General features: G+C 36.7%; 1 long non-coding RNA gene across 2 annotated transcripts; it reads left to right on the forward strand.

Annotated features, from left to right (window-relative positions):
* Nucleotides 1–27,770: 27,770 nt before the first annotated feature.
* LOC131033694 (uncharacterized) lies at nucleotides 27,771–101,545 on the forward strand. Of its 2 annotated transcripts, none has more exons than XR_009103651.2 (3): nucleotides 27,771–28,288; nucleotides 100,966–101,043; nucleotides 101,130–101,545. It is a non-coding gene; the product is annotated as an uncharacterized LOC131033694 (long non-coding RNA). The 2 variants fall into 2 exon arrangements; XR_009103652.2 differs by having other exon boundaries at nucleotides 27,774–28,288; nucleotides 101,002–101,043.
* Nucleotides 101,546–144,179: the final 42,634 nt, after the last annotated feature.

A 144,179-nucleotide genomic window follows, 5' to 3' on the forward strand; every position in this document is an offset into this window, starting at 1 on the left:
AGGATGATATGGGATATTGTATGCGAGAAAATAATGTAATAATCATTCATACAGAAGATTTGGTCGATCATAGGTGATTGAGTTGGGATTGTGGAAGAGGTTTTAGGCCTCTAGTATTGAGCTTAACTGGAACTGTACTCAGGCATGGGAGATGCTATACTTATAGTTCAATCTTCATTCCGGATTGTTGTCCAATGTTTTTTGTAGTAAGCGAGACTCCTGCAGTGTGCTCTAGGTTGTTGTTCTTCCTGCATATGCAGGCTCCTTATTGTAATATTTATTCATCTGATCAGTGGATAGATATTGTGGGTCTCCAATCCCGTCGTGTTTTTTCCTCTTTGAGGTTTTCCATGTATAAATATATGGTATTATCATGTTCATCTTTGTGATTACATTGTTGCTTGTTGTTATATGCTTTTATTTTTACCGGTTGATAAGTTGTTGTATTAATAAGGTTAAAATTCTCCATTCCTGTAGAACGCAGATTCACCCCCCCTTCTTAATGTTCTTGAATCCCAAAACGCCTATAAAGAGGGGGGGAGAGAGAGAAATAGGGGATAGAGATAAATATGGAGATGGAGATGGATATGAATAAGAGGGATATGGAGAGAGAGAGAGAGAGAGAGAGAGAGAGAGAGAGAGAGAGAGAGAGAGAGAGAGAGAGAGAGAGAGAGAGAGAGAGAGAGAGAGAGATATGTAGTGATAAAGAGAGATGGAGAGGTAATGAGATAGAGATAGAGGGAAATATGGAAAAAGTTTGTAGAGAGAAAAAGGATAGTGATATGTAGAAATAGAGGAGGATTGAGAAAGAGATGGGGAGTGGAGAGAAAGATATAGATAAAAAAGAGGTCAGGAGAGGAGTAAGAGGGAGGGAGAGACAAAAAAAATAGAGAAATAGAGAGATAGAGTTAGAGAGATAGAGTAAAGATGGATATATATATATATATATATATATATATATATATTTGGAGATAATGAGATGTAGATGGAGAGGGAGAGAAAATGTGACATAGATAATTTATAAAGAGAGAGGGAGAAAGATAAACAGATAGAGATAGAGATGGGGAGGGAGAAATAGAAAGAGTGTGTATGTATGAGTGATAGGGAGATGGAGAGGGATATATAGGGATAGGGGGAAGGAGAAAAATAGAGATAGGAGAGGAGAAATAGAGAAATATAGAAAGGAGTGATAGTAAGATAGAGATAGAAAAGAGAGATAGAGTGATAGTTATAACTTTAGAAAAATAAAATGGGTGAGAGAGAGAGAGGGAGACGGAAATGGAGAGATAAGGGATAAATTTATAGTTTAAGTGATATATAGAGAGTGGAGAAAGGGTTATAGAGAGAGTAGGAGAGATAGATTAGGGAGAGATCGAGAGATAGAGATAGGGAGGGAGAAACATGGAGTGAGAGTATATATGTGTGTGTGTGTGTGTGTGTGTGTGTGTGTGTGTGTGTGTGTGTGTGTGTGTATTGTTGGCATTGCGTTGTCATTGATGTCAACCGGTATAGGATGGCTACCAGTATAAGAGATGTATGTGTAGCATTGTCATTGTTGCATACCAGAGAGAATGTCATTTAGTACAATGACCACTAGAGTCATCGGTACACAAGTTAGTGTTTGACTTGTGTGGATGAAATGGACAGGTTACTAGTACAGTCTATCACTGGTAAGGAAAGGGTGTCAAGTGGTGAGTGTTGTGTTGAGAGTGAGTAGTTGCCAACCGACAAGCTTATGACCAGTGTACAAGCAGGATGAGCAAGATGTTGAGTTGTTGTTTGTAATGAAGAGGCAGAATGTTATCTAAATAATATCAACATTGGAGGAGAAGGATGTACAGGTCACCGGTATGCTGTGTGGATGCTGAACATCAGGACTCCCACCGGATAAAGATGCAGTCACCATGTGAAGAGATGACTAAAAGTGAGTGTGCCCCACACCAGATCACGTGTTTGTTTGAAGATATGTTACACAAACAGGAAAGCCACATAAGTGCACTACAGGATGTAGATGACAAGGATCCACCACCACTGGTAAGTGGAGCTTACTTCCTATTATGCAAAGTGTGCATCATAGTTCTGTGAGACAAGACAAAAGAGTTAAAGGCAGGTGTTTGAAGGCTCACACCAAATCTTCTAGTGAATCACAAAGATTCCTCGAGTGCATGAAATCTAGGATATGCACTGGACCGACAGAGAAGGCATGATGAATTGTCGGGACAGATAAAGTGTGATGGGTTTGTCACTTTGACAAACCGTTTGAGATGACGTCTGGTATGATGATGAAGAAGGCAAGGGTGAGGAACTGCAGATAGAGAGTACAACCGATATGTGGATGCCTCGGATGAAAATAGTTGAAGGTTGATGACATGGTGTCATCAAGGTGTTTACCGATATGTATGTCCCCTGGTAATGCTAAGAAAGTGCAGATGCAGAAGGCTCCCATCTGATGAAGATGTACATAAGGAAGGTTAGAAAAAGTGTTAACTGGTTGAGTGTTCCACCAAAAGAGAAGCATAGTGCAAGGTTGATGACAGACTGGTTAAGGGTTTAACTTGCATGGTTAGTAAACCGATTGATGAACCCGATAATGGAGTTGGTCGGTGATCCCATCCATACCCACACAGATGACCTAGCAGAGGTGGATCTTGACACAAGGGCCACATGGAGGTGATGTGGCATGCATGCATAGGGCGACATGTTGAGTCGATGAAGTGCCAAGTGGCAAGGTAGATGGTGACAAGTCGACAATTATGTCGACTACGTGATTCATGAGATTCACAGCAAAGGTTTGTAGCTCAAGGTCAAACAGACAACAAAGATCCAACATAGGTTGGTTGAGCAAATCAAGGAATGTGAAGGAAACCGCAACACTATTTTGGGTGATCAACCAAGAAATCCATTGACAGGTTAAGAGAAGGATGCTAAAAATAGAAGGCGTGTTCTAGAAGGCAAGACAATGGCAGGGTTAATTGATGCAATTCAGTTCATTCAACAAGGCGATCAGATCTAATGAGATCTAATTGGATTTGGTTTGCCTTAAGGTCAATGTGGAAACCCTAACCACCCAAAATTTGAATTGACTTTTGGCGGGAAAACCATTTTATAAATACGCAAGCCAAAATTGATGAAGGTTGTCGTTGGATGAGAGAGTATTGCTTCTAAAGGAGTGAAATTAGTCAAGTGCTCATCAAGAAGAAGAAGAAGAAGAGACTGAGTGTGAGGAAGAATAGGATTGAAGTGTTCAACCAAAATCATTGAGGCTATCGGCAGTCAGCTAATGGGTTTGACAAGTGTAGCGGCAAAAAAAAAAACCGACAGAGAAGAAGTGCAGAAGATAGTAGAGAAGGCATGCATAGAATTGACAGAGTGTAGTACTAGTGGAGAGAAGCAATGTAGAAGAAGAGAAGAGAGAACTGACAGAGTGTAGAACTGACAAAGAGTGGAACTGACAGAGAAGGAGAAGAAGTTGAACTGGCAAGGGTGAAGCAGAGAGTGAGTTGCAACAAAGAGTGGGTTGCAACAGGAGATAAGGTTGTTGCTGAGAAAAGGTGAACAGAGAACTGACAAAGATTTGTAGAGAGGAGAACCGGTGGAGTGAGATACTTGAGAGTTACAAAGTTTTTTAATAATAAGAAGATTACTTTTGTATCAAAATATGTTTTTGTAATCACTGAATTGGAGCTTGGTGGAGGGGTTGTAGCTCCTTCGGCTGGTGCCCTAAATTAGGGGTTGGTGCTCCTTGAGTTGGTACTCCTTAGGTTGGTGCCCTACACATTGTAAGGTTGGATTGAAGCAGTAGACTCTAGCAGCATTTCTCATCAAGGTTTTTCCCATCTTGGGTTTTCCTCATATATGTTGGTGTTATGTGATGTCCCCTTTATGTGTGAGTGCATTTATCTTAATCTCCCATCTAACTGATAAGTCTTCATTTAGTTAGATCTATTAATCGGTACAGTCACATAGGATAGTTAAAGGAAAAAGTTTGAGAACAACTTATTCACCCCTCTCTTAGTGGTACATTATGTCTAACAATTGGTATCAGAGCCTAGGTTCCTGGTTGATAAGCTTTCTCCAGCTTGGGTAGATTGTGGCTTAAGGATACAATGGTTTGTTTAGTGTCAATCCCTGCTCTGATTTTTGATGGCTCAAACTATTCCATTTGGAGATGCATAATGGAAGTCTACTTGTCCTCCCTAGGGTTTGATGTGTGGATGTCAGTTGTAAATGGTTGCCCTAGTAAAGTCAGTCCTCCCACCGATTTAGATGCAGAAAGAAGAAACCAGTGCAATGATGCAAAAATGAGGCTATAATCTGTGGGTTATCAGATGATATCTTCTCACAGGTGGATAGATGCAGATCAACAAAAATATTATGGGATAGACTGAAGAAGCTCTATGGAAATGAGCCTACCACTTAGAACCAGTTTGTGAAGATACGATGAGAAATGCATCTCATGTATTTGCATGTGATGAAGGCAGATCTACTAACAGCCACAACAATGGTGAAGAAGGAATCCACCTCTTCATGGCTCAAGAATCAGAAGATGAGAGGCGCACATCTAAGAATGATCATGCTGATCACTCCTACTGGCAAGATGTGTTTGCCAATGATAGTGAAGGTGAAGAAGAAGAGGAAGAAAAAGTTGATCTTGAAGGAGAACTTGTAAATGCACTTGAAGAACTTAATAGAGTGAGAAATGAATACAATTTATTCAAGAATGTTGCTATTATGGAGCAGAATTGGTTGATCAGATGCCTTGAAGATTCTAAGAAATGTGTCTTAGAATTAAAGACTCAACAAGGAGGCACCAAGGAGTGTCGGTGTAAAGATATAGCATCTAAGCTAGAAGTAAAAGATAAAGAATATCAACAGCTAGTTGGAGAAATGGAGATTCTCTTAAATAACCTTGAGAAATGTCAGGATGAGCTCAAGGTAAGAATCAGAAATGATGGCAGTAGTGATGTCTTGGACAAAATCTTGAAAAAGAAAAAGCATGTCAAGGACACTGAAGGATTAGGAAGTGGTGTCGGTGAATGATCCACCAACAAGAATGTCCCCCACAATGACATTATGTTTGTCTCCTCAAATGGAGAGAACATGGGATAGACGTTCATAGTTAGAAATGCTCCTTGGAAGAAGGTTGATTTAACCACAACCGTTGAAGACATGCAAACAAGGATAAAGACTGGCGCTGCAAGAAGGAGGAACAATGAAAATCCCAAAGGAAAAGGGAAAATGGGAGAAGACAACTTCACCGGAAGCAAGAACAAAATAAGACAACAAAGAATACCTCCTACAGGTAGAGTACAAGGAAATGCTACCACCCACAAGACAAAGCAAGTGTGGGAAAAGAAGAGATCAGATGGAAGAGTTCTAGAGAATGGACAACCTAGGATCCATCCTTGGAGAAGAAAAATGGAGATGTTAAACCAGTAAGATCTCCACATGCATGGAAAAATAAATTTGTAAGTCATATGCCATCCTTTACTGGTTATTGCTTCGCATGTAATGGCTATGGCCATAGGGAAAGAGAATGTAGAAAGGGATGTAGAAGGAATAATCTAGGATCTCATAGATTTCATGTAGATGAGAAAAATGTATCAAGGAGTAGATACATGCATATCCCTTCTCCCGGTTATGCAAATAGTATTTGTTATAACTACAATAAATCAGGCCATAGAAGTTATGAATGTAGGAAGAAGGACTTGCAGCCACATGGAAGCCGGTATAGCAGCTATGCTCAACATAGAAATGGATACAGGGCATATGGAAGTCAGAGACCTGCATGGAACCAAAGGAGAAATGTCCCTACAGGATCAAGAGGCCCATTGGTTTCGGTTGCCAGTCACAACAACATGACTAGAAGAAGATGGTCAAACCAATATATTGGAAGATTCCCAAATCATGAGGTTGGGATGGATGTTGTGTACTACTATAGCATTGCTTCCAGTTATGTTGCATAATTTGGAAATGAAAAGACCCATCAGCAGAAGAAGGTAAGACCTGCTCCCAAAATTGAAAATGGGAATAAAAATGAGATCAAGCAGGAATGAAGGAAGAAGCAAGAGGATGCATCCTTGGACCGACACTGTGCATTCAATGCACATGTGATATCTCCTAAGGCTTAAAGGAGATACAAGACCTTAGGGGGAGTAGTACACTTACCATGTCATTCACTCCCTTAGTGGAAGAGGACACATGGAAGAGCAAGTTATTGTCGGTATGGAGGAAGAAAATGAGATGATAAGTGCGTGTAGTGGTGGCTTTGGCTATACACCTATAGATCAGAGTTCGATCACTTCTTCATGTGTCAATAAGATGGAGATTAACAATTGGAATCAGATGCAAAGTGACACAAAATGTCAAGAGTTACAAGAAGTTGCTCTAGTAGTGATGATGGATTGGTATGTACAGGATGTTACCGATATGAATATTGACAGGTACTTGCAGGTTATGTAAGACAATGAGGTTCGAGATCATTGCATTAGCCCCAGTAACATGAAATGAGGAGTTTATGTCTCCAAGTGGTGTTGATGAAGACCTGAATGACATATGTTGGCCTAGTTGTTGATCATACAGGCATGCATGTTTTTGGGCTAACCGGTTTGTTTTATGGCATGATAATAATATTGTATGGCATTGTGAAGATCAAGGATCATGTCATAAGCTGTGGTTGATATAATGGAGATAAAATATCATCAGATGATCACACTTGCACAATTCAACCAGTATATGGAGATGATTGGAGCCCTAGTATTGGACCTGGCTAGCATCATGGACCTGAGATGCATGACTCAGGGGGAGTTCAAAGGTTCATAATACTGAACCAGGATGCTTGAACTTGTGGGTGTAGTGACTGCCTAAACTTCAGACGATGAAAATTACTGTAGGAATACCCAAGAGAATTTCATGGTTAAGGGTATCTATTTTTTGTTTGGTTGGTTGTATTCATAGTACAATCATACTTGATTCTAAAGAAATTTGGGATCAGATAGGGGAAGATGCAGTTTGACCAATAGGTAAGTAGTATTCACTGACACATCCTTCTGCAATTGAGTGCTTTAACAATTAGTATCATATTTGCATGCTCAATTGGTGCCAATTGATGGTTGAGTCCTCCATCTCAAGTGTTGTGACTTGAGAAGATGTAGCAATTGGTATCAAAGGAGGAGATACATCTGGTAAAGACAAATAGGAGAAAGATTTATGTCAGTGTCCAGTAGATACAAGGAGGAGTGATACCCTGACAGTGCCCTTTGCCAAAATTGTCAAAGGGGGAGAAATATTTTGTAGTATACCGCATACTACATGTGAGAGAATCAATGGATTATAGATAGGGGGAGAGAGACTATGTAGTATACCGGATACTACATGTGTTGACATCAATGCCAAAGGGGGAGATTGTTGGCATTGTGTTGTCATTGATGTCAACCGGTATAGGATGGCTACCAGTATAAGAGATGTATGTGCAACACTGTCATTATTGCATACTAGAGAGAATGTCATTAAGTACAATGACCATTGGAGTCACTGATACACAAGTTAGTGTTTGAATTATGTGGATGAAATGGATACATTATCGGTACATCTATCACCAGTAAGGAAAGGACGTCAATTGGTGAGTATTTTGTTGACAGTGAGTAGCTGCCAACTGGCAAGCTTATGACTAGTGTACAAGCATGATGAGCAATATGTTGAGTTGTTGGTTGTGATGGAGAGGCGAAATGTTATCTAAATCACATCAACACTAGAGGAGAGGGATGTACATGTCAATGGTATGTTGTGTGGATGTTGAACATCAGGACTCCCACCGGATAAAGATGCAGTCACCATGTGAAGAGATGACTGACAGTGAGTGTGCCCCACACTGGATCACATGTGGTTGTTTGAAGATATGTTGCAGAAATAGGGAAACCACATGAGTCCATTACAGGATGCAGATGACAAGTATCCACTACAACTGGTAAGTGGAGCTTATCTCCTATTATGCAAAGTGTGCATCATAGTTCTGTGAGATAAGACAAAAGAGTTAAAGGCAGGTAATCAAAGGCTCACACCGAATCTACTAGTGAATCAAAAAGATGCCACAAGTGCATTAAATTAGGAATATGCACTGGGCCGACAGAGAATGCATGATAAGTTGTGGGGACAGATAATGTGTGATGGGTTTGTCACTTTGACAAACCGTTTGAGATGATGTCCAGTCTGATGATGAAGAAGACAAGGGTGAGCAACTACAAATAGAGAGTGCAACCGGTATGCACATGCCTCTGATGGAAACAATTGAAGGTTGATGACATGGTTTCATCAAGGTGTTTATTGATATCTGATTGAATTTGGTTTTCCTAGAGGTTGATGAGGAAACCCTAACTGCCCAAAATTTGAATTGGCTTTTGGCGGGAAAACCAGTTTATAAATACACAAGCCAAAATCGATGGAGGTTGTCACTGGATGAGAGAGTATTGTTGCTGAAGGGGTGAAATCAGTCAAGTGCTCATCAAGAAGAAGAAGAAGAAGAAGAAGAAGAGACTGAGTGTGAGGAAGAACAGGGTTGAAGTGCTCAACCGACATTATTGAGGCTACCGACAGTCAGCCATTGAGTCTGACAGAGGAGTGTTGCGGTATAAGTCAAATCGGTAGAGAAGAAGTGCAGAAGACTGCAGAGAAGGCAGACATAGAACTGATAGAGTGTAGTACCAGTGGAGAGAAACAATGTAGCAAAAGAGAAGAGAGAACTGATAGAGTGCAAAATCGGCAAAGAGCAAAACTGACAGATAAGGAGAAGAAGTTGAACCGACAAGGGTGCAGCAGAGAGCGAGGTGCAACAGAGAGTGGATTGCAACAGGAGATAAGGTTGCTGCTGAGAAAAGGTGAACAAAGAACCGACCGAGATCTATAGAGAGGAGAATTGGTGGAGTGACATACTTGAGAGTTACAAAGTTCTTTTGTAACAAGAATATTACTTTTGTATCAAAATAGGTTTTTATAATCACTGAGTTGGAGCTCGGTGCAGGGGTTGTAGCTCCTTGGGTTGGTGCCCTAAATCAGGGGTTGGTGCTCCTTGGGTTGGTGCCCTAAACATCGTAATCAGATATTCATTATGAGGCTAGATTGGAGCTGTAGACTCTAGCAACATTTCTCATCAAGATTTTTCCCATCTTGGGTTTTCCTCGTATATGCTAGTGTTATGTGATGTCCCCTTTATGTGTGAGTGCATTTGTGTTAGTCTCCCATCTAACCGGTAAGTATGCATTCAGTTGGATCTATTAACCGGTATACTCACATAGGATAGTTAAAGGGAAAAGTTTGAGAATCACTGATTCACCCCCCTCTCAATGGTACATTGTGTTTAGCACACACACACACACACACACACACACACACACACACACACAGAGAGAGAGAGAGAGAGAGAGAGAGAGAGAGAGAGAGGGTGATTAGAGAGAGAAATATTGAGTGTGTGTGTGTGTGTGTGTGTGTGTGTGAGAGAGAGAGAGAGAGAGAGAGAGAGAGAGAGAGAGAGAGAGAGAGAGAGAGAGGTAAGGAGATAGAGATAGAGGACAAAGATAGTGAGGAATATAGATACAGAGATAGATATGGGGATGTGGATGGATAGGGAGAGGAGGAGAGGGAGATGGAGAGATAAATAGATATAGACATTAAAAAGATATAGGTATTTATTTAATAACTTGTATTTCTCATATCATATGACTCTTCAGAAGGAGAAACTATCTACTTATCATTCTTATGATGGAGAAACTCTTCATGACCAATTTACATGAATATAATCATTTCTCTATGAATAATTTGATCAGTATGGCAGTCTCACGATTTAAACAATAGTTGTAGGTAGTCATAATTAACGTGTATGTGCCATTTTTTGAGATGGTTGCAATTATTACGCATAGTGGATGATTAATATACATGTCACAATTTTCTTATTTTATCAGTATTCATGTTTTTCTTTCTATTTTTCTTAGATGTACAGATTTAATAACAATGACCATTTGTCCATTTGATGATGAAAGTGTCTACTGGACAAACAACAAATTGGCCACTTAATTTATTTATTTCCCAAATTCCAAAATTGGGATGCTCCCGATTGCTTTTGAATGGTAAAATGTTGGGTGGACTGCTATTGATAGTACTGTCAAGGTCGCAAGTGGATTATCGTTCAAAACTTGGCGTCAAAATGAAAGGAAAAAATACAGAATCTAATGGTGACAAAGGCTTGGATCGTCTTTCATGTCTATGGGATGTTATGAACCCTTGATTTACAAATCCGTCTTGCTCATCTCAAATGAAGAAACACCTTCGCTGTAAATATTATAAATCTTTGTTCTTTGTACTACCTAATAATTTTTTTGCCTTTACTTCTGTACTTTTTGATTTGATTTGTATTGTCTTAATTTTTTTATTAATCTTGTCATGTTTAATTTTTTACATTGCATAAGCCAATAAAAAAAGAGATAAATGTTTTTTTTTTAAATTATTAAATAAAATTACTTATAAACTATAAAAAAAATATTTAAATTTTTAATTATGTATACTAATTGGTTAAGCTAATTAAAAAATTAAATTTAATGAATGCAATAATATCCTGCCTTGGTAGGAACTAATAATATTTTTATAAAGATAAATTTAATTTGTAAATTAGATAAAAATTATAATTATCAATCTTACCCAATATCTTTAGCCTCATTTCTTTCATATTATGCTTTGAAATTGTACACGTGTATAAATTTTAACGGGTGTATTGAAATAAGCACCAAATCAATTTAAATTTTGCAGCTTTCAAGCTTAAGCTTCAACAATTCCAAACATTTCGTATAGGGAAAGCCGCACATACCAAGTGAATAAAAACCTGCAGCTCGTACCTCTTTTCTACACAATATTATATGACAAATCTAAAGACGCATGGGAAGCATTGTGTGTTAAACCTAATTTCATGTATATAAGTACCGATACCAATACCTAAACCAGTGAATGAATAAAAGAAACAATCAAAGATTTAAATAACTTTTATGAGATTAAATAGTTTATGGTATGAAAACGAACATATTTGGTTTATCTTGATGTGCTTTTCCAAGTAGGATGTGCTATCATTAATTTTAATTAGAAAGGTGGTCGTTGGTTAATCATATTGTCAACCTTCAAACTATATTTTTACTAGTTAAGGATATCTTCATAAGTGCCATTCTGTTTCAACCACCTATTTCAGAATATACAAGCTCTTCCACAATCTATCACAATTCTTGCTTTTATTTTTTGGATTTCAATTGTGTAATTTTTTTTGCATCAATGTTTAGGATCATCCTCAATGAACCATCATTAGGATGGGAGAGTTGTGAGTATGATCCAAAACCTTGATGCAAATTTTTTTACATAGTTGTGTTGGCATATGCACACTCCAATGAGACATTATAGGTGATTGAAGGTTTTGTCATTGATGGCAACCTTACAATCCCATGACACCGGCAAAGCATTCCACTGGCACTAGCAAGATTAGATTCTACACCGGCACTCAGACCACCAGCACCTGTAGTGAAAGGAAGCATACCGGCACAAAGGCCGACAAGAATTTTGTTGTTTATATATTTTGTTTATTATTGTAAAATCATTGTAAGCCGACTTGGCAAGTTGTAAAATGACTCTTATATAAGAGAGATCATTGTAGAACATTTTGTGTAAAAGAAAGAGGAATATAATTAGGTGAAATAAGGTAGACCTATTATGCGAAATATAGGTTAAAGGTTTATGTAAGAAGCAGAGCAGAAACCGGTACTGGATCTGGCATTATAGATGCTACTTTGAAGCAATACAAGACAGTGGATTTATATAATCCATTTTGTAAGTCAGTGAGACTTCCTATTTTGTATTTGAGCAGTGAGCTCTAGGCACTTGGCCTTCCTGCATGTGCATGCCCCTCTTGTAGCAGTAATATTCTCTTATTGGCCAGTAAGTGAATATTGTGGGTCACAAATCCCACCGAGGTTATTCCCACACTGGGTTTCCTCATTAAATCTTTGTGTTATGGTGTGTTTTTCATGTGGTTGTTTTTATCTCTGTTTATTGCATTACTTTCTGTTTACCAGTACATAGTATTAATATGCTCTACATGTTTTAAGTTAAGAAATTCACATCACCGATCAGATACCGATTCACTCCCCCTCTCAGTATCTGTGGGAATCATAACAAGTTGAAATCCAGAAAATAAAAGTAACAATACAAGCTCTTTCTTCTAGTGTTATCCAGAAACATGTTTCCACCCTAAAGGCACACATTGTGGGAACAAAAATGTTTTCGGGGATGGGGGATGGCTGAAAACATTTCCAAGTCGTCCCCGATCTAGTAAATTTTTTAGAAATTGTCTCAAAAACTTGAATTTACGGTCAACGATTTTGTCGGAGACCTTCGACCGTCTCAGGACGGCTGGGGACGACCAAATAGTCCCCCCATTATCTCTGGGATGGATTGCTGCAAAGGCATTTAAAAAATAATTTTTTTATAAATATTTTTTTTTATTGCAGTGATATTTATTATTAAATTTTTTATTTTAATGAAAGTGATAGTGATAAATTTAATAATAAATATCATTGCAATAAAAGATTAGGCGCAACAACATACTATTTTTGTTTTCATTTTGACTTTGAAGTTTAAGACTTTGAGTCTTCTGACATTATATGATAGATATTATATGATAATTGAATCTTGATATATGATAGGATACTTTAAGTCTTCAACTTTTCATTTTGTTGAAACTTGCAGCCTTTGCTTATTTAAATATTTTTATGTATGATATGATACTTGATAGTGATATTTTTTATTGTTTCAATGAATTATATCTATGAATGTATGAAATTGAAATTTGAAGTTGTTGGCATTGCACACTCCAATGAAAATTGAAGGTGATTGAAGGTGTCATCATTGATGGCAACTTACTGGCAACCTTGTGGATATCTTCAGGCACTGGCACCGACATCGGCAAACACAGGAATAAAGTTTTGTTTATTGTATTTAATTGTAAATATCTTTTTGTAAAGCCGACAAGGCATATTGTAATAAGACTCGTATATGTATGAGATCTTGTAAATCATTTGTAATAGTGATGGATGGACATATGATGGTAGAAGTGATAAGCGAATATTAAGGTAGATTTTGTATAAGGGTTTATGGTTATTGTATGAGCTTAAACCGATACTGAACCTGGCATAGCAGATGCTGAATTATAGCAGTACATTATATTGGATTTTCATAATCTATTTTGTAAGTCAGCGAGACTTCCTTTTTGTGATTGAGAAGTGAGCTCTAGGAATTTGGCCTTCCTGCATGTGCAGGCCCCTCTTTTAAGTAATATCCATTCATTGGCTAGTGAGTGAATATTGTGGGTCACAAATCCCACTGAGGTTTTTCCCACACCGGGTTTCCTCGTTAAACATCTTGTCTTATGGTGTGCTTTCTATTTTGTCTTTACTGTTCATATTTACTTCATTAATTCTTGTTTACCGGTACACTATTTTGGAATGCAAAATACTTAATAAGGTTAAAGATTATGTACACCAGTTAGATATTGATTCACTCCCCCCCCCCCCCTCTCAGTATCTGTAGACTATCATCAATCCTAACAATTGGTATCATAGCTTGGTCCTCTATTTTCAAAAGTCTAACAGCTCGAGGAAGATTCTGACACCGGTACAGATGGAGAATTTAAGAAAGCAATTAGAAGGAGCTCTTGTGGACTATGATGCAGAGAAGTTGAAGAATATCAAACTTGAAGATGATCTGAGGACTGCACAAGAATTCATTCAGGGACTTTACGAGAATCTTACTATGGCTAGAAATAAGAAAAGAAAACTTCATGAGAAGATGTAGAGTAATGATGATTAAAAGGAAACTCTTAATGAGCTTTTAAGCAAGATCAGGCAAGAAAACATTACTATGAGGAACAAAATGCAAGACATGACTATGAGATTTTGTAAAGACATTGAAGACATAAAGAAGAATAAAGATGACTTGACTATAAGATGCTGGAAATGAAAATATAAGACTCAGTCATGAAAATGATATGTTAAAGATAGATCTGATTCACATGGAACATGATAAAACTGAACTTATGAGACAAAAGGAATTTTTGGAAAATGAGTTGGCTACTGCAAATCAACATAAAGAGAAATTCAAGAAAAGTTCAGAAGAACTTGATGGTATGCTGAAAAGTCAGAAACCTAATGGAGACACTAATGGACTTGGATTTGAAGTTGGTGAAAGTTCTGGTACTGCAAACAATCATGATCATAATAAACCAGTAAGAGAACCCAATGCCTACAAATTTAATGGGAAATGTTTTAACTATAACAAGTATGGTCATATAGAAAATCAATGTAGATCTAAAAATAATCAGAACATTAATGCACCCATCGGTCAATGTTCCAAATGCAACAAAATTGGTCACAATTCAAAATACTGCAGAATGAATGTAAGATGTTATGTTTGTGGAATATTTGGGTACTTATCTAATCAATGCAGAACACAAACCGACATAGGATATGGAAAGGCTATTCAGAAAAACAATGTGACTTGTTATGCTTGTAACAAGATTGGACATATTGCAAAATTTTGTAGAAGCAATACTTCACCGACAAATAATAAAGGATCCAGTTTGAAAGGCAAAGAGAAGGTTGATGAGGTAAAGCAAGAATATTTAAGAGAATGGATTAGAAAGATAGATTAGAATGTTGATGAGACTATTCCTTCACCGGCAGAACATAGTATTACTCCACTGACAAGAGACTCTTCATCCAACTGAAAAGTAACCCTTGGGGGTATTGCAACGAGTTGAAAATCATGCAAGTTTACCCTCGGTTGATGGTGAGAAGATGGACTTCTTCTCTATCGGCATATGTGTTAAGTTTCACTTAACCAACGAGCATTTATTGCGGTTGTTGAAGGAAAAGACATTATAAATCTTTGATTTTCTCTCTTTTTCATTCATCGAGCATTCAAACTTTCAAAGAGCACGAAAATCTGAGCGAAGGCATCCATAGTGAGAACTGAAGCAAGTTCTTCCAAGCATTCAAACCTATCAGGCAGATTAAGGTATTTATCAATGGCTTCCTCCTCTGCCCCAGAATTTATTGCAAACCCTACTATTGTGGAATTAGTTAAATGCCCTAGACCCATTTTTAAGATTATCCCCGAGATAGCAAAACAAGATGTTTCCCTAGGAGCTTTTTCAAAAATTTCAAAAGGTGTTGCATATGCAGAAGATCCTAGAATCTATATTCATTGCCATATTGAGGAATTAGGTTCAGAAGAAATATTGAAAATGTATAAAAATGTTATTTGCGATGAAAGTGGAATTGTGAAAGGCAAACATAAGGTTATTGAAATTTTAGGTTTTGTGGAAATCCTTGACATCCCATAATTTCCTAAGGAGGTAGTAAGGATTGTGCTTAGCAGAGTTCATGGTGAATTCTTTTGGCTAGACTCTGGTTGTAAAATCACTAAGGAAGCAGTTAGGGCAGTGACTGGCTTACCCTCCACCGGTAGCAAGCCAGATAAAACTAAAAAGGTTCCTAATAACACAGTGATGACATTAACAGGAGAAACCTATGATAGCAGGTCCCTGAGAGTGAATGATGTAAAAGTTGTGAATGTTAGATTCATAAGTATGATTTTAGGATATAAGGCCACCCATGCAAACCGACTCAACTCTATTTCCAGTCTTTGTATTAAAAGTGCATATGATATGGTCAACAGTGATGCGAAGATAGATTTATGTGAGTGGTTAAAGAATGAGTTAATAGATAATCTAAAAAAGATCAAAGGAGATAAGAAAGGTACTTTTCATTTTGAAAATCTCTTGGTATGTCTGATGTTGTATCTTACAAAAGAGGTTCCCAGTATTGGTAAGAAAGACTTTGGTTTTGATATATCGGTAGGCAAAAAACCATTAGATATCTTCACTGGTATGGGCACAGATAAGGATAACAATATCACTGAGTACTTCAAAACATTCAAAGCAAAAATGAAAATAAGAGAAAGATTACCACAAAGTATTGTAGATAATTATGAAAAGGAAATATGTTTTGTAATCAAGAATGATGAGATATGGATGGAGGTAGTTCTTCCTAGAACTGTATGGGTAATAGAAATGGGATATGAGGCAGATGTAAACATCATTGAAACTTATGCCAAAGCCTTATTAGAAGCCCCTAGAGAACTAGAAGAAAAAGTTTTCGGAAATGCACAATCAATAGAAAGTGATGTACAAACATTGAAACAAAGAAAGAGAAGAGAAAAATACATAAGGAGTGCATCCAAAAAAGTTAAGGAAATAAAAGAAAATGTCATGAATATCATTGGAATAAAGGAAAGTGACTTAGAAGGATTATATTCAAAGGCTCATCTCTCACCGGTTGGTACATTGTCAGATAGTGAAATTCCTGTTGAATTCAAAAGAGTAGATAGGAAGAGAAAACCCTCACCGGTACCCTCTCCTCCCCCCAAGAAAACAAGAACAACAAGGAAGAAACAACAAGCAGTGAGATCAACGACAAAGAAGTTGACACCAAAGAAGAAAAAGCAGCATCAAGTTATACCACCATTGGACAACTTACTGAATGAAATAACCGATGACGACAACTTATCCAATGTGAGCAAATTATATGATACATTCACTAACAAAGAGAAAGAAAGTATAGAGAATATCATCATCCTACATCTTGACATATATAAGAAAGTGTTAATAGAAGTTGTAGATGATTTACCTAGTGAATTGTATAGGTGGTTAGATGCTAAGAGGTTAGCAATTATGGAGCTAGATAAGAGAATTATAATTGAGAAACTTCTAGATATACATCCGGTCAAATATGTTGAAGAAATTGATGAATTGATCAGTGAAGCAAATAGGTTAGTTTTTGCAAGCGGACATCGACATGTAAGCCTAATGGCTGGCAGGGTTAATGAAATTTCAGAAGAAACAACTGACAGATGGGATATTTTCTTTGTTGAGAAGAAAAAAACAAGAAGAATTGAAAAGACCTAAAACTTTCAAAGTCTATCAAAAGGATAGAGACAATGGGAAAGGCAAGGTAGGTGGACTACCAAACATTAAAGTAACTGATAACCTACCACTACCTTCAGTTACTCCACCGATACAGATTGATAGTGCACCGACTACTGAGAATGTGGATACACCACATGAGGATACAAACCTTGAGTCTGAAATTTTGTACACTATTTTATGAGGATACCACCACCTTTAGAGGGTATTGGTGAGAGGGAACGACCCAAGTGGTTACGGGCTTAGGCCAAGCTCTTCTAAGCCACTATAAATAAATGCATTTATAAGGAAACTCATAGGCGATAAGTGTCGATGTGTCATACCGACGTAAGTCTCCCTCAATGTCCATGTGGCACGTGAAAAGTTGTAGAACGTAACCTCTATGGGCTAGGAGCCCTCCTTAATGGAGCAAAATGTAGCATGTATGGGCACTTGAACGAATGCCTTGACTAAATACCTTTTTGCTTAGAGACCAAAAACCTTCTATTTATTGACTCAGGCATTGTGATACACGCATGCCAAAGAAACCCCTCATATGCCCCTCAATTCAAGATAGTAAATTTTTGGGAAGTGATGACCTAAGAATTTGAAGCTTGGTATGCTCATAGAAATGAGTGTCATGGAGGGGAGCCAGTGCTACCAAGCTTATAACTATCTGGTTGAATGTGGTATTTTAATGTAAGGGGATTCAAAAAATATTGTCCTTGGCAACCTTAGAATTTTTCGTTGAAGGTGCATGATTGTCTTGTGTCAAAGTCAAATGAACATTTTGTCTTTCATGCTTGTCAAAAGGTGGATGAAAAAAAATTCTCACAAGTGATCATAAACAACCTTGATTTTTCAAAGTTCGAACAAGTTCCCAACAAGTCAAACACAAGTTCCAAATCAAAACGAAGTTCAAACAAAGAGTTCACATTTTTGTCCAAGTATTCATCCAACATTTGAACATGGCTTGTCAAAACATTGGAAATCCTTATTTCAAAATTCATGTCACTTAGGTTAGGTGTGGCATAGTTCAAACTCTAGGTTTTAGGTCATATAGACATTACCTTTCATTTTAGTGTCCTCATTTTGTACTTCGGTTTAAAATCATTGTCTTCATTTCATTGTCATACCTAAGCTAGGTTTTCACTTAGGTGATATCTTGAATTATCTTTGTCCTACCCAAACTAGGTCTTGGCTTAGGTTTCATCTTGCATTGTCATTGTCATCCCAAAATTAGGTCCTCACTTAGGTCATATTAACTATATCTCATAAATCTTTTCCTTACATATTTCCTTCTTCCATTAGGTCAATATCATTGCATAGTCCAAACCCTAGGTTTGTGTTAACTTCACATTGTCATAAATTTGCATTTACCCCCCTAATCTCATAACATTAGGTCATGTCATATCATTGGTTCAAATCATATCATATCATCAAACCTTAGGTCATATTATATAACCCTAGGTCATATCTCTGTGTCACAATCATAGCTTTAATGCATATCACAACATAAAGTTGCATTTTTATCCTTAGGTAATTTCAAATCTTTGGTCCATTTCATGTCCTTAGATAATTTCATATCCTTAGGTCATAACGCATCTTGAGGTCCTTTTCATATCGTATCTTGGGTCATTGTCATAATCATTGTCCTTTTGCATTTAGTCTCAAAAATAGGTTTTGTCAAACTTGCAAAAAACAAAACTTTAGATTAAACCCTAAATCATTGTTAGGGAGTCTTGACCTTGTCCAATATTTGTCCTTTTGTCATTATCATTTTGTCAAACCTAGCTTAGTATCCAAGCATATAGGTGAGACATTGTCAATTTGTCCTATTTTCATTTTGTCCTTTGTCCTCTTAAGATATTGACTTCATTTCAATTTCCTAAGGGTCACATCCTTAGGTTTGCATTCCAAGAGTTTGTCCAAACCTCAAAGACAACAAAAAACATAGGTTTCACTTTTGCCCTAGGTTGCATTATCACTTGCTAAGGCTGCACTTAGTTGCATATCATTGTCATTCCAAAAATCCTAACACAATCAAGCTAGGGAGACCCAACAAAGGGCATCCCCACCTTGCAGCCTATAACACAAAACACCATGCAAGATACCGACAACCGGTAACACAACATAAGATCTAGTCGATAAACAGATAAAGAGCAACCTAACTGGTATAAGTAACACATGATATAACCGGTAACTAGATAAATCAATCATTACAACCATTTAATAAATTACATAAGCCTTCAGCGGCTATACACACTGGACTGCAGCCCAGGATTACAAAACAATCCATACAACACAAATCTAAGATCCATAGATCTTGTGCTTGACAAATAGGCCTTTGGTAACAGTCTGCACTATTATGCATTGATCTGAACCTTAGCCCATCCGGACTTTAGTCCCCCCGGACCAGATTCTCTCTAGAAACTACATCTTTTCTCGATCTCTTCCTTCCTCTGACCTTTGTCCTCTAAAATGAATCTCTAAGATTTCCCTTTATACTATCTGCAAGCAATAACAACTCGATCAAGTTGGCCAAAGACCAATCGGTTCATGATGAAACATGTAGATGATAACAGGTTGAACCAAATCACCAAGAGCATCTTCAAATGCATAAAAATTCATGTAGTCCTTCGAAAACATCAGACAAAGCCCAAAACAACATCGCTCAATGATCTGCAAGTTACAGAAACCACCCGTAACCAGATTCATCTTCGCTCCATACACTGCAATACCAACTGGTAAGAACACATCGATACTAGACTAATACTGCGATCGATGTCTCATTAGGAACAAATCCAAATGTCGGTTTAAACTACTCTGGTACTCCTACATCAGACTCTCAGGGTTAATTGAAAAGTGATTCCCATCACTTGATCTGGTTTGGCAATCTGTTAGTAGGTGCTTGCAATTGCCTCAGGGTTTGGTGGCCTGACTACAAGTTTTGGTTGCCTCTCCTCGGTGATCTATTGATCCATCCTACAACCTACCTCAGTTTAGCGATCTGTTCAAGTCTCCACCCACTAATTGCCTCAAGCTTAATCTCTAGGTTCTGCGGTTTGCTTGCAAGCCTTGCACTGCCTCACGTTCGACAATCTGAATAAGTCTACAAGCTGCCTCAACTTCCTTTTCAACTAACTTGTACATAACCGGGTCTTCTTCAATCAACATGTTCCCAAACCAACTCTGATACCACTTGACGTAGTCAAGGTAGGGAGATCCAATGAAGGACATCCCTGCCCTGCAGCCTATAACACAAAACACCATGCAAGATACAGACAACTGGTAACACAACATAAGATCTATCTAGTAAACAAATAAAGAGCAACCTGATTGGTACAAGTAAGACATGATATGACTGGTAACTAGATAAATCAATCATTACAACCATTTAATGAATTATATAAGCCTTCAACGACTACACACGCTGGACCACAGACCAGGATTACTAAACAATCCATACAACACAAATCTAAGATCTGTAGATCTTGTGCTCGACAAATAGGCCTTCGGTAATAGTCTACACTGTTCTGCACTGATCTGGACCTTAGTCCATCCAGGCTTCAGTCCCCCCCGGACTAGAATCTCTTTGAAAACTACATCTTTTCTCGATCTCTTCCTCCCTTTGACCTCCATCTTCTAAAATGAATATCTAAGATTTCCCTTTATACCATCCACAAGCAATAACAACTCGATCAAGTCGGCCAAAGACCAACCAGTTCATGATGAAACGTGTAAACGATAACATGTCGACCCAAATCACCAAGAACATCTTCAAATGCATAAAACTTCATGTGGTCCTCCAGAAACATCAGAAAAGGCCCAAAACAATATTGCTCAACAATCTGCAAGTTACAGAACCCGCAACCCTTTTCATCTTCACTCCATACACTGCAAAACCAATCGGGAAGAACACACTAATACCAGACTAATACCGGGATCGATGTCTCACTGAGAACAAATCCAAATGCCGGTTTGAACTACTCTGGTGCTCTTGCATCAAATTCAAAAAGTCCAAAAAAAACATAAGTGGATTTGTCATTCCATTAGTCGCATTTCATTGCATCCTTAAAATTTTAAAAAAACCCAAAACATTGCATAGTGACATGTCTATTGAAACAAGATTCCAAGCTCCTATAATGCAACAAAGTTTGACATATCAACCAATGATTGGTCCAATGAATAACACAATACAATCAAGTTTTAAAATCCAACAATCATAATTCTATCCAACTCAACAACAAGGCAATATTGATGAAATATTTTATGATGAAATAAGTGTCCAGATATGAAAATTGGAGGAAAAATTTGCTCGAGAAAAAGAGATTGTAGAACAAAAAGTGAAAAACAGTTATAAGATTAGATCCCAAATGATAAAAACGCTTCAAAAATTTCAAAGTTCAAATCCAAACCTTGAGCCAGTTGACATACAAGCGCCCATTGAATGATCAGACATACCCACTCTCCTCTCACAAATAGAGATGATGAAACAATTTCAAGCAACAAACACAAATTTTGACAAAATCCCAAGTCAGACTTCATTTGATCAAGCCTCCTTTAATCAAATCTTGAAACAACAACAAATCATTAAATAACAACCAATCATTCAACAACAACCAATGCAAAAACCAATGATCTAACATACACAACCAATAAATAAACATATACAACATTTTCAACTGACACAACCAATGGTGCAATTTCAACAATTTGTCCAACCCAACACAAAATTTCAACAAATGGTTCAACCAATTGTTAAGTGTCTACAACAAGCTCAATCAAAAAATTACTATCAACAACTACAACCGGAAATTCAAAAACACAAGTTGCAACACACACCAGGACATATTTCAAACATGCCAAACCAATTCAATGAAGTCCCTTTCAAAAACATCCAGCATCAAAACACAATTATGTCAAAATCTCGCAAGGATTCAAATGCGTCTCCAAAGAAAGGTGGCTCTACTACAAAGCTCTTAAAGAGAATCCTAAGCGATCCTTATAAGAAATATTAAAATTGTATACTTATGTCTAGCAATGGCTCATCTCCTCGTAACCAAATTGACTCTCCAGTGGCATCTATCCTTACATCATTTGAAGTTTCACAAGAACCTTCCATATCATCTTCATGAAATGATATACCCAAGGATGAAATTCCCCAAGGGCTATCCATGATTGATTTCCAAGTTAATCCAATCCATGATGCAAGTCCCTGCCACGTTTTAGAAATGCTAGATTCAATGCCACCATGAACTTAATTTCCCATAAAACTTATTTTAGAGCATCTCATTCAAAGCTCATCTCCCTCATGTCCAAGCATTGATTCCTTTCCAGAATCCCCCACGCATGTTCAAAGTCCAACCCCGTGTCAAGAGGATAATTTAGAGTATGAAGAAAGGAGTCCTAAAACAAATTGAGATCAAGATCCTGAAACCTTACCATTCCATCCAATTATTGACCAGGATCCCATATTCTTAGACATTCATGATGATACCCTTATCCTTGTCCATCCTATCCAAATTCATGTTGACATTCCACTCTCTGAGCAAGATCAAGATATCCTAGTCCATCCTATCCAAAATGATTCCCTTCCATTGCATGACCAAAATATCCTTTTAAATCCCATTGGCATTCCACTCCCCGAGCAAGGTTATGATATCCCTTCGATTATTCCTAGTGATCCCATTAAAAGTCAAGAGCAGAGTATCTCGAAAGAGGAATCCAATGATCTTTCTCCTTATCAAGATGAGAATATCCTTTTAGCTTCATATCCTCCACAATATCCCCTTGTTCCTCCATCTTCATGTCTTGATCCTCCATATACAAGTTCTAAGATCTCATTTCCTTTGATGATCCCATTATTCCTCCCACTCCATCTTATGAAGAGCCTGCCATTGATCCATGTCCACCACATGATCCCGATCCCCCTCATGATCCTAATCCCCCTCATAATCCCGATCCCCCTCATGATTCTAACATGTTTGTACAAGATGTTCACAAAAACCCTACATGCACAATGGGTTCTTCCACTTTGGTCCAATCTAATCCACTTCATGATCCCATCATTTCTTTCATATCGCATACACTTCATAATGGACTCGCATATTCTTCCCAAAGCAAAGAGTATCCTACGAGTCAAAATATTAATAAAGGCAAAGAGGTAGACCTTCATGAGCAAGATTTCCTCCATATTGAAGAAAATCTTAATGGTCATGACTAGATAGCTCACTCTAAAGACATTGGTAACCCTACCAAACCCAAATCCAAACATACGCTTTTCCCTTGATCTCTTCCATCCATTTTAGGTCCCTATATCCCTTCGTCCCCTGTTCAAGGTCAGAAAAGACACATATCTTTGAGAACCTTTTGCCCATCCAAAATACCTTCATATCATTCCTATCCATCCATACATTCCTTTCACCCTCCAAGCAATTTGGATGCCAAGCATAAAAGTCATAAGTCTAGCAACCCACATGTATTCAAGGATCAACATATCCAATCTAATAGACATGTCAAAGCAAAGAAAAATATGATCCAAAAAGAAAAAGAAATATCCAAAGGCCACAAAGGCCCACTGAGAAAAATAATGCAAAGTCAAAAAATATATGCGTACCTAAATCCCTTGTGCAAGAAATGCGTTCCAAAGAATCACAAAAGCATAAAAAATCCAAAACAATGTGGGTTCCCAAGCGGTTCCTTGCAGCACAACGGTATAAAGAGGTATAAAAATTGGCATCCAAAATTACTATTCCTCCATCCAAAACTTTCAAACCTATTCCTCTATCACCTCCTTCATCCATTTTGGGTCCTTATGTCCCAAAATCGCTAGCCTTTCCTCCATCAAAATCCCTATATCCCAAATCCATTTTTCCTCCATTAGTCCACCACCCCTCAAGGTGTGTGCCAATGTTGATCTTGCAAACATTTCCATCTTCTCGAGCCCAAATATTCCACCCCCTCTATTATCCAACACCTCTTTTCCATCCTTTTGTCCCTCTGATCTCATCTTTTGCATAAATCCTGGCCTTAGTCCCATATCATTTCCATTTCATGATCCTACCAACATCTTTGAGCATACTTTTAATAGTCATGGTCCATTGTAGCGCAAATTTTAAAGGTTGATATCCAAACAAAAAGATGTTTGAGTCCTTCTTCCATCCCCTATCATGTGTGCATTTTTTGCTGCAAGTCAAAAATTAAAAAAATGAAAAAAGCAAAAAAATGAAAAAAAGTGAAAAAAAAAGAAAATGGAAAAATAGTAAAGAAAAATAATTCGTCCACTGACGAAAACCTTGCAAACAGGCATCATGCGTAATCAATGAACTTCTTGCATTCCATGCTTGGGGGCAGGTTTATTTACATTATCCTATCATATCCTATCGCCCTCCATTATCCTATCGTCCCTCATATTCCTAATCCCTTTTTCACCATTGATTTGGACAAGTCTGAGGATCTTTATGAATGTCATGCATCTTGTTTACAACTTTTAGTCTATCGCAACTTTTGGTCTTTATCCATTGGCTTATTACAACCTTTCGTCCATATTCCTTGGCTCATTACAACCTTCTGTCACTATCCTTTAGCCTATCACATCCTTATCCTATTCATATCCCTTATCCATTTTTTATCTTGCTTTTCCTATCCATACCCCAATCACCCATCCATACAATTTTTTTCGTCTCTTGATCTTGATTCGACATAAGGACATAAAATGCAAAACATGGTTTCAAACACCTTTTGACATGTCGCTCATGTCATGCCATTGCTTTACATTGTCATATCCAATCCCTTATCCCATCGGGCGATAGCCCTTGGAAATTGAATTTGCTTTGTCTCCATAATAAATGGCAAATGTCTTTCTTCTATCCACCAACATTTTAGCAAGATTATTTATCCATTTGTCATATTCCTTTCCTTCCTAGACATTTGGAGAAAAATCATAAAAATCACTAAAAAACAAATAAAGTCCTGAAAAAATCCCAAAAAATAATTTTTTTTGCAAATTCTCTTGAAATAATCCAAAAACATCGTAAAATGTCCTCAAGAAAAGCACAAAAATTAAAAATTTCAAAACATAAAAATCCCAAAACAATCATTTTCATCCATAAATTGGCTCTTTTGTACATAGACAAACATTTTAGTAGGGATCAAACAGAAACACAATAAACATTGTGCTTAATGAATCACGCATTAATAGATGAATTGTTGAATCAATAAAGCTTTCAAATTGATTCAATTGTCGCATCAATCAAAATGACATCAACATTATCAGTCCTTTGTCAACCATTATCATGGGTCTTATATAGGGTGTGGTATACTTGAAATCAGACCGTGTCCTATCTTAGACGAGGTACTGCATTCCCTAAAACTAGACAACATGATCATCCTTTCGTCACAACATTATCATCTTTTGACAACGAAGATTAGAATGGTTGTTTGACTTGTTTGAATATGTGAGTCTTATCTTTCATTGATTTATCTTTGGCTCCGACCATGTTCCTATGTTGCTCGATGATGTCACCAAGTGATTTAGAGTGGCTAGGATGGCTCATGGTGCTTTTTTATTTTTGTCTTCTCTTTGTGGAGTGTTTCTACCATTCTGGGGCAAGTTTGTCTTGGGTGTTTGTGTTAAGTACACTCACTTTGTGAACGCCACACATACCTTGACCCTCGACACACGTAATGCCTTAGGATGTCTTGTCTCATTCCTTGTCTGCAATGTGTTTGTTTTACGCAAAGGGATTGCATTATCACCCCGGCCTTCATTGCCATGGTACATTGCATTTGTTTTTCCATATTAAATAAAGGCTCTCACTTACATTTGTGCATTTGTGAAAGCAAGTTTTCTTTACCACTAACTGTTCATCTAATTTCTTCTTCCTAACATTTCTTCTATCAATCCTTGAAGTCATCTTGGTCTAGTCCTGGCATTATTTTCGACAAATTGGCCTCTTTTTTCTAGATTTTTTCGACCAATTCCTCGAGGGGACATACATATATCCTAATTGTCGTTTGGGGCATATTTCTTGATTGTTCTTTGAAACAACCCTTGTGATCGCATTGTCTCAAAGAGGGGCAAACTGTAGGCATCTAAAAATGGTTAATGCTTATGGCGTCATACTTTTATATGTCCGCGCGACCTTATTTTAGTGTTTTTGCATCTTATTAACATTTCTTCTATGTTGCGCACTTGATCTTTATCATTTGTCGATATCTTGTCATTCTTCTGCACTTCTTTCCCCTTGATTACATTTTTTGCATTTGCAATTAGGTCTTGTCAATATCATTTTCAAATTGCAATCTTCGGCCCTGATCATCTTATCATGTCAATTGGACATCTTCAATCCCAATTGATGTCGAATTAGGGTTTTGTCCTCGATCTTTATCATTTTCAATCATCTTTGATCAATTATCATCATTTTGGATCCCTTGTCAATTGTCAATTGTCGATCCCTTATCAATTTGCAACTGGTTTGTCATTGGTCTTTTGTCATTTGACCTTTTATCAATCTTGGATCGATTTGTCATCGGTCTCAATCAATCGTCATTTCTCGTCAATTTGGATCGATTAGTCATTGACCCTTATCAATTTATTTCCCCTTGTCAATTATTGATCAATTTTTCATTGATCTTTGCCAATCAATATCGACTCTTTATCAATCATCAAGTCTTCATCATTTAATCACGATCAACCCTATATCAATTGATTTAGTTTTGTCATGACCTAATTGATATCCTTTCATTCTAATGTATCTCCTAGGGTTTTGTGATTTAATTATTTAATCCTAATTAGCATTCCCCTCCAGGGTAAATAAATCAATTTATTTATCCTAGGTTTCTCTTGTAACAATTAAATATTTCATTTAATTAGCTAATTATGTCCCCTTTGTGAATTAATTAATAAATCAGAATTTATTAATTAATGTCACCTAATTTCCTAATTTCCTCATTTCTAATTTCTCTTTTCCACCTATTTACTAATTACTTTCAAATCTAATTTCCACCTAATTATCCCTCTCTAGTTTCCCCTATTTTTGTGTTTCTTTTGTCATAAGATAGAATCACGATTCTCTCATTCGTCATAAGTGTTGACATAGCAACATGTCATAGCTCTTGACATAGCAACTTGTCCTCACACCTTGCATGGGAAATTCGTCATAGTCATGACATAGAAGGTGTCATAACCCTTCCCTTTTCAAATCATTGTGCCAATTTCGAATAATTTTTTTTTCTCATCCTCTTTCATGCTAATTTCATCCTTTAATCAATTTGTTTATAAATTGGTCTCTCTCATCATTGATTTTCAACCACATTTTTTGAGTATTCTTACGCTGTTGTTTTCACTTTGCAATCTTGCTTCCATCACACTTGCAACCTTGTAGGTGATATCCACACAATCTCATTTGAAGGAGAAAGAAAACCAATAGAAAATTATGGAAGAGATATCCGCGTTTGTAATGGTTTGCATTTGATTTGATTATCTTATTTTCATAGCTCTATTGAATGTATCAAGACATTTTTTTTATTGTAATTTAGCTTTGTAATTAGCTAACGTTTATTGCTTTGATGTTTCCCTGAATTCGTAATTACAATAGCGGTCCCCTCCCTCCTCGGGAAAAAAAATCCTAAAAACCGGTTTCCCTATCCCCATCCCTCCATCCCGGGGACCCGGGGACTCGCAGTTAACATAGCTTTTTTCCCGAATTTCTTTGGGTATCTTTTAAACCAGTAATATTGGATCTAATTTAATTATATGCATACCTAAATCAGGAGAATTAGGTGTTATACATAATTTCCTGAACACATAATCTTACAACTAACTAAAATGTCAGTTGTTTCAGAGGCACATATTCCAATGAACCTTTTTCTAATGAACTTTCTTCTTCTTATATAGGCCTAACTGACGTTTTAGTTGACTACACAGCAAATTCTGTGTGTGTTTGGTCATTTGTGACAACCTGCGAGTATCAGCTATTTAATTAGGTTTAAGAAAGTACAGAAATATCCCCATTCAGATAGTTGTTTGAGTGGTGAAGATTTGCATTTACAGAATAGAATGGTGAGGGGAAAGGTGAATCTGCAAAAAATACAAGACCCTGTAAATCGTCGGGTTACATTATACAAACGCAAGGCGGTATTGGTGAAGAATGCTAAGGAGATATCTGTTCTCTGCTAAGCTGAAATTGGCCTCATCATTTTGTCGCCTACGGGGAAGCTCTTCGAGTTTGCCAGCCCCTGGTACGGAATCTTCATTTTCCCTCTCTGTTATACGCTTCAGGCAAAGTAAAATTAGTTACTATTTATATCCAAAGTTGCAGGTTTTTTTTTTTGAAATAATTGATTTTACAAACAAATAGATAGGTATAGCATATGCCACATATGATTGAGTACAAAGGACCAGAAGAAATTTATTTATAATGCGTGATGAATTCTGCAACATTAGAGGAGCAGACATTCCTTGCTCCTTAACCTTTTTTTTTTCTCTCTCGCTTAGTATTAATGAGTAGAATGACGAAACGAAGAAAATCGGCGCGTTTGCGAAGCCATACTTTACTAACCTGTGTGTAGCGTGGAGGGCACGATATATACAACATTGAATTAAGGAGGGCACGAGATTGAGGAAGTGCAAGTTGCGTTTAGATGGAGTAATTACCGAAGCCAAATTTGTACTGCCATTCACAAGCGGCGAAATTGTCGTGCTTTACTTTGTGGATTTTTTTCTTAGTCGGGTGTCGTCGAATTTTTTTTTTATCTGTTTTGCTAATTATCCCGGGTGTCATGGACTGTGAAAATTTTTTTTGTGAATTTTTTAGTGTTTATTTGCTGATTATCGATGGTCTTATAGACTGTTTGGTTTTATAGACATTATTAAAAATATTGCATTCATATTTAAAACATGCATTGTCATCATTGGATCAATGTAGAGAGGAGTTCTGTTTGGTAGCATACAAAACTTGCAACTATTTCACTTGTGCTCGTAAAGAAAAAAGAAAGAAATCAATTTTAACATTCACTAGGCTAAAGATAATTTATGGGACAGCCTGCAGTTGGTGGCTTTTAGATATGTTTCTCGCTGAATAAATTATATCATGGGTTAGTGGTTAAGATAATGAACAGATTTAAAAGGGAGTTTCCATGGAAACTTAAGTCTTTAGGACGGCCTCTATTTTCAAGAAAGGGAAAATATTATTTAACTTCAAACATTTGGAGATGGAAGACAATATTGGTGGATTAATTAATAAAACTCCTTATTTGTTAGATGCAAGATCACACAAATCTCAAATTGTACAAGCATTTTTTATCAAAATTAATATGTATAAATATACTAAAAATTATTTATTGTTCAATTATAATAGTTTTGTAAAGTCTAATTGTTTAAACTATTTTTATATTTAAAAATTTAATTAATAATAATTATTTAAAAAATATTTGAATAATAATATTTATAGCTTTTTTTACTGAAAAAGAGAATATATATTAATAATTTTGGTGATCAATTATGAAATAGATAATTTGAGTAGATATTATGGTGGTTTAATATAATAGTTGGTTATTAGAAAGTTATTCTTTCCATCTAGATAACTACTTAAATTATTTATTAGTTTGTGAATTGTTGATGGTAATTATTCAAATTATCTATTCTTTCAACTTGCAAATCTAATTAATAAAATTATCCAACTAACTTTAGATTATATTATTTAACAAACTTTCCTTGTTCTAAAAGGAATGATTCATTAACAACCTTGTTGACCAACAAATAATTGTAAATGTCTTTCTAACAATCACCTATTCAATTGTAGTTAACTATGAACATATTAGTAGCATTATGTAACACTTTATACTAACACAAAAAATATTTTGTATCACAAATGCTAACAAACCTTCCTTGATCTAAAGGGATACAAACAAATACTTTGGTGTATTTATAAATTTCACTCACCTTTCTACTTGTAACCTTAACAATCTTTTGTAAGCAACACTTACTAGTCCTATACCTCCAATTCTGCCTCCTATAGTTTAAATATGCATTGTTTCTTCTTGACCCTACTTGACATGATCATGGTAAAATTCATTTATTTGTGTGCCTCTCACGCTTTGTGCCACATGTAGTATGAGAAAGATTCATCATTGTCCAACTCCAATTACCATTATCTTGGTAATTCCTTATACCTATAACAATAGGTGAAAAACTCGGACTCGACAATGATTCGACAAGCACAAAATATTTAAAAAACTTAGGACTCGCAAAAACTCGACAACTTTATCGAACATTTGAAAGTATATTTTTTTAAATATTCTTAAAAAACACACACTTATATAAATTTAATGTCATTAAATTTATTTTTTAATTATATTAGAATAAACATATATTAATAGAAAACTATTTAAGTCATAATAGTATTAATTTAACATCATAGTATTGAAATTTCATGTCTCATAATTTTAATTTTACATTTAAATACACTGAGTTTTTATTTCTGTGAGTCTTTCCACGAGTGACTCGACTGAGCAAATGACCCACGAGTACTCGCGAGTCTTGCAAGTACTCGCAGAGTTTTTCAACTATGCCTATAACCCTCAAGTGTATCTTCAATTGTTAACTAGTTACCTAACAACACACACAAATCAGATAACCAACCTAAGCTGAGTTACTTCTCTAGCATTGACAATACCCATTAGTGGTAGAAAATAACTTATCAATTTTTTGTCAAGGCACACCTTCTCTCTATCAATTAAGAGATATGAAACATAACATCACAATCCCACTAAACCATTATTCCTCATAACTCCTCACACAAGGGAAAATTGAAATTGAACACGATAAACAAAACTAAAATACTCATTCAAATGAACATTTAAAACTATCTACTCTTATAAAAATCATTTCTTAAATAGTACATTTGATCTCTAAGCGAGAATAAAACTAGAGATAGGAATAAACCTCCATCCCACTTGTGGGTTTTCCAACCTCCTAGATTGTAACAACTATGTGAAATAAGAAAATACCCTTGTAATTGATGAAAATGAGACTTTGTAATAGAACATAACCTTTCCTACCAAATTCACATACTGAACTCACATATGACCACATTGCATCCACATGGTGCTTTATCATTAGCTTGTTGGGATTAGGGTGTCTCAACCTTTGCAAATCCTAATATTGATTTTGTATTTATTTATTTATTATTTGCCTACAAATGTCTAGTCATCTAGTGGGAGCCACATGCTTGGAGGCATCCTACTTGACGATGACTGTATGACACATATGTTGTACATGTGGAGGTAGGCTTCCCACTTTGAGGATCTTGACAAGTGTCAGCCTATGACAGATTCTATGACATATTGGACAAGTGGCAGGAGATAGCTTTTGCATGGAGAAGGTGGGTGCCCAAGTTGGGTTATGACGAGTTGTAAGAGAATAAACTAAATTAGTCATTTCTGATAGACTCTCTTACAGCTGTAAATGTTGTAAGTCATGACGGTTGTAAGATGCATAAGAGCATCTGTCATACCTGCAAATAATAAATTTTGGGTGCCCAACTTAGGAGGTTTGAACGTGGAGTCATTTGGAGATGTACACATGTCATTTGCATGCTTTTTGGTGGCCGAAAATTAGGGCCAAATGCTTTGCACGACCCCATCTTGTTACTTCACCTAGAAGCCTCCTCTTGAGTTGTACTTCTCTATAAAAGGTAGCCTTGGAGAGTTGTAGTGATTTAATGTTTGTCGGTGAAGTGTTATGCTACTGGAATTAATCCAGGTTGTGGGTTGTAGTTGTAGACTCTTGTTGAAGAAGCTAAGTGTTGGTATTGTATTGTAAGAATTTGATTACTGAAATACAAAGTACTATGCTTTTGGAGTGTGGGGTTTTTTTATCCAAAAAGGTTTTCCCCATGATATATCTTGTGTTCATTGTGTTTATCTTTATACATATTTGTTATCTACTTGTAAATGTGTTTCTGTTTCTATAATAGAAGATTTGCAAAAAAAAAAATTTGCCCATTTCCCCTCACTAGATTAGTGTTAGGAAGCATTTTTCGCACCTTAGCTTCATTTCATAGCTAAGCACATACACTTAAGATCATGATATTATTGATTTGTTTGTGAAGGATTAATAAAGTTTGTTTTAGCTAAGAATGCATCCCATCCACATATTATCATACACGCTCTTGTACCAATAAAATACTCAACATTCATATCTTTGGGAGGAAAGTGCAGATGGTGGAGCTCAACACTATGATAACCTCCGAGAGATGCATGGATCACTCAATTGTTTTTACATTAGCCAAGAAATCAAGAGCCATAAATTAAGGATAATTTATAGGGACCACAATTAAACCTATGTGCCAATTAGAATGCATATCTAGTGGAATAGGTCGTGCATGATAAAATAAAGAGAGAGCGTCGACCACATATGTTAACATCACTATGTATGAATCAATGGCACAACCCCAAAAGCTTATCGTATACACCAAGCATAGGGACTTGTATGGACTATAAATGACATCCTACGCAAATATGCAATGGTCGATTTTGACACCATGTAGGGTTTTGCCAACTACGTGATCCTCCAACTCAACATCAAGAGCAAGAGCTCTCACACAATCTATGATAATGTCACCACACTATCCATCAACACAACTCATTTTTAGTTTGAACCACACACATATAAAAGATAATGGATGATGGGCCCACGAAGATGTGACATGGCCACAAATCTATTAATGGTGCAATTGAAGGAACTTGGAAATTTTAACAACAGATGAAAAATGTGAAGGTTTTCTAATCAAAAGGAATCAGTGGACCCAAAATAATTTTTACATAGTAACTCCATCACATGAACAATGATATTGGTAGCCTACAATGGGCGCTACACATGGTTGCCAATTATATAGCACACACAAACACAACTCCATACCTCCATACCTCCATAGACCATTATATCTTAGGTTTAAAGCTCAATTGTTGGCACTTAATATCACCATTATAACATTTCTCCTAAGCTCATAAGATCAAAACATCAAATATTAGGCCACTATGATTGTAATGTTGGATCATGATAAGTGCCATCACATACAAAATTGAACATTTAACATAAGGGGAAGAAGATGTGGGACCATAAAAAGGATTTTTAGGGTCTATTAATTAAACCTCTAATCGGTTTTCATTGAGGCACCATATAGATTGTGTACAAACATGAAGACATAGAAAATGAAATTTAAGGGATGGAACCAACATGCAATGCTTAGGATACTTTGCACAACAGCTATTGAGAGTGATCTAATTAGGAAATCTTGAATTTTTAAATTTTTCAAACAAGTCTTTAGGTCATCCCTCCAACGTCCCCAACAAGGAGGGTAGTATCAAAGATATTCCTTTCTTCTACATGACATCTTGAAAATATCTCCATTTTGTAGGTAGCAATGGAGTCGTAATAGAGCAATATTTTATCTGCATTCTTGTTTCTCCAAAAAAAATCCAGGTTTGTGAAACTCTGTATTATTAGGGGTATGCATCCAATGACTCTATGACAAAATAGAATTAAGTAACCTCCAACCTAGATCCAATCTCAAATGTATATCCATCATCATCTAGAGGGTTTTCTTCCTTTGATGCTACTTCATAGATGCCCACTCATCTGGCGTCTCTAAGACAATCTTCATCCTATTTTTTCAAAGGAATCTTCACTCTTAACTATTTGCAACAAATTCATTCACATTCAACAACTATCCTCCATTGTTGGAAGATGTACACATTTTAAACATCCTCTATTCACTTCCACATAGTGGAGAATACTAGCACATCTTCTACCCAACAATTCTCTTATTAGAGGATAGCCAACATGTTAGTCATTCATTTTATCTCCATTTCCTCAATTACATCGATATTAATTCCTCAATCACGTTGACATTTTCTCTTATACCAATTCATATTGTCAAGGATGGGGAACCCATTGTAGGGCAGCCAATCCAAAATACTTATATTTTCACTTAGAGCATTTAGTCATTTCAGACGTACAAATAATTATACCTAGTTCAAATACACATTATAAAAGTAACAATAGTCAACACTCCAACAACAAAACTTACAAACTTTTTGTTTAACTTAGATATAGATATTAACCAGCTTTCAACATAGCCACGGGAAATGATATCTCCCGCCCTTAGGCACTGAGTGTAATGTCCCCTTCCTTGTGATGTTGCATTTAGTGGTCCATTGGCCTATTTCGGAGACCCGTAGGCCATGTGGAAAGATGAATTAAGGGTTCCCATGTTCCTTGGAGTTTCGACCAGACTTGTTAGGGGTGGAATGTGAACTTACTATTTTTAGTAAGTTAGGGTTTGGCTGTCGGGATGGTACAGAGTTGCTAAGCTCGCCAAGCTCTTTCTCTGGTTGCGAAGATAACGATTTTCAGAGCATTATTTCATGACTTACTATTTTTAGCAAGTGGCAGTTTGGGGCATTCTGTTTTTGGCAGTCCTGGATTTGGTCTTGTTCTAGCACAATTCAGTGATCCTCATTGCTCAGCCTCATCCGGATCCTGTTGATAATCAATACTGGAGTTATAAGCGATTTAATTAAATATTATTCCTTATCCTAAGGTTATTATTTAATTATTTTATTACTGATTGATGTTATGGAGAATTGTGCAGAAATTGATATTTTTCCTAAGAGCCTAGGCGAAATATTTAATGGATATAAGGAAACTTTATTTTGGAAATACTCCAAAGTTATATCATGCCAAAATCATGGTCTTCTTCCTAGGCGCGACTTTTGGACTTGGGAAGTGGGTGCCACTTTGGGTCCACTACATGAAATGAAACGCAGTTGGAATGAGGTGAATTTGGAGGCAGTTTCATTTGAATTTCAGAGTTGAAAAGCTATATAAACAAGTGTTTGGCTCCTCATTTGTTCATCCAGAGAAAATATATCGTTATGCTGCCGGAATGATTCCAGACTTCTTCGAGGGTGAAGACCTCTTAGATCTTTCCTTCCGGTTTCGAGTGTGAGATATCACTCCTAGATGTGGTTCGCAGTTGCGAGCTATTTGGTGACTTTTGGGTGTGTTGGTGAAGAGTTGTGTGTTGCTGGTGTGTGCCGGCTGGAAGTGTATTTTGCTCGTAGCTACCTGTGTGTTGAGTGCATCATTCTAGGTGAGGGCTTGTTGGAAGCATATTAGAGAGACAATAATTCCTCTACATTGGTGTGGCATTTGGAGAACTCTCCAATTTACAGTTGTAGATCGAACTATTCAGCCAAAACGCCATTTCCAGAATTGCCTTGGGTTGCATGCATTGTTGTTGTTGTTCTCCAGTTGCAGTTTCAAGGTATTGATTTGTTTGCTTATGTCATATGCTTCATTTTCTTTTGGTTTGGCATGATTCTATCTGGTTTTGAGAGAGTTAAAAGCATTTTAGTGGGTTTCGGGATGGCTGGTTTTGCGTTTTTCTTGTATCTGATTTCAGAACAGCAAGTAGTGTTTATGGTGAGAGTGTGTTAGTGAATTCTTGAGATATGTACTTCATTCTATCTTATTTCACATCTCTATCTTTGTAAGAATTGCTTCAGTAGTACTGACCAATTTATTCTATGCTGCATTTCCCGCTGAACAAGTGGAAGAGGATGGCTTAGCTGCCTGTATGTTTTGTAATTCATTTTTGTCCTCCCACTGAGCAAGTGGTTGAGTCATATTGTCCTCCCGTTGAGATATGAGGTTGAGTGATAGTTTTATGTAAAAGTCCTTTCGTTGCATAAGCGGTAGAGTGATTTGGTCCTGTTATGCTCTTGTTGCCTTGGCTGGTTTACCGCCAAGTTCTTGTTCTTCATCCTGCCGAAAAGTGGAAGGGGTTGGCTTTCCGCTTGGTATTGTATTTGCATTGTAATTTCCAGTGGGTTAGTGAGCTAACGAACCCCTTATCACCATATTCTCTCACCTTCCCACATTGGGCACTTGGTGATCAGAAAGTGGAAGGGTTACTTTTCAGTAGCATTGGGATTATATTTCCTAACTTTAACGGGTGCATTGTACTATTTGTTGTGCTTGAAAACCGAAAAAAAAAGTGGGAATATTATAGTGGTATCAGAGCTGGTTTTTCCTGCCAGCGTATGAAGTCAGGGTAAACAAAGTTCTCCATGAGTGACAAAGACGTCCGCTACTACAACAGAGAATAGAGACGCCAGTAGTATCAGATTCCTGTAGTGCTTTTTGAAGAGACTGTTTCAGAAGTCTTGAGAAACAGAGATAAGGAAGTTGATTCAGTGGACTCAGCAGATTCAATGGGGGAATGACTATTTGGATAGAATGAAATAGCTATGGCTGTAGAGAAAATAGAGAAGAAATTTTACACTATGATGGACATGATGTCCCAGATGATAGCCAACTTTAGGCAGAGTGCTAGAGGAGGGAATAATCAAGATCCAAATCGGAATATGAGTGGTAATAATGGCAGTACTTCCAACAACTCTGATGGTAATGGAAATGGCAGCAACAATGGCAGCCATGGTAATAGAATGCCTATTGGATCGGTGACTAGGCCATTGCAACCTGTTTTCCTTCCAAGGGAAACACCGCCTCCTGAAGTGGAAGTTCCTGTAGTTGAGGAGATTCGGGCCAGCTTTGTGGAGTATGCAGCATTTCCCCAAGAGATTCGAAATGCTATGTCTCTTGACCAATACATGAATCAAAAGAAGAGAAGGGAAGGGAGATATGATAATAGTTACTCCACTCCCAGAGATTTTCAACAGGCCCTTGGGAAGGTCACTCTAGCTCACTTCGATGGAAGTTGTGTGAGCACGGCTAGAGCTTGGATGCAGAAGTTGGACAACTACTTGTCCTTGAGACCTATGCCTGAAGAAGAGGCCATCAAGTTCGCCACCTTGCACCTAGATGGAGCTTCTCATTAAAGGTGGTACCATGGGTTGATCACCCTTGATCACAACTTGATCCATACTTATGCTGAATTCACCAACAAGTTGATAGAAAGATTTGATACCAAGGATCCGGAGGTGAAGTTTAGAGAGCTAGCACAACTCAAACAACAGGGTTTTGTGGACACCTTCATAACTGAATTTTAGAGTCTTTTAGTTATGGTTAGTAGTATCTCGGAGAAAAGACTGGTTGTCCTATTCACTGAAGGACGTGAAGAACCATTGAGAGGTTGGGTAAAATCCTTTTACCCGCCCACCTTGGCTGATGCAATCAAGAAGGCTAGAAGCATGGAGTTGGCTGCCCCTAAGTCTAAATTTCAGTCAAAGCCTTTCCCATTTTGTAAAGACGAAGAAATTTTCTAATCAGCCTAAGAAGCTCCCTCCCCGGATGGATGATGAGCTCCGTCAAGAACTTTGGAGGAAGAATTTGTGTTATTCATGCAAGGAACCTTGGGTTCTGGGTCATAGATGCCATGGAAAGGGTAATGCTCGGCAAATGGAAGCATATTCAGCTGATGGATTAGATTCTGAAAATTCAGAACAGCAGCTTGATTCGGAGGAAAGTGAGTATGAAGAGGCTTGAGAAGGGCTTGGAAGTGATCAAGATGATAAGGGTATAGTTGCCCAACTCTCTAGCTTCCACAAGAATGAATCATTCAGAGTTCATGGAGCATTGGGAGAGCACTGACTTGTTGCTCTAATTGATAAAGGAGCAACTCACAACTTCATTGATGCTAGGATTGTTGCCAAGAGAGGTCTTATCACTAATGATGTTGAAAACTTCAAGGTCATGGTGGCTGATGGATCAACAATTTGTTATAAACGGATGGTGTTGAACATGTCAATGAAGCTTGGTAATTATGAAGTCAAGGATGACTTCTATGTTGTCAATATTGGAGGGACCAATGATGTGGTCCTAGGCATTCAGTGGTTGCGATCTCTTGGTGAGATCACTCTTAACTTGCAAACCATGGAGTTGAAGTTCATGACTAAAGGGAAGAAGGTGGTTTTGTGAGGGATGTCTAATGGGGGTCCTCAGATTGTATCCTTGAAGAGGATGGAGAGGCTGATCCGTCATAACCAAGTAGAGTGGGCAGCAGAATGTGTGTTAATGCCATCAAATCCATTAGAAGACAAGGGCAGCTACACTACTGATATTCAAGCTCTAATCACATTAAGAGCAAGGTCTTTGGAAATCCGCCACTTAGAAGATCTCCCTGAGTGTATAGTCATGCCATCCCACTCATCCGAAGAAAGGAGAAGCTATCCTGAAGGCATTTAGGCTTTGATTTCAAAGAGGAGCAAGGTGTTTGAGACTCCACCCCCGTGTAGGCTGCCTAAGCGCGGTATTGAACACATCATTGAGTTGGAAGAGGGTACTAAGCCTATCATGATTACTCCTTACCGTTACCCAAAGAAGCAAAAGGACGAGATTGAGAAAGCCATTAAGGAGCTTCTAGACATGGGTTACATTAGGCCAAGCAAAAGCCCCTTTACTTCGGCTGTTGTATTGGTGAAGAAGAAGGATGGGACCATGCATATGTGCGTGGATTACCGAGCCTTGAATCAGAAAACCATCAAGAATCGGTACCCCATTCCTCGGATTGATGAGCTCATTGATTAGCTGCATGGTGCCGTGTACTTCTCCAAGATAGATCTTAGATCGGGCTACCATCAAATCCGAATGAGGGCTTCTGATGTTGAAAAGACTTCTTTCAGATGCCACTTTGGGCATTTCAAATTTTTAGTCATGCCTTTTGGTTTGACTAATGCTCCAACCACATTTCAGTCCTGCATGAACAGGATATTTCAGAAGAAATCGAGGAAGTTTGTGCTCATATTCTTCGATGACATTCTCATCTTCAGCAAGTCTTGGAAGGAGCACTTACAACACTTAGATTAAATTCTTAGCATTCTGGAGTTTGAATCATTGTTTGCCAAAGAATCTAAGTGTGAGTTTGGAATGTGGGAGTTACTCTACTTGGGGCACATCGTCAGTGCAAAGGGTGTGAAGGTGGATCTTGAAAAGATTAGAGATATCCTGGATTGGCCACCACCTGAGAATATAACTCATTTGAAAGGATTCTTGGGTCTATGCGGTTTTTACAGAAGGCTTGTGAAGGGTTATTCTCAATTGGCTGCCCCCCTCACAGATCTTACTAAGAAAGGAGCCTTTGAGTGGTCTGCAAAGGCACAAACAGTGTTTGATTAGTTTAAGGAAATCATGAGCTCATGCCCGGTTTTGGCCTTACCATATTTCACCAAGCCTTTTGAGTTGCAATGTGATGCGTCAGGAGAAGGCGTTGGTGTAATTCTTATGCGAGACAAGCATCCTATTGTCTTTGAAAGTAGAAAGTTGAGAGGGCTTGAAAGGCTATATTCAATCTATGACAAGGAGATGCTTTCCATAATGCATGCCCTTATGAAATTCAGGTAGTATCTAGTGGGAAGTAGGTTCGTTGTTAAGATTGATCATAATAGTCTTAAGCATTTCATGCACCAGAAAGATTTGAATGAAAGACAGCAGAAGTGGCCTAGTAAGCTTTAGGCTTATGACTTCGACATTGAGTATGTGAAGGGGAAGAACAACATAGTGGTTGATGCCCTTTCACAGAGACCCCATCTAAGCTCTATATGTGAGCTTACTGCTGATTGGAGGGACCTATTGCTTGCTGATTATGCCAAAAATCAGTTTGCAACCAGCATTGTTGAAGGCACTTTTCATGGTGAAAAGTATAGTTTGGTTGATGGATTGATTTTGTATAAGGGAAGGATCCTTCTTCTACTTGAATCAAAGTTGAAGAAGAAGGTATTGCAGACTTTTCATGACATTCCCCTTGCTGGCCACCAAGGTTTTTTCAAGACTTACAAGCAGATCCGAGAGAGATTCTCTTGGAAAGGGTTGAAGACAGATGTCTTGAAGTACGTTAGGGAATGCCATACTTGTTAGAAGAACAAGGATGAACACACAACACCCGTTGGTTTATTGCAACCATTGCCTATTCCCATTCAAAAATGGGAAAGTGTCTCTATGGATTTCATCACTGGGTTGCCAAAGGCCAGTGGGAAGGATTGTATCTATGTGGTGGTGGATAGATTGATAAAATTTGGTCATTTTTTTGTCATCACTAGCTCATTTACAGCAGCTCAGGTTGCTGATTTGTTCTTCCGTGAGGTGTTTAGGCTACATGGGCTGCCTAAAAATATTGTGAGTGATAGGGACAGCAAGTTTCTAAGCTCATTCTGGCAAGAGGTTTTTAGATTATGTGGTACTGTGCTCACCCCAAGCACGAGTTACCATCCCCAGACAGATGGACAAACAAAGATAGTAAATAAGTGGTTGGAGGGTGACTTGAGGAACTACGTTTCAGAGCAGCAGAAGGCCTAGGTAAGATGGCTACATCTTGGTGAATACTGCTACAATTCCACTTATCACATGTCCATTAGGATGTCACCTTTCATGGCACTTTATGGTTATGAGGCCCCTAGCTTCGCTGATTTGGTGTTTGGAGATAGTAGAGCACATCAGGCTAGGGATATGGTTCAATAGTGTCAGGATATTCTGAAGGCATTGAAGGACAACCTCCAGATTGCACAGAATCGGCATTAGTTGTATGCTGATCAGTAGCATATTGAGCGCTCATTTGAGGTTGATGATATGGTCTACCTAAGACTTCAACCCTTCAGACAGTCTACTCTCAAGAAGAGTGGAGTGGAAAAACTCAAGCCACGTTTTTACGAACCATTCAGGGTCATCAGAAGAGTGGGAGTTGTGGCTTACAAGTTGGAGCTATCAACAAGTAGCCGAGTACATAATGTCTTCCACCTGTCACGCCTCAAAAAGGCGCTTGGGCACAATGTGATAGTCTCTTCTAATTTGCCTCCTTTGCATGAAGAGGGAGAATTGGTGCTAGTTCCTGAGGCCATCCTTGATGTCAGGGAACGATTGTTGAGGAGGAGGACCATCCGTGAGTATTTGGTTAAGTGGAAGGACTTACCAGTGGAGGATGCTACATGGGAGAATGAGGAGGTTTTACAGCATCCTGGCTTACAATTGCTTGAGGACAAGCAATTTTGGGAAGGATGGATTGTAATGTCCCCTTCCTTGTAATGTTGCATTCAGTTGTCCATTGGCCTATTCCGGAGACCCGTAGGCTATGTGGAAAGATGAATTAAGGTTTCCCATGTTCCTTGGAGTTCCGACCAGACTTGTTAGGGGTGGAATGTGAACTTACTATTTGTATTAAGTTAGGGTTTAGTAGTTGGGATGGTACAGAGTTGCTAAGGTCGCCAAGTCTTTCTCTGGTTGCGAAGATAACGATTTTCGGAGCATTATTTCATGACTTACTATGTTTAGTAAGTGCCAGTTTGGGGCATTCTATTTTTGGCAGTCTTGGATTTGGTCCTGTTCCAACACAGTTCAGTGATCCTCTTTGTTCAGCCTCATCCGGATCCTGTTGATAATCAGTACTGGAGTTATAAGCGATTTAATTAAATATTCTTCCTTATCCAAAGGTTATTATTTAATTATTTTATTACTGATTGATGTTATGGGGAATTGTGCAGAAATTGATATTTTTCCTAAGTCTTGCCTAGGCGAATTATTTAATGGATATAAGGAGACTTTATTTTCAAAATACTCCAAAGTTATATCATGCCAAAATCATGGTCTTCTTCCTAGGCGCGATTTTTGGACTTGGGAAATGGGCGCCACTTTGGGTCCACTACATGAAATGAAACGCAGATTGGAATGAGGTGAATTTGGAGGCAGTTTCATTTGAATTTCAGAGTTGAAAAGCTATATAAACAGGTGTTTGGCTCCTCATTTGTTCATCCAGAGAAAATATATCGTTATGTTGTCGGAATGAGTCTAAACTTCTTCAAGGGTGAAGACCTCTTAGATCTTTCCTTCCGGTTTCGAGTGTGAGATATCACTCCTAGCTACGGTTCATAGTTGCAAGCTATTTGGTGACTTTTGGGTGTGTTGGTGAAGAGTTGTGTGCTGCTGGTTTCTTTTGGTGTTGCTGGTGTGTGCCTGCTGGAAGTGTATTTTGCTCGTAGCTACCTGTGTGTTGAGTGCATCATTTTGGGTGAGGGCTTGTTGGAAGCGTATTAGAGAGACAATAATTCTCCTACATTGGTGTGGCATTTGGAGAACTCTCCAATTTACAGTTGCAGATCGAACTATTCAGCCAAAACGCCATTTCCAGAATTGCCTTGGGTTGTGTGCATTGTTGTTGTTGCTCTCCAGTTGCAGTTTCAAGGTATTGATTTTTTGGCTTATGTCATACGCTTCATTTGCTTTTGTTTTGGCATGATTCTATCCGGTTTTGAGAGAGTTACAAGCATTTTAGTGGGTTTCGGGATGGTTGGTTCTGTGTTTTCCTTGTATCTGATTTCAGAACAACAAGTAGTATTTATGGTGAGAGTGTGTTAGTGAATTCTTGAGATATGTACTTCATTCTATCTTCTTTCACATCTCTCTCTTTGTAAGAATTGCTTCAGTAGTACTGACCAATTCATTCTATGTTGCATTTCCTGCTGAACAAGTGGAAGAGGATGGCTTAGCCACCTGTATGTTTTGTAATTCAGTTTTGTCCTCCCACTGAGCAAGTGGTTGAGTGATATTGTCCTCCCACTGAGATATGCGGTTGAGTGGTAGTTTTATGTAAAAGTCCTCCCGCTGCATAAGCGGTAGAGTTATAGTTTTATATAAAAGTCCTTTCATTGCATAAGCGGTAGAGTGATTTTGTCCTGTTATGCTTTTGTTGCCTTGGCTGGTTTACCGCCAAGTTCTTGTTCTTCATCTCGTTGAAAAGTGGAAGGGGCTGGCTTGCCGCTCGGTATTGTATTTGCATTGTAATTTCCAGCCGATTAGTGAGTTAACGAACCCCTTATCACTGTATGCTCTTACCTTCCCACATCGGGCACTTGGTGATCAAAAAGTGAAAGGGTTACTTTTCAGTAGCATTGAGATTATATTTCTTAACTTTAACGGATGCATTGTACTATTTGTTGTGATTGAAAACCAAAAAAATAAGTGGAAATATTGCACTAAGCAACGGGCTTTTACGTTAGTCAACCAAATAAATATGTTTGTATCTGTCTACTACAGCCTTCTCTTAACATTTTTTTTATGTACAGTTCCTAGATAAGGAAACCATCCAACAAGTTATCTCGATGTTTTCTCTCTCTAATTTTCTAAGTGCTATGTATATAATACTGACCAGCTGTCTTATTTTAAGCTGATACTATTTTGGGTAGAAGTAACTGCCGCCAACAGTAAAGGTGGAGTTGCGTTTGTAACGGTAACATTAGAAACTAGTATCCACCAAAATATAGGAAAGTAACCGCTAGGATTTGAATGAACTTCCACTTTCTCCGGCTCATTCACTGTCCCTGCTACCATTACCTCTGTAACTGCCAACTTCTCATTAAAACTGTTTCAAATGAAGATCTTTGTAACTATTGAATGGTCCTGCTTCACATTCTCTTTTTAAATATAAATCATCCTGTACTTTAGGTCACATATGTGCATCTCTCTCTTTTGCTCTGGTATCGACTACTTGGAACTTTATCGCTGCTTTCATTAATTTAGCTTATCCCATGCTGGGTGTCCTCTTTTTCAAATCCATCGCTACTACTCTCTTCAACCTCTTTACCATGAGAGCTATCACTTTTAGTTCACTACTTTGAGATTTGTCTCTGTTTACCATATTCTGGCAATTATAATACCACTGCAGTTAAGTAAGGTTGTCTACTCTTCCCTTCTTTTTTTGTATGTACATGGATGAGTTGAAAGGTTTCTTTTAGAAGAACTTTTAGAATTGTGAGGTCATTCTATGATATATTTGTCCTTATTATGGTATCTCTAGATCGCAAGCTCAATTTTTTTGAACAATAAAAGCTGCATGTTAAGAAAAAATTTATCTGTCATTATTCTCATAGAAGGCGCTAATCTCATTTTTTCACCTTTTGAGGTAAGATTTTTCCATGGAATGCTTGTTTCACATATCTTAAGATCATCCTCAAAGGGCGTAAGTTTTCTTTCAAGTTTACTTGAGGCAAGGCTTTTTAATGGCTATATTCCTCAGATTCAATTAGAAAAAGTTGTCTACAACTTCAATTCAAGGATACATGTCAAAATAGTTTTTTTACACTCTTATTTGGATAACTATTCTTTCTGGAATTGAGCTTTGGGACCTTCTTTGATGAGATTGAGTGAGCTCACTTAAAACAATTACAATCTTTTTTCCTTAAAAAAATTATCTGATGTAAACACATATTTCCTGAGTGTATTGTACAAGCTGAATTTGATGCTAGCCTCTCAAGTTGGATACTATTTTAAAGGTTGTTCATTGTTTGCACAGACTATAGGATTTTTCAGATAGTCTGAAGGGTAGTCTGATTAATCCTATTATAATCATCCTCTTTAAAACTCTTCAAACACAGGAAAAGTTGGTTAAGTGTTAGTTATCTTCTACAAGCTATTGTATTTACGTTGATAATCTTCCACCATGCATATTTTATTAGAGGGCCCCCAATATAAGAGTGTTTACAAAGAGAGTCGCAAATTCATTTAAGAGGACATCTGAAAGACCTACATCCAACATATTTAGATTTCAATCCCTAGACCATTTAATTCCAATGTGAATCATTATGCATCTACATATCTGTAAATTTGTGATGGAAAAATTATCCTTCTGAATTATCTTTCAAACCACTGATCTCATGGACTCACAGTTCCCCTTAACCAGATTCAGGTCAGCTCCCATTAATTGGAGACAGATCAATACATTCTAAGAGGAACGGACATATTCAATTTTCTTTAAGAGACAGACAATGAGAATCATTTTATTTTCAGATGGTGTAAAGAACATTGAGTTTCCCACCTGGGCTGGACTTCTTAAACTTATACCATTTTACAACTGAACAATAGATCATATAATTGTATGAACAAATACTTTTAACATTAATCTTATGGGTTACTTCTGGGGGTTAAGATAGCATTCAATTTTATAATTCTTAGTATTCCGTTTTCAATTATTTGTGGCAGTTCAACTGTTTCTATAAATGAGCATAAGAGACATGTGGTTGTTAAAAAAAATGAGCATTTGAAGCATTTTAGGGATGCCACCTCCTTCACTATAATGTATTGGTGTTTTTTCAAAACCCTATGTTGGAATCAGGGATCACTGAGAGGGGGGTGAAATAGAGAATCATATGATGCAGAAATACATCAATAAAGTTGTCTTACTCGTCGACAAGGATTACATTCTAATGGAGGCGATTGTGTTAGGAATGTGAAGCCCAATGGTCACATGACCTTTTGCATTCCTCATCTCTTCATCTTTTAGCTGAACATGAATGTATAAATAGACGTGTGCAGTCTACGCACTGTTGTATTGTAGATCAATTAATATATGAGATTTCCCTGCTTGAGAGTAGATGTAACCTTTATGGTGAACCACTATAAATATTGTGTCTCGTGTCCTTGTTTATTTTTCTGGTTCGTTTATGTTTTAGTTTAGTTGTTTTTATTATGTTTCTCTGCTCGTTTTGAATTAACAATTGGTATTAGAGCCATGGAGAAGTTTTGAGCAAAGATGGAAATCGATTTGGTGTTTGATCCTGGAGCTAGGTGCTTTTATATAGTGAATAGAGAGGCAGAAGTGGGAGTTTCAGATGATGAAGCCGAATTAGTCATTGATGAATTTCTTGGCAATTTAGACTCAGTAGAGAGTGATGGTTTGCAAGCGGAAGCTGAAATGAGGCGAAGAGCTGGGAGGATTACCAGAATAACAAAATTGTGATGCTAAAGGAAGAGAATTTCTTACTCACAAACCAATTGATTTGTATGCAACAAAAGTTGGAGGTTTTGTGTCATATGATGAATGTTGAAAAAGACAACTTTGAGAAACAATGGGAGTTTTTTGAAGAGACCTTGATTCAGGAAGAGGAAAGTGATGGGAAGCTCCATTAGAACTTGATCGAGGACTCTTTCCTCTCAGAAATGCATCTCTTGTTTATAGAGAAGTTTCTCCTTGGTGGAAAGAAACCACAGAAGGCCATTGTAGATTGGGAGCAGAAGAAGAGGTCAAAGAACCTTGTATTTGTGCCGGATATCTTGCTGGAGAAGGAACAACATGAGCTAATGGAGGAGGATTTGGGGTGCCTGGTGACTAGAGATTAGCTAAAGTCGAGTCAGTTCAAATCGGGCATCATCAGATAAAATCACGGTATGTTGAAGAAGCTAAATGAAGACGAAGAAGACAGCCCCTTTAAGGATTGCGATCTTCCGGATGAATATAAGCGAGCCAAATGGGGTTTCCTTGTCCTCTTTCAGTGGCTTAGCTTTTTTATAATAGTGAGTGTTGGAATCAAGGAACACTGAGAGGGGGGGTGAATCAGTGTTCTGCAATTTTTAACTTTGTTAACTTGATCTTTAAACCACTTGATACAAATGAATAAAAGGAAAATGCAGAAACACAAAGCAATCAACAACAACACCATAACACCAAGATTTTTACGTGGAAACTCGGTCAAGAGAAAAACCATGGTGGGGATGAACCCACAATATAAATATATTCTACATAAGTACAAAAATATTACATAGGGGAATGCACATGCATTCAGGCACACTGCCTAGAGCTCACTGCTCAAAACAATAAAGGCTACAACCTTGGAAGGCTCACTGCCTTACAAAATCTTTTACAAAAGATAATTGGAATGTCTGAACTGAAAAACATCTATAAATGCCAAAATATAGTTCCGGTTTAGCACAAAATACTTGATCTCACATTGCTCTGCTATACTGCTTTATTCAGTTGTTCTTCAATATTTCAGAGCAGAAATCCTTCACTTGCGCACATGAAACTGCGCACAATTGATCACAAATACTTTTCACACACACACCGATATAAAAAATGATCATATCCATCGATCTTTTATATCTACAACATGAAATTAGATCTTCTACATGTCCTCTTCAAGAACAGTTTTTAAATAATGAAACGTGTATACCAAGTCGGCTCAATTCGAACTCCAATGCATATGCGGACCAAAAAAGAATTGTCCACACGCTACCAAAATTGTCTAACAACACGCCACGATCACATAATTGAGCACAAAAATCAATCCACATAATTTGCACAATGATTATTTACAAAATACTGCTAAACAGCTCTGTCAAACTGAGAATCAACACACCGGATTATCTAACTCAACCATGAGTCAACATCGGATGCCACAAACCTGGAATATGGTAGATAACACATCCATAATGCTTCCTTGAGATCCGCAATACAAGATATAAACTACGAAACCCGGGGACGCGTCCCCTACCTGAAAACCCCCATCCCAGTCTCGGGGACGTTTCGGGGACTTGGGGACGTCCGTACGTCCCGAGGATGGCTGGAGACGGATTGGGGACGGCTAGGTCGTCTCGGGGACGACTAGATGTCCCCCACATCTAGAGCTAGGAAAAAATATTTAAAAAACAAAAAAAAAAATCGTATTTTCAATTTTTTTAAATTTTTCTAACATCGGCCCTCTATCAATTCAAATTTTTCAAAATAGCTATAAAAAATTATTGAAAATACGACTATCTATATTTTTCTAACATGGGCCCTCTATATTGAAAAAATTTAAAAAACGACTATGAATTTTTTTATTATTGAATTGGAATAGTTATGAAATCAAAATACGACTATCTATATTTTTTTAACATGGGCCCTCTATCAAAAATTAAAAGGCAACATTAAATTTATTAATTCATATCAAATATTTATAATTTTAAATTAATTCATATTATAAATTTAAAAATTTATAAATAGAAAATAAATTAAATAATAAAATATTAAATAATAAATATTACACTTTGCTTTTTAGTATTTACTTAGTACTATTTTGATTTCCATATCGCAATTGACAATGAAACAATATGGCAACGGTGTAGCCTTTGGGCATTTTGTATGTTATTTCTTTAATATCTATTATGATATGCATATTGACAATGTGAATGAATTGAAATTCTGAATTATGATTGCATATTGAGTATTGAGTCTATTGATAATGTTGTATGTTCGATGGTTGCATTCTAAAATGTTTTCATAGTATCATACACATGCTATATCCATGTTTTTATATGAATATAATGTATAGATGCATGCTTTATCCATGTTTTAATATGAATATTTAGAATTTTCCTATATATTTTAAATTTTCCTTATATTTTATATAGCTGTCCCCTTTGCGTCCCCCCCCCGTCCCCAAATTTGACAAAAAAATTTGCCGTTCCAAAAACTTGTCCCCCTGTCCCGTAAACTTGGGGTAACGTAGGATATAAACCTATATTGAAGTACGGATTGATCAACCTGTTCTCTGTCAAATACTCTATTTTCCAGTTTGTTGAACTTAACCAAAATCAGTCACTTTTCTGGTATGAACAAATTGAGCTATGCGGATGGGTGCATTAGCATTAGTTGCCATCAATGACAACATTGGTTCATCTATGCAGTGTCTCTTGCCAACAATCCCCCCCCTTGGCATTGATGGCAACACTTAGTGAAAAATGACTGTGTTGGAACCAAAACCAAATCACTATACATTGCAACCAAAAATCTAACAACCGGACTCCAAAAGTCAAAAACTCCCCCTAAGATCAATATTTTTCACTGTCCTACACTCCCTCTTTGACATCGATGGCAAAGATGGGGTTCTGGAAACTGAGGGTCTCATCAAAAGTTTATGTACAAACCCAGATATATACACACAGACTATGCATATTTATATGAGCTTAAACAAATCAGAAAAAAGATTCTTCAACAAGGCATAGTCGCTGTCCCATTTCTTCTTTATGCATTCCAAAATGGATATGTGACCACTGAATAACAAAGCTTGTATCTTTGCTGTTTGCAGATCTGTCGGATCAGATGTGACTTTTGCATCATTAGCTTCACTCAAGGCACTCATCATTGTCTCCATTTTAGGTGCAATATGACACCTAAGTTCACTGATGTTGTTGACAGAGGATCAAAGGACTGTGATATGGCTGCCAATTTATCTTCATTGTCCTTGATCTCCTTATAAAAATTGCCAACAAACTTAGATAATGACAAGCATGACTTATATACATTTCCGGCTTCAGTCAAAATTTACTCAATAGTCTTAATGCATGTAATCAACAACTTTCTATCATTTACAATCACATTTTTCAGCATATCAAACCTTTTGATGTCAAACTCTTTCGGACTAAGGCTTTTGCTGATTTTTCAAGTGTTTCAAAATGTGTATTTACAATGCTAATCAAGGATTTCAATTGGCCTGATGCGGACATAGATGGGTCCTTTATAAAAGAGGGTACCGGTTTTTCCAAAATTCCGGATGCCTATCTCAATAGTTCACTGTCCTCAACGTGAGATTTTAAAATCTCCTCTCTTGCCTTAGCCTGTGCAAAAGATGCAAACTTCAGTTTTTGGATCGGAGAGAGAGAGGCCAAATTTACTGGACCTTGTGAGAGTTCAGGATCATCCAACATCTCTTTATCCTTCTCTAATAACTCCTTTACTGCACTGGCAATGTCTCTTGCCTTAGTGACTTTAGTCACTTTAACATCATCACCCTTAGCTGGAATGCTGGTCACCGGAGGTTGTACGGGAGGATTTTGTGTATCCTCAACTTTTCTTTCTTTAACTGCCTCATCTTCTTTCTCATCCTTCTCATCCTGCATCCTTTTATTTGAATCTTTCTCTTTCGGAACAGAGGAATCATTTACATTAGCTTGTGCATTTTGTGCTTGATCTTTTTGCACTTCCAAAACTAATGACACAATATCATACAATTTTTTTTGCAAAATTGGTTTAAGGATTTTCTCTGTATCCTTCAGTACTTCATCAGTTAGACCTATCATAAGCTTATTGAATCTAGTTTTGCTTCTAAAGTGTGGCTTAGCTTCTTGAAGTATTCTGTTCATTTTTGCAACTGCTATTACCGGACAAAAATTCACAATTACATACTCTCTTAAACTTTCATCTTCCTTATTTGCAGTTTTCCTTCTCATCTCCAAAGCAACATACAAGCTCTTAGGTATTTCAAACATTATTTCCACTAGAGCTCTACTGTACACATTCAAATACTTAATAGTAGCTTCCTCTAAAGTCGTTTTTCCATTATCATAAAAATTGTCATACCATTCAAACATTATCTTCAAATTTCCATGCTTAACAACCTCATCTACAATTTCATCTAATGACATAGGAGGTTTAATTGTGAATCTTACTTGCTTAATTACCTTGTCTGTTGTGGAGGCTTTTGGTTTCTTGCTTGGCTTGACTCCATCGGATGGCTTCTCCTTAGCAACTTTAGTAGCCTTAGCTACTTTGGCCTTTACCTCCTTAACTACATCATTAGATTCTATCTCCTCATTGTCCTCCACAGTGATTTGCTTCTTAGCCACTTGTACTTTCTGCCTTTTGGCTGACTTGTTGGATGGCTCCCCTACTGGCTTCTTTGTGCTCACCAGTTTTGGACCAAATGGAGGTGATGATCTTTTGGGTTGCATTGGCTTGGAAGAAGTTCCTAGACCACTTTTCTTCGTTTCTTCAGCATGTGCAGTCCTTTCCCTTGCCTTCCAGACCTCTTTAGCAGTAAGTCCAATGCTTTTTGAATATGATTCAACTTCTTTTTGGACCTTTTTCACAATCTATGGCTTCTTGAATTGTGAGTGGAGTTGCAGGTCTTTCTCCGCAAAGGTTCCAAACCTTTCTTTAGATGGATCTACTAGCCCACTCAAAAGATGTTGAGCATATAGCTCAAGGATGTCACCTTCTACCTCATACCCCATCGACATTATTCATACAGTTCTGGGTTCCACTGCTTCCATCTGACATTGGTCAATGTCAACCATAAAGCATATGGTATCCTTATACTTGTCAACAATCTCCTTAGGGATCCTTTCCCTTGATTGCATAATGCCTTCGAAGTTCCTAAAATATCCCCATAATATTGTCTTCCATATTTTCAAGTCTCCCAGACTCATAATATAGTTCCAGATTTGGATAGCTACCGGAGTGTGTGATGACCATTGTACATTGCTAATCCCCGGATGTTCATTCATGAAGTAGAAAATAGGCATAAAATGAGTGTACCGTATTTGAAGGAATTCTTCTTGTCCTTAACTTTCACTAAGTTCTCCATCAGCTGTAACCGGAGTAACTCGCATAGGTCAAATTCCTTACTCTCCCGGACCATCTAGTAGGCAACATAGATGCTCGTTCTGGATACAAAATTGTCTCTGTAGGAGTGATATTTAATATCCAATCACCATTCATGCAAATCTTACATCGCGCTCGAATATGTCACTAATAGTCATGGCTCTTTTGTTAAACTTCGAACTGGTTGCATGTATCACCATTTGGTTCTTCACCGCCTTTAATGCAAGTAATCCACCGATTAAGTTGAATCTTGTCATAGCTTGGATAGCTTCTTTGGTAATCCTATGCGGTTGGTTCAGCCACATGAATTCATCATGGATTCTTCTTAGCGCGTACCGAACCAAGTCATTTTCATCAAATATTGGAAACCTAACCACTTGAATTAACTTCTTCTCCTTCAACACTGTGAATTCAGGTTTCAATTTGAAATTCTCATCAAACAATTGGTTGTTATATAGATTCAGGATCTGTGATCCACCGATTTCGTCAATGTTCGAGTGGATGTATGCTCTAATATCCTCTACATGCAATACATCATACAAAACAGATGAAAAAGATCCAAGAGGATCTGTTTCTATTGATTTAAAAGGGTGCCTCTTGAAATTTGGGTGGGATCTCTTTGTAAAATCCAAAACCAAAGGTGTAGCCATTGCTCACAAATTTTAGGGTTTGAAGCCTTTCAGATAAATACCTTGTTCACCGGACTAGGTTCCTTGTCGAATCGCCTTCTCTCTTTGAACTCGCCAAAATCTTCTCTCAAAGATTGCTCAAACAATGTTGCTTCGAATGCAAGGTGACAAATGACTGAATAGAATTGCCTTATATCATTCACAAACCTAACTTTTTCAGAGTAATTAATGCACATGTCCTGAGGTTCTCTGGATACTGTGTGTAGCTTAGGAAATAGGAAATCATCACAAGACAAGATAAACATACTAATCATTAGCTCAATCACGAAAGCACAACTGCAATGATCTATCCTAAACAACACTCAATAGAGACATGAAATAAAAACATTCAAAACTAGAAATTAAGCAAACCAAAGGTATGATTTGAATGCTCCTTCATGCGGCTCCGTTGTCCTTTTTTCTTCTCCAAATAGTTTTGTTGTGGATCTCACCTACTAGTGCATGATCATGATATGAAAGCAAGTAAATAAGATATTGCTCAAGAATACTCGAAGTGTGATTAACTAGAAATTCGATAATCTGAATAGGGGATAGGGATTTGAGTGAAGAAATTCATCCAATTTATAGACAAATTGGAGAAATGATCAAATTAGCATGATTCAATTCAAATGGAAATTGCAAATCAATTATGTCAATTATGACAAATTATGACAAATTATGCACTTTCTATGCAAAATTTGTTGATTGATAATTTATGACAAATTATGACAAACTTCTATGTCAAGAATTGATTCATTGTCAATTATGACAAATTATGACAAATTTCTATGTCATTTCCATGAATTTAGGAGAGAAATAGGAGGAAAATTGAAATTAGGAATTAGAAAATTAGGAAATTAGAGAATTAAGAATTTAGGAATTAAGAAATTGATGAAAATTAGAAATTAGGTAAATTAATTAATAATTTGTCATTTATTAATTAATTCACAAAGAGGAATAATTAGCCAATTAAATGAACATTTAATTGTGACAAGAAAACTTAGGATAAATAAATAATTTATTAATCCTAAAGGAGGAAATGACAAACCAGGTTAAATGATTAAATCAAAAAACCCTAGAAGATGAATTAGCAATGCGAGAATGACAATTAGGTCTTGATTGAAGATAATTGATATCGATCATGATTTTAAATTGATAAATGACCAATGTGATAAATGATTTGATTGAGAAAATGCGCCAATTGACGAGGAACAATGACTAATTGATCCAAATTGACATAATTGAGACAAACAACGATCGATGACAAATCGATCGCAAAATGACAAGATCGAACAAAAGGACAAGAATCGATGACAAAATAGATTGCAAAACGACAATATTGAAAATGACCACGATCAATGACAAATCGATCGCAAAATGACAAGATCGAACATGACAACGACCGATGACAAATCGATCGTTAAACGACAAGATTGAAAATGACAAGGATTGATGATAAATTGATCACAAGATTGACAGGAGGACAAAACCCTAATTAGGATTGACGATGTCCAAAATGATGACAAATGAGCACGCACATTGATGTGATAGGATAAAATTGATCAAAATCATGATTGGATAGTGTTGTCGACAAGACCAAATTCGGAGGCGAGATGAAGAAAGAATGTAGAAGAATGACTCGATGCTCGCAAATGATAAAGACCAAGTGCAAAACATAGGAGAAATGTTAATGCGACGCAAAAACCTAAAATGAGGCAATGCGCAAATGTTAAAGTATGATTCCACAAGCGTTGACCATTTTTAGGTGTCTACATTTTGCCCCTCTTTGAGACAATGCGATTTTAAGCGTTGTTTCAAAGAACAATAATGAAAATGCCCCAGACAATGACAAGATCGAACAAGAGGACAAGAATCGATGACAAAATAGATTGCAAAACGACAATATTGAAAATGACCACGATCAATGACAAATCGATCGCAAAATGACAAGATCGAACATGACGACCGATGACAAATCGATCGTTAAACGACAAGATTGAAAATGATAAGGATCGATGATAAATCGATTGCAAGATTAACAGGAGGACAAAACCCTAATTAGGATTGACGATGTCCAAAATGATGACAAATGAGCACGCACATTGATGCGATAGGATAAAATTGATCAAAATCATGATTGGATAGTGTTGTCAACAAGACCAAATTCGGAGGCGAGATGAAGAAAGAATGTAGAAGAATGACTCGATGCTTGCAAATGATAAAGACCAAGTGCAAAAAATAGGAGAAATGTTAATGCGACGCAAAAACCTAAAATGAGGCAATGCGCAAATGTTGAAGTATGATTCCGCAAGCGTTGACCATTTTTAGGTGTCTACATTTTGCCCCTCTTTGAGACAATGCGATTTTAAGCGTTGTTTCAAAGAAAAATAATGAAAATGCCCCAGACAATGACAATGACATATGCATGCCCCCTCGAGGAATTGGCCGGCAACATGCAGAAAAGAGGCCAATTGATCGATAAAAATGATAGGATCGAACAGACTGACAATCAGAGATCGGATGCATGAAGGACAAGCAATTGAAGATGCAAAAGACCGTGACCAACATAAGATGGAGAGGGTGCACATCCATCTATGCACTGACAAAGATCTATAAATGAGACCAAGAGAGGGAAAATTGCTCATTTGCACTAGACAAAGAGGAGGATTTGTTGCTCTGGACAAGGACACTTGCAGAGAGATGGCAAACATTCCAATGGCGGATCACCTCGGGGAACGTGTACGCACATACAGACGACCGGACGACGCAGGAGCAACGGTATGGATCTCAAAAATCCATGTTTTCAATTTCATGAATTTTGATTGCTTGCGGGACATTGCGGGGCCCACAGGGGATGCCGAAAAGGACTCCTGTGCTTGTGTAGGGCGAATCCTGCGCTTGTGTGGGGTCTTCTGTGCTTGTGTAGGGAGACACAAGCGCAGGTTACCTGACACAGGCGCAGGTACCTTGACACAGGCGCAATTGTGCAATGCAAACCCTAATTTTGGTCAAAATGACATGCAAATGATTCGGAAAGGGGGGATAAGGGTAAGTAAGATAGGTCAGATTAGATGAAAAAAACTCTGATTTGGACATGAAAATGAGGAAATGCAACCCATAGGAGCAAACCCTAAAATTGACAAAATGTGCCCCAATTTGTGATGCAGAGCCGACAGTATCCGTTGATCACACGGGAGAACCGACCAGATTGCTTCATGTTACGACATAGACTGAGGAGCATAGAGAGAGATACCTTAGCAGGACTTGGGATATACTATGTCACGTTCATGCCCGAGATTAGGGCAAACACAAGACTGCTTACCGCATTGGCAGAGCGATGGCATTCAGAGACTTCCTCATTTCATCTGGCAACTGGAGAGGCGATGGTGACACTGGAGGATGTATGGTGTATCCTCCGCATTCCAATTCATGGAGAGATGATAGAGTATGACCCAGTGATAGGGAGAGATGCATTGTGCAGATTGTTTGAGTGCGACGCAGATGATCTGGATATCGTCGAGAGGGAGATTGGCTAGGAGACTATGGCATCAGAGTATGATCGATGGTATGTGGTGATAGCATGTCTACTAGCAAGAGACAGATGAGGACATGGATTCCCTATTGGATGGGGAAGAGTACTAGAGCGGATGGTGACAGAGGGTACGGTATACGCATGGGGACCATGTGTACTGGCTATGCTCTATTTTCAGTTGCATCAGATCGCGTATCAGGGAGTGCAGACTTTGAGCTGTGGAGTCACATTGCTACAAGTATGGGCATTTGAGCACATAGCCATATGTCGACCGATTACAGATAGACAGGTAGTACCACACCGACCATATGTGTACTGCTATGGTGGAGCACTGAGACAGGGTCCTTTTGGATACATATTATATTGGCGACATGAGCTAGACCGACTGAGAGAGTTCATATGGAGGCCATATCGTGATTGTCCGGGATGGTTAGATGATAGTGAGGAACTACCATATTGTAGACAGGAGAGGTACCTGATTGGGCGACCAGTGAATCGCCAGAGAGTAATTGAGTTGTACCTGCCAGAGAGAGTGAGACGACAGTTTGGAGAGAGGCAGGATGTACCTAGGAGGACTGCACACTTTGCCCGATCTCACAGAGAAATGAGTCAGTGGGGGAGTATGATTCAGCCACACATAGCATATGCGGACTTCTCACAGCTACAATAGAGACAGTGGGATTGGGAATCAGATGTGGTGGACGCTGGGATGACAGAGGAGTATGAGAGGTGGTTTGCACAACGACGGCCAATGCCATTGACAGATTCGGATATTCCAGTATCAAGGCGATAGGAGGACTTCCCACTCACAGGAGAGGAGGAGGGAGATGATGAGGATGAGGAGGATGAGAGAGGAGATGAGGGTGATGGAGATGATGAGGACGGAGACGAGGATGGTGGGGAGGACGAGGACGGAGACGAGGATGATGGGGAGCAGGAGGCATTGCAGGATATACCCATAGAGCCGGAGACAACTAGGACAGAAGAGATGGAGATGTGCAGGGCTACCATAGCGAGTCAGCAAGATCACATTGCGATTTTAGAGAGACAGCAGGATCAGTTCAGAGAAGAGATAGCTAGACTCACAGCGGCTCGAGATACAGCAATTGCTCAGGCACAGTGAGAGGAACAGAGAGTCACTGAGTATATTGGGTCGATTCGGGATGCCAGTGCACGCGAGATGGCACAGATGTTGGTAGAGATCGGAGAGGAGATACGCCATTGGAGGACACGATATGAGAGTGCAGTTCCACCAGAGCAGAGAGCACTTTCATATCGGGCACGATCGAGGACAGAGAGCAGGGCACGCTCTCGGAGGTCATTGAGCAGCATGGGGGTGAGTGGACCTATGAGACCACCACAGCCAGGACCAGGAGGGACATCATCCATGAGACATGGTAGGGATGAGGAGGACAGAGGGAGCACCCAGTGACAGAGGCGCGTTCTCCTTAGATATACAGTAGACATTCTGTAGTTTGACATTTTGTAGTCAGCCTGCGGACCATACTTAGGACAGACAATCCAATTTTGTACTCTGATATTATGATGATATATGATATGCATCGATATGATGAGATGCAATATGTTATGACTGATGTTATTTTCCATGTATGGATGACTTATGCACTGTTTATGTACCATTGTGGAATATGTATGGATATGTTTTTGTTTATGTGTTTTTGATGCATTGATAATATGAAATGGATAAAATGCTTGATGTGATGTTTGATATAATGCAAATGTACTAACGAATGAATGCAGGATGCGGCATGTATGTTTGGGGAAATCGGAGCACTAGACCGAACTGACTATCCGAACGGAAGAAATGTTAGTAAGAAGAAATTAGACAGAGGACAGTTAGAGACGAAGAAAAACTTGCTTTCAGTAATGCACTTTGTAGGTGAGAACCTTTATTTTTATGTAGCAAAATGGATGCGTAGCATCATGGCATTAAAGGCCAGAGCTGAAATGCAACCCTTTTTGCAAAAGACAGACACATCACAGACAAACAACAAATCACAAGAAAAAGAAATAGACCATGAACCATCCCGGTCACTCTAAATCACTTAGTGACATCATCGAGCAACATAGGAACATGATCGAAGCCAAAGATAAATCAATAAAAAGATAAGATGCACAAATTCCAACAAATCAAACAAACATCTTGATCTTCATTGTCAAAAGTTGAAAGTGCTGATAGGACAATCATGCTGTCTGGTTTTAGGACATGTGGTACCCTGTCTAAGACAGGACACAGTCTGGTTTCGAGTATACCACACCCTGTATAAGACACATGATAGTGTGCCAAGGACGAATGATTTTGAGGTTGATTGATATGACAATGTTGATCAGTTTGAATGTCTGAGTTGATTGAAAGAGTTCATCTGTTAAAGTGTGATTTCATTAAAGCACAATGTGTGATTGCGTGTCGTTGGATGTATGCTTAGTGATTTGTCTATGCACAAAGGGGATCATTTATTGACAAAATGCTTGTTTTTTGGATTTTAATGTTTTGAAATGTTTTTGTGTTCATTTTTTCAGGACTTTATTTGACTTTTTAGGGATTTTTTCAGGACATTTTAAAAAAAATTTCAGGACATTTTTTTAATTTTTTTGGATTATTTCAGGACATTTTTCAATTATTTTGATCTTTTTTTCAAGACATTTTTCAATTTTTATGATCTTTTTTTCAGGACATTTTTCAATTTTTATGATATTTTTTCAGGACATTTTTCAATTTTTATGATATTTTTTCAGGACATTTTTCAATTTTTATGGTCTTTTTTCAGGACATTTTTCAATTTTTATGATCTTTGCCCCCAATGTCTAGCAAGGAAAGGAATATGACAGGTGAATAAATAGGCTTGTTGAAATGATGGTGGATAGAGGGAAGACAAAGGCCTTTTATTATGGAGACAATACAGATGCAATTTTCAAAGGTTATGGCGTGATGGGACAAGAGACTGGATATGACAATGTAAAGCAGTGACATGGCATGAGGGACATGTCAAGAGGTGTTTGAAACCATGTTTAAATTTTGCGTCCTTATGTCAGATCAAGATCAAGGAATGAAAAAGAGTGTATGGATAGTGATAAGATATGGATAGGATAAGCAAGACCAAGAATGGATAAGGGACATGGACTGAAGGTCGGGGTAGGCTAAGGGATAGTGGTAGAAAGTTGCAATAAGATAGGGAATATGGATGAAAAGTTATAATAAGCAAATGGAGAAATGACCAAAAGCTATGATGGACTAAAAGCTGCAAACAAGATGCATGATGCTCATGAAGATCCTCAGCCTTGTCAACATCAAAGGTGGAAAGAGGAAATGGACATGAGGGATAATAGGATATGAAGGGTAATGACATGGTATGATAGGATAATGAAGGGCAATAGGATATGAAGGAGGAAATCTGCCCCCAAGTGTGGTGTGCAAGAAGTTCATAAATTACGCATGACGCCTGTTTGCCAGGTTTTTATCATGGTACTTGCCCAAGGCGCCTGTTTGCCAGGTTTTCACCAGTGGACGAATTATTTTTCTTTACTTTTTTTTTTTTTTTTTTTTTTTTTTTTGTATTTTGACTTTTTCAATAGAAGACGGACACATGATAGGGGATGGAAGAAGGACTCAAGCGTCTTTTTGTTTGGATAGTAGCCTTGAAAAAAAAATGGACCATGACCTTTAAAAGTATGCTCAAAGACGTTGGTAGGATAAGGACATGGAAAATAAGATGAAACTAAGGTGAGGATTTATGTAAAGGATTGGATCAAAGGGATCGAAGGATGGAAAATATGCATTGGATAATGGATAGGGTATTGAAAGAACTGGGCTTCAGTGGACAAAAATGTTGGCAAGATCGACATTGGCACACACCTTGAGGGGTGATGGACTGATGGAGGAAAAATGGATTTCAGATTGTGAGATTTGGATGGAGGAATAGCTTGGAATTTTGGGACATAAGAGCCCAAAATGGATGAAGAAGGTGATGGAGGAATAGATTTGAGAGGTTTGGATGGAGGAATAGCAATTTTGGATGCCAAGTTGGATGTTTCTTTAGGCTTTTGCGCTTCAAGGAGCCGCTTAGGGATCCACATGGTTTTTGATTTTTCATGCTTTTGTGGTTCCCTGGAGTGCATTGCTTGCACAAGGGATTTAGGAACCCATATAGATTTTAAATTTTGTTTTTGAGCAATGGGCCTTTGTGGCCTTTTGGATTTTTCCTTTTCTTTATAGATCATATTGTTCTTTGTTTTGACATGTCGATTATATTGGACATGTTGATCCTTGAATACATGTGGATTTCTAGACTTATGACTTTTATACTTGGCATCCAAATTGCTTGGAGGGGGAAATGAATGCATGGATGGATATGAATGAAATGGAGTTCTTTTGGATTGATGAAATTTACTCAAGGATGTGTGCCTTTGCTGACCTTGCATAGAGGACAAAGGGATATAAGGACCTAAGATGGATGGAAGGTATGAAGGGGAAGGGATATGTTTTGATTTTGATGGAGGGATACCAACGTCTTGAGAGTGAGTTGTGTAGACATGACCCTTAAGATCTTCTTTGATATGGAGGGGTTCTTTCTCATGAAGGTCTACTCCTTTGCCTTTATGAATATCTTGACTTGTAAGATACTCTTTTCTTTGGGAAGAAGATGCGAGTCCATTATGAGGTGGATATGATATGAGAGAAATAATGAGATCTTGAAGTGGATCAGATTGCACCAAAGTGGAAGAACCCATTATGCATGTCAAGGGTTCATGAACATCTTGCGCTAACACATTAGAATCATGAAGGGGATTAGGATCATGAGGGGGACTAGGATTGTGTAGTGGACATGGTTCAATGACAGGCTCTTCAAGAGATGGAATGGGAGAAATAATGGGATCATCAAAAGAAATGCGATCTTGGAGTGGATATGCTGGATTAGGATGTGGAGATGGAGGAACAAGTGGAGCTTGTGGAAGATCTGAAGGAATGATAGGGTCTTGTGTTGGAAATGAACTCGGAAGGATACTTTGATCTTGACAAGGAGGAAAATCATTGGATTCCTCTTTAAAGGTACTTTGCTCTTGACTTTCAATGGGATCATCGGAAAGGATGGAAGGGATATCTTGATCTTTCTTAGGAAGTGGAATGTCAATGGGATTTGAAAGGACATTGTGTTCATGAAATGGAAGGGGATCGTTTGGGATTGGATGGACTGGGATATCTTGATCTTGCTCGGGGAATGGAGTGTCAATAGGACTTTGGATAGGATGGACAAAAATAGGGGAATCATCATGAGTGTCTGGGGAAATGGGATCTTGGTCAACAATTGGATGGGATGATAAGGTTTCGGGATCTTGATCTTGATTTTCTTTAGGACACGTTTCTTCATGCTCTAAATTATCCTCTTGACATGGGGTTGGACTTTGGATATGCATGGAGGATTCTAACAAGGAATCAATGCTTTGGCATGAAGGAAATGCAGTTTGAACATTTGTGATGGATTCTGGCAAGGAATCAATGCTTGAACATGAGGAAGAGGGACTTCGAATGGGGTCCTCTAAAATAGGTAATGGCAATAAAGTGCATGGTGGCATTGGGTCTTGTATTTCTGAAACATGACAAGGATGTGCATCATGAATTGGATCATCTTGGCAATCAATTATGGATAGCCCTTGAATAATTTCATCCTTGGGTGTATTGTTTAATGAGGACAATATGGAAGGTTCTTGTGAAACTTCTAGAGGTGTAGGGATAGATGCCACTGGAGAGTCAATTTGCTTGCGAGGGGATGAGGCATTGCTAGACATAAGTGTATTATTTTGATCTTCCTCAAAGAACTCACTTGGTAATTTCCTTAAGAGCATTGCAATAAAGCCACCTTTCTTTCGAGGTTTTGACATAGTTGTATCTGGAATTTGAACTTGTTTTTGGTTTGATGTCATGTTTTGATATTGGACTTGGTTCAATTGTTCCGACATGTTTGAAACTTGGTTTGGTGTGTGCTGCAACCTTTGTTTTTGAATTTGTTATTGTGGTTGTTCACATTGATATGTTGATTGAACTTGTTGATATCCCACCATTGGTTGAATCATTTGTTGACATTGTATAGTTGGTTGGACATATTGTTGAAATTGAACCATTGGTTGTGTTGGTTGAATATGTTGAACAATTGGTTGTGATGGTTGAAAATCTAATTGATAGTAAACACCTTCTTGTTCTTGTTGTGGAGGCACATAATGTTGAAATTGATGTTGTCTCTTTTCTTGAAATTGTTTCATCATCTCTATTTGTGAGAGGAGAGCTAGTATGTCTGATCGTTCAAGAAGAGATCTTACATCAATTGGCTCAATCTTTGGATTTTGACCTGCAAATTTTCGAAACATTTTGGACATTTGTGATCTATTCTTCTCAATGATTTTCACTCTTTGTTCCAAAATCTCATTTTCTTGAGCTAGTTTCTCCTCTAGTTTTTGTATTTGGAGACTTGTTTCATCATAAAAAGTTTGATCAATATTGCCTTGTTGTTGGGTTGGATAGAATTGTGATTGCATTGTCGGTTGATATGTCAAACTTTGTTGCATCATTGGTGCTTGGAACCTTGTTTCAATAGACATGTCACTATGCAAATGCAATATTTTTTTTTTGGAATTTTTCAAGGATAATGTATGATATGCAACTAAATGCAAACTAAATAGATGAGCATGCAATCTATGTTTTTGGTTGTTTTTCAAGATTTTGACAAACTTTTTGGAATCCAAATCTAAAAGAGACCCTTAGGAAATTGAAATGATGTCTAGACCTCAAAGGACAAAAGGACCAAGTGACAAAAGGACAAATGACAAAGTCTTCCCTATATGCTTGGATACTAAGCTAGGTTTGACCAAATGACATTGATGACAAAAAGACAAAAGTTTGATAAGGTCTAGACTTCTTAACAATTACTTAGGGTTTATCAAAGATTTGGATTACTCAAGTATGACAAAACCTAGTTTTGGCACTATATGCAAAGGGACAATCACTATGCAAATAACCTTAATATGATATGATAATGACCCAAGCTTAATGAAGAGACCTAGGGTATGCAATGTATGACAATGGTATGACTTTAATGCAAGAGGACATATGCAAATGGATGACCCTTATTGATATGCAAAGGAGTATGACTTAGGTGAAACCTAACCCTGGGTACTTGACAATGAACTTTGCAAAATGCCACCTAGGATGAACCTAAATGTAAGTGACATGAATGTTGAGACAAGATTTTGAACAATGTTTGACAATCATGTTTGAAAGTGTTTTGAAATTTGTTGGATGAAATATTCTTGTGTTTAATCTTATGATGGATCAATTTGTCTTGTTTTTGAAATGAGATGCAATTCCACTTTTGACAAGTAAAGAAGACAAGATATTTTAACATAGACTCAAGACAATCATGCTCATTCACACATTTCTTATGGTAGGCAAGGACATTAGGTACTTGAGAGGTAGACTCATTATGGGATTCAAGGAGAATACATAGATGCTTGACCCCACGGGCTCCCCTCCACGGCACTCACTTCTCAGGGCAGCCAAGCATCAGTCCCCATGGAAATCTCCCAATGGCAAACTTAGTATCTCTTCCAAGTATCGGAACTTGTCCTTCTCAAGCAACTAGAAGGGTTTTTGGCCTCTAAAACAAGGTGTTTAGTAAGGATTTCTGTTAAGCATTACTCCTTGATGTCACACAAGCGTGATTGAGACATTAAGCCCATCAAGATACCAAACAAATGTAGTCGCACAAGCACGATTTAGACAGTGAGGTCCTACTTAGATGTTGATATGAGAAAGAGTTCAAGGGTCATCACTTCCCAAGTAACTACAATTCCCACGTAACCCTTCCTTCAAAGCTTTCGCTCATCAGGTATTTTTTTTATAGTGAGTTAGAATGCCAAGGTATTCTAGCCGTACTCACTTTGGGTCGTTCCCTTCTCAGGATTATCACTTGCTTGCAAAAGCAAAGTGGTCGGGAAGGCAGGCCCTCTAAAGGTGACAAACAATCAAAGACACGAGCATGGTATCGAAGATCTGGATTTCTGATCACCCTAAGAAGGATGAGAGCATACTCTCCTACTCCAATGTCACACTCAACAATCAAAGCAAAAACATGTTCATTCCAACCTATTTAAAAATCACTAGGTGCCTAAAACATTAATGACAAACACCAAGTTTAGTTGTTTCTCCAAGGCAACCTGCAAAACCCAAGTTAGAAGTTTCAGGTGTTTATTCTTTGACTATCGATTCTACATAAAAAATGTTAGTAGTTTCATTTGTTGTCTTTGCCATGCGTATGCCAAGATTCTGCACAGATAATTAGTACCAAAAACCAAAAAACAGAAAACAGAATGCAAAATCAAGACAATTTTCAAGTAAAACACTGCATTTTTACCTCTGTTCCGGACTTTTACATAGGTGCAGAACTCAGGACACAGGCGCAGAATGCATGACACAGGCGCAGAATGTCTTCAACACAGGCGCAAGTTGCTTCACACAGGCATAGAAGTCTCCAGAAAACCCTGCACGACCCTGTTTTTGGGTTTTTTGGCCTGCAAATCAACTTGAAAGCACTCAAGAACACCATTATGGGGTTAGATGGTTAGTGTTCATGTCGGGTTCACCAATTAATGTAGCTTAGGAAATAGGAAATCATCACAAGACAAGATAAACATACTAATCATTAGCTCAATCACGAAAGCACAACTGCAATGATCTATCCTAAACAACACTCAATAGAGACATGAAATAAAAACATTCAAAACTAGAAATTAAGCAAACCAAAGGTATGATTTGAATGCTCCTTCATGCGGCTCCATTGTCCTTCTTTCTTCTCCAAATAGTTTTGTTGTGGATCTCACCTACTAGTGCATGATCATGATATGAAAGCAAGTAAATAAGATATTGCTCAAGAATACTCGAAGCGTGATTAACTAGAAATTCGATAATCTGAATAGGGGATAGGGATTTGAGTGAAGAAATTCATCCAATTTATAGACAAATTGGAGAAATGATCAAATTAGCATGATTCAATTCAAATGGAAATTGCAAATCAATTATGTCAATTATGACAAATTATGACAAATTATGCACTTTCTATGCAAAATTTGTTGATTGATAATTTATGACAAATTATGACAAACTTCTATGTCAAGAATTGATTCATTGTCAATTATGACAAATTATGACAAATTTCTATGTCATTTCCATGAATTTAGGAGAGAAATAGGAGGAAAATTGAAATTAGGAATTAGAAAATTAGGAAATTAGAGAATTAAGAATTTAGGAATTAAGAAATTGATGAAAATTAGAAATTAGGTAAATTAATTAATAATTTGTCATTTATTAATTAATTCACAAAGAGGAATAATTAGCCAATTAAATGAACATTTAATTGTGACAAGAAAACTTAGGATAAATAAATAATTTATTAATCCTAAAGGAGGAAATGACAAACCAGGTTAAATGATTAAATCACAAAACCCTAGAAGATGAATTAGCAATGCGAGAATGACAATTAGGTCTTGATTGAAGATAATTGATGTCGATCATGATTTTAAATTGATAAATGACCAATGTGATAAATGATTTGATTGAGAAAATGCGCCAATTGACGAGGAAAAATGACTAATTGATCCAAATTGACATAATTGAGACAAACAACGATCGATGACAAATCGATCGCAAAATGACAAGATCGAACAAGAGGACAAGAATTGATGACAAAATAGATTGCAAAACGACAATATTGAAAATGACCACGATCAATGACAAATCGATCGCAAAATGACAAGATCGAACATGACAACAACCGATGACAAATCGATCGTTAAATGACAAGATTGAAAATGATAAGGATTGATGATAAATCGATCGCAAGATTAACAGGAGGACAAAACCCTAATTAGGAATGACGATGCCCAAAATGATGACAAATGAGCACGCACATTGATGCGATAGGATAAAATTGATCAAAATCATGATTGGATAGTGTTGTCGACAAGACCAAATTCGGAGGCGAGATGAAGAAAGAATGTAGAAGAATGACTCGATGCTCACAAATGATAAAGACCAAGTGCAAAACATAGGAGAAATGTTAATGTGACGCAAAAACCTAAAATGAGGCAATGCGCAAATGTTAAAGTATGATTCCGCAAGCGTTGACCATTTTTAGGTGTCTACACTGTGTATTATAGACTTGCTCCACAAAAATCTTCTGCGAACCTTTAACATTACTCAAGCACTTCAGGAAACCTTTCAATAGATCAGTGATCATCTGCTACAACTTCTGCAACCTGTCAGAATCAGGAACAAAACTCAAATAGGGGGTTTATAAGATTTTCATGAAAATTCCCCCAAGGCCGGATGCCTTAGCTTAGTTATCGTATGAAGTTCTAGCACCGGAATTAGGTGTGGACCCATTCCTTGCATCATTATCGCTCTTCTTCACCTATTTCTTATTCATTTGATTCAACTTTTGTTGTTCCCTTATCATCTGCCTTAACATTCTTGTTCTTGTCTGCCGAACCATTCCTATTCATATTTTTGCTTCTGCAGAATCTTGCAATGTGACCGGATTTGTTGCAATTATAGCATACACCACTTCCTTGTTTAGGCTTGAAGTTCCCTTGATTTTCTCTTGATCTGCACTGGTTAGCAACATGTCCAAACCTACCACATGCATAACATCGTATATTACCTCTATTTGGAAAGTTATTCATCATACTTCTGCATTCATTTGACTTATGACCATACTTGTTGCATTTAAAACATTGACCGAAGAAAGATGGACTTGTTGCATTTAAAACATTGACCGAAGAAAGATGGACAATTATGATTCATTCTATTTCTGCATTGACTAGCCATATGACCAAATTTATTACAGATAAAACAATTACCATTGAACTTATGAGCGTTAGGTTCCCTTACCAGAGACCTTTTAGCTTTGTTCTTCTGATGTTGAGACTTAGGATTGCTTTGACCAGATCCAAAGCTTTCACCTTTCTCAAATCCAAGTGCTCACTTGTCATCTTCACTCTTCTGACTTTCAAACATCTTATTAAGTTTGGCTAAGCTGATCCTGGACTTCTCCTTGTACTCATTTGCAGATTCAAGGTCATATCTAAGAAGAAGGATCTGTTTTCCAAACTCTTCCTCATGTTGTCTGGATTCTTGTAGGTCAAGCTTTAGTTGACCATTCTCACAATCAAGTCTGCAACAGTGAAAATTACTATTAGTGCCTAATATTCGCCAATTGGCTATTTTTTGAAATTTGGGAATCAAAATTTGGCTAATAATTTCAACTTCTATAGTGACCTGAATCGCCACATTTTTTACAAATTTTTATTTTTGTCTCATTTAAATTGCCAGAGAATTTATTTTATTAATTTTTTTAACTCAAATATTTGCCACATTATTCGATACATGATTCGATCAGATTCGCCAACATTTAATAATTTATTGTAGAAATATAAATTAATACGCTAATAATATATCATAATTATTAGTTACTTTAGGGTTATATCAACAATATTTAGTTGCCACCATTGATTTAAATTTAAAATATAATCCAATGACCTCCATTGTATTCCATGAGGTAAATTTTACCTACAAGTTGTAATACTTGTGGGGGTTGAAATTGCTTTTGAATTGTTGACCTCAATGAAAATCAATGGTCTAAAAGAAATCTTTGGCCCCATGAGTACTATAAATTTTTGGTACATTTTATCTCACAAAATACAAAAAGGATTATTAGATTATTTTAAATTAATGATAGAAACTAAATAACGTAGAGTCTACCACTTAAACTCATTAATGATTTTCACTTTTAGGCCTCTATTTTCCTATAAAAAACTATTTTTTGAATGAAAGGATTTGTAATAGTAATGCATACTCTTATTATTTTCCAATATTCGCCAATATTTTCTACCCAAAAAAATTGATAGAGAAAATTTGCCAATAAAATTAATATTTTTCATTAAAAAAAAGGAAAGATTAGCCAATAAAAAATTATTATTTTCTTTTAAAAAATATTGAACATTCACCAAGATTTTATATAATTTTTTGAGAGGGGGTTTCTTAAAGTTTTCACTGGGACTCAACAATATTCATCAGATTTGTCTTTCAATAATTGAGCAAGATTCTCCTCAATTCTTTTTCCTTTCCTCAATCTCCTTTGTCGATTTCATCACAATAGATTCCATCTCATTCTTCTGAACTGCGTTATCTCTAGCAAGTTTCTCACATTCTTCTGTCTTCTATTTTGAGGCTTGGTCATCAATGATTTGGCTTTCTTTTTCCTTTAGCTTATCAACAAGTTCATTTATCTTTTTCCTAGACTTGTTCAACAAATCTTTCAATGACTGGATGAAGTTCTCAGCATCCTTAAGATTCATTTTCATGTACCGGACCTAAGCTTGGGATTGATCAAGATCCTCAAGTGCCACAATTAGTTGATGTTGAATACTACCGAGTATCAAAATACTCTGTTTTCCAGTCCGTCGTACAACCAAAATCAATCACTCTTCCGGTGTGAACAAACTGAGCTATGCGGATGGGTGCATTAACATTAGTTGCCATCAATGATAACATTGGTTCATCTATGCAGTGTCTGTTGCCAACAGTGGGTGCCTTTGTTTGTAGCCTCGTGGTTGAGTATTTGAAAAGGAAGACCGTGTGAGATTTGCATCTTTGGAAATGCTGCCTCTCAGTGCTTGTTTTGTTTTGTTTTGTAGTGCTTGTGCTAGTTGGCTCAGCCTGCAAAATCTCCACATATTGCACTTCTACAACAAGAAGTTGACAGGTTCGATTCCCATGATTTCCCGTCTCTTCATGCTCCAAAGCCTCGATCTCCACAACAATTTTTTGGCCGGTTCGATCCCTCGAGCCATCAAAAACCTCAAGTGGTTACACATTGTCGACATGTCAGATAATGATTTGATAGGTCTGATTTTGGACTTGATCGGGAAACTCTCAAATCAGTCCATCATGTTCCTCAATGAAAACCACCTCAGTGATAGCATACCGCTGACCATAGACAGGCTCTCTTCGCTGGGATTCCTGCGCCTCTAGGAAAATGAACTGATCGACCTCCCACCATCTTCTTTCATGTATTTGATCAGTCTCCAGTGGGTTTCCATCGTGAAGCAATCACTGGTGAGGAGGAACCTCAGAGAGATCAATCCGGACCTGTCAACAAGACTAAACACAACGGAAACACAAAGATATAATGAAGGCAATGCAAAATAGATTATTTAATTTTATGAAAACTGATTACAACCAACCAGTAACAATCGGGTTACAGAAACCGACTCACAGGCTTGCTAAAACATGCTCAAAGTACAAAATAGGTCACAACCGAGGCCTTCAATCTTAAGCTCTATCTTCTACGCTCAGTCTAGCTACTTGATTAATCCATTGATCTATTCTAATGTGTAATTATAATTATATACAATCCAAGGGGATCCGGTCGAACCAAAAAGGGATCAAAACATGAAGAACAAGACCTAACGTGTAAAACCAACAAGGTCGGCCTCCGCCAAGAGATTCCTCCAAAAAATCCAAAGGATGAAATGTAGATGGCGGGAAAAGGTCGGCCACACGCCAAGGAACATCAGAATCAACACCCAAGGCTCTGCAAGCTTTGAAAGGCATTCTGGTAGATCACCAAAATAGGGACTATCAACCGGTAACAGGAAACTGTCAACCGGTAAGAAGAAACTGTCAAGGAAACGGATAGCGATATCTTGCTTGAAAATGATCCAAATGCGATGCGGTCTGGAAATAAGAAAGATGATCAAGTCTTCAAGTAGAATCCAACTCCATAGGATCCGGTGAGCCAAAATCGGGACACATAGAAAGAAATGTTGAAACTGCAAACAGAAAGCAAAACATAAAGGAAAATATTTTTGGTTGATGCAAGATTGCTATGAACCGGGGATGCTCTTGCATCAGACATCCGGGGTTATTGAAAAAGTGAGCCTCTCACTTTGCTCGGGTCAGAGGGAAACCAAGGCGGTCTACCTCTGCCTGAGAAATCCAAGATGAATCTTCAACTGGTCTGTCCTTCCACTTCACAAGATACTCCTTATACTGACTGCTCCGGGTACTTCGCCCAATCCTACTATCCAAAATATCTTGAATCTAATTCGGTTCCTTTTGAGGCAATTGTTTCTCCAAGTCTATAATATTGTCCTCATTGAATTCTGGTTCATGATACTCATGAAGATCTGCAATATTAAATACAGGTGAAATACTCAGACTATCTGGTAACTCCACTTCATATGCATTGCCAGAACTGAACTTCCTCAAAATCCTGCAAGGTCCAAATTTTTTCATCTGCAATTTGTTATAAGTTCCAACCAGGAATCTTTCTTTTTTCAGATATACCATCACTTCATTGCCAACTTTAAATTCCTTATGTCTCCTCTTCTCATTTGCCTTCTCCTTATACATGTTGTTCATGTCCTCCAAATGCTGCTTAACCTGAATATGCAAGGCTTCCATGTGATCTGCAAAGTCTTCTGCTTCTGAACTTCTTTGGTCTTCACTGCTAATGTCTTTTAATTCTGATATACCTCTAGGATGCACTCCAGTAACAATCTCAAAAGGTGTTCTTTCGGTACTCCTATTTATTGAATTGTTGTAGGCAAACTCTGCTTGTGCAAGAATCAAATCCCAACTTCCGGTTTTATCTCCAACTAAACATCTCAACAAATTTCCCAAACTGCGGTTTACTACTTCTGCCTGTCCATCAGTCTATGGGTGGAAAGTAGAACTGAACTTCAAATTTGTCTTCATCTTCTTTCAAAGTGTTCTCAAAAAATAGCCAACAAACTTAGTGTCTATGTTTGACACTATGCTCTTAGGTAATCCATGCAATCTCACCACTTCTTTGAAAAATAGGCCTGCTACATGTTTTGCATTTGATATCTTCTTATAAGGTATGAAATGAGCCATCTTCAAGAATATATCCACTACCACAAATATAGAATCCTTCCCTCTCAATGTTTTAGGTAATCCAAGTATGAAATCCATGCTTATTTCTTCCCAAGGTCTTACCGGTACTATCAAAGGTTTATACAATCCCACATTCTTACTACTACCCTTCGCAACTTGATAAACTCTACAACTTTGCACATATTTCTTAAAATCCTTATGAATCTGGGGCCAAAAGTACTGCTCACTCACTAATGCTATTGTTTTATCAATACCAAAATGTCCAGCTAATCCTCCACTATGTTTCTCCTTTATCAGATTCTCCCTCATAGAACTCTTAGGTATGCACAATTGAACTCCTCTGAATAACATCCCATCCTGAATGAAGTAATCCAACCACTTGCTTCTATCTACCATAATCGGTTTTCTACATGCTTTCCAAGGTTCTGCAAAATCTGGGTCATCATAATACAAGCTCTTCAATTCTTCAAATCCTAATATTGTCACTATCATCTCTATCAGCAGATTCCTTCTCATACTTAATGCATCAACAACTTTGTTATATTTTCCACTTCTATGTTTCAATACAAAGGCATAACTCTGCAAGAATTCTACCCATCTCATATGTTTCTGATTCAACTTACTTTGATTGTTCAAATACTGCAAAGCTTGATGATCTGCATACAACACAAATTCCTTAGGCAATAGGTAATGTCTCCACTTCTTCAAGGATTGAATTATGGCATAAAACTCCTGATCATACATTGAATATCTCCTTTGGGCATCATTCAATTTTTCACTGAAATAAGCTACTATTCTCCCTTCCTAACTCAAGACTGCTTCTATTGTTTTTCCACTTGCATCATAATCCACTTAAAATACTATTGAAATCTAATAAAGCTAATACAGGCTACTTAGTCACTTTCTGCATTAATAGTTCAAAACTTTTGTTTGCTCCGGTGGTCCATTTGAATTCCTTCCAATCTCCCCTCATGGTCTCAGACATAGGGTTACAAACCGAACTAAAATTTTTGATGAACTTTCGGTAAAAACTAGCCAATCCATGAAATGATCTTACCTCTCCAATGCTTTGGTGGTCTATTTGAATTCCTTCCGATCTCCCCTCATGGTCTCAGACATAGGGTTACAAACCGAACGAAAATTTTTGATGAACTTTTGGTAAAAACTAGCCAATCCATGAAATGATCTTACCTCTCCAATGCTTTCTGGTGTAGGCCACTCAACAATTGCTTTTACTTTTTCAAGGTCCATCTTCAAACCATCCTCAGATATCACAAATCCCAAATAGACTAACTCATCCTTCATGAAGGTACACTTCTTAATATTTATCAACAACTTTTCTTCTCTCAACCTCTACAAAACTTGTCTCAAATGCAACAAATGCTCCTCTTTTGTCTTACTGAAAATCAGAATGTCATCCAAATATACAATAACAAACTTACCTAAGAATTTCTTCAATACCTCATTCATCAGCCTCATGAAAGTACTCGGCGTATTAGTTAACCCAAAAGGCATCACCAACCATTCATACAGTCCTTCATTTGTCTTGAATGTTGTCTTCCACTCATCTCCCTCTCTGATCCTGATATGATGATATCTACTCTTCAAATCTATCTTTGTAAAGTATTTGGCTCCACTCAAACAGTCCATTATGTCATCCATCCTAGGAAAAGGAAACTGGTATTTCACTATGATCTTGTTTATTGCTCTGGAATTAGTACACATTCTCCACTCTCCATTCTTCTTAGGTTCTAATACTACACAAGTTTCAGACTTTCCCTGATCAAATCTTTCTTCAACAGCTCTTGCACTTGTCTATTTAGTTCTTCATTCTTTGCTGGTGTCATCTGGTGTGCAGCTTTGTTAGGCAAACTATCTTTAGGAACCAGGTCCATGTAATAACTGATACTTCTCATAGGTGGCAATCCATTAGGTACATTATCTGAAATGATGTCTTCATATTCTGTCAGCAAATCTTTTATCTCTTCTAGTTGTTCCTCTTCATGCTCCGGATTCTCTGTTTTCCTAGGAATTAAGGCAAAACACATTCTCATGTCTCAATCCATCCAGGAATTTCCTTCCATCTACCAAATAGATTCTATCATTCATACAAACTTCATTCTTCAAAGGTTCCTCGAAAGGCAACATGGTTTGGTTCATCCTATTAGCCACAATAGTGTATGTATTCTTCCTCCCATCATGTACTTCCTGTCTATCAAATTGTCAAGGTCTACCCAACAAAAGATGACAAATATCCATAGGCATAATATCACACAAGACTTTATCATGATAATTCCCAATTTTCAATTTCACCAAACATTGCTTACTTACTAACAACTTATGTTCATCCTGAATCCATGCTATCTGATAAGGCTTATTATGTTTCAACCTCTCCAAATTCAATTTATTCACCATCTCTTCTGAAACAAGATTATCTGAACTACCACTATCAATGATCACTTTACAACGCTTATTGGATACTTTATATCTAGTCTTGAACAAATTCTTCCTCTGCAAGAGCTCTTCATCTCTCTTGCTATGACACACAGATCTCGTCATCAACAATTCTCCATCTTCCGGTTTATTATCTGATCCGGTGGAGTTTTCTTCCACCACTATTGCTCTTCTGGTATTTTTTGTCTTACACTCAAAAGCACGATGTCCTTCTCCTCCACACTTATAGCAAGTTCCTCTAAATGTTCTCTTGTCTGGTCTTCCAAAATTCTCATTCCTGTAGGCATCTGGTTCTCTCCTCCGGTAGAAATTTCTATCATCATTCTGATATGAATTACCTTCTTTGTTCACTTCCTTTTCCTTGTTTTGATCTGTATAGTTTCCTCTACCTCTGGTATATCCTCTTCCTCCTTGAAATATTCTTGCGGTAAACCTTCCACCTCTGCCTCTCTACCTTAGCTCATGTCTTTTGTTTAGCTTCTCTTCTGCCTTGGGGCATATTGGTAAGCCTCTTCAACACTCTCTAATTTGATCAAACTAAGTTTATCTTTTATAGACACCTGCAATCCATTCAAATATCTTGCAACTTGTTCAACTTCATCATCAACATGTCCGGATCTGATATTCAACCTGTAAAATGCTTTGGTGTATTCCATCACACTAGATTCCTTCTGTGTCAAATTTTTTAACTTCCGGAATAGAGTCACTTGATAATCAACTGGCATAAATTTTGACTTCAACTTAGCAATCATCCAATCCCATGTCTTGATTTTCTCTTTACCTCTTCTTTATCTATCAATTTGCAAATGCTCCCACCAAAGAGATGCGTGACCTTTCAACCGGGTACAAACATATTTCACCTTCATCTCTTTTGCAGTGTTTTCAAAATCAAAATATTTCTCCATCTCCTAGATCCAATCTATCAATTCATCCGAATCCAATTTCGCATCATATTTCGGTGGGGTAAAATGAGGTTTAGTATTCACACTACTCTCAAAACCCTCAAAAACCTTTCCTCATATGGATCAACCACCTATGGGCTTACTTGTTCTGTCGGGGATTCTTCTCCTTCATCTTCACTTACATCTTCAATATGTCGACCTCTTCTTTGGGCTGTCTCCACGGCTTCCAACTGGGCTGCTATCCCTTGCAACATTTCCATCACACCAGGGTTTGCATTCCCACGTGCTCCACCATTCCTAGCTTCCTCTTCGCGGCATAGTTTACGCTAGTCCTCTGCAAGTGCAATTCGGGTCTATAGTCCACCATCCTACAACAAAAATCTCAGGACACGCAACCTCTGGAACGAAAACTTGCTCTGATACCACTTGAAGTAGTCACAAGTGAGGAGGGACCTTAGACAAATCAATCCGGACCAGTCAGCAAGAGTAAACACAACGGAAACACAAAGATATGATGGAGGCAATGTAGATCAAATTGTTTTATTTCATGAAAACTGATTACAACAAACCAGTAACAACCGGGTTATAGAAACCGGCTCACAGGCCTGCTAAATTATGCTCAAAGTACAAAATAGGTCACAACCGGGACCTTCAATCTTAAGATCTATCTTCTACGCTTAGTCTAGCTACTTGATTATTCTATTGATCTATTCTAATACACAATTATAATTATATATAAGATCCAAGGCGATCCGGTTGGCCCAAAAAGGGATCAAAACCCGAAGAAAAAGACCAAACGTGTAAAACCAACAAGGTTGGCCTCCGCCAAAAGATTCCTTCGGAAAATCCAAAGCATGAAGTATAGATCGCAAGAAAAGGTCAGCCACATGCCAAGGAACATCAAAATCAATGCCCAAGGCTTCACAAGCTTCGGAAGGGGTTCCGATAGATCACCAAAATAGAGTCAGGCAACCGGTAACACGAAATTGTCAAGGAAATCGAGAGCGATATCTTACCGGAAAATGATCCAAATGCGATGTGATTTGGAAATAAGAAAGATGATCAAGTCTTCAAGTAGAATCTAACTCCACAGGATCCGGTGAGCCAAAACCAAGACACACAGAAAGAAATGCTGAAACTACAAACAAAAAGAAAAACAAAAAGGAAAATATTTTTGGTTGATGCAAGATTGCTATGAACTGGGGATGCTCCTGCATCAAGACATTACAAATTGCAATGCCAAAGGTAGACAAGGCAAAAGGAGATATTGGTCCACATGAATATGAGATTACTACTTTTGACTTAGGGCCAAGCACAAAGACCCAAGTAAAAGAGGACTTAGACAATTCAGTTGCTTCGATGAAGGCAAAGTTGGATGAAGAGACAAAAAAGAAAAAAGAATATAAGAGAGAAGTTGAGCGCTTAAAAGAACATATTCAGCATTTGACTACTAAGCCACTTGATCAAGAAGCTCTTCTACACTTGAATTCACAAGAAGTCATTGAAAATATTAAGGAAGAAAAGATAACAACCAGAGAGACTAAAGATTGGATGGAAAGTATAAGGAAAGAAGAAGCCACGTTTATGGAAGGAATATCATTAGCATATGAACAAACCTCTTCTCTACTTTTTAGGATTGAGAACATGGAAGAAGTGTGGGCTGACTTCCAGGACATCCAAGATAGAATTATCCCATGCCTTAGAGAGCTAAAGGAATTCCACCACAAGAATTGGTTAATAGAAAAATAATTGAAGCAGGGGTTGCCTATGACTTCAACAGTTGGCATTGGACGTTGGTTGCACGAAATGAAGTCTTGGAAAAGGTAAAGGTTTCCTAGAAGGACAAATAAAGGCAATTTAGGACAATATTTTCCTTATAGTTGCAGAGATACTTGGGAAAGAAACTATCTGAGAATGGGATATGAAGTTGGAGAATCTAAAGATTAGAACACAAGACATCTTCTTTGCCATCATAGGACCAGTCTCAAAGAATAATTTGGCTAAGGCATCAAACCTCCTGTCCATCAGAGATGCTTTACAAAAATAGGAATTGGACTGGGAAATCACTTTTGCTCTAAGTGCAGATGACTTGGAAGGATTAGAATTTAGGATCAACATGCTGCCACATGTCACAATGGAGGAAGTTGACCAGATTGTGTCCAAGTTCATTGAATATCAGAAGAAGGGGCTGCAATCCTAAAAGATAGCATCTTGTGCCACTTGTCTCATTTGCAATTGATCTTAGATCTTATTTTGGGAAACTTTGATTAGAGTTAGGTTGTCTTGATTTGGACCGTTGATCTTAGATTGATCTCGATCATTCATTTGTTTTTAGAAACTCTATATAAACTCATTCTATCATCTCATTTCAGTGTGGAGAGATTTATGAAATTGTTGCTTAGAGCTATTTGAGTAATAAAAGTTCATTATCAGTATTGTCTTGAAATATTTTTATTGCTAAATGGTTACATGGTTGCATATTCCCTTCAACACTTAAAATAGATTTGCTTTAAGTTATTTGCTTTGAAGTTGTTAGATGAATGAAGGATTGATAAGTTTAGATTGGTGAAATTTTGCTCATACTTTTGTTGGATGGATGATTTTCATTCAATATGTAAATTTAGCCTGAGCTTTTGATGTGGATGCTTAATTTCTATTTTGAGTAATATTGTTCAATTGTTGGTATTATTCATAAGTATGAAAATTATAAGCACAATACTAGAAGATTGCACATACTTTGTGTAGTTGTCCCGAGTGTGGTGAAACGGAGTATAGTTACCAGTTTCACCCAATCTTTATTGTCTCTTGAGTCCATAGGAATAGCTTAGAAGTAGTTATAATTCCTAAACCCTTATCTTCTTTATCTTTTTTTTTGAATTTCTAAACCAAAAAATCCAAAAACAAAGAGCATTAATTGATAAATTTGGCTAAGTCCATCTTGTGAATGATACCAGTTGATAAGCGTAAGTCCCCTTTGATATTTTCAGAATACACTACCCAAGAAGCTATCCCACTAAAGTCACTTGTTCGTACATATAGACTTTGGAGTTGCCTTGTGGTCTTTCTCACAATCTTGGCACAAGTAGTGGTTTTGTTCAAGAGAGGATAGAGTATCCTTGTGGTATTTTATTCTAATGTTTAGTATATGATAAAACGTACACCAACAGGTCCTAAACCACCCGATCCCATTTTTTGCCATCACAGTATCAACAAAGGCATGGAAATCTTGTTGAATTCTAGGACCTAACCCCACTTTCCTCCACACATTGGAATACAAAAGATCTTAAGGAAGTGATTCACTTTGATTACTTCTTGTGAAATAGAGTCGAGGAATACTTTTAGGGTTTCTATTCCTTCGCTGCTCTGAAATGGAAGTGAGCTAAATGTGCAATAATGATGAACTAAGCTAAGGAGATGAATGAAAATGATTCAATATAAACTGAAATAACAGCTTAATACAGAACTAAAACTGGGGTACAAACTGTAAGGAAAGAAGACACTGCTTGGTGTGTGGGTTTTTCACCCGTAAGAATTTTCCCACGTAAAAAATTCATGTTCTGTGTGCTTGTGTATCTTTGTTGTTTACTCCTTTACTTCATTGTGCATCTTATTGACTGTAATTTGAATTAAAAGTTATCCATGCTTATCTCCTCTAAGAAATTGACATTCAAGAAGGTGTTTCTGCACTTTACTTTCCTTACAGTTTGTACCGCGGTTTCAGTTTTGTATTAAACTATTATTTCAGTTTATATTGAATCACTTTCATTCATCTCCCTAGCTTAGCTCATCATTATTGCACATTTAGCTCACTTCCCTTTCAGAGTAGCGAAGGAATAGGAACCCTAAAAGTATTCCTCGACTCTCTTTCACAAGTAGTCAAAGTGAATCACTTCCTTAGGATCTTCCGTATTCCAATGTGTGAAGGAAAGTGGGGTTAGGTCCTAAACCACTCGATCCCATTTTTCACCATCACAGTATTAACAAAGGCATGGAAATCTTGCTGAATTTTAGAGATATTATGCAAACCCCCTTGCTTTTGTGAATTGTCTAGAGTTGCATTGAAATCTCCCCCATTCACCCCAAACTCACAATTCCTATGGGACAACCATTGAGTAATATCTTCCTATAAATTCCTTTTTGCTATTGTAAATGTTTGTCCATAGACGTCGATGACCAAGAAATTAAAATTTTTATAGAAACATTTACAATTAATAGCTAACCAATTTTGATTGTCCGATATTAATGTACATGCAGTGGTTAATGAATTCCAAACCATACGTATGCCACCAGACACACCTACCAATTCCACAAAAAAACCATCCCACTGCCTCCAACCTCTCATTCTAACTTGATACTCTTCTTTGCTCCATTTTGTTTCTTGCAATAATACTAAATCTGTTTTGCTTTGGTCTATTTGATGCCTCACAAGGAGCCACTTTCTAGGAGCTTTAATGCCCCTAGCATTCCATGTTAGGATCCTTATTTCTCCACAGGAAGGGGGATCCCCTTCTCCTTTTATACTTCATTTGCCCTTTGGCGCTAGTAGCCATTTCTAGCTTTTCTTTGTTTGTTTTAGCACCCCTCTTTTGTTTGTGTTTTAGGTTTGGTTTCTTCAATTTGGACTGTATTTTCTCTATAGCACATTGTAACTAAATATCTATTTGAGCTTCCTCAAAACTCTCCTCTTGATCAGAATCTGAGTCCAGTATCCCTACCTCCTCACCTACCGCTTCTTCAGACAACTTGTTCAGGGGGCTGGTAAAGGTATCAAATGCTTGATTCAAATTTGAGATCTGCACCACTGCTACTAAAGTTTTTGTTGTGTTGTCTATAACAATATTCTACTTTTTTTTTTATTCCTTGTTGACTGAATCATACAAAATATTTTTCCTCTTAATTGAGATATTGTTGATCTGCTCGAAAAACCTAAATAATAGATTCAAATCCAAGTTTTGTATTCATTAGTTTCCAATTCTCCATTCAAGTGATTCTCCAAATTGTTATTTGCATCTGCATTTTACCCTCCACCTGTGGTGTTGCCTCAACTAATAATATCTCCAATCTATTGATAGGTTGGAACATTGTGCTATTTTTTTACAATCTGAGTTCCCCTAACATTTAGATCTGTACCCTTGACATAAAGTTAAGGAATCTTCTCGTTCCACAAATTTCATCCAATTGTTCCCTTCCATCTGGATATCAATCTCTTTTGGGATTGAAATTTCTTCCTTGAGACTAATACAAATTCGAGCATGCGTCCCCCCAAAAGCTATCTTCCTCAATTTCTTTGATCATTACAAAGGATCCTAGACTATTATTAGTTTCTATGAGTCTCTTTTGACCACTATTCTGTCGAGAGGTTGTATAAATGTATCCCAACAAAATTTTTGCTAACCTTGCATTTCCAAGGATCAAAATTTGGGCACTAGTGCCTAATGTGGACCTTGCTTCCATTTGCTAGGTATGGAATTTTGGCAATGAACTTGCATTTGTGTTTACTTGTAGGGAATTTAGTTAGAAAGAAGCCATTTGCCAAATTCATGAATATTGTCTCCTCTCGCCATTTATCTATGCACCATTTCTTGAGCTTATTTGACGATCACACCTGTTTTTTGAAGCCTCACTATCGAATGCTTGCTTTGAGGGTTTTGAATACAAACAAAATGTTTATTAATTGGCAAATTAGGGTTTAAGGTCAGGTCATTAGGCCCTAAAGGTTGATGAATCTCTTGTTTTGTTTATTTTTTAATACTCCATTGTTTTCTTGTTCGATTCTAATTGCTTCGTTTATGATTTCAAAAGTTATTTGATTGCCAATTATTTGAAGAATCAACAGTGTGAGAATTGTATTGTCAGAACATCCCATACGGCCTTCATTTGTGATAGGGAGGATTCCACTTATGTGCATTCTTCTTGAATCTACCTTACTCTTGCCATCCATAATTATTCCGAAAAACTTGATTCCTAGGTTTGTTATTAGTCATATTCACGAATTTTTCCTTCGCAACTTGCAACAACTATTCTTGTTGCCCTTGATATGGTTGTTCCTTTGCATAATCTTTATGTTGGCCATTTGGAGGAATTGATTATGTGTTTCATTGATGTTTTGTCATTGATGTCAACACTAGCTGTTTTGGTTGCTTTACCGGTATCCTTCTGGTCCCAATAGGTTGTTTGGTTTCTGGCTGGATTGGATCATCATTATCCGGTATGATCTGGTATACTACGGTATGTTTGGGTTATGGAATTGGCTTATGCATGCTACTCATATTCATGTTGAGTCGGTTTTGATCTGGTGATCAGATGCTATCCTTCTTGCTGGTAAGCTTGGTTTGTTGTTCTGGCGAGGGTTTCACCGATAGAGCTTTGTTGAAGATCTTTGATGATATGCATAAGTGGTGTTGGTGCAACTTCTAGTGGAGATTCATGATGGTGATGACAATCATGTTCGATACTTAGTTGATTGGGATCATTGCTTTAGCATGTGTGAACCTAAATTGGGTCCCGGTATTATCTAGGTTATGGATCAACTTAATATAATGTGTGGATTGCACTTCTCGATGTGTTTCCAGGATGTCTTATGGGTTGGATATTATTTGTTTGGTCTCAAGCCGACATGTTTTGTAATTATGTAATTATTTTATTGTCTGGTGGTCGACCTTATTGTTTGTGGTGAAGGGTTTCTATATATATGATGTAAGATCTCATTGTAGATCATAAGGTATGGGATATGAAATGTAATAGGAGCGAATAATATAATAATCATTTAGGCAGAGAATTTGGTCGATCATTGGTGTTCGAATTGTGTTTATGTAAGAGGATTTAGTCCACCAGTATTGAGCTTAACCAGAACTGTAATCAGGCATAAGAGATGCTATCTTTGCAGTTCACTTTTTCCTCTGTATTGTAGTCTGGATTTCTATGTAGTCAGTGAGACACCTTTTGTGATGTCCACTGTTCTCTAGGTTGTTGGCCTTCCTGCAAATGCAGGCCCCTCAATTGTAATTCACATACTTACTGCTGAAGTATTATTTGATTGTGTGTAGGCTTCCCATCATGGTTTTTCCCTTTACTGTGTTTTCCACGTACAAATCTTGGTGTCATGTGGATGGTATTTATTATCTGATTGTTGTTATGCTTAACTGGTTTATCTGTTATTTCGGTAATTGGTTTATGCATTCTGGTATTGATCTTTTGGGTTCTGGTATTAAAGTTTTAATTGTTTAAGGTTCTGGTAATCTGGTGACAATTGATTCACCCCCCCTTTCACTTGTCTTCCGGTTATTTGAACTGTCTAACAATTGGTATCAGAGCTCTGGTCCTCTCTGCAGAAGCTTCACTGCTTGAGGAAGATCCTATGGCGACTAACAGTTCAAGTTCATTTGGTTCATCTGCTACTATCTTTCGGAGAGATATTCCTGGGCTTGATGGAATAAATTATAGAGTATGGAAGATTCGGATGGAGACTCATTTGAGATATATTGGTAAGGAAATTTGGGAAATCACAGAGAATGGTGTAATACCTCATAATCCGACATCTGGAAATCCTCCTTCGGAAAACTTAGATAAGGAGCTTGAGAATGATTGTAGAGCAAGAGAAGCCCTCTTGTGTGCACTTTCTGGTCAGTAAATAATGAGATTAACTAGCAAATCATCTGCAAAGGCTATATGGGACAAGTTGGAGACTCTTAATTAAGGTGACCCTACTGTGAAGATTGCTAAACTTGATGGTTACCGGGTGAGATATGAAAACTTGAAGATGTAAGAAGATGAAAGGATTACTGCATTCATGGAAAGGGTAAATGAAATTGTTATGGGAATTCAATGTTGTGGTGGAACTCTGAGTGAAGATGAGATAGTTTCTAAAGTTCTGAGAGTTTACCACTGGCTTACAAGATGAAGGCTACTGCAATTAATGAATTGAGAATAATGGCTAATACTTTTGTCAATAGAGATACCTTGGTTGGGAAATTATTTGCTTTTGAGCTTGAAGAATTTGGACCCTCTGGAGCTGTGAAGTCAGAACTTTGTTTTCATGCATTTACATTATTAATCGACAAACAAGATGGGAAAGCTTTATATGCAAAGGAATTGGAGGATATGAAGAGACAAGATGAAGATTTTGAGCAACTTGAGGCCCTATTTGCTAGAAGAGTAGTACCCAAAGGACCGATAGGAAGTAAGTATGAAAGAAAAACATCTTTTAAATATTTTGTATTTAATAAGATAGGTCAGTTTGCATCTAGATGTCCTGAAAGGAATTCAATATTTAAAGAGAGAGCTAGAATATCTTTTAAGCCTAACCCTGGATATCAGAACAAGTATAAGCATAGGAAAAACATAGACAAATAATACTACATAGCGGTTGAGGAAGGTGTGACTAATTCTGATGATGAACCGACACAAGACTTTGCTAGTGGTTTTGACAATATAAAGGAATGGGTGTTCCTATCAAGGAAGATGTTCCAGCACTGAAAGAGAATGTACCTAAAGAGAAGACATTTGTTGCTAAAATTGAAGATAAGGATGAATGGGTTATTGACAATGGATGTTCACATCCTATGACTGGAGATAAAAGGAAGTTTCTATCTTTGCAAGAATTTGATGGCGGTCTGGTTAGATTTGGAGATGACAATGCATGTATGGTCAACAGAAAAGGAACTATATCATTGGATGGTAAGCATAATACTGATAATGTTTATTATGTTTAAGGTTTAAGGCATAATCTTTTGAGTGTAGGATAGTTGGTGGATAAGGGATTTCAATTACAATTTAAGGATGGAAAATGCAAAATCATTAATAGATCTGATTTGGAGATTGCAACTGGTACACAGACAAAAGATAGTGTACTTTATTTGAATTCCGGTGAGAAGACATGTTTGATTGCACATATTGATGAGAGTTGGCTATGGCATAAAAGGCTATCTCATGTGAATTTTGATTGCATTGTAAAGATCAGTTCAACTAACGCAGTTAGAGATATACCTAAGATTGTGAAGCCCTATAATCCAGTATGTAAAGAGTGTCAAATGGGAAAACAGGTCAGAACCTCTTTTAAGAGTATACAAGAAAAATCTAATGATGTTCTTGATCTTATTCATACTGATTTGTGTGGCCTTGGTAGAGTTAAAAGTCTTCAAGGTGATAGGTATTTTATGCTAATCATTGATGATTATTCTAGAATGATGTGGGTTACTTTTTTAAGGGAGAAATCTGAGGCTTTTGAAAAGTTTAAAATCTTTAAAACTAAAGTTGAGACAGAGACAGGATTGAAGATTAAATGTTTAAGGTCAAATCATGGTAGAGAATTCATATCCGGCGAGTTTACTCACTTTTGTGAGAATCATGGTATAAGGAGACAATATTCTGCTCCCCGGACACCTCAGTAGAATAAAGTTGTGGAAAGGAAGAACAAAACTATCTTGGATGTTGCTAGAACAATGATGATGAAAGCTAATCTACCTTATATCTACTGGAGAGAAGCACTGAGCACAATAGTCTATACATTGAATAGAGTACATATCAAAGGAGAAACTGGTAAGACACCTTATAAATTATGGTTTGGCAATACACCTACAGTTGAGTATTTCAGAATCTTTAGTAGTAAATGTTATATTAGGAGAGATGATATCATTGGAAAATTTGATTCTAGATGTGATGATGAAATATTTCTTGGTTATTTTAGTGAAAGCAAGGAATATAGATGTTATAACAAGAGATTGTAGAGAATTATGGAGCACTCTAATGTCAAGGTGGATGAGCTGAATAGAAGTCAAATCAGAGTTTATGAGCAAGAAACGACAGTGGAAATGATAATAACTGAACCAATAACACTTTTACCGGAACAGAATGTTGAACCAGTTACTCCAATAGTATCAGAAAATTTAACAGTTATTGAAGAACCGAGAAGAGGAACAGCGAATCAGAAGACTCCTAGGTATGTAAGGATGAATCATTCAAAAGATCAGATTATTGGGGATACGAACAATGGAGTGATGAAAAGGAGGAGATTGGTAGCTAATGAAGTATGTTTAATTTCTCAAGTTGAATCGGTATCAGTAATGGAAGCATGTAAAGATGAATGTTGGATGAAAGCTATGGAAGAAGAATTAGATCGGATAGAAAAGAATAACACATGGACTTTAGTTCTCCGGCCTAAAAATAAGAATGTTATTGGAACTAAATGTTTATTTAGGAATAAATTAAATGAAGATGGACAAGTTGTAAGGAATAAAGCTAGATTGGTTTGTAAAGGATATTCTCAGAAGGAACGAATTGATTATGGTGAAACTTTTGCATCTGTAGCTAGGATTGAAGCTGTAAAATTATTTCTTGCCTATGCTGCACATAAAAACTACAAGGTTTATCAAATGGATGTTAAGTGTGCCTTTTTGAATAAGGATCTTGACGAGGAAGTTTATATTGAGCAACCTGATGGTTTTTCACTTTCAGATGATAAAAAAATGGTTTGAAAATTAAGAAAGCTTTATATGGATTGAAACAGGCACCTAGAGCTTGGTATGCAAGGTTAGATAAATATCTTTTGAAGCTTGGTTTCACTAAAGGTAATGCTGACATTAATCTATATTATAAAGTCAGTGACGATGATATACTGATTATTGAAGTTTTTGTTGATGACATTATTTTTGGAGGTGAAGATAAGTTGTGCATGGAATTTTCTAAGAATATGGAGAAAGAATTTGATATGTCTATGATTGGGGAAATGAAATTTTTCTTAGGTTTGCAGATTACTCAGACTGATAAAGGTATTTTCATCTGTTAAACTAAGTATGTTAGGGAATTGTTGAAGAAATTTGGTATGGTAGCCTTTAAACCGGTAAGTATTCCTATGGTTACAAGTGAGAAATTGACAAGAAAAGATGAAATCTCAACCAGTAAATCCTACAAGATACAAGTCTATGATTGGAGGTCTGTTATATTTGTCTCAGAATAGGCCTCACATAATGAATGTTGTTTGTATTGCATCTAGATATCATAGTGCTCCTAGAAAAAATCATGAGTGCGGTGAAAAGAATTTTTAGATACTTGCAAGGTACATTTGAATGTGGTTTGTGGTACCCTAAGGATGATGACTTTACTTTATGTGCATATACAGATGCAGATTGGGTAGGTGATATTGATGACCGAAAAAGTACTTTTGGTGGAGCTTTCTTTCTTGGAAAGAAGTTGGTTTCATGGATCAACAAGAAACAATTATGTACTTTATCTATTGTTGAAGCTGAGTATGTTGCTGCTGCTACTAACTGTACACAAGTTCTATGGATGAAGCAAATGTTGAAGGATATTAAAGTGCATTGCATTGGACAGGTAGTTATTCATTGTGATAACTCTGCTGCTATAGACATATCAAGGAATCCGGTATTTCACTCTAAGACAACGCATATCTATCAAGTATAACTTTTTGAAGGAGAAGGTAGAATAAAATGAGGTTAGACTGGTTTATGTGAACACTAAAGAGCAGATTGGAGATATTTTCACTAAACCTTTGCCTAAAGAATCATTTGAGTACCTCAGAGATAGATTAGGGGTTTCTGTCCCTCCGACAAAGAACTAATTGATGTTATTTCGCATCAGTCTAGTATGCATTATCAGAGATATCATTCAATCCGGAAAAAATAACATTGATGTGGGGATGCTATTGCTCAGGGGGAGTAGTTATCCTTGTGATTCAGTGGTTTTTGTTTTTGCTTTGATTTTTTTGTTAGATTTTTGGCGTTGATGTCAAAGGGGGAGAGATATATGTGAAAAACAGAGCTTTACAGAGATATCATTCGTAGGGGGAGTTTGGTCTTTGTTTCAAAACTTCATTGCTATATCTTGGTATGGGAGATTGTTGGTTGTCGTTCATTGGGGGAGACTTGTTTGGCATTTCTTGGCACTTGGATGTTTTTCAAATCTAGTGTTGCCATTAATACCAAAGGGGGAGATTGTTGGCCATTTGGAGGAATTGATTATGTGTTGCATTGATGTTTTGTCATTGATGTCAACACTAGTTTTTATTGGTATCCTTTTGGTCCCGGTAGGTTGTTGTTTTCTGGTTGGATTGGATCATCATGATCCGGTATGATCCGGTATGCTCCGGTATGTTTGGGTTATAGAATTTGCTTATTCATACTACTCAGATTCATGTTCAGTTAGTTGGTTTTGTTCCAATGATCGGATGCTATCCTTCTTGTTGGTAAGCTTGGTTTGTTGTTTCAACGAGGGTTTCACTGCTAGAGCTTTGTTGAAGATCTTTGATGATATGCATAAGTGGTGTTGGTGCGGCTTCTAGTGGAGATTCAGGACGTTGATGGCGATCATGTTCGAGACTTAGTTGATTGGGATCATTGCTTTAGCATGTGTGGACCTAAATTGGGTCCCGGTATTATCTAGGTTATGGACCGACTTAATGTAACGTGTGGATTGGACTTCTCGATGTGTTTCCAGGATGCCTTATGGGTTGGATATTATTTGTTTGGTTTTAGGCCGACATGTTTTGTAATTGTTTTATTATCTGGTGGCCGACCTTATTGTTTGTGGTCGAGGGTTTGTATATATATGATGTAAGATCTCATTGTAGATCATAAGGTATGGGATATGGAATGTAATAGGAGAGAATAATGTAATAATCATTCAGGCAGAGGATTTGGTCGATCATTGATGATCGAATTGGGTTTATGTAAGAGGATTTAGTCCACTGGTATTGAAATTAACTGGAACTGTACTCAGGCATAGGAGATGCTTTTTTTCAGTTCATTCTTTCCTTTGGATTGTAGTCTGGATTTCTATGTAGTCAGTGAGACTCCTTTTGTGATGTCCAGTGTGCTTTAGGCTATTGCCCTTCCTGCAAGTATAGGCCCCTCAATTGTAATTCACATACTTATTGTAGAAGTATTATTTGACTGTGGGTAGGCTTCCCATTGTGGTTTTTCTCTTTACTGGGTTTTCCACATACAAATCTTGGTGTCATGTGAATGGTATTTATTCTCCAATTTTTGTTTATGCTTAATTGGATTAACTGCTATTTCGGTAATTGGTTTATGCATTCTGATATTGATCTTTTGGGTTCCGGTATTAAAGTTTTAATTGCTTAAGGTTTTGATAATCTGGTGACAACTGATTCAACCCTCCCCTCTTAGTTGTTTTCCGGTTATTTGACCTGTCTAACAGTTTAAGGGCACATTTGTCTACCCAACGACCATTCTCAAACACCCACAATGGAATATGTTTCCTATCCTTCGTCTCACCATCCAATACTCGGCCATTCTGTGACATTTCTAATTCCATTTGTCTCCCCATTTCATGCTTGTTTTCCCTTGATCCTTTGCACCCTATTGATATTCAAATTTAAATCCTGCCCTACTCCTGCTTGCAACTACTCCTACTCACCTCTGTTGTCGCTCTATTCGAATATTACAAGTTTTCATAATTTTACAGTTTTCTCTTTTACATATTATTTCAATAGAATTGTTGTTATTAAAGCATCATCTTAAAATCATAAAGGCAAAAACAATGAAATTTTGCTATATTTTAGGAGGCTACTAGGGTCATATTGAAGTACTTATAATAAAAAATTGAAGTCATTATTTTTGAAGGAGTTATTCTAGAATTAAAGTTTTCATTGAATTAACTTTGAAAGTTACAAAATATTAAACTTTTGAGAGATTTTATATACAAATAAAATTTAGAGTAATTTCTAGTTAATTTTAATCCTACCTTGGTTTGTTTTAAGTAATCTATTGTCAAAATTATTTTTATAACATCACAGTTGTGGCTTCAAGAGACAAGGGAAGGAATCTAGTGAGAAGTCCCTTGAGACCAATGATCAAATTATGAAAGAGATTGACTCCAAGGTAGTTTAGTGCTCTATAGATGAATCAAACACTTGCATAAGGAAAAACAATTAGTGGTAGAGGCTCAAAAGGAAGATAGTAATCCAATATGCTCATAATTAGCTTCTCTTATGAACTTTTTGGAGTCTCAATAGGTTGATTCAGACCACATGACTTTGAAAGAAGATAAATCTATTAAACGGATTTTTATTTAGATCTAAAGATAAAAAATCATAAAAAAGGACTACAACTAGCACTAATTCTAGATCTTGAAACTTGCTACCAAGGGTGGATGTGCATAAGTATGATAGCAAGGATCCACATACATGAATAATTTAAATGAATAGTTTTTTAATGTACATCAGATCTCAGCTGGGTAGAAGATGAAATTGGCTTCTTCATATTTCAAACAAAAGTAATCCATTGAATAGTGTAATGGTGAAAAATTAGGGCTTTCAGCCAATTAAGGTAAAACCTGTTAATTTTAGGCTTAGGGACCACTACATTAAGGAGGGGTGAACTCAAGAGATCTAGCCACAAATCAGCAAAGATAGGGTTGATATTCTATTGGATTCACTAGATTGGAAATTGATACCCTCTTTTAAGTTGAATTGTTGAAATGTTGAAATTAGGGTATATGTGCTGAAATTGAAGTAATTATGCGCAAACAATGAGCTACAGTCGTCATATCGAGCCACGAACTTGGATATGAGAAATGTAAGAATGTTCGGATCTGTTCCCAAAAGGAGCTCCTGATTTGTGAGGACCAGAATGCCTGTTGCTCTAGTCCTCTGCACTTTTCGATGTCCAAAGGGGAACTTGTTTGTCTTTGTAAATAAAGCCAATTTTGAAGATCACAGTTGCGTACCTATTCCTGCGCACACTAGAGAAGGGAAATATGTTGGGAATAGGGGTTTTCTTAAGTCAAACCCCAGTTTAGGAATTAACCTTGAATGAAATATTACAAATATTGAAATAAATAATCGAAAGGTATACCTCAGATTTGCATGTGTTGATGATGATGCTTTGCTTCTTGGATGTAATAACATATGTTGTATGAAATGGCATGAACATGACAAAACCCTAATCACACACACATGCTTGCATATGAATGATGTAATTTTTCTCCATAATGGATGAATGAAAAATATGTAGCCTTGAAGATCTCTGAAAATGCTTGATGAATGATGCATGAACACTTGATTGCAAGCTCAAATGGATAGATTGTTAGGATGAAATTAGGTTGATCAAATGTCTTTATATAGGAAATTCTAGGTCATTTTATCGATTAAGATGACCTCCAACGGTCATGTTGAGCCACCAGTTTCATTTCCCACCGGAGAGATAGAGCCCAACTTATATTTTAAAATAGGGCCTGACGAAGGGGGACTAGGGTGTTGGGTGCTCTGCTCTTGGGAATAGAGCGTCCTAGTCCTTCTCAATCAGGGAGCTCAATAAGCCCCAGGGAGAAGCATATGCCTCCAAGAAATAAGCTGGTAGGTGCACATGGCATCGGAAATGAAGTTGAGACATTGAATGGACCAAGATAGGAGATGCAGAGGAGACACGCTAAAGTAGGGGCACAAACAAGAGGTGTAAATTGGCCCGGTGACGATTTACGATGCTACAAATAGAAATAGATTTTTATGTAAAAGGAGGAAGGTATTAGTGTCAATTGGTTAGATTTTATTGATGCATTATAATTGAATGATAAGGATATTTAATAATTTTAAATGATTTATGTATTACGGAAAGTAATGACATCGAGAATGATTTCCAATATATTCAATCTTAAAAAATGAGAGGAAGTCTCTTTAATAAGATTTACAAATGATTTATTTGATAAGGTAAGATGTTAACAAAGTAAGTAGATGACTTGATGTGGAGGTTATGGGGGCCTTTTTAAAACCCATGGTTAAGGTTAAGGGAGCCTAAAAAAGCCCTATGCTCATGACTGTCTCAGTTGCCTATTTTGATCGCTTTGGCCTTTTGCTTTTACAACTAGTTCTCTAATGTTTAGTATATTGTGTATGGCTATGCGTTGGTCGTTGGTCATCTGTGTTGTTTCTTATTGCAATATTTTGTAAGTGGGCTCTAGATTCCCATAAAATACGATTGTATCGGGTCCCTTCAAAACCTGTTATTCTAGGTTCCAGGTCCCCTCAAAACTTTTTTTTTCTCTTAATTGAAAACAAAGAAAGTAGATGACAACTAAAATAATAATGAATATTTCTAAAGTATATCCGAACAAGTTGCTTTTACAACCAGTTCTCTAATGCTTAGTATGTTGTGTATTGCTGTGTTGGCCGTTGGTCGTCTGTGTTGTTTCTTATTGCAACATTTTGTAAGTGGGCTCTAAATTCCCACAAAACACGAGGGTTTCGGGTCCCTTCAAAACTTGTTATTCTAGGTTCGAGGTCCCCTCAAAACCTTTTTTTCTCTTGATAAAAAATAGAGAAAGTAGATGACAACTAAAATAATAATGAATATTCCTAAAGTCTATCCTAACAAGTTAATTGACAATTATAACTCAATATCACCTTATTAATTTAATATCCTCCCTTAATGGTCAATAATGACACCAAGCTTATCCCAAAAATTTATAAATTTTTAAAGAATCAAGGACTTGGAAAGAATATTTACAATTTGGTCCTTAGTTTGAAAGTACTACAACATTGTAGATCCAGGGGACTCTTCTAGAAAGATCAATTAAATATGATTTTATTTCTTCTAGAAGGAGGCCGACCTCTTGAGGGGAAAGAATAAATAGAGGAGGCAGCCTCATAGTTGGGCATCGGTTGTTTGATATCTCTTCTTTGTGACTAACTTGTGGAGCCGAAGGTTTATGCGGTTGATCAATTTGTCTTTGGTAATGAAAACTCCCATTGATAGCATAAATGAGGTGGTGAAAGATTCCTCCGAAGGGTTGCAGTTGAGAGGAAGACATTCCAGTCTTTCTATTTGAGCTTCATTGGTTGCCAAGGGTTGATTTTGTTTGGGTTCGAATTGAAGACATTTTGGCATTAGGTGTCTTCAATGATTTTGGGGAAAAGACTTCAGCTTAAGGATGTATTGATGCCAATTTAATATCTGCTCATTATGGAGAAGATAGGCGAACTCTTTTAGGAGCTATTGAAGGTGATTTTGAGAAGATTTGGAGGAGATTCGGTCACATACCAGGTCTGCCATGAAGGTCAACCAGACCGATTGAACCTCATATTTTTGTTCATTCCTTGTGATTGAAGAGGTAGAATTTTGTGGGTAATTGCTGGATCCATTCATCTTGCCATGGCGATCATTTCCATCATTCATTAGAGCTTGGAAACTACGGAATTTATTTAATATTGCATCTGCAAACTAAGGGCAGGAGATGACCTTTAGTTGGGGTGACGATTTGGCATCTAAAGGCTCATAAAACTCCTAATAAAAATCAGACTTCATTGTTGGGCATCCCTATTCCAAACGACATCTCAAAATCAGGTTTTTGTGCATCATTTGTTTATGAAATCATTAATTTTCTGAGTACCGATGTTCAAATAACCAGAGGGCAGCCATTAGAGCATAGTTATTGATGTAGGAGCATCAAGCTAGAATTTTCTAACTGATTGATCACTGATCCTATCGCCACATCAGTAGGAGGTTGAACTAAATACGAATGATTAAAGAGTGATGAAAAGAATCAGTTACAAAAGAGTAATGAAACGGTTAGGAGTGAGGCGGTTTGGAAGAAACTGAAAAATTAGGTAAAAACGCTAAAGAATGAATTGACTCGATTAGGATGGGCGCCGAAAGGAAGAAGACCGATAGGCGAAGGGAAGGTGATTCGATTGGAATGGAAAAGGCTAGAACCGGTAGTATAAGAGGGGATTAGACATTTAGTGTGAAGAGGCGTTAGATGGAAAGGCCGATAGGCCGACCTTCAGAAACCTAAGCATAAGGAATGAGAGTGTGGGTTGAAAATCGGGCAGAACCAAAGAGTGCCGATTTGGATGAATAGCAATGAAGGAATAACGTGTGGAAGCAGATCAAGTTTGTGTAGCAAATAGAGGGGAAAGGTCATGGTCAGGGAAGATAGCTGATTGTGTGCGAAGTAAGGGGACCAGATATTTAGGTTCATAAAGGGAGGAGAAAATAGAAAATGTTGTATGAAGTAATGTGCTGGGAAACTATAATAAGTAGAGCCATAAGGATGCTGAGCCAATGAAAGGAGCACGTGGAGGCATAAACGAAGTGCGGATGGTTATTAAATTGCAGAGGGGAAGTCAGCCAACAGATGTATGGCATGTTAGTTTGTTTGTAAACATCTATTATTTTATGTAGCCACTTTCGCGGGCTGAGTAATAAAAATGATAACCTTTTTGGTGTTCACATTTGCATTTTTGGTTGTTATTGATGACTCTCGTTCTCATTGTAATTGGGTGCTAAGTACATTGCTGTTATCGAATTCTATTATTCTCTATTTTGTTCCTGTCACAATTTTGATAGGAAGTCTGTAGATGTTGATTGTTTTCTCCAGAACTTCCTATCATTATGTAATGTCCCCTTTTCATTGATGACCTTCCAATGGTCTATTAGCCTATTCTTGAGACCCGTAGGCTAGCTGGAATGAAGAATGAGGGTCCAACATTGATGAAACGAGGACTTACTATTTTTAGTAAGTCAGAGAATGGCCATTCTGGTGTTACTGTCCTACCGAGCTCTCCTTGCTTTGCCTCTGGACGCGAAGATCATGCTTTTCTGAGCATTAGTTCTTGACTTACTATTTTTAGTAACTGGCAATGTGGCACGATTCTATTTTTGGCAGTAGACAGGGTTCTGATTCTGCAGCAGTTTTGTGGTTGTCCTGGCTCAGTTTCATCTTAGTTGTGATAATAATCAGTACGGGAGTCATATGCGACATAATTAAATATTATTTCCTTATCCTAAGGCTTAATATTTAATTAATCTGATTATTTGCTACTGATTTATTAAATTTGGGATTAATGTCTATTTTATCCCAAGTATTTGGCGAAACTCATGTGTACTATGGGATGTCAAAATATTTTAGAGGAATATTATGTTATATTGCATCTCCATTATTTGCCAAGTGATTAACGTGGGTCCTTTCCCTTTTGGTGTGAGGTTTGACTTATGAAAAGTGGCATTACACTTGGGTGAAATGAAATGCAAATGAAGAAGTGGAGTTTGGAGGAATTTGCATTTGAATTTGGTTGTTGAAGAGTTATAAATAAGAGCCTTGGGCTCTTATTTGAGGTATCTATGAAAATTGCATCGTTATGCTGCCGGTTTGGGGACTAAAAATCTGAGCTTCAAAGTGTGGCTTCTTAGCTAATTCTCAGTTTCGTACTTGCAAGATAGTACCTAGCTGTGTCCATGTATTCTCAGTGCTGTTGGTGAGTGAGTTGTAGATTATGGAGTGTTCTATGTGAGATTGGAGTGTTTTCTGGTTGCTGGTCGCGGGACTGCTGAAAGTGTAATTTGCCCACATCTCTTGACCAAGCGATTCCATCATTTTGGGTACTGGCTCATCCTTCCTTCCTAGCCATGGCGATACATTGTGTAAGTTTTCAGCAAGTTTAATTCAACAATGATTTTTCTAGACAAAATCAAACTTCCTAGGTCTAGCGTTGGGTTTTGTGCTTGCATTGGGATGTGTGCCAAATAGTTATTGGGTTGTTTGGGTTGTGGTTTTGATTGGTTGCTATTGTGAGTTAAATATGGTGGGTTTGGGACTGGCTTGATTTAATTTGGATGTAAAATGAGGGAGTTATGAGCATTTGGGTGTTTCCATGGGCTGCTAATTTGTTCTTTCAGCCTGTAGATTGATTGTAATAGAAAATTATATTCTTGCTGTAGAAATCTGCATTACTCTCCTTCTTTCATCTCTCTTTTTGTAAGGTTGTTTCAGTAGTATTGATCAATCATTCTTGTTGTCCTTATTTTGTAATTCCCACTGCATAAGTGGAAGAGGCTGGCTTAGCCGCCTTCTTACTTCAAATTCAGTTTATGTACTCAGTCCTCCCACTGAATAAGTGGTCAAGTGATAAGTTTAATGCAATTGTCCTCCTGCTGAAATATGCGGTAGAGTGATAGTTTAATGTAATGTCCTCCTGCTGAAATATGCGGTAGAGTGATTGAATTTCAGTTTCTTGTCATTTTCCCTTGGCTGGTTTACTGCCGAGAGTTTGGTTTCTATCCTACTGGATAAGCAAAAGGGGCTGGCTTGCCGACTAGGCATTGTAATTTTCAGTTTGATTATTGGTGCTAACGATCCCCAGACATCGTATGCTCTCACCCTCCCAGACTGGGCTCTCAATGAACAAAAGGTGGAAGGGTTCCCTTTCAGCAGTTTGGATTATTTCTCTAACCTTAACGGGTTGTGGTGTTGCTTGCATCTCTTATTGTTAAAAAATAAAAATAAAAATTAATGGGATATTACACATTATTGCCTACATGTGGAGTATGTGTTTGGGGTTTAGCTAGAGCTGCTACGTCAAGTGGTATCAGAGCTCAGAAGGTCTGGGCAAGATAGTTTTGTGTTTGTGATTGTGCAGGCAGAGAGGACAACCTAGTTGTTGGTTGCCAATAGACTAGGTAGATAAGGGAGGAGACACCTAGGTGAGGCAAGGACAAGATGAAGCAGAGTGAGAGAGACCGTATTGAGGGAATGTACCTTTCGAGAGATTATTTGCGAGGTGAGGATTCATGGAAGAAGAAAGAGGAAAGAAGAAGATATGAGACAAAAAGAGATTAGAGAAATAAAGCAAGAGTTGGAACGAATAAGACTAGAGATGCAAAAAGACTTAGAAGAACTGGACAAAAGAAATAAGATGCAATAGCAAAGATGACATTTGACAATTAAAAGAAAAGTTATGTGGCCTATTATAAGGCTAATCAAACAAAAAAGACAAACAAAGACAACAATATAGGTAGTGGTAAATCTGAATGACTTCTATAACGATGTTGTGGTACACTCCTTAACTACGAAGAAAGATGAAGAGTCTGGGCATAAGTCTGGTGTAGACATTGGGAGGTATAATGAAAATAAGAAGTCCAAAATAGTTTGGTTAAGGCAGATTTACATAAGGCTGCGAATTAATTTGTTGTAGTTGATAGACCAATAGGTAAGATGGAAAAGAATAGCAAAACAAAAGATTTATTTCTAGCACAAGGATGGTTGAAAAAGTTAGCAAAACTGAAGACCTGTGTAGAGAAGGATATGAAGTGGAAGGTTATAGCTCATGGTCAAGAATTCCTTGTGGGCGTAGACAAGGAGGTAGACAGAACAATTGTAAAAGATATTGTGAATAATGGAGTGTGAGCAAAAGGGGTGTGTGATTTTGAAGACATGGGGATCGTAGATTCCCACATTATCATTTATGTTGTTGAATGGTTGCAAAGAAAATATTGTACGAATATGGTAAACAACAAGGAAACATGCGGTAAGCAACTTCGTTGGAGAAGTGTAATATGGATTCTCGTGCGACTGTGGTAGAAACAAAAGAAAATGTATAGAAGCAAGTGTTGATTAATCGCCTAGACGCAGGAGCACATGATCTTTTGATCCTTGGGGAGTTTGATGCAGGAGCATCGCGCTAGAATTTTCTAATAGATTGATCACAGATCCCGTCGCCACATCAGCAGGAGGTTGAACTAAATATGAATGATTAATGAGTGATGAAAAGAATCAGTTACAAAAGGGTAATGAAACGGTCAGGAGGAGCCAGGCGGTTTGGAAGAAACTGAAAACTAGGTAAAAACGTTGAAGATTGGAATTAGCCCAATTAGGATCGGTCTCGAAAGGAAGAAGGCTGATAGGTGAAGGGAAGGCGATTCGATTGGAATGGAAAAGGCCAGAACCAACAATACACGAGGGGATTCAACAGTTAGTGTGAAGAGGCGTTAGATGGAAAGGCCAATAGGCCGACCTTCAAAAACCTAAGCGTAAGGAATCAAAGTGTGGGTTGAAAATCGGATAGAACCAGAGAGTCCCAATTTGGATAAATAGCAACAAAGGAATAACATGTGGAAGCAGATTGAGTTTGTGTAGCAAAAAGAGGGGAAAGGTCGTGGTCAGGGAAGATAGCTGATTTGTGTGCAGAGTAAGACGACCAGATACTCGGGTTCATAAAGGGAGGAGAAAATAGCAATCGTTGCACAAAGTAATGCGCTGGGAAACTATAACATGTAGAGCTGTAAGGATGTTGAGTCAATGAAAGGAGCACGTGGAGGCAAAAACGAAGTGTAGATGGTTATTGAGTTGTAGAGGAGAAGTCGGCCATAAAAGATCCCAAATGGATCCTTTTGTTGTTGCTGCTGTAAATTCTTAATTAAACATACTATATTTTTGTAATTTTCCAGTGATCTTATAAAATAGACAGAAGTTGCAGAAAGGGATTGTTTCTTTTTGGGTTTTGATGTTATAAGTAAATAATTGATAAATAGCAACAACTGTGAAATAAATCAGTAAACAATGTTCATATGTAAGAACACTTAAGCAATCTGAAAATACTGCAAATCATACTAGGCAAATATCCTAGTTTTGTATTCAACAAGAATCCATACATTTATTTGGAGCTGTTCTCAATCTAGATTGATGCCAGGTGGAGGAATATTACTGGCAACGAACAAGGAAGACCTTATAAGCTGAATACAACCCTTCAAGCCAACATACAAACATGGTGTGGTTGCAAAGGAGGCGTGGAAGCTGCTGCAAATCACGTGCTAGCTGAAATAGACCAGCCGCCCTGTTGAAACCCCCAATATGCACACTGAATCTTCAGGACAAGAAGATGTGTCTTCTACCTCTGACAATCTCTGTGCAATCCTAGATAAATCCACTGTCAACTCCTGCTGAGGGCTACGTCCCAGCAAGCTCAGACCTGGGGTTTGCGTCCTAGACCAAAATCACTCTTCCAGAGCAATTCCCAAATTTGCAAGTTTCAAAATGATCAAAGATGCTATCAGTTAGGTTTTCATCTCCTTATAACTCCTTTCCCTTTGCAAGTCAAACCCTAAAGAATAATAAAGCTTGCGCTTTATAATTAAAGTGACACTTTCCCAATTATGGAGTCAAACTATAGAAAAATATCACTTTATTGCGAATAAATAGCTTCAAGCATCCAAAAAGACTGTGGGAGGTGAGAATAATGTAGCAAAGCTCAAGACCTTTCCAACGAACTATAACACATAGGCATACCAAACCAGATGAAGCCACAAACCCCTCATTACTTCGAAATGGCTATATACATAGCCTTATTTTAATTTATTTAATCGCTAACTTAGGAAATATTTAAATATATTAAAATATTTCCATATATCCAATAATAGCCCAAAATAACCAACCAAACATGAATCTGACTTTGTCACCTGTTTATGACTAATGCCGGACAAGATGGGCCAACTAGCAGTCCCATCCCTAAAATCTAGGGATACTCCTAGAAACTAGGAAACACACCCAATCTTCCTGAAACTGAAACCATGGTATGGTCCTGTGGAACCTCAAATATGGAAACTGCCACAACCTCCTAAAAAGTAGGGAATCACCCTAAAAAGTAGGAACCTCTCTCCAAACACCTAATTGCTCAAAAGGATCCTGCTCTACTCCTTGGTCCCCTAGGTGGTCATTCAGTCAACTACCAGTTCTCCCTAAAAAATAGGAACTGTCATCTTAAGGTCCAAAATGGCTCACAGAGCCCCTACAAAGCTCCATGACACTCATAATGAGTCCCCTAACCATGTCATTGACCTACGGGAACTCGAATGGTAGGTCAACCCCTGCTCATCTCATGTCACCTAGAAAAGGGGATATTATAGGCCAACATATGTATGGCCAGTTAGTTAGTTTGTAAACATCTATTATTTTATGTAGCCACCTTCGTATGTTGAGTAATAATGATGATATCCTTTTTGGTGTTCACATTTGCATTGTTGGTTGTTATTGATGACTCCCGTTCTCATTGTAATTGGATGCTCAGTACGTTGTTGTTATCAAATTCTGTTATTCTCTATTCTGTTCCTATCACAAATTTGACAGGAAGTCTGTACATGCTGATTACTTTCTCCTAAACTTCCTATCATTATTGCTTGCGTGTGGAGTATGTGTTTGGGGTTTAGCCAGAGCTGCAATGTCAGTTATGTCTTTATTCTTGCATCAATAACTATCATTGTGTACCTTGAAGAGTCTGAAATAGAAATTAGAAAATGATGGCTGCTGCTGTAGTGTTACTTTAGAATTCTTTTCTGAAGCATGTATGACAATTATTTGACAAAATGTCAACTTCAGAATTGATGCAAATTTGAGTTGTTTCCTTTAATGGTTAGTTTGTCATATTTTCCCAGATGCTTGCAAATCAGTTTATATAAGCTTCAGATTGTATGTGATCTGTTTGACAATATTTCTTTAATCAAAAAACCAAAATTGTATCAGAAACCCTATAACACGTAGGATTATACTAGCAGTCTGAAACTGCATAACACGTAGGTTATACAATCTGAAACTAGAACGGCAGGTTATTAGACAATTGTTTGATAATATTCCCTTCACTTTCAGCCATATAATAACAGGGAATATTACAAAATAATCCAACTGAATATGGCTACTGATTACAAACTAACTTGGAGCATTCTGGAACTGCTCCCAAACACTAAATAAACTGGACCAACTCTGAGCTGATTTTGAACTACAGCTCACTTAGAGCTTCTCAAACCTAGAGCAATCATTGCTCAACGAATAAACACAATTGCTGCTGTAGTACTCTTAATTACTTAGAGAACACACAAAAAAACATTCCCTCTACTGCTGCATAAAACTTCTTCAACTACTTCAACAACTTACTTGTTGGGAAGGGTGCCTCCTCTGAACACTATTTTGTTCAAAAGAAAAGCTTCTCCTAGGTGGTTGTGCAGGTTCCTTAGGCCGATGGTATTGCGCCTTTGGCTGCTGCCTTTGATTCAGGTGTTGCTTCGCCTCAGGAGTGTGTGGATGCTTGTGGTGGCATCTCAACTGATCGTTTGAAGGATGCTGGATCTTCTTCTTTAGTGGATGACCTTCCCGCTTCCCAGATTGTTGCTGAATCTTTGTCTGATTCTCAGATTTCTGCTATCCTTGCCTCTCTGGTTGCTGGCTCTGTTCCTCCTGGTGATGGGAGGTCCTCTATTCTGGACCCATCTTCTTGGCAAAAGGCTGTTGCTAGGGTTGAGGAGGGATGGATTACCGTTAAAAGTAAGAAATCTAAATCGTCCCAGTCCTCTTTTGATATGACCCTTTGATCCCACAAGGGTAGGTCAAATTCTTGATCCGTCTTGGTTGGGTTGGGGTTGCTGGTTTTTGTAGCCCGTTGATTTTTGTTGGGGGTCCTTGTTGTGTTGTACCCCATCTTTTGTATGGCCGTGCCGAGTCTCATTTGTGTTCTATTTCTTAGGATGGACTTTCAGGCTTATCTTTCAGTTCGGGTTGCTGGTCCTTCCAAAACCTGTTTTGTATAGAGTTTCAGGTCCCTTCAAAACTTGTTTTCCCTTAATCAAAAACTTACTGATTGGGAAAATACTCTTCCCTTTTTGTCTCTTGCTGTTCAATCGTTTTCTCTCTCAAAATTCAAAATTCAAACTTCCCTACCATAATAAATTTGCATTTGCTGCCAACAAATAATTTCTGCTATAAAATCAGAGGCAACTTGGAGTGCATATCCCAAAGTCTGCCCAAATCTTCCAAGCTGCAGGTAGCTTGCTGTAGGCTGCTTACAACAGGCTACATTTACTCCTGCCGGATTTGGACTGTTGGGGAGCAGGCTCAGGACAAATAAACTAAATTTAAAATTCCAACAAAGAAACCTTCTATCCTTTTGCCAAAGCATTCCAACCTTTAACCTGATAAGAAGCTGTATATGTAGAATCAATGTTTTGAATGAATTGTCAGCTGGAGATGATTGTGAATGAGATCACGTGGTGACAAAAATAATGATTAAGGGCACCCTTATAAATAGTGTTTTTCATGATTGCGAACTTGCATCCTATCTGCAAAATGCTCAAGGGTGCTTGCCACTTCAAAATGGATTATAATTGATAAAAGGGTATCTTTATTGTTTTTTATGTCGGGAGGCATCTACAATGATATCAAAATATCCGTACACAAAAATTCATTTTTAAAATAATTTGACATGCAAATGACGGGTAAATGTATGAAATATGCCATGTTTCAGTTTTTGTGGAGGTGTTATTTTATTACTCCAAATAAAATAGAACCCTTGCCACTTGTCTCCAACTAGATTCACAACTTTTTGCATGCAGCAGTTTAATGGATTTGTATTCTTGATGTTTAGTAAGAACATTTATTTTACAATGATTCTCTTCTATTATAAGATATCTCTCGACATATTTTAAATATATTTTTTAAATATAAGTATGGTAATTTTATTGAAACAATGCACTTAGAAGAATAAAGCTATTAGGAGATAGCTGAAAGAAGTAAAAGATTATACAATGTATCAATCAAAGAATAAGCGAATGTAGGATACAAATTATTTCATAACTTGACAAATTTCTTGATTCTGATTAACAACGTACTAAGTCTGAAAGTGAATAATCTTCTCTTTGAATTGCTGAAGCTTGTTTATTGCATCCACATTCTTTTTTACAGAACTTGGGACTGAGAGAAAAGATAAATCACTTGAAAAAATATGTCAGAATGAAATCATAGAATAACAGTTGCTCAAAGAAATGATCTGCTATTTTGCTTACGAATTTTTGATATGTGAACATTTGATATTAGTTGAATAGTGTATGTTTGAGGTAACTCTTGTTAGGTGAAATTCAGTATGAGTGTAAAAGCACATGTTTGAAGAATTCTTGTCATTCTTGTTATGAAAAATTTAGATATAAATGAAAAAAATAATGTTTGATAGATTGAAATTTAATCCGACTTTTGATAGTTAATCAGTATAACAAATTGATAAAAATGACTCATTAAACAGGTCTTTATTACTCTCTCATACCTTGAGCAAATTCTAGCAACCCCTTTATCAAACCTCTGATTTATACTTTATCTAATGTATTAAGACAAACCTAACCTTGACCTTTCATTAGCCTTTCAATAAGCCTATAAACACAACATCCAATAACATAGAAGAGGAGGAATATATTAAGACTAAAGTATATCGGACTTCAAGTAACGCTTATTGAGAATGGTCATATCAATAATATAATGTAATCTAATGGCCTTAGGACCTCTCAATATTAATAAAATTAAAATAAATTATTATATCTTTTCTTTTTCTGATTTGAGTTCACATGGGTTTTAACATCTATGAAGTCAATCATGTAGTAAATCAAATTTTATCTTAATTTGAATTTCTCTTGATATGTTTTGGTAATGGCTGATGATTTTATTGTAACGCAGGGGAAGTCACTGGCTGATGATTTTATTGTAACGCAGGGGAAGTCACTTAAACTGGAGTACTCTAATCTGGATAAAAAGGTGAGAAACTGCCCTATTATTCTCCTCATTGCCATCCTAATGTTTCTTTTACTTTTGACCAGAATGGAATTCAAAATATGATACAGATTGGAGTCACAAGCCATGCCACCTTAATATTGGCATGATGGAAGAATTAAATGATAGATTGGAAAGTGAAGCTGCAACTCAACAAGATCTGCCTCGAACTTTTCTTAATATCACGTAATTTTCATGATAATAATTTCTGCAAATTGATTCTTCTTTACCTCAAAAGAGATTTTTTTAATCAATTCCTTGTACGTGCAGCCTGTCATGAATTTGAGGGCAGATTTTCTGTAACTTATATAACCATATGATTGTTGGAAGTGAAGTCTAAGGGACTCCTTCTCTTGTCGTCAAAACTCTTGGCTCTTCAACTTCTCTTTGCAAGCTCTTTAAGAGCTGATTGTATTTCATTTGTAGACTGATTTTTCTGGAGCTGCTTGCAGCTGTGTATGTGTAAACCAGATTGGTTATTAATCTATTGATTTCCCTGCTAAAGTGTGGACGTAGGCAATTGCCGAACCACGATAAATCTGTGTGTCGCATTTGTCTGTGTTCTATGTTTTTAATTCTATTTTATCTGCTGTTTAAATTCGTTTCTTCATCCCAACAATTGGTATCAGAGTGAGGTTAGATAGCTGTTAAGATTTTGGTGGTTGAAATTCCATAATCATGGAAGAAGTTAAGATAGAGAAGTTCTCCGGTCAGAGCTTCGGGTAATGGAAAGTGCAGATGGAGTCTTTGCTGATAAAGCAAGACCTTTCACTTGCGCTTGAAGGGAAAGTGAAGAAGCCAACTGCGATGGTTGATGAAGAATAGGAAAAATCAGACAAGGCAAGAGCGACAATTTTTCTTTCGCTATCCAACAATGTTCTCTTCAATATCACGGGTGATGCAACAACAAAAGATGTATGGGATAGACTCACAGCCATGTCTGAAATGACATCGACTGCAAATAAAGTATTTATCATGGAGTGCTTGTACAAACTGAAAATGAAGGAAGGTTGTGCTATGGCAAACCACATCAATGAATTTAATACATTGATTAGTCAAACGACTTCGGTGGGGATGACACAAGATGATGAGAGCAAGGTTGTTCTCTTATTATGTTCTTTGCCAAGCAGCTGGGATGGCGTTGTAACAACAGTTAGCACATCTATATCCGGTAAAAATAAGTTGGTTTTTAATGATGTAGCAGCTACTCTTCTCAGCGAGGATTTGAGAAGAAAGAATGACGAACCTTCATCCGGTGAAGCCTTAACGGTGATCAACACTGAAAATAGAGGTAGAAGTCATAATAGAGGCATAAATTATTATCATAGACGTTCGAAATCAGCAAGGAGATTGAAGTCTAGAAATAGAAATGGTGAATGTTGGTTTTGTGGCAAAGCTGGTCATGTGAAGAAAGATTGTAGAAACTTCAAAAGGACACAAGAGAGGGTGCGGGACGACGAAGCAAATACAGTCTATGATAAAGATGATAGTGTTCTAATCCTTTCAACAACCGACACTACTCCGGATTCATGGGTGCTTGATTCCGATGCCTCCCATCATGCTACCTCATGTCTTGAAGCGTTCATTAACTACCATGAATGTTATTCTGGAAATGTTTTTTTAGGAGATAACAAAGCTTGTGAAATTATAGGCAAAGGGGATGCATTGCTGCCATTAGAAAGTGGTAAAACATGGCTGCTCAAAGATGTTCGCCATGGCCCAAAATTGAATTGAAATTTGATATCCGTTGGACAACTCTTTGATCAAGGTCTTAATGTAAATTTTCTTTCGGATAAATGGAAGGTGACTCATGGTACCATGTTGATTGCAAATGGTAATAAAGTGGGTAGTTTATACATATTTAAGACTCATGGTGAAGTGGGAGCTGCAATGGTGATTGAGGACAGCAAAGCGGATCTTTGGCATTAAAAACTTGGGCACATTAGCAAGAAAGGACTCCATGTTATGCATACAAGAAATCAGCTACCGGGTCTCAAACTTGTTGACTTAGCCTTTTGTGAACATTGCCTTTATGGCAAACAAAAGAGAGTCGGTTTCTTGAAAGGTGGGTATGACACAAAGACAAAACCGCTAGAGCTAGTATACTTGGATGTTTTTGGGCTTACCGAGGTAACCTCCATTGGAGTAGCTAACTATTTTGTAACCTTTCTTGATGATTGTACAAGAAAAGTATGGATTTATTTGCTTTCTAGAAAATCTGAAGTCTTTTCAAAATTTAAAATTTTCAAGGCTTTAGTTGAAAATCAGATTGGGCATAAGATTAAATGTTTACAAACCGATAACGGTGGGGAATTTTGTTCACATGAATTTGATGATTTTTGTGCTGATAATGGGACTAGAAGAATCAAGGTTGTTCCTTTCACTCCTCAAGAAAACGGTGCAACCGAGAGGATGAATAGAACAATTCTTGAAAAGGCACGATGTATGTTGTCAAATGCGGGTTGGCACGATGTATGTTGTCAAATGCGGGTTTAGGCAAGGAATTTTGGGTAGAAGCGTGTAACACAACAATGTATTTAATCAACCGAAGTCCATCATCTAAATTGGATTGTGGTATTCCGGAAGAGGAACGACAAGGGAAGAGGATTTCATACTCACATCTTCATGTGTTTGGATGTGAAGCCTTCTCACATATAACCAAGGAGAAGCGAACCAAATTGGATCCAAAGTCGCTGAAATGTATTTTTGTGGGGTATGGCAAAGGGCAATTTGGTTTCAGATTGTGGGATCCAGTTCACAAAAGATTGTTCGCAGTAGGGATGTAATTTTCCATGAAACCTCCTTTCTCGCATTACAAGTTTCAAATAAATTAGAAAAAGAATATGTCCCTATGTCTTTGTTTCAGAATTCGACTACTAGCGCTCTGCCTCCGAGCTCTCATTTCGTGGGAGCCCCTATGTCGCCTACCATGATTGAATATAATTCTCAGACTGAGAATGATGAAGAAGAAAGTGTTTATCATGACTGTTCACAGCCATTTGAAATAGCACACCGTGGAATAGAGGGACCAGATAACACCACTCAATCATCACAAGCTTGCAGGAAGATTGTTAAAGATGTCTTCAACTCGGTAGTGCCGATGCCTACACATTATCATGCTCCCGCCCTCTCCAATCACACCAGCTCGCATACTCCACGACACGGTGGTCCTTCACTGCAAGGAAAGCGGTCACGTGAGGCTGGGAACTCACCACTAGTTGTTGAGCATTCTCCACAAACGGTGGATTGGTTGTCACGCCTGCCCCGTGTTTCCCTTCCCACGGGTTCACCGCCACCACAGGTTTTTGCTGCTAACGGTGAAAACAAACTGCAGAGTCTTCCTCCTGTGCAGGCCGTGGAAAATGCCGCCACGGCACCTAGTCCTCTACACACTCGCCAAAGGCAGGCCGTGGAAAGTGGTTCTGCGTGTTCATCCTCCTGCAATCTGCGTACATCTCACGTGGATAAAAATCCACAGGCCTTCGATTACCCTGCAGACAGGGACATTACCAGACACAAAAACAGAGGCATTACTAGGCAGATTAACAATGGCAGAGATATCAATTTGCATAAATAGGGATCACAAAAATTGAATGACTCTACTTCTGAAACAAAGAGTCAATTGAGGAAATCTTCCAGACAAAGGTGACCTCCTGCAAAGTTCTCCAATTATGATTTATTGTTTTGTGAAAAAGCTGAACCTACTTTGCTCATCTTTGATCAAATAGAGCCAGCAACGTACATAAAAGCTTGTAAAATTGCAGATCGTGATAACTGGCACACTGCAATGTGCGAAGAAATGGATGCACTATTGTGAAATCAGACATGGGATTTGGTGCCACTTCTTCCTGACAGAAAAGCATTAAGAAATAAGTGGGTGTATAAACTAAAAGATGAAGCCGATGGTCACAAAATATTTTGAGCAAGACTAGTTGTAAAGGGATATGCTCAACAGCAAGACCTCGACTTCAAAGAAATTTTCTTTCCAGTAGTCAAAATGACTACCATCCGAGCAGTATTGTGCTTAGTTGCAGCCTGCGATCTTGAACTTGAACAGCTGGATGTGAAGATGACATTTCTCCATGGCGATCTTGATGAGGAACTATTTATGCATCAGCCGGAAGGGTTTATTAAAAAGGGGCAGGAACACCTCTATTGCAGATTGAAACACAGTTTGTATGGGCTCAAGCAAGCCCTCCGGCAATGGTATCTTAAATTTGACAAATTCATGATTGATCACAAGTTTACTCACAGCGAGTCTGACCCTTGTATCTATTTTAAGAAGCTCCCTAATGGCGAATTTGTCATTCTTCTCCTTTATGTGGATGATAGGCTAGTGGTCGGCACAAGCATGAAAATCGTGAGTGAACTTAAAACCCACTTAGCAAAGGAATTTGCCATGAAAGATTTAGGGGCAGCAAAGAAGATTCTATGAATAACTATTTTTCGGGATAGGAAAAAGAGAGAACTCAAACTATCTCAGCAAGACTACATTAAAAAAGTTTTGGACAAATTTGGTATGGCGGATGCTAAGTCTGTTTGTGTACCCTTAGCCTCTCATTTTCAAATGTCTTCTCAATTGTGTCCAAAAACACAAGAAGATAAGGAGTTTATGGATAAAATTTCATAGAAATCTGTAGTTGGAAGTCTCATGTATGCTATGGTGTCTACTCGACCGGACATTGCTCATGTCGTGGGATTGGTGAGCAGATTTATGGCTAATCCGGGCAAATCACATTGAGAGGCAGTCAAGTATATCTTGCAGTATCTCAAGGGTACTTCTGATTTTTTATTATGGTTTGGGAAGGACAAGGCACTTTTGCAAGGGTTTACCGATTCTGATTTTGCCGGTGACTTAGACAAAAGAAAGTCTACTTCAGGTTATGCTTTCACATTTGTCGGGGCAGCGATCAGCTGGGCTTCAAAATTGCAACATATAGTTGCTCAATTGACTGCAGAGGTTGAATACATAGCTCTTTCTGAAGGAGCAAAAGAGATGGTATGGTTGCAACTCTTGTTCAGCGAGTTGGGGTTGAAGCAATCAGATTTTGCTTTGTTTTGTGATAACAGCAGTGCCATTGTTACGACTAAACATCAGACATCTCAGCCGCGGTCAAAACATGTTTATGTTCGCACTCATTATGTTCGCCATCTGGTCAAAGAAGGCAAGTTTCATGTAGATAAAATTCATACCGACATGAATCCAATTGACGTGCTCACTAAAGTAGTTAAGTGGGAGAAGTTCGATTTTTGCCGAGCTTTTCTTAGCCTTTCCAATAACTGATAGCAGGACTGAGTGGGGGAATCGACTTGTTGCAGCAGTTCGTTGGTCTTCAGTGGGAGATCGTTGGAAGTGAAGTCCAATGGACTCCTTCTCTTGCCGCCAAAACTCTTGGCTCTTCAACTTCTCCTTGCAAGCTCTTTAAGAGCTGATTGTATTTCATTTGTAGACTGATTTTTCTAGAGCTGCTTGCAGCTGTGTATGTGTAAACCAGATTGGTTATTAATTTATTGATTCCCCTGCTTCAAGTGTGAACGTAGGCCATTGCCGAACCACGATAAATCTGTGTCTCATTTGTCTGTGTTATGTGTTTTTAATTCTGTTTTATCTGTTTAAATTCGTTTCTTCATCCTAACAATGATATGCATCCAAGTTGATTTTTTGGAAATCTAAAGCTAATATGCTTTGATTTGAGCTTAAGTTGTTCTTATAACAGTATTATATCAAATTCAAAATAATCTTTAGTTTGCAAAAGGCTCCAAGAGGACATTTCGAAGCATCTAATGGTTGTCTTCGACTACAACCGTTTAACAAGCCAAAGCATAAATATCTCCTACAGTTATTTTTTTCGGTTGTAAGCTTTAATCATGTGGCAAGAGTTTTCAGTAATAGAAATGGAGCAAAGAAGAGCTTGCTGTTGACTCTTTTGGGCTCTAATGCATCTGCCCATATATATTTTCTAATCTTTTCTTTTTATATTGAATTGAAGAACTGCAATTCCAAACTTGCAGTGGTTGGCAAAATCCGTTGATATGCTGTGCCAGGGAATTGGTATAATTGTGCCAAATTCAGAATCTAAATTTTAGAATTAATCAAAAAAGGAGTAGAAATTTATCTTTTTATCTCGCAGGGGTTGTTGAATGCTTATAAATGCTAAAATCTATTGGAATAAACAGGTAGCTGGTTATCCATAAACCATCCAACTAACTTTGTGTTAAAATATTTATAATTGTATTATTATCTTTGTTATTTTGATTTTTAGTATGTAGTCTTTGGAGTTAAAAAGCTTGAAATTCTAATCTTAATAAATCTAAATATTATTGTAGATTAAAAAAAAAATAGATTTTTTTATTTTATTTTGATAATAGTATTATCAAGTCTAATATAATTAAACCAAAAAATACTTTCAGTCAATATAGATAATAAAGATTACAAATACAGTTCTACTAAAATTAACGAAAAAAATTAAATGCATTAATCATTCCACAAATTCAATAGATTTTCATGTTCATATATTTGCTCTATTTAAAAATAAAAAATAAAAAAAAAATTCTGGGTAAGGGCACATGCTTTTGACTGGAGCTATGAACCAGTGAGATCACATGGGAGGACCTCATCTCCATGTCGTGAGCCAAGGCATCCTTGATGAAGCACCTGTATGGCTTGAGAGCACCAACCATCATTTTTATTGGCCAACGAACAAAGACAAACCATCAATCGAACCGCTGACAGTGAGAGCCGACTTCAAACTAGAAACTTGCATGCATTTAAATCAATAGATGTTTGAAGTAAATAAGTGTCACGTAAAAATGGGGAAGAAAAAGTTTCTATTTCTTTTATTTGTCATAAAAATTAGGTGATTTAATTTCTATAATTTTAGTCAAGGATAGAAAAAGAAATGATTCTTTTAAAGCAACTAAATATTGTGTTTAGCATATTTCTATTTGAGTGGTTCGAGGTTCCATTCCCTATCAAAATCTTTGCTTATCATTTAATCTCATAGGTCAATGAGATTATGTTATTATATGACATGTGGGCCTATTAATTATTATGTGGAAAGTGTGTGTGTGCATGCGCGTGTCACTACTTTATTTGTAACATCCAATTAATTAGGTAACTTGTTCACCTATAGGGCTACCATTATTTTTCTTCCTCTTAAGCTATCAATAGTTGAGTGGGTTTTATTTTAGTTTCTAGAAAGAAGTGGTACCATTATATTGATTTTAAAGGAAGATATAGTTATGGGAAGGAGTTCATTATCTTTGCTTTAGAGAGGTTGTCCAATTAGGAAATGATTATATGTGGCTTTTGGAAACAAGCCACACTTGAACCCACGGTGGATTGGCCACAAAGGGGCAAGTAGATCAGTTGGTTGAGCACTCTAACAAAAAATGGAAAATCTTGTCTAAGTCTTAATTAGTCCATATAAGTTGTAGCTCAATATGTGGAACCAAAGCCAATTTAAGAGGCCCAAGTACCTATAGTGTGGCTTAAGGAATGTTGGAAATAAGGCACACCCATACCAATGATGGATCAAGTTCAAAGAACCTAGTAGCTCAATTGGTAGAGCACTTTGAAAACAAATGGAAGGTCCTAGGTTCAAGTCCTAATTGGTCCATATGAGTTGGAGCTAAAAAATGGATGTCTCCCTTCATAGGGTTACAATTTGAAGACTTGTAGTAGTAGGGACAAAAAGATGTCTCCAAGAAAAAGTGTGGTAGAGGTTGTCATAACAAAAGTTATATCTAAAAGATGGATAAAGTATTCGAAGTAGTAATTGGAATACAAGTTAGAGTAGAAGTTCTTAAGGAGAATAAAACAATCATATGAAGGGGCTCAAAATGAATGTGGATGAGTTAAATTGTAGGACAAGAAAATAGAAATGTAGGTGTAGAAATAGATGCTAGAGAGAGTAGAATGATAAGAATCATTTCCCATATCAAAAACAAAGATGGAGTTTTAAAGCTTCTTGGGGAATTTTGAATGAGATGAATTGATTCATTGGTTGACAAAAAAATAACTATAGAAAAGGACCTACAATGAACACCAACACATTGGCATTAAAATTATTTAAAATAGCTTGCAATCATATTGTAAGACATATTGTAGATTAAAATAGCTTGCCATACATTGGCATTCACTAGATTAAAATAGCTTGCCATATAATAGCTAGGTATTTTAATTTACCAATACATTGGCATTCACTAGATTATGCCATACGTGAATGCACTCCACCACTAGAAAGGGACCTATAATCTTTACCAGCATGGACTTGTTATGGGATTCACCCAATAAGGATCATCCATCTCAACTTCCCTTTGAAAGAGGCTTCACCTTGGAACCACCCATGCTGATAACATTTTAACAGATTAGTAGATGGACAATTAACCCACCAAGCCAATCTAGTAAGATATATAGGATCACTATCTAGCCACTTGAGTGAAAAATAACTATTAATAATAAATTAATAAATAAATATAACATAAATAGTCTAACTAAAAGTTTTACTAATTTAACAAAAAAATAAGGTTATTTCTTTTAAAGCTTTTACATTCTAGTTTGTGTTAAGGCAAAATAAATAGATTAACTATGAAAACAGTCATAAAGAATTCAAATAATGGCAAGATGCAATCTTATGAATTAGGACATAAAGATTAATAAATAAATAAATAAAGACACAAAATATCATCTAAAATTGATTGTCAACAAAAATTATACAACACAACATACAACCAAATTCAAATTAAAACTCTCAAGGAAATTTCAAGCTATATAATACATTTTTATTATAAATAAACTTACAGTCTAAAAGAAGCATTAACGTGCTAAAGAGATACTTCCCTAAATATTCTTACTATTGAAACCAAAATCTAATGCACTTGGGCTACCTTGTATTCTTCACTTTCCTTGCCCATTCACACAATTATTCTCGTCCGAAGACGTTAGATTACATTTAAGTGTAATATCCTAATGTTTTAAGACTTTAGTTCACTTTAGCCCTGCATGAAAACCAAATGAGTAATGGAGTGCGGAGGCCTTGATCAGAAAGATTAAGAGCAATTAGTGACAAAGAAGACAAGTAACATCATAAAGGAAACACAAAATTAGTGACACAAAACATATATATACTTGTTTGAGGTGCGGGGCTTTTGTAACTCGAGATCTTTTATCATTTTGCAAATAGATTAAAATGACAAAAGAAAAGTTTCAGCTAAAGAGGATATAAAACCCTGTAAATCCTCAGGTGACTTTCTCCAAGCGCAAAATTGGACTGTTGAAAAAGGCCAGCAAACTCTCTGTTCTCTAAGATGTTAAAGATGCTTTCATCGTTTTTTCCTAAATATCACAGAGAAGACAGAAGTCGCTGGCCTTTTCACAGTCCTACTTTGCGCTTGCAGAAAATAATCCAACAATGTAAAGGGTTTCGTATCATCTGCAACTGTCGTTTTCCTCTCACCATTCCCATGTATTTCGTGATAATACAGTAGGAGAGTGAAAACATAAAATTACATTTGCAGAGTGAAAGAGGATCCCTCAAGAGATGCAACTACGAGCACGCATATCAACTATTATATTCGCACTTGATATCTTTATATTATTATCTTTGTTAAGAAGAAAGATGCTTGCGTACCGTTGCGCAAATTTCCTGTCATAAATCTATTGTATGGTACGGTGTATATGCTCTCTCCCTGGAATTGCGCTAGTTAAAGCAAGTGTACTATTTTGTCTTTTTGTAGTTGCAGGCAACCCACTTGATTAACTTCAGATTAGAGGGAACAAGATCTATGTACCGTGTACGCTAAATCTATTTTCCAGGGCCTGGTTGCATATTAGTTAGACAAAGTTAACATAACAAGGCTGGAGCATTCGGGTTAAGCAATATATATATAAATGGATGATTTTATATTATAAAGTATTATAGTTTAAGCATCAAGGATTGAAGGGTATCTATTTTATCAAAATTCGTTTGGAGTACTATCTTGGTTTCGTTTTTAATGATGTTGAAGTCTAGTAATCATCAAAACTTGATCTCTGGTGGACTCATTAAGAACCATTCAGCTTCACCAATAGACAAAAATGTACATATTTTTAGAGTAGAGAGATCATGACGAATGTGGCGTGTAAGGCAGTGAACAATGACACATTATGAAATAGATCCCCTTCTCTTTGAGGGTTGAATCAATAAAGCCCAAATAAAAGGGTATGTGTACTGATGAGGTAGTGGTAGTGGCCATAAAATAGATCATTCTATTTATCATTTTTTCCCCTAAACCAATTTAAAGTCATGGAAAGTTGTACCACAATAAATAACATATTTTGTGTAAAAGAAAAAAGGAAATAATCAAGACTTACTCAAGTTTAAAAACAAGATTACTCTTTTCTAGCTCTAGAGGAGACTCCCCTAGTATGTTGAACTTTAGGAAGATATTTGTAAATGAGACAAAGTGATTGAGATATATTGTGATGAGATAAATTGGTTATGATATATTGTGCTTTAGAGGCTTAGATCCTCTTAGATTAAATGTTCTATATATTAAGTAGTGTATCATAAAATTTATGTACATTCAAAATTAAAGAGATTTATTAAGACAACAATCATGAAGAATTCAAATAGTGGCGAGAATCAATCTCATGAATTAGGAGTTTAAGGTTAACAAACAAAAATATAAAGACATTGATTGTTAACAAAAATCATGCATCCAGATATATAATCAAATTCAAATTAAAACTCTTAATGAGATGTCCACATATGTTATACATCTCTATGTCGATATTTCATACATCATAAAAGAACCGTAAACATATTAAATATACTTCCATTCTTTTATCTTCAAAATTTTGATGTTTTAATTAGCTTAAACAATTTGACACACATCCTACTTTTTATCAATAATTTAACTCAAATTTTCTCTCATTTTTGTTATTCTTTTCTTTAAATTGAACACAAAATGTCCCATTAGGATTTCATATTTTATTAAAAACTTAAATTATTTAAAATATTTTAAAAAAGACTTTATATGATTGGTATGGTTACACACATCCTACTTTTTATCAATAATTTAACTCAAATTTTCTCTCATTTTTGTTATTCTTTTCTTTAAATCAAACACAAAATGTCCCATTAGGATTTCATATTTTATTAAAAACTTAAATTATTTAAAATATTTTTAAAAAGATTTTATATGATTGGTATGGTTATTTTATTTACTAGTCATTTTTCCAAAAAAAGATACTTCATTTTTAAATTGCCATTTTTGTAATTTAATATTTTACTTATTTTTACATGATAAATTATGAGATGATATACCTTATTTTTCAAAAAAATTGAAAATGTTGAGTGACTATTAAAAAGAAGAGACAAAACACAAGTTTTTAAAACCCATCTACTCATTATCCATCTATAGATTAGGGCCCAAATTTGTATTTACAACAATAAAATATGTATCTATATTAAATAACTAAATTATTTTATTTTGAAAGTAGAAAAAATCTATTAATTATGAGCAAATTGGACATTCTAAGAACCCTGAAATAGTCAAATACTAAAGATAAGAATACTGAAAATACTCCAATGATAATTTATAGCTACTAAAAATGGCTTGTTTGTTACTAGTGATTGCTATGCATAAAGAAAATTTTTGTCAACACTGAAAACCATTATAAATTAGACCAAATGAAAGAGTCTACAAAACAAAGGTGAATCCAGAGTTTCTTAATCACAACAAATAAAGGTTAACTCAGGGAAATTAGAATTCAGTGTAATGGTGGTTTGCAAGGTTTGTGGTTCCTTCTAAACATTTCTCGTAACTCCTGAGCTATATAACATCCAATTAGATATTTTATGGTTTTTTTTTTTTTTTTTAATTTAAAGATTTTATTGTTTCATTCAAGTACTATTGTATGAGTCAAGATGTAATTGGCAATAATAGATAAAAATAACATTTATCAAGAAGTATTTTAATTGGCTTTTATATGTGTAAGATGTTTATAATATAGTTGTTGGCTTGATAATGACATGTTTGTAATAGGTTGATTGATGACTTTATTTGTGTTGTCATTGATGGCAACCATGTTTTGTTAGTCATCTAAGTCATTTAGTCCAACTGGTAAAGCCTAACCGGTAGTGGAAGCAGTTAAACAGTGAATCGGTAAATAGGACAACAAACCGACAAAAAGGGACAGTGCGATGTTCAAGCGACCGGTACGGAAGATTGGTGAAGTGTTAAGTGTTGCAGTTTGAAATTTATGTTCATGACATTGGTAGGAGTCCATGACTGAAAGCACATCAACAGATTCGATGGAATGCGAGAGTTATGATGTATTGAGCAATCAGTCAGGAATAACAGTTAACCGGTAGAGCAGAGTTACTTAGATTGGTAAATTGGTAGACATAATGTTATATTTTTGAGCTATGAATTATGTGGCCGACATGAGTAAAGCGTAATGAGCAAGATTGATCAGATACATTGAACCTAGGAAATTGTTCCAAGGGTTTTAGCCGACCTAGCAGAGTTGTTTATAATAAGATGAATATTGTGTGATGGTGTATTATATATGAGATCGAGAGTGTGAATTTGATTGTGTGGTGGAAGGAGAAGCTTTGTATTGATGTTTAGTCGGTGTTAGAAGCAGAACTGAAGCAAATCTAATCAAGCACAGAGGTGCTAACAACAAATCAGTCACTTGTTGTTTCCTAATAGTTGCAGCCAAATAAAATCCTCTAACAAGGTCACTCCTAATAGGGTGCGGCAGGATCCTCACAGGTCCGATTGTTTAAATCTTCTAACCAGGTGACACATTAGCTTGTGTTTTGAAATCCCATAGCTGGGTAGCTCCTAACAAGGCTAGTCCCAACGGGCCTTATTGTAATAGCTCTTAATTGGGCTAAACCACTCTTAACCGGGTGTCACTCCTAATAGGGTATTGTATGACCTTAACCGGTCAGATCTTTATTCTACAGATAGTTGATCTTTGTGGTACTAATTCCCATCGTGGTTTTTTCCATTTGGATTTCCACGTGAAAATCATTGTGTTATGAGTTGCATGCTTTATTGAGTGTTTGTTTATGTGGTTATATTTCTTGCATGCATAGTGATTTTGGATTTAGTTAAAGTGGTGATCTTTTTCCTTGCACTGATTCACCCCCCCTCTCAGTGCCTTATAAGTTTATCAATAGTTAGTGGATTTAGTTAATCATTGAGTAATTATTAGATACTTAATGACTTTGAATTTATGACTCACACAATAGATTAAAAAAAATATAGATAAATATTCTAATTTTTTATTTTTATTTTTCATAATTTTTCTAGAAGCATTGATCAAAAGAAGGAATGGTTCCTATTTGAATTCTTAGTCCTACCTAAACATTTTATACAATAATTGTTATCCTTGTTATCCAGGCCGTTGCCAAAAAGAGAGAACCCAAACCTCTAAATCCATCTACCCCAAAATTATTAATTAACTGACTTAACAGTTCACTTACCATTTCCCAAGTATCTGGAATTGCTTTCATTATTTGTCGGGGTGAACAGAGATATAAATCAACACCACCAACTCATACATTCAGAAATCTACAAACACACATATTGCTCAGATCATACAACACATCTTCCATGAATGATTCTCTAAACAAATTCATACAGCTTCAATGTTACATTAGTCTTCTCAGTTTAGTGCACGATCACTTGATCATATCTTGATCAGCTAGAACTCCTAATGCTGAACTCATTACCATTGCATTTTTATATAGAGGTCTTTTGAGATTACATAGACAATTCTCGATATTACATAGGCCATTCTAAAACGTAGGCCTATTGGAAACATTAAGGTTTAAATTTTATAATAAGGTCACCTTAATGATTTAGTGTTAGATTTAATTAATAATTAGTTAATTAGGTAGTTCATGAAAATATTTTTTACTATATAAACCACTGATATGTAATATTGAATGTTCATAGAAAATCAATATTACATTTTTATTATTGTTGTGCAACCTATAGTATAATCTGAAATTGCATTTGATGGCTCTACCATTTTTTAACAAGACACATTTCTAAACATTTAAGATTCTTCATTATTGTAGAGTACTCCATTTAATTTTTAGTTTTTTTTCCTTTCTCATTTAATATTTACAATTGAATGGTAGAAATTACACTTTCCAACAATATCTTCATTGGATATATGTGCTTTATACATGTCTTCTATGTTTTGATATTATCCTCTTCTAATTTGATTTGTTGGGATTATTAATATTTCATTTGTTCCTCACGTATATTCTATTAATCCTGTTGCCTAAATCAATGCTAGTGTTTAATACTTGAGATTTTTACCTCAGCCAGTCAGGAATGAAATATTTTTACAGAGGTTTTCTATCATTATCAAGTATGAAAAGTTAGAACCATGAGATTGATGCACTTACCCCAGTCAATCTAAATCGTGACATAGAGCATATCTTTAAATTGATCCTCACAAGTCATCGAACAACTTGCTTTGCTTTCTAAAATATGGTGATTCTGATTGTACAAGATGTACCTAGAACATGTGAATAGCGGTACCAACTTGTATAGGAGGGCCATGTGAATGGCGGTACAAACCTTGTTACGCTAGCCGCTTGATTTCAAGTACAACTTGCTCTAAAATGTAACTTGTGATTATAATTTTCCTTGACTTAAGCAAACAAGGAGCTGAACTTAAGCATCCGAAAGAAGTGATAGCTTGTTGGCCTTCATCTACGCAGACGTGGCTAAACTGGTTTCAAAATTGCACCGTCGTATCATGGAGAATCAATAACATCTACAGCATCTGCACTTTCACCCCCCTCGCCATCCCCTTGTACTGCAGTTGCAGAGTGAAATAAGATAATACAGATTGAAAGAGATTTGTCCTCAACTCTCAAATCATCATGTGTTGCACTATTCACACTTCTTTATCTTTAATAAATTTGCTGTCACAAGGACAGTGCATATTTAATCTTACCTTTGACGTTCGGAAATTTATATATCGTGAAGCATTAATCCAATTTGCAGAGCTGTGTTCCATATTAGGTATTCGAAAGTTAGTAAAACAAGAGCGTACGAACGAGGTGGTGATTAGATTTGATGGGTGCATTTTCGTATTCGTCGATTTTTAGTGCAAAACAATAAGAAATCATGTAAGGCTGTACCAAACTAAAGAAAATAATTTCTGCAAAAAGACGGAAACAATAAAGACTTCTATTCTCAAGAAGACAAAAGATTGTCCCACTTTCTATCCCCCTCCCGAATGATCCATAGGAGAGCTATAGTCTTTACAATATATTTTGATGTTATTGTTTATATATCAGTTTATGAATACAATTTGCATAGATTTCAATTTTGGTTGTTCACCCAGTTAACAGCAGAATTTTGAAATAGTCCAATACTAAAGATAAGAATATCCAAAATGATAACATATAGCTGTAAAATTTTAATTAAATTTGCAAATCACAATATGGTTCTGGCTGAAAAGAAAAGAACAACACTTGCCGATGAAAAGGAAAAAATTAGAGCTTGAACAATAAAAATTGCTTCATTAACAATAATTTACATGAGTTTACAAAGATTATAAAATTTCCATTAAAGCAAAAAAAGGAAAAACATGAATAAAATTGGAAAAATCATAGATATTTTTTAGTTAGCTTAAAAACAAAGCAACAATAGTTTTTGGTATTTCTAAATGAATATTTAATGTTCATTTTAATCTCATTCCTCTATTTAGTTAAATCCAATTTAATTAAATCACCCACATTCTTCTATTTAATTAAATAAATTATTCAATTTATTTATTTAAATTTACTTAAGTCCTTTATATCATTTAATTGAATAAATCATTTTATTTAATTAAATTCCTTCTCTCTACTTTTTAATTAAATTAACATTTAATTAAATAGTTTACCCCAATTAAATAAATTTAATTTCCCAACTGGCAACCAAATTAAAATAAATTAATTTAATTTTAATTAAATTCTATTTTCCCCACCCACTTGCATTTTCCTGCATCTCCCACTTGCATCCTAACCCTCTTCCTAATTTCTTCTAGAATCCATCTAATCCTAATCAATTAGCCTAAACCCTTCCATTATCCCTTTTCCCTAAAATTGAGGAGGTCACTTCTCAAATTTGGAGTAAAGTCTTCAAAAGGCATTAAAGCCTTTATGCCTTCAAACCATTAATGGTTAACTAACCCTTAGTGGCATGGTTAGAGACTTTTTGCCTAACCTAACCCTCTTCTAACCTAGGGGACTCATCAAGCATTCATTGCTTTGACCATGGTTATCCCTTTAACCTTTGCACAAGAGTTTACCCCTTGGGTAAAAGCTTTATCCATGGGATAACCCTAACTTAACCTTAACCCTTAGCTTCTAAGGTAACCATGAGGTCTTCTCAAGCATTTAATGCTTCTTACCTCTCCTCTCAAACAGTCTTATGTTGACAATTGTCACTATTTCATTGGTGAAAATTATAAACATGGATTGATAACTTTCAATCCTGACCCTTGATTAACTCCTCCAATCTTGACAATCCATTGCCCTATTTTCCCTATAAATAGAGCTCTCATTCCTCCATTTTAAAGGATCCAAGCTTTTAGTATCTCATTTATGCTCAATTTTATCAATACATCTAGCCTCTCTTTATAATAAGAATTAATCTAATAAGCATTTTAGAGTATTTCTGTTATCATTAGCTTAAATCATTGACTAGCATATCATGTTAGGATAGTATTGCTACTAACCTTGTCATCTTATAATCTAGTTTAACTCATTTATAGAATCATGCATAAATAGGACGCATTTCATGTTAAAATCAATCTAAAACATCTCTCATTCTTGCATTCATCATCCCTAAGTCACTTTGCTCAGTGATCTGAGAGCAAAGGCATTGGCTTGAGGGACCTTGGGAGATAGAGAACCATGGAACCTACCTTGGGAAGTTGAGTCATTCTTTATGACTCCATAACTTGCACCAAGAAGTCCTGTGAGTGTGTGTGGACAAGCTCTTTGAACAATCATTTTTCACATTTTGAGTTTTATCAACCCGCTTTTCCTGCACACACCAATAATTGTCCATAAAGCATGGATGAAACAGATCTGTAGAGTGTGCAATAAAAACAAGTTATGCTAACACCCCCCCCCTTAAGTCCAACTAAGGAGATAAAAACCCAAGGAAAGGAAAGAAGAAAGAGCGAAAACCTAGTGGAAACAAATACCCCCCTCAAAATGTACACTAACTATGCATGGCAGCACTATGTTGTGTCCTTCACCCCAAAAAGGTCTCGAAGAAAGAGAAAGTGAAAAGACAATGTATCCCTCCATAATGAAGAAGCTCCAATGCCGATGTCGAATGCTTGAAGACAAACATTGAAGAAGATCCTAGAGCGGAAAACCACGTTACTTCCCTTATCACGAAATAAATTAAACACCGAAGCTAGAAGCAACTCCATGAAAGGAGACGGGTGAAATAGACTCATGAAGTGTGTCGTGGAAGATTGCTCAACTACCCACATGTCTAAATAATGATATGCCAAATCAATTGAAGCAAGATCAAACAATTGTGAAGATATCTGATGAATAACCTCTGAAGGCACTGATGAAGGTGAGTGGACAAGAATGTGCAATTTTTTGTCAAAGAGGAACGAAGATCCTCGAATATGTTCCCAATGTTTGCAATGTGTGACTCAACAAATACACTTGCAATATTCGACAAGAAGTCATCCCACAAAGCTAAAATTGGAAGGTAACTATCAAACTGTTAAATTAAATTGATATCTGAAGTACCAAGAGGTGGAGGAGGCTTAATTCAAGTCTCAAGAATCATGGTGGATGAATGAAGCACACATAGGTTCAAGTGACCAAACCTCTCCTCAGATACTTGATCCACTCTAGATGCATGAGAGGTAGGACCAGTAAATGACACTCCATACTCAGTGAGACCAAAATGAGAGAACCCATACAATCGAGATGCATGATCAACACTACCAACTATAATGATCTCTCTACTGTGCAAGTCATTGATAAGCATTGAATCAGGTGTAAACTCTACTATCTTACCTTGACCACTTTGAGTAGTTTAATGTATGGAAAGGATATTAGATGATAAAGAGGGAACACATAATATTGTTGGCATTGACAAAAACTAGTTAATCTAGAGAACCGATATATGTGCTGAGATTTGTCATTGATGTCTAACACTGATTGACGAAGTGGTGTATCTTAGTAGTAAAGGTGATGACTTGTAAACACATGAAAACCGTATAAGAGACAGATGACCCAAGTTCAATAAGCTCAAGGGAAGATAGACTAAGCTAACCGGTCTGTCACTCAAGAAGATCGGTGTTGTGATCATATCTTCAGGCTGGTCATTTTGATGATGATGAAGTCACAAAAGGTGACTTAGACAAGAAGGCTTGATGTTTATGCAAACAGGGAAAGAGACTTGATGCTAGCATAAAAAACCGACAATCAAAGGATGAACCGGTAATATAAAGCACGTGGTATACTGGTACACCAGTGAAGAAGAAGGAAGATAGGTGATCACCACAAATCTCGGAGTGATGATCAATTATTTATTTGTGGTGGCAAAAGGTGAGTTGGTGAGCTTGTGTCTACGCCAAAATTTTTTTTGGTGAAGTCAACTTCAATCATCATTTAGTTAAGACATGATTACTTGCGGATTTTTCGGTTTGCATTTATATGACTGAACTCGACCCAAAAGTCACTATTTTTGAGGAATGCGGTGGTAGAATTAGTTGAGTAGTTGGGGGAGTTGTTGCACGACATGCAAAGAAAGAGTGGGAGATTTTGAATTTGAAATCCTCCAAAATTTGTGATTGCATTGATTAAGGAAACACTTGAAGGTGACGACAAAGAATGTATAAAGTATTTTGAGTTCATTTAAAATATTCTTGATCGTAAAATTTGCAAAGTAAAGATCATGTGCATGGCGATCCAAAAAGAGAAGAGTAGAGTGTGAGGAAGTGCTAAAAGATTTAGCAGAGCAGAGAGTATATGAGGTAGATCGATAGAGTGCAGAGCCGAGGACAAGAGGATTGACAGAGTATAGAGCCGAGGACAAGAGGACCGATAGAGTGCAAAGCCGAGGATAAAAGGACTGATAAAGTGCAGAGTCGAGGATAAGAGGACCGACAAACTGCAGAGCGGAAGGTATAAGAAGATAATCGGTATTGTGCAGAGAAGACACAACTGGTGTGGATAGAGTATGATTTATATTGTGATCTGATCAAGCTATCAGTAGCTACTTCAGCAGATCATCTTTCTGTTGCTTTCTAACCATTGCAACTTAAATCCCTTAACCGGGTGGACTTTAACAGGTCCCTTTGTAAAATCCCTTAACCGGGTGACATCTTAATTGATGTTCCTAAGTCCTTTAACCAAGCTACCTCTAACAGGGTAAAGGCACTAACAGGACTTAAACAAAATCCCTTAACCGGGTGGCACCTAACAGTGTCTTTGTAATCTCCTAATAGGGATGGCTCTTCACCGGAGTACTCCAAAAGAGTACAAATTTTGTGAGTTCCTACTCACATTGTATATCTTTTCATGCATGCATATTGTTCTGCAGTAATTATGTGTATTGATGGTTATTAAGATAGTGCATATTTGAGTTAAAAGTTTTAATTGTGTAAAATTGGTAAAGTGATGATTCACCCCTTCCCTCTCAACACCGGTTGGGACTAACAATTGGTATCAGAGCCCAGGTCCTTAGATTCAGAAGAAGCTTAACAACTTAAGGAAAGATCCAAGATGATGCGAAAGGAGGGTCCTAAGTTCTCTATGGAGAATTACACCTTATGGTGTGGCAGAATGAAGCTCTATTTAAGATCCCTAGGAGAACATTACTGGAATCATGTAATCAAAAAGTACAATGAACTTTCAGGGGTTCTCACTCCATATCAGATCAAGGAAAGGCAAGACAATACTGCTGCTATGGATCTGATTGTTAGCACTCTTTCTGATAATGAGTATACTGAGGTTCAAGATTTGAAAACAACTTTTTAGATGTGGAATAAGCTGAAGACAATCTATGGAGGAGATCTTCATGTTCAAAAGGCTAAAGCAGATAGCTTGAGAGAAAAAAATGATGAGATGAGGATGCAGGAAGGAGAAAATATAGGGCAATATAACAAAAGAATAAAGGATTTAGTAAACTCCATTAAAAGTGGTGGAGGAAAGCTTAAAGAGGATGATGTGGTCAGCAAAATCCTGAGAACCTTGCTACCACAATATGCCATAAGGGTTTCAGCAATTCAGGAACTTAGATCCTTGGGAACAGTTAATGTATCGCTTGACTCACTAATTGGTAAGTTGACTGCTTTTGAATTGAGCAACTATGACAACAGTGTACCAAAGATTGATGTTTCTTTAAAAGCTTCCATGATGCATGCACCAACAAGGAGAAGAAAAGAAACCAGAAGTAGTTTTACTACAAGAACTAGTCACTCTCATGAAAGTGACAATTTGTTATATGAAGAACAAGAACAAGATGAGATTGAAGCTCTATTGACAAGAAGATTGCCAAGAGGAAAAGGAAAGTATAAAGGTAAATTACCCTTAAAGTGCTTCTCTTGTAACAAGATAGGCTATATTGCATCCAAATGTCCTGACAATGATAGAGATAGGAAGGATAATTTCAGAAGTTACAAGGACAAGAGCAAGAAGGAGTGCAGTCTTGCAGAAGAAAGAGTTACTGATGAAGAATCAAAAGGATTTGATGGAGATGGAGTTGCATTTGTGGTAGTTAAGGAAGATAACACATAGGAAGGTGATATGGCACTGATTTCTAGTTCAAACTGGAGTGGAGATTGGGTGATTAATAGTGGTTGCACTCACCACATGACCGGTAACAGAAACAAATTCCTCAACATTGAGGATTGCAATGGAGGAACTGTGAGATTAAAAAATGATGCTCCTTGTGTAGTAAAAGGTAAGGGATCTATAGCCCTAAATGATAAAATAGATTGTGAAGATGTTTATTGGGTAGAAGGGATAAAGTATAGTCTGTTAAGTGTTGCACGACTTAACAATAAGGGTTACCGGTTAGATTTCAATGAAGGAATATATGTAAAATAAATGACAAATCAGGAAGTCTGATTGCTACCGGTAAATAGTCTAGAGCCATTTTGTTTCACCTAGAGACCACCATAGATAGTTGTCTAATTGCAATGTTAGAAGATAGCTGGTTGTGGCATAAAAGATTGTGTCATGTTAACTTTGATAGCATAGCAAAATTTAGTAAGACGAAATTTGTTAGAGGTATGCCTAATATAGTGAAACTTGAAAATGCTATGTGTAAAGAGTGTCAGCTAGGAAAGTTGACTGGGTCTAGTTGTAACAACAAATATTTTTCATCTGAAAATATCTTGGACTTAGTTCATACAAACCTGTGTGGTCCTATGAGAACCAAGATTTTCTATGGAGACCGGTATTTCATGTTGTTTGTGGATGACTTCTCAAGAATGATGTGGGTTGTATTCTTGAAGGAAAAATTTGAATCCTTTCACATGTTTAAAGTCCTTAAGGCTCAAGTGGAGAGAGGAACCGGTAAGAATCTAAATTGTCTGAGATCAAATAGAGGAGGAGAGTTCACCTCTCAAGAGTTCTTGAATTACTGTGAAGAACAGAGGATTATGAGACAGATGTCTGCACCCAAAACACCTCAGCAAAATGGGGTTGTTGAAAGAAGGAACATAACTTTTATTGATTGTGCGAGGACTCAAATGATATAGAAGGATATTCCACATATTTTCTGGAGAGAAGAAGTGAGCACTATTGTGTACACTTTGAACTGGATACAGGTAAAGAAAGGGACAAATAAAACTTCCTATGAATTATGGTGTGGATACTCACCTAATGTCTGTTATTTCAAAGTATTTGGAAGTAGGTGCTATATCAAGAGGGATGAGTACTCTAGAAAATTTGATCCCAAGAGTGATGAAGGAACCTTCTTTGGTTACTCGACAAAGAGTAAGGCATACCGATGTTTGAACAAAAGGACCAATAAGATTGTGGAGAGTGCAAATGTAAGAGTAGATGAGTACTCTGAGAAAAATGAACAAGATAACAAGAGTGAACCAGAGGACTATAAAGGGTTCGAGTACACTATACAGGTCGAACCTGCTGAAGGGGATCTTGTTGAAGTGGCAAATGAAGAAGCTTGTGAGGTAGAACCTGCACAACCGGTAGAAGAAGATCCAAGAAATTAACTGATAGTGGCAAAATATTTCAGAAACAATCACTCTGCTGAAAATATCATTGGTGAGAAAGATGCAAGAGTACTAACTAGAAGAAGAGCAAGAGAGAATGTTTGTCTGCTCTTCATAATAGAGCCCAAATAGCAAAGGAGGCTCTAAAAGATGATGATTGGATCAAAGCCATGGAAGAAGAACTGGAGTAGATTGAGAAAAATGAAACGTGGACTTCAGTGCCCAAACCGGAAAACAAAAATGTGAGGCACTAAATGGGTGTTTAGAAACAAAATGGATGAAACAGGTAAAGTGATAAGAAATAAAAGAAGATTAGTCTGCAAAGGCTATGCTCAGAAAGAAGGTTTGGACTATGGAGAAACCTTTGCACCGGTGGGTAGGCTGGAAGGGGTCAAAATTTTGCTAGCCTATGCTGCTTACAAAAATTTCAAAGTTTACCAAATGGATGTCAAATCGGCATTCTTGAACAGTGTTTTAGAGGAAGAAGTATACATAGAGCAACTAGAAGGGTTTGCATTTGAAGATGGAAGAAATATGGTATGCAGGTTTCAGAAGGCTCTATATGGGCTAAAACAAGCACCAAGAGCTTGGTATGAGAGGTTGCACTCATATCTATTAAGCATAGGGTTCAAGAGAACCAGTGATAACAATAACCTGTATCTGAAGACCGGAGAAGAAAGAAAACATCTAATTACTGAAATCTTTGTAGATGACATCATCTTTGGAGGAGATGATGAGATGATCAGAGGTTTTGCAGAACAAATGAAGGAAGAATTTGAGATTTTCATGATCGATGAGATAAAAAATTTCATCGGCCTGCAAGTCTCACAGCTAAAGAATGGCTTATTCATCATCTTGACCAAGTACATAAGGGAAATTCTGAAAACTTTTGGAATGGAAGATTTGCAAACCTATTGGAACTCCAATGGTTACAGGTTGCAAGCTCTCTAAATATGATGAGGCTCATGAAGTGAATGAGACACTTTACCGTTCCATGATTGGTAAGTGTTGTAGTATGCAGTAAATAGTAGACCGAACATAGCACAAGCTGTTGGCTTGGTTGCCAGATTTTCTGCAAATCCAAAAGAGACTCATATGGTGATAGTCAAGAGAATATTTAGATATGTAAAGGGGACTGATGGTTATGGTCTCTGGCATCCACATAAGGGAGACTTCAGCTTAAGGGTCTTCACTAATTCAGACTGGACAGGGTACATTAATGACAAAAAGAGCACTAGTGGAGGTGCATTCTTTCTTGGAGATAGAATTGCATCTTGGACAAGCAAGAAACAAAATTGTATACCTCAATCCAAAACTGAGGCCGAGTATGTGGCTGTTGCAATCAACTGCACACATATAGTTTGGATCAAGAAATTATTGAAAGGTATCCAAGAAAAGGTGACTGGACCGGAAGTAATTCATTGTGACAACACTAGTGCCATCGACATATCCAAGAATCTGGTGATGCATTCCAAGACAAAGCATATAGCTATCAAATATCACTATTTAAGGGAATGGGTTCAAGAAAAGGAATTGATATTGGAGTATACACCAACAAAAGAGCAGGTGGCTGATATCTTCACCAAGCCACTATAGAAGGATGCCTTTGAATACCTCAGAGGTAAGTTAGGGGTGATGCCCCTACTTGTAGTAAAGTAAGTAAAAAGGGCTCTATATCAATCTGGTATGATTTCTTTATGAAAAAAAAATCTCTAAGACTAGATTGATGAGTGTGGACTACTCCGGTTAGGGGGAGAAGTCTCGTAAGTGTATTGAAATGCATCTTTGGCATTGTTGTCAAAGGGGGAGATATGATTATAGTGTTTGAGCATTGGTAAGTAGTGATTGAGCTGAAGTTGCTAAAACAAAGTATTACTAGTGTTAGGGGGAGATATTCATTACTCAGAGCATAAGTAATGATATATTACAGAAATGAAGAGAGTACATGCAACTGATACTAACAAAACAAACTCTGAAGTGTTGTCATCAATGCCAAAGGGGTAGATTGTTGGCATTGACAAAAGCGATTAATCCAGAGAACAGATATATGTGCTGAGATTTGTCATTGATGTATAACACTAACCGGTGGAGTGGTATATCTCAGTAGGAAAGGTGATGACTTGTAAACATATGAAAATAGTATAAGAGACAGATGACCAAAGTTCAATCAACTCAAGGGAAGACAAACTAAGCTAGCCAGTTTGTCACTCAAGAAGATCAGTGTTGAGGTCAGATCTTCAGGTTGGTCATTCTGATGATGATGAAGTCTCAAAAGGTGACTTAGGCAAGAAGACTTGAGGTTGTATGCAAACTGGGAAAGAGACTTGATGCTAGCACATCAAACCAACAATCAAAGGATGAATCGGTAATATAAAGCTCAACGGTATATCGATACACTGATGAGGAAGAAGGAAGATAGGTGATCAACATAAATCTCAGAGCGATGATCGGTTATTTAGTTGTGGTGGCAAAAGGTGAGTTGGTGAGCTTGTGTCTACGCCAAACTAAAAGTTGGTGAAGTAAATTTCAGTCATCCTGTAGTTAAGCCATGGTTACTTGCGGATTTTCTGGTTTGCATCTATATGATTGAACCTGACCCAGAAGTCACTATTTTGAGGAATGCGGTGGTAGAATTAGTTGAGTAGTTGGCAGAGTTACTGTAGGGCATGCAGAGAAAGAGTGGGAGATTTTGAATTTGAAATCCTTTGAAATTTGTGATTGCATTGATTAAGGAAACACCTGAAGGTGACGACAAAGAATGTATAAAGTATTTTGAATTCATTCATAATATTCGTGATTGTAAAATTTGCAAAGTAAAGATCATGTGTAAGGCGATCCAGAAAGAGTAGAGTAGAGTGTGAGGAAGTGATAAAAGATTTAGCAGAGCAAAGAGTATATGAGGTAGATCGACAGAGTGCAGAGTCGAGGACAAGAGGACCAACAAAGTTCAGAACTAAGGACAAGAGGACCGACAGAGTGCAAAGCCGAGGATAAGAGGATCGACAGAGTGTAGAGCCGAGGATAAGAGGACCGACAAAGTGCAAAGCTGAAGGTATAAGAAGATAACCGGTGTTGTGCAGAGAAGACACAACCGGTGTGGATAGAGTATGATTTACATTGTGATATGATCAAGATATCAATAGCTACTTCAACAAACCATCTTTCTATTGCTTTCTAACCATTGTAACTTAAATCCCTTAACTGGGTGGACTTTGTGTATAATTTTTGAACATTTTCAAAACTGCTCAGATTTAATGAATTGAACTCATTTTCAAAGATGTGACCTCACATCTCATCTTGCTTTCCAAAAAGTCTCTCTAGTTTTATCCAAACCTCGTTTATATTTGTACATACTTTGACATGAAACAACAATTGTGGAGAAATGGACAAGCATAGGAGACTGAAGGCCTCATCCATTCGGTTGAAATGTTTGGATTTTTCAACAGTAGAATTTGGTCCAACCTCTGTTGTCATCACCATCCAAGACAAGCCTCTACTTCTCAGCCGAAGCAAACTCTTTGGCTCCATTTGAAATATTTATATGACATGAGAATCATAGAGGCTAGAAAATCCTTTTTTTTATAGCTCCAATCTTCAATACTTGCAAAAGATTTTTATGTTCCTTCTTTCTAGCTCTCATGTGCTCTCACACCATGTACAATTTTAATTAGATTTGCAAATCACAATATGGATCTAGCTGAAAAGAAAAGAACAAAACTTGTAGATGAGAGAGGAAAAATGTAGAGCTTGAACAATAAAAACTATTTCATTAGAAATAATTTACATGAGTTTACAAAGATATATAGAACCTTTGTTAAAGAAAAAAAGGAAGAAAAATAGGAATAAAATTAAAAAAATCAAATATATTCCTTTGTTAGCTTAAATAACAAAGCAACATTAGTTTTTCCTAGCAATGAGGATAAACCAGGAAGTTGTAGCAATTATCCATAAAGCATGGATAAAGAAATCCGTCGAGTGTGCAAGGGAAACAAGTTATGCTAGCAATAGCTATTAAAAATTGCTTGTTTGTGAAGCTTTATTATGTAACTAAACATTTTACAAGTGATTAGTATGCATAAAGAATGATTTTTTCTACAATGAAAACCATTATAAATGAAACCAAATGAAACAGTCAACAAATAGAGGTGAATCCCAATATTCTTAATCAAAACAAATGAAGGTGAATCTTGAGAATTTAGAATTTAGTCTAATGGTGTTTTGCAAGGTTTGTGGTTCCTTCTCAAACTTTCTTGTAAATCTTGAGCTATATAAAACCCAATAAAATATTTTATGGCTATTCTTTGCGACCTTAAAGACTTAATTGTTTCATTCAAGTAGTATTGCCTAAGTCAACATGTAATTGACAATATAAAACAAAAATAACATTCATGAATAAGTATTTTAACCTACTTTTATGTGTAAGATGTTTATGTGCAATATTTCTATAACATGGGAAGTAAATTCAGTTAATCACCAATAACTTGCTGAAAAATTTCATGATGCGGTTATTGAAAAATAGTTCATAGAATTTTGTGATAACTTTTTCAATTTTTCAAAAGTAATCATTAGTTACTTGATGACTTAAAATCCTCGACTCACAGACAACTGATACAAGAGCATCTAGGGTGTAAGAGAAAACTTTCGTCACCCCAAAAAAATGTTATTTTACAATAAAGGCTAGAAATGGAAAAGTTACTATTTGTGCTATATTAAAACAAAAAAAAAAAGAAAAAAAAAAGAAAAAAAAAACAAAGAAAAAAAGGAGGAGAAAAAATAATTAAATAAATAAAAATTTAGTTATCATAAAGTTACTTTTGTAACTTTTCATTTAATAAAAGTTTAGTTACTTATCAAAAAGTTACTTTTTGTAACTTGTCATTTAATAAAGTTCATATTAGTTATCTAGGTTGCATTCTAGATAGAGATGAGTCATAGCTCATTATTTAATAATTACTTTAGGAATTTAATTTTGTATCAAGGGTATTTGTAACTACTCCACCATCTCTTGGCTATATAAGCAAGGCATATGTTCATTTATAATAATCCTCAAGCATTATCAATCTATGCATTGTTATGCATTTTCTCTCCATTTCTCTCTTTTTGTTGTGTGCATGGGTTTGAAAGGGGATTATCCTTCATCAAGGGGTATCAAGGCAGGTGCTCTTGATTGTGTAGGTAGAGTGTCGAACGTGAGGTAGTTTGCACTAGGACTTGTTGTTATGGGCTCATATTGATGATGCCTCCAAGAGCAATGCGTGGAATGTATGGTGGAAGAAATGTTGGTGGAAGACATTTTGTTCTAGATGAGGATTTTAGAATCCTCCAAAGACAAGTGCAAAACACAAGTAGTTTTACGTAGAGGAGTAGAACAAAGAAGACAAGATGAAAGCGAAGATGAAACTAATGAGGAAGGAAAATTCAAAGAAGAACAAGAGTCTATGCAAGATCTTGAAGAGGATATATTCTTGAGAACCACATCTAAGATTAGAAAGAAGTTAGAGGTGGAAGTTCTCAAAGTTTTTGATCCAATGATAAAAGGATTTTGCAACGATCTGTAAAAGTTTTTGCATAACCCTCCTTTCAAGGTTAGTGTAGGAATTTGTTTCGCTACTTCACTTCCTTACAAGTGGTATCAGACCTTGATCACCTTTGGTTTCAGTTGTTGGTTGTTGTGTTTTTTTTAGATAATATAGATTTGAGTGGGAGATTGTGCAAAAGATACTTTTTGATCTTGTTGCAGGAATTTTCAGATGGCAAGTTCATCGAGGAGAATAGAGGTAGATAAATTTAATGGAAGTAATTTTGAGATGCAGAAGCTGAAGATAGAAGATCTGCTAATAGATCAAGATCTATTGGATGTTGATGTGAATGTCTCAAGACTTGCAGATTCTACTACGGCTACTCAGTATGATATTATGGATCAAAAAGCCAAGGGTCTAAACAGACGGTGCTTGGCAGACATTGTTTTCATCAATGTCCATAAAAAGAACTCTACTAAGAAGCTATGGGCTAAGCTTGGTGAAATACTATCAAGCAAAATCTTTATTAAATCAGATTTTCTTAAGAAAGAAATTGTATTCCTTGTGTAAAGTGGAAAATTTGATCTTAGAAAATTCACATGGAAGGGAGAATTCACTAAGCTCAATTTTCACTTGGAGAACTTTACACTCAAAAGAGGGGGATGAATCTACTAGATCCATTTCTAAATGATGCAAGGACTCAATACTAAGTAGATTGATTGATGTTTGGAATGTGTCTGACCCTCTTTTGTAAGTTGAATAAGTAAAGTGCTGGAAGTGAAGATGAAGTGTGAGAAAATAGTGAGCCACAGATTCAGGATTCAGTCATGTACCTGGATCTGAGAAGTTTGAGATGATTCAAAGCTTCTTTGTGAAATAGGGCAAAAGTTGTAGGGACCGTGTATCTGGATAGGGGCACCCTCCACTTGGTTCTCCAAACTTTCCACATGTTGAAAAGGGTTTTTCGTCTCTATGAATAAATCTCAATTCCAGAAGCATAGCTGCGCACAGGTTTCCTGCACACAAAAAGAAGAAGAAAGGGGTTGGGAATAGGGTTTCTCCTAAGTCAAACCCCGATTTGGAATCAACCTTGAATGAAATACTGCAAATGAATGAAATCAATGACGGAAAGGTATACCTTCATATCTACAATAGATGATGATGATGCTTTGTTTCTTGGATGTAATCACATATGTTGTATGAAATGTCATGAACATGACAAAACCCTAACACACACTCATGCTTGCAAATTAATGATGTAATGTTGGTCCAATGGATAGATGAAGTGTATGAAGCCTTGAGAAATGCTAGATGATGAATGCTTGAATTCTTGATGCTTGAATGTAGTTTCCTTGCCTTCTCCACCTTGTCATGCCCCCACCTTATGATTGATGGATTGGAAAATGAGAGGGGAAAATCTCCTTATATACTTGTCTATTGTGAAATATTTAATTTTTTCGATAGAGGCCGACATAGGGGATTTATTTCCTGCTCAAATTTGAGATAGGACCTAGGGCCCAAGATAGGTCACAATTAGGGAGGACCAGGGCGTGGCGCCGTGGTCCCACCCATGTTTGGGCTAGGAACAAAGGGCTATGCAAGTTGTAGGATGCAAATATGAGGTTTGGTTGCATAAAAGAGGCATAAACAGGTTTCGATCAAACATGGGGATGAGATTGATAAAGTGAGGGCCCAAAATACAATCAAAATTGCAAGGGGTGCAATTTTAGGATGCTACATTTAGCCCCCACTTTAGTGGGAGTATGATCTTATGCAAATACTCATGGTAAAGTAGAAGAAGAGAGAGAAATATAAGGAATGTGGAGAAAAATAACAAAGAGTATGAGATATCACTAGTTTTGAGGAACTAAGCCCCCAATATTAGGATCTCAATTCACTCAAATATATGCAAGGGCACACAAAACAAGACAAAAACAAAAATATAAATAAAGATAAAAATAAAAACAAAGGCAAAGACATAAAAGCACACAATACCCAAAAGCTAAAGGCAAAAAAAAAGACCTCAAGTCAACTAGCTGAAGAGACCTCGATATCAAAATGTCTCAATAACTAATATCATTCTTGAAAAATGCCATCTCATGAGCACAAGTGATCACATAAAAGAGCAAAGCAAGCATAATCCATGAACTATCTATAGCAAAACTATGAGTTCATAAGAGGAAGAAGAGAGATCATGAATACACGCTAGATGTGTTTATCGATGTGATCCATGAGAAGAATGATGAGAGAGGGAATGGACTACTCACCCCTAGATGTTTTTATCTAGGTGATCCATGGGGAGAAAAGGACATGGACAACTCGCTCCTAGATGTTTTCATCTAGGTGATCCATGTGGGGAGGAGAGTAAGGATAGTCTAGTTCTTTTTAGCTAGTTCCACCTATCCTTGTGCGTGTGTGCAAGTGATGTCTGGTTTCAAGTGTATAGCACCATGTGTAAGAGTCTTTGCTTTATTTTTTAGTGTGCTTCAACCTGTTTAAGACATGTAATGTAAATGCAAATGCCAAGGGGCGATTGTGTGTGGGGTAAGTTTAAGATAGGTATACATTGCCAAGTGAAGAAGAGGTTGTAGCCATGAACTTACACCTCTTGTATACGAGAGAATCATTGAGCAAATAATAACTTCTCACAAGGAATGACACCCAATCATGAAAAACACCACTCCACAAAGGAAAAGTGGATCCTTAGAGCCGAGGAGAAATCAGTTATTGCCCCCTGTGAGATTTTGCCAAGGTCTAGAGCTCAATGAAATGTACAAAATAGAGACAAAATATAGGACAAGAATATACTGTATTCTCATCAATACATAGAAAAAAGATGTTACATAAAATGTAGATGAGCCTGCTTATATAGGTAAGGCTATATGGATATGTGAGCACACAAACATGACATGTGGCTCAATAAGAAACAAGGGTAGGTAGGAAATAGGTGTGGTAGGTAGGAGAAACAATAAAATATTCTACATGAGGTGGATCACCCACCGAAGGTAGAATTATAACTCCACAATAAGTGGATATGATAAAGTAGTAACAAGATCAACACCACAAAAGGTGGAAATTCTCCTACACACACTATCCCTATGTGGCACAAACACCTAAGTGTCTCATACCCAAACTAATATGAAATGCATTTCCTAAGTAAACTTAAGTATAGCGTAATAATATCCATGATGAATAGTTATTTACACCAACACCCCCTAATTGTAAGGACAATGAGAACAATTACACAATCTTCTAAGGAGAGATTAATCATAAGGAAATGCGCAATAAAATCACATGAATGAATATCCAATGCAAGAAAAGATATTAGTTTATGTAAAATGCATCTCAAAAGAAGTGGTAATATTTAGAGAGAGAGAGATCACATATTCCCCTAAGGAGGGATTATTCATAAGAAACGTATTGTTCCAAACAAAGAATAGGTCCTATAAGTGACACACATGTACTCACATGAAGGATAATTCTATGCAAGATAGGACATGAAGTTATGAAGAATTCCATCCATAAATAAACAGTGAAACTTTAGAAAGAGGAAGGATAGTATTCTTGCCCCCCAAGCATAGAGACAAGAATAAATAGACTATTATGTTGCTCACTAAGTATGATTGAACTTGAAATTGTACCACCATGAATAACAACAAGCCCCCAATAGGTAGGTCAACACTGTCACATAGTAAGGAGCAACATAATAGGAACTTGAATGCTATTTGAAATGATTATGAGAAATATGCATTATCAGATGTTATTTTTATGATACCTAAATCAATAAAATGTTGCATTTTTGTTTTCAAAGCTTGATATTGATTAGTAAAATGGCCATGAATTTGATGATACTTGCAAAAAAAAGGATTTTCAAGATGTTTTCTATGTCTTCTTTTTCTTTTAGGCTAAAGAAGAGAGATTAAATTAGCATGGAGAAGATTGGACAAAACATTTTCTTGTTGTAACAACATATTGGAATGAGAAGATGTGGATTCTCTAAACAATGGAGGAGGGGACGTTGACAAAGGACGAGGTTAGAAATTTGGCTTTTCATTAGAAGAGTGTGATCTCTCATGACTTTCAATACTTCATTGCACACACCCTATAGCTTGTCCATTTTATTTTCTGCTATCATTATCAAGGCATGTGTTAGAAGAAGAAGCGGAAATTGGTTTAGAATCTTGGATAAAAGACACAAAAGGCTTTGCGAAGGCTTCAATATTAGATTGAGGGATCTTATACCCATTGGAGGAGGGTGTAAAGTCTCTTGTAACCCAGTTCCTATTTTTATAAGCATCATTGGTAGGAGTATTGACATTGAGTTGTCATTGATGTCAACTGGTATTGTAGGCAGGCTACTGGTAGAGGTATGTCATTTGGTATGAAGAAATGTACCGGTATGGTGAAAGATAAATAAGATATTGAGAAGATTAACATGAAGGTTTGTCAACTGGTATGGTGAAAGACAAGTAGTTGTTGAGACTATCAATGACTTCACTGGTATGAGATGAGATGCATGTGTATGTGAGCATGTTGAGTGATAACTGGTAGAGCTTAAATTGGTCTGGTGTTTGGTTGCCTGTTTATGATGAAGAGGTAGAATGTTAAAGTAATCACAAACCACCCGAGGTGAAAATGTGCAACCGGCGTAGTATGCACTGCCGGTTAGCAGGAGGAGAAGGTCTCATCGATAAAGGTGTGTACCGGTATGAGTTTGTTGAATGATCAAGTATAAACCGACCTTGTGTCGGTGAGCTGAGTGATTGGCCGTTGTGATGCCATGTGGGGTTGAGGTGGAAATCATACAAAGGTCGGTGAAGCCTCCATAGACATGGTTGTTGAAAGAGCTAGTCGACATTAATGAAACAACCAAAAATCACGGGATTGTAACTGACTGATGCGGCTCGAGGAAGGGAGAATAATAGAGGAAGATCAGGGAGTAGTTGGTACCTAGATTGAAGAAAAGGAATTAGATTGCAAGAAGATCTTGAGAAGGAAACAACTGATATTTTTATGAGCCGACAGATTTCAAGGTAGAAAATCATGTATGAGATTGCTATCTTTAGCAAGTATGCATTGGATAATGAAAAATTGAACCAGGTTATGGAATCATTTCACCTTGAGGTGTACATTTTGATGTGTAATAGATACATAACTTTATATGATTCTAGAATAGGATAACTTTGAGATGATGTATGTCATTATTGGATTTGCAGGACTTTACTATGACAATAGAAATAGGATGCATGTCTTATGTATGAATCAAAATTATGAGGATTATGATAATTGCTTATGTGGATTTATTTGGATATAAGATATATCGATTTGTTTAAATGTAAATTGTATGCAGAGTGTTTGATGTGTATTCTTATTCATGTGTTTAATATTATATGACGTTATTTGGAATTACTAATGTGTAATTGAGATGCGCAGGAAAATTATCCATGTGACCATGGAAACATTATGGAGAACCAAACCTATACCTATGTACGTTCGTAAAACCAAGGTTTGTCTATTTGAAGAGACAACACCCCATTTGTATCGTATTTTATTTGTGAAAGTGTATGTTGCATGTGTGTTAATTTGAATTTATTAATTTATGTAAATCCAACAAGAGACAAAATTTCATGTGAAATGTTGAAAAACATTTTATTGTGTCACTTGACACGTGATGATTTATGTCTTGATTTTTGAATTGTCTCTTGGAGGGAGTTGTTTAAACCATAGTTTTTTCAAATAATTTAATGTGGTTCTATATTTTCCTTGGGTAGAGAATCTTTGGGGTGGTCAACTTAGGTTTGACCCGAAAGTTAACTTCAGATGGGTTTAAAAGGGGTCAAATGGACTCCTAGGGGTAGTTTAAAGGTGTTTCCTAAAGCCCATTAGGTATACCTAAGGGTTAGGAGTAATTTTAGGCATGTGACAACTCCCATGTGGCTGGTTAGTCACCCTAAAAAGCGAGTTTTCTAAGATGTGCGAAAATTGAATTTAGAAGGCATCATCTAGGTTAGTTAACTTTCTTTTTTGAAGAGAGATCGCTTTTGATCTTTTTGGGACTTTTTCCTTTTTCAATTTTAGAAACCTGTGAGAACTCTCACTGAGGTCTTCTTAAGCAAGAATGAGAGATTTTGCGGGTAATGACCCACTCTCCATTTTTGGGAGACAAGACAATTTTGAAAGGAAAAGATTGGGTATAGGAATTTGCCTAAGTGTAGAGAACCAAGGATTGTGGAATTGGGTTGCTCATCTCAACTAGATCTAGCATACCTTTGGGCAGTTTGAAGGTTGGTTTAATTTCTTCTTGTTTTCTTTCATGTTGCATGTTAGTTTGGAAAGATTGTTTGTGCGGAAAAAGTTGTTCTCTTGCATTTTATTTTGTGAAAATTATTATGCGTATGACTTTGATTTCTTGTATGCATTCTGTGTTTTGGGAGTAACCAAGGCCTCCTACTCATGGGAGAGAGGATGGTCTTGTGGGTGGTAGAAGTTTGACAACCCTCGAGTGAGAGACTCTCATTATGAGAGTGATCTCAAGGGATATTTATGTGACCCTTGCTGCATGGCTTGTTTATACATTTGGGGGTCATAAGGAGGGAAATAAGGCATGGATGCCTTGGGGGGCATAAGGAAGTGGGGTTACTATACTTATGATATATATTTGTTTGCTATGAGGTGGCTTTGTGTTTTACCATACTTGCAGTCTCTTCAGGGTACTTGGTCCACTACCACCCTTGAAAAGACATCACATCGTGTGGTGTAGTGTAGCCTTGGTTGGGAATATGCTGTTGTGTTTGTTTTCCCCTGCTTGTTGTGTTTGCATGTGTGTAACCTGACTAGGGCTTGGTTCTCCAAGCTCGGGGGTGGCTTCTAGTAAGCCTAGGCTGGGAGGTGAGCACTCCATGGTCATAGCCCTTTTGATTTATTTGCAAGTTGTTGAAAGAAAAGAAAAGGACAAGTAGAGTTGCTAGATTTATTTGTTTGCAGAAAAAGATATTGGAAAATGGAATATTTATGTTTTAAGTTGCAGCAATGTAAAGGGAAACTATGTTGTATCTATTTTCGAAAGGAAAAGTATCTATTATTTTTAAGGTCCTCATTTAATAGAAATGAGGGGTCCATTTGTGAAAGTTGACTATAATGTATTTTAAATATACCTTAAGGAAATACAATGTTTTATTAAGTATTATTTGGTTGTAAAATGAATTATTTATGTGGAGTTTACATTTTGTATTGTTCTTGAAATTTTAATGATTGCATGCATGTTACTTTGAAAAAACAAATGTTCAAGTTTATTTCCTTATGCATATCTCTAAGTTTAATTAAAATAAATCTAGATTTATGTAGTTGCTGAATATCTATTATTAAATTCTATCATTTTTCCCTTTAATTTAATCGTAAAAAACAAATGTAAAAATTAATATGACTATCTCTAAGTTTTATTTCAATGATTTCTAGTCAAAGTTGTTCATATTTATTTAACTATGTTATTCACTTATTGCATAATATAAAATCTAAAGTTAAATAGCCTAGCTAATTTAATTAATATCTTTTTTATTTAGATGTTGTTTAAATTCTGATCTCTGTCATTAATCTAAGGTTAAATAAATTATTTCAGATTATAGCAACTTGGAATTTATAACAAAAAAAAATAATATATGGTTGCTTAAAAGAAAATTTAGTCTTAAATCTCATGAGTATTCCATATATATATATATATATATATATATATATATATATATATATATATATATATATATATATATATATATATATATATATATATATTATATTTTTTATAAAAAAAATATTTCAAAACAAAATTTAAAAGAAAAAATATATATTTGAATTACCATGGCAAGGGACTCGGCCCCTGCGAACTTTCCCGCAGGGCGGCCTCCCCCTCCGCACAGTGGGCGACGACCCCCCAGCGGCGGCCGTAGCCGCCTCTGTGGGTTGCAACCCACAGTGGGAGGCTTCGACCCCCTCTGTGGGCGGCACCCCACAGCGACGGCGCTGCTAGGCTGCGGGCCGCGTACCACAACAGCGACCTAGGCCGCCTCTGTGGGCCACAACCCGCAGGCTCGACAGTGGGCACCCTTGCGGGGAGCCCCCTCCATGGCCGGTGCTCCTCCCTCTTCCAGCACTTCGGCTGCTCGCCTCTGCCACTGTTGTTCACTCGACCCTGCACAAGAAATAAATTCGAAACCCTAACCCAATTTGGGTTAGGGTATTCGAAAAGTAAAAGTAGAAATAAGGAATAAAATAAAAAGGGGGGGACTTTATTATAATAATAATAATAAATTTAGGGTTTGCATGGATAACTTTTCATAAAGTGAAAACATATATATATATATATATATATATATATATATATATATATATATATATATATGTATGTATGTATGTATGTATGTATGTATGTATTGGACAAATTGTAGAATTATTTATTTTACTAAGTGTTTTTAATTTATATATGTTTATAATAAACATATGGGTAAATTTATATAAGATGATTAAAATACTTATGAAGTTTGATCTTTTAGAAATTTTATAATAAGTTGAAATATTAGAGGTCCACCTAAATATAGGTATTTGCTGAGATTAAACTTTATAGAACTTATTTTCATTATGAATTTAATTGACCCTTTAGTCGATTTAGTTTAATCTTATTTTAATTATTGTTAAAATAAAATATAGACATTTATAAACTAAGAGCTAGGATTAATTTAATTAGTTCCAAAAAATAAAAATACAATTAATGGTTATTGGAGATTAATTTTATCTACATCAATTAATTGACTAAATTAATTTATTGATTTAAAACGAGGAGATAATAAATAGTTCTGTTAGTGTTCCACATTTGATTTAAATTAATATCACTTACTTGAGTTAGTGGTTAGGGTTAACCCATACATAGTTAAGACAAACTTGCTAGTGCATTACATGTTACCAAATTTAATGTTTTAAGTTGTGATTTTTAAAATTTTTTTTATCCCGTTCGTGCCCAAAAGTTTTGGCATGACAGTATCCTTCTTCATGCTAACCAATTTATTTTAGTAAACACCATCGATGTATTCTTTCAAAAGATATGGCTCTTTCCAAAAATCGTTTCTTATAAAAAATAACTACTAATTTACCGCTTCTTTATATATGAATTTGTCTCTTCATTGATGCATCATTTCATATGACGTTTCCTCAATCGGTGCTTTAACTAAATCGATTCATTTCTTCACAGAATCGTTTTCGTTTAATAAGACCGATTTATTTATAAATGACTTTGTTAACTCATAAATATATCACTATTAATAATATCGGTATTAATAATAGTGGTTCGCTACAATAGGTAACTCGGTTGTCAATAGTAATATGATTATTATTAATAATAGTGGATCGCTGTTTATATACCAATCATAGTTGCTGTAGTAATCACAAACACTCATGAAATTGTTACCACCTTTTATGTGTCTTTGTAATTAGTGCTTTAATCAAATGGATTGTTACCTTTAACCATGAGTCAACTCATTTGTGAATACTTTTACTTGTTTCTAATTACATTGTATTTGTTTATAATATATTAATTATGTTTATAATAATCTTAATATTATTAATAATAAATATTAATAAATATATAAATTTCAGATAATCATTCGTTGTTAACTATTATATTAATTAATAAAATTTATAATAAATAAATGAAACAATAATTAATATTTAATAATAAATAATAAATATTAATAAATAAATAAATTTCAAATATTCCTTCGTTGGTAATTATTATATAAATTCATTTAGGGTCTCTCTGTCTTTCTCTCCGTATATGTATAATGATCCAGGAGGGGACATGACAGTCCGCCCTTCTCAAAATCGCTTGTCCTCAGGCAATTGGCAATTTTCTCAAACTGAGTTATCTCCCAATATGAATCACAAACACTGAGTATACACATTAAAAACACAAAGCATACACATGGATAATTTCAAGCATGAAGAATACACGCATTGTCAGACTTTTCTTATTGAATAGAGTGATTCATTTTTACCCTACAGGGTGGTAGGATCATTTCTCTGATACCACTGTAATGTCCCTACTAGTTAGAGATCATTAACCTGCAAAACAGATTGTTAGAACACAACAAACATATATATATATATATATATATATATATATATATATATATATATATATATATATATATATATAGAAGTAATCTAAATTGCAATCTAACTTTAATACTTAATTAACATAATCATAATTTTCATCTAATAAAAAGGATATGAATGCCATACGAAAGTATGTCCTTAGACGGCCGTGAAGCTCGCCTTCTTGGAACCCCTTGGTCCCAAGCCTTCCAGGAAATCAAAGATGAGTTCGAATCCTATCTTGGGTGACCCAAGCCATCCAAGGAAGACCCTTGTCTATTCCTTACCTTGGGTGATTCCTCCATCATCCAAGTCTTTAGAGGGGACCGACCAGATCCGTCTCTTCTTGGATGAATTTAATCAACCAAGCCATATATATGCATATATATATTCAGTATATATAATTCCCTAGGGATTATCATAATCCCTCCCTTAGACTAAGTGAGTTTCCTCCCTATAGCCCCAACATGTAATCACATTTATAATACATTCTTGCATTTGATTGCTAATTTCCATTCCATAATCCACATTTACATATTCCTGATTTAACATGTATTCCCTAACATATATTCCAGTGCTATAAACATGTCAAAGAATCCAGTGAAACATTCAAAGTTTAAGCATATATCGCTCAAATATAAATACTCGAGAGAGCAAGTCAGTGAAGGGAAGTTGAAGTTGGAGTATGTATCTACAAAGGAACATATTGCTGATATTTTCACCAAACCTTTGGTTGCAGATACATTTGTCTATTTGAGAGACGAGTTAGGGGTTCCGCCCCTTCTGATTGAGAATTAGATGCATTGAGTTTAATCGATCTGGTGGAATTCGGAACCTTATTCTTTTATCCAGAGTGATGAGATGTTGCTGCTCCTCTGCTGGAGTAGTCTGTTGATTTGGTTGTGTATCCTAGGGGGAGAGGGATTCATGATTGTTGATTGGAGATCTTTGGCATTGTTGTCAAAGGGGGAGAGAGATCATGTGACAAATTTCTTTATCTATCTATATCTTAGGGGGAGTTTGCTAGTGATATCTTCTTTCTTCGCATTGACTGTTTTTCACATTCATATGTTGCCATCAATGCCAAAGGGGGAAATTGTTGGATTTGGTTGTTGTCATTGCTGCTGATAGGATATATTGTTGTCAATTATGTCAACATATTCTTGTGATTTATTTCGGTGAGTGTGGAAAGAGTTTCTGATCAAGTTTTGAAGTTTGGTGTTGCTGATCACTATTTTGCAGAATCCGGTATTTCCTTCGGTATATTTCGATTTGATCAGATCTTGTGCTGAGACTTTGCGATATTGTTTGAGATGATCTTGTGTATCTTTATTTTTTATGATTCTCTATTTTATCCTCCACAAGTTATCTTTCTTCGTGATAGTTGTTGATTGGTTGTGTTCTTGAGCTTTCTAGATGTTGATTGATGAAGATTTGAAAAGAGGTGTTGGTGCAACTATTCTGGATGGTTCTAACATGCTTGCTGGTGTTTCTTAGTCATTTCCTATTTGTTTTGGTTATCCGCATTGATCGTTGTGCGAGTTTTTGGTGATTTATGCGAACCAGTGATGATTTTCATGTTATGTGGTATTTCTGGTGGTGTAGCATGTTGCGAATGATCTTGGCATGATTTTCGGTGGATGTGATCATTTGGGAGTTTTAATTAGGTCCATGCTATGTAATGTAAATCATTATATTGGTCGGGTGATCGATCTTTGTATGTAATTTTTATATTATGAGTTGAGAGTTGAGGGTTTAGCTGACCTTGTTATTAAGGTTGATTATTTGTATTTATAGGTGAGATACTTATGTAATTTATGTGTCGGTATTGTGTCTGCATTATCAGAGAGAGGTGATTGTACAAACAAGATTCTTATTATTTAGTGTAGTGTTGAGGTGAGATTGGTGTTGCAGAGCAGACAATTGTGCTTAACCGGAACTGTCATCAGGTATTTGTAGATTCTATCATTGCAATTCATTTCTTCCGGATTGTAGTCCAAATCATATTGTAAGTCAGTGAGACTTCCCTGTGGGTTGTAGCCTTATGGGCATATATCTTTTGAGTAGTGAGCTCTAGGCAGTGTTCTTGGATGCATGTGCATTCCCCATTGTAATATTTTCACATACTATTGCAGAGTATCATTTGATTGTGGGTAGGTTCCCACCGTGGTTTTCCCTTAACCGGGTTTTCCATGTTAAAATATTAGTGTTGTGTGTCATGCTGTTAATTTTATTATCTGATTCATTGCTGTAGTTTATCAGTTTATGATTTGAAGTTTAATTTGTTTTGATCCGGTGAAGACTGATTCACCCCTCCCCCCTCTCAGTCTTCCTTCGTGATTGTTGCTAATAGAGTATGCAACCTTGAGAAATTATAGATGATGAATGCTTGAATGCTTGATGCTTGAATGTTGTTTCCTTTCCTTATCTACCTTGTCATGCTCTTACCTTATGATTGGCAAATGAGAGGGGAAAAACTCATATAATTTTCTATTGTCAAATATTTAATGTTTTTGATAGAGGCCAACATAGGGGATTTATTTTTCGCTCAAAATTGAGATACGACCTAGGGGTCAAGATAGGTTCCAATTAGGGAGGACCAAGGTGCCACTGAGGACTAGGGTGTGGCACCTTGGTCCTACCCTAGTTTGGGCCAGGATCAAAGGGCTATACAAGTTTTAGGATGCAAATATAAGGTTTGGTTGCATAGAAGAGGCATAAACAGGTCTTGATCAAGCATGGGGATGAGACCGGTAATGTGAGGATCCAAAATGAGGTTAAAATTGTAAGGGGTACAATTTTAGGATGCTACACCTTGAAGATGGAAGAGGGTGGATGGATTGCATACCATCTGGAAGCATTTAATATGTTGGTGGCTCAATTGGTATCTTTTGGTGTTAAGATAGATGCAAAAGAGAAATGCCAGATATTGCTTTGTTTTTTGTGTGATTCGTGGGATTCTCTTGTTATGGCTATCAGTAGTACTTTTTTTGTTTTGAAGTCTAGAGATGTGGTGGGTTCCCTACTTGGTGAAGAGATGTGAAGGAAGGTATCCATTAGTTCAAAGGAAGCCCTAACTGTTCATTATACCTAAGGAAAGTGTTGGTGTAATTATTTATTCATGTTGGATATAATTACAATTTACTTAGGTACATGTGTATCATAGTAGTTTGCATATGAGACACCTAGGGAGATGTGCTACATTGGGAGTGTGTATGTAGGAGAATTTCCACCTTTTATGGTGTGATCTTGTTGTTACTTTATCATATTCATTTATTGTGGAATGATAATTCCACCTTCGGTGGGCGATCCACCTCAAGTGGAATATTCTAGTATCTCTCCTACCTACCCCTACCTACCCTTGCATCTCATTGAGCCACATGTCATCATTGTGAGCTCTCTTATCTCTTTGCCTTGCCTTTATAAGCAGGCTCATCTACATTGTATATAATAATTGATGATCCAGTTGATCAGTATTTTTTCTTGATAGAATACAGTTTATTCCTATCATTTATTTTGTCCCTCTATTGTAATTTTCATTGAGTTCTTTATCTTGGCAAAATCTAATAGAAAGAGGCAAGAATAATGAGAAGCACAATAAGTCCAAATCCAAAGGGAGATTGAAATCTCTTGGAATGTCCAAAGTCATTTGCTGGAATTGTGGTAATTCAGGTCATATCCATAAGGATTGTGAAGAAGAAAAGTAGAAGAAAAATAAGTTTGATTCTGATTCCGAGTCTAAGAAGGAAGATGGTGATGCATTCATTGCATCTTTGGCTACTCATACAGGTAATTATGTGTGGTTAATTGACTCAAGTGCACCTTTTGATATGAATTCTAATAGAGATTGGTTTTCTGAATATGAAGAATTTAATGGAGGTAAGGTGTACTTGGGTGATGATTCATTTTTAGATATTGTTGGTCATAGTAAAGTTAAGATCAGGTTTCCTGATGGTAGAATAGAAAGGATTACTAGTGTGGTGCATATACTTGGATTAAAATAAAATAAATTATCTATGAGAAAACTGATAGATGCAAGTGTGCAGGTAGTCTTTTCTGATGAAGGATGTAAGATGATTAAGGGTGCTATGGTGATGGCTAGAGGTGTCAAGTTTGGTACATTATATAAGCTAAAGAAATACATTGTTGAGTGTAATAGCACTTTTGGAAAAGTTAAATCAGTGGACACTTCATCAAAAGATTTGAGGGTTTCACTTTCAGTGGATGGACATGGATTTTGGGTACCTAAGTGTGCTCTTTCTTCTGAAGAAAAGTTACCTATAGAGAAGACTATATTATGGCACTAGAGGCTTGGCCATATTGGATAAATAGGTCTAAGGACCTTGAAAAATAAAAACCTCGTTGAAGGTTTGAATGATTGTAACCTTGACTTTGATTTTTGTGAGCATTGCATTTATGAAAAATAAAATCGTGTTTATTTTTACTTGAGTTCTCATTAATCTCGTGGTGTTATGGATCTTATTCATTTTGATGTGTTTGGTCCTTTAGATGTTCATTCCATTAGAAAATCCACACATTATGTTTCATTTATCTGTGATTTTAGTAGAAGGACATGGATATAATTTCTAAGGAGTAAATCTGAAGTTTTCAATCATTTTAAAGAATTTAAAGCAATGGTTGAGTTGCAGATTGGAAAAAAAATGTTAGGATTAGGATTCCCAAAGATACTAAGAAGGGGGGGGGGTGAATCAGTATCTGACCGGTTAATAAATTTACTTGACTTAAAACATGAAAAACATATTAAAACTGTGTACTAGTAAACAAGAAATAATGCAGTAAACAAGAATATAAACAACCACATGAGAAGCACACCATAACACAGTATTTTAACGAGGAAACCCGGTGTGGGAAAAACCTCGGTGGGATTTATGACCCACAAGATTTGCTTACTGGCCAATAAGGGAATATTACTCTTACAATAGGGGCCTGCACATGTAGGAAGGCCAAGTGCCTAGAGATCACTGCTCAATTACAAAAGAAGTCACACTGACTTACAAAAATGGATTATATTAATCCATTGTCTTGTACTGCTTCAGATTAGCATATGCTATGCCAGATCTAGTACTGGTTTAAGCTCTTCTACATACATAAAACCTTAGTCTATAGTTCACATATTAAGTCTGCTCTATCACACATATTTTCTATTACAAAATGATCTCATACATATATGAGTCATATTACAACTTGCCATGTCGGCTTACAATGAT

This window comes from Cryptomeria japonica, chromosome 3 (assembly GCF_030272615.1).
Source record: "Cryptomeria japonica chromosome 3, Sugi_1.0, whole genome shotgun sequence".
Taxonomy (NCBI): domain Eukaryota; kingdom Viridiplantae; phylum Streptophyta; class Pinopsida; order Cupressales; family Cupressaceae; genus Cryptomeria; species Cryptomeria japonica.